Source organism: Cavia porcellus, unplaced genomic scaffold (genome assembly GCF_034190915.1).
Source record: "Cavia porcellus strain 051 isolate PalLab524CR breed Dunkin Hartley unplaced genomic scaffold, mCavPor4.1 scaffold_8, whole genome shotgun sequence".
Taxonomy (NCBI): domain Eukaryota; kingdom Metazoa; phylum Chordata; class Mammalia; order Rodentia; family Caviidae; genus Cavia; species Cavia porcellus.
The window spans coordinates 3,365,104-3,508,652 of record NW_026947491.1 but is presented as its reverse complement, the minus strand read 5'-3'; the positions used below and the strand labels follow the sequence as shown (position 1 = coordinate 3,508,652).

The window sequence follows — 143,549 nt, the reverse complement described above, 5'->3', positions numbered from 1 at the left end:
CCTCCTGCCTCAGCCTCCTGAGTGCTTGGATTACAGGTGTGCATCCCCCCATGCCCTGCTTATCACATCCCACTTCTCCCACATTCTCCTAGTCATCCACCAGAGACTTTTTCCTGCCCCTCATTTATCTCTCCATTCACACCCCAGCCTTCCTCAGGTGAGACATTCAAAGTCACCCCCTCCTATGTCTGCGCCTGCTCCTGGGGTTGCCCTGCCCAGGACCCCACCCTTCTCCTCCAGCGTGGCCTCCTCCTTGTTAGCAGAAGTCTGCCCCTTGTCTTCCATGCTTTCCTGTTTGAAGCCCTGAGTCCTCACTGACACTCTAACCATACACTGTTCCCACTCACATCGAGCTGAGGACCATTCCCAGGATGCTCAGAGGACACACTGGTCTTCTGTGTCCCTCGGGACACCTAGAGGAGCTTCAGGATGGACCATCGCCCCTATTTCTTCCTTCCTCCTCCAGGAAAATGAATTCTGTACCTCACAAACACCCTGTATCCTTCACATAGGTCCTGGACGCCATCCTGTAAAGGCTGCTCTGAAATACGCTCCATCACCTGACTTACAGGGAGAAAAGCAATCGTGATGTGCAAGGAGTTTTAAGATTATTCAAGGCAAAATTATTTTTAGTTCAACTGCTGGTATTTAAAAGCACAAAAAGGGACATAGCTCTATGGTGGAGCATTTGCCAGCTGTGCAAGGGGGCCTCAGTTTGACCCCAATCACACACACACACACACACACACACACACACACACACACACATACACAGAGTTAGCCAGAGCATGAGGGATGTTTTCTAAGTATTTTCTCCCTGTAAGGGACTGAGAAGAGGAGTATTTTATCCACAGTGGTAATGGAAAGTCTGCTTATTGAGGGAGAGTTGAAAATACCCCAGGTCTACTTTTCCCCCTCCCCCACCCTAGACTGCGGTGGACCAGTTGCCTGGGCAGCTCCTGGGCTCCGCATTAAAGTCCTCAGCAGGCCTGTGGTTGCAAAGGAGGATTCCTCCCGCTCTCCCCCGCGCCGCTGGCTTCTCCTCTTGGTCCTACCGGCAAACTGTGCTTCCCGAAGAAGCATCTCTTTTAGGAGTCTCTTCTCCAAGGCTCACCCTTTTACAGCCCTCTCCCACCATCGCGGAGCTGGACAGACTCTCCCGAGTGCCCAGGGTTTCCTGCACCTGCGCTCCTTGAATTCCCAAATCTCTGGTCACGCTGTTTTCCATTTTGTCCTGTTTCTGTCGCTCTGTGTCCACATCCCTACGTGTCTGCTCCCAGATGCCTCAGATGCTTCCTGCCCCAATCGGAGTTTGTCCTCTTTACCTTCGGCCCTTTCCACCTCCCATGTCCCTGCCTACACAGGCGTCACCAACTTCCACTTGGCCGCCTCACCCAGAGTGCCTGTGAACCTCGTGTGCCATTCATCACTGTGTCCTCTCCATCCTGTCTGCTTTAGTCTTCCAGAACTGGTTCTCACCTCCCCAGTCCCACCGCCGCAGATTTCTTCCAGGGCCCCGAGCTCTTTAGCCTGGATTCTTCCAAAGTTGTTTAATGAATCTCGCATTTCTTCCTGCTTCGTTCTGTCCTGGCCCACCCTGTGCCCTTAGCAAGGCTGACGGTCCCAAATTCAAACCAGTCCCCACCCCTGCTCTGCCCCACAACTGGCTGCACGCTTTGTGCATTCATTTCACACACGGGACAAGGGGACAGGGTGGGGTTGGGGTGAGTTTACTGGTAAGCCTTTCTTGCTGGCTTCCAGGTGCGATGGGGCGCTTTTCTCTACCCCAGCTCCTCCTGGGTGTCCCCAGATAATCCTCTCCCTCCTCACGAATGCAGTCTATTCACAGACCTCCTCTGCCTGCTACATGAAAGATACTGAAAGCGAGGACTGCACCGAGCCATGCTGAAACCCTAGACTCTGCGCCTCTTCACAAGTCCCCCGGCTCCCCGATGGCAGCTGTGCCACATGCTGACACCTACTTGCCTACCTCAGGGACCTGCTGGACAGCTCAAAGAGCCAGGGCCAGGGATGGATGGCTTTTGAGCAAAAGTGCAATCAACAAGAACTGGAGAGAGGCTGGCATGCAAATCCCAGCTGCCGGACCCTGGCTCAGACAGTTCTGAGATCAGGCTTCTCCGAGGACACCAGAGGCTCCAAGCCATGAGGGTGACCTGCAGGTCCAGCAATCCTTGTCTGCGGTTTTCCCTTTCCTGGCGGCAGGCTTTCCTCTTTTCCAGGCTTGCAGCTTTTCCAGGCTTGCAGCTTCCTAGGGTCAGCTGGCTGCACCTCGCTTCACTCTCTGTCTGCACTGGGGAGGCTGACACACAGAGGCTGGCATTTCTTATGGGTATCTTTGGCATCTGTTAAGTGTTTGATAAGGGCTAAGGGGTGAACAAGGGATCAATGAGTGAAGGCAACAAGGAGCAGGGTGGCCTAGGGACAGAGCTGCCAAGCGAGGTGGGCTGGGGAAGGGAACGGAGTCGTCAGACATGGAACAATGGTTGGAAAATGTGTGCCCCTGGGCTGCAAATCTGAAGAACAAACCAGCGGGCAAGTCAGTCGGATGGTGCAAAAGAAAAAAGATGAAGGAAAGAAAGAGAAGGTCCCAATAAGTGTGGGGAGGAGAAAGGGAACCAGAATATCCCAAATATCTCAGAGGCAAGTAACCCATGGCATATTTTTGAACAGCACCTAAACACAAGAGGAAGAGGAATGTTGTGGGGTTTGAAGAACTCACATCTACAGCGAGCTTCCTTGTAAAAGCCCAGGGAAAAGAAACTGGACAAACAAATTCATGTGAAAAATTAGTAACAGAAATCTACTGAGGTCAGATGCCACTGAGCACAAGGAAAAGAGACGTCCATTCGTCAGTCACAGAGAAGCAGCCGGCAGCACCTGGGCCAGGATGCAGGGCGGGGTCTAAGGAGCAGAAAGTGTGAGAAAGCTGGAAAGACACAAAGTCCTGGAAGATCAGAATGGGCTCTGCCTGGGGGACGAAGTGGACGGTAGCTCCCTCTCTGTGGTGGGCAATGTGATGACCAGCATCCCAGCACAGGGATTTGTCTACGTGCTTGGCAACTTTCTGATCCATGTTACTAATATTCTGAATGCAAATACGATATAAATTAGCATATATGCATATTAACCTATGCATTGATGTCATGTAAATTTGCTGTTCTAGAAATAAAAGTTTAAATTATTGCTCAATCATTACAAAATATAAAAGCAAAACATTTCATTCATTAGTTCAGTTAATTCTCCCACAGTCTTCGAAAGCAGATGCTGTTATTTTCCCCTCTGTACATGGGAAGAAGTGGGGGACAAAGGGGATCAAGCCGTTTGGGTGCGGTCACTTGGGTAACAGCTAGAGCAGGTTCCGGCGGTGCTCAGGGAAACCGAGCTGATTGCCTGGCGGTTGTTCGCGCTCTGGCAATGAAGCTCTGTCTTGGTTTTCTGGTGAATTTTATAGAACGAGAGTAAGGACACATAAAATTGTGGAAAGAAATTTAAAAAATTGTGTAAGAGCAGCGCAGGCCCAGCATCTCCGTATCAATCCCACGTGCAGACCCGGGACTCCCACAGACTGGGCACCCTGCGGACCTGGGACCCCTCAACCTGGGGCCCCTGCACTTGCTCCCCCACCCTCCTTTCCTGTGGAAACCCTGCAGCTGTTAAGCAGCGCGTCCTGGAAGCTGTCTTGACTGCAGGAGCGATCACTACTGCTGTCTCAGAAGTGACAGAGCTTGGTGTGTGTATAGGAAAATTAGGCCAGATCAGCGGTGTCTCTCCACTTCAGTCCCATTTCACCTGCACAGTTCCGGTCCAAGTGTGTCCTAGACTGGAAGCCAGGCTTGGGGTGGGACCTGCCCTGACCCTCCCTGCCTGTGTGACTGCAAACACAAACCAGGCCAGTTTCTGTTTGTTCATCTATCTGATTGGAATCAGTTTTAAGATTCGGATGAGTTTTAAGAATGATACGGAGGCTGGGCATGGTGGCTCACATCTGTCATCCCAGCCCTCAGGAGGCTGAGGCAGGAGAATCTCTGTGAGTTCAATGCCAGCCTAGGCTATATAGTGAGACCCTGTCTCCAAAGGAAAAAAAAAAGAAAAGAAAAAATAAAATATGTCCATAGAATTAAAAGAAACTATGTGTAAAACTATAAAATAGAGAAAGAGGAAAAAGAACAAGCTTTTGGGCCAGTGGATATCCGCAGGCAGCAGGATGGTGCGGGAGCCCTACCTCATTCTGCACATGAAATACATGATAGACCTGGATATTGGGTTGGGGGCCGTGGGTTCTTAACATAGCAGCAAAAACACAATCAACACAAGAAAAGCAGAAAAGCAAATATTACCAAAATCAAAAGCTTGCATATATCAAAGGACCCTATTGAGAAGGTGAGAAAACAATCCAAAGAAAAAGACATAAACTCTGGATAAATGCAGGGGAAGGACCTGAAAAGAGGATGTGGGTGCTGTTATTTACCACAGGAATAGTACAAAGGGTGGGCTGGGGCCACGAGCCTTTCTTAGAATTGGTTCTGAGGACCCTTAGCCCCCTTGGACTGTGCAGTGGAGCCAGCACTCTGACCTGGACAGGCTGGGCTAAGTGACGCTGAACATCACCTCAGCCTTTCCGTCCTGACTTTCAGGCTGTGGACTCATGGCCCGGCTGCTCGAATTCATGAGGCCGAGGCAGGAGAATCTCTGTGAGTTCAATGCCCCACTTGGCATTGGGATCATGAACAAACCACAGTCACTCTCGGTGCCCTGTTTCCCCATCTGTGAAGTGCTCGGGTCGCAGGACCTGCAGGCACCGTGAGGATTACAGAGATTGGGGTGACGCACTTGGAGCAGAGCCCAGTACTTACCTGGTAACCGCTGTGCACCTGCCTGCTGTGTTAATACTGCCTTCGGGCTCCTCACAGAGGCGGTGCGCAGTCTTAGCAATTCCAGGCCAGAATTAAAATAACACTGAGGGTGACTTGCCTTCCAGGGTGCTTCTGTCTGACAGGCACAGGGATGACACAGAGGAGGTCTTTGCTCCCAAAGTGCCCTGCCAGGGATGGATCTCTGCATGGAGGGAGCCTGGGGTCCATTATCACTGATTAGAGAAACATCTGTCTCAAGTTTGTGCCATTTTGTGAGTAGTTTCATTGTGCTGTCTCGTCATTTTAAGAAGCCTGTTACCAGCAGAGCCTGCCCTGGTTACGGAGGAGAGGCCCTGGGTGAGCATGAGCGGGAACAGGGTCCCACTAGAAGTGAGGGGCTGAGCGAGAAAAGGGGGTGCTGTGCAAGGAAAACAGGAGAATCATAAGCAGCCTTGCTGGAAAAACAAAAGACCTGTCTGAAATGATTGGGCTTGTTCTTTCAAGAAATTTTTCTGCTTGAATTTAATAACATTTTTTTACAAAGCAGCTTCTTTCCAAAATATTGCTGTTATCTGCCACTTTGAAAAATGCTCACTGGTACTTGGGTAACTTGTCAGTTGATGCCTGTGGGTCTCTAACACTGCACTTCTGATGTATCTCAAAGAATGGAAAACACACAATTCCAGCCCTCATGTTTACTTTTTGGCTTCTTTCATTCTTGAAACTGAATGACTGAATATGTCAGTACGTGACAGTTTGGAGGATGAGGAGAAACATCACAATTCTGGTCAGAAACAAAACCTGCTCATTTAAGATTCCAAACTAAAAAAAGTAGGTCCAGGCCGAGTTAAAGGTTGCTTATTCAGATTCCTATTTCAGATTCCTATTTCTGACCAAGACCCTGTTCATACACCTGGTGGAAAATTTACTTTGGATCCAAGAAACTGCGCTTCCAATTTGTCTGCATCATTTCCTCTAATCTCTTAAATATGAAAGACAGAGACAGAGACAGAGAGACAGGCAGAGAGAGAGACAGAGAGAGATAGAGATACAGAGAGAACAGAACTGAGTGAAACTCACATTAAGGTCCTGAAACATTTAAACGTATAGTACAAATAAATACAGAAAACTGAATGTGAGCTGGAACCATTCCTGAACACAGAGCCTGTGATGCCCCCTTGACCCAGTTTGAGCTCCAGGAGGGGAGGAGTCCAGCCGGGCCCACACGGTGTTCAGTCAGCAGCGGGTCTCTGCACTTCTGCTGACTGGGCTCCCAGCACCAGTGGGCTGGCTTGCGGCGGCTGCAGTAAAGCTTTCTTCTGAGATGCCACAGGCACCAGCTCTCCCTGACCTTGCTCAGGCGACTGGACAGTACTGAAGATGAGGAGAGTTAAGTATTTGTTTTCCTCTGCTCTGGGCTTTACACATTTACCTGGAGATAGCCTGCCTAGCAAGGGCTTCTGGTGGGCAGCTGGGCGGGTACTTTTCAGGGTGAGACCCAGACCTAAAGAAAGAACTTCTGCTCTTTTTATTTTATTTTTTTGTCTTTTTGAGACAGGGTTTCATTATGTAGCCCAGGCTGGCCTCAGATTTGCAGGTATTCTCCTGCCCCAGCCTCCCGAGTACTGGGATCACAGGCGTGTACCATCACGCCCAGCTTATTCTGTCCCTTGAGTACCCATTCCAGTTGTTCTTTGGTCTCAGCTGAGGCCCTCCAGAGAGCCTACAAGGACCCAGCTGCTCTCCTGAACTCTAACTCACTTCTTTAGGCAACCCAGAGTCAATCTGGCTCATTATATCTAAGAGGGTTCCACCCAGGTGACCCTGTTTGCCAGTCTTTGAATGCACAGTGTATAAAGAAGAACAACTGTGGGCTGAGCGTGCTCCGGAGTGTCTTCACTTCTGCCTGTGGTGATTAACGAGCCTCTCCTATGGGATGTGTGTAAGTTTTCCCAGTAACAACCTGGGGGGACACTGTACTTACTGAGGTGATAACCCCCTTTTCACACTCTTCTCTCCCAATTGGCCTCCCTGGCTTTGCATTTGCCGAGGAGAAAGCCCTGTGGTCCTGTCAGCACCCCTAGTGGAAATCACAGACTAACATAGTTCTCTTTAAGCGCAAATAACAGAGCAACTTAGAAATAGCCAGACTATGAAAATATTCTGCTAGGTTAAAAAGAATGAGTTACTTTGTGTCACTAAAACCAACATCTTATAAAAAATTGACTTGTATGTTTTTTAAAAAATAATTTTGGATAATTTCTAATTCATGATTGCAAGATGAGAGAGGAAGAAAAGGAGGATTTTTCTGAGGTTGGGGGGGAATGCAGAGTGGTGAAGACTGAAAGTAAAATCTACAGTGACAACTTCTTCAAGGTAACCGTGGTGGCTTGCAGTTAGGTCAGTAATCATCCCCCTTAGGAAATTAACTAAAAATAGAAGGGAAAGATTCTTCAGCGTTAACCAGTCAAGGAAGAAGGCATGACCACACGCTTCAGATGTTTTTTGAATGGTCAGGAAGAAAAGGGGTGGAAGATTTGAGTCTGCAGACATCTAGGCTGGCCAGCCGCAGTGGTGGGCGACGAGTGGGCTCATCTTTAGGATGCTCCAGACGTGGCAGCCAGTCCCGTGGCGCTTGGGAGGCACCCACAAGTCCTAGAAGCAGGTGCCCTGCTGGTGTTACCTTGCACCCTTAGCAGGTGTAGAGGGGACTAAAGACCAGCGCAGCTGCTGAGTTCAGGGGACCACCTGGCGTCCACAGTGCTCAGCCCTGCCCAGGGCCTGGGTCCTCCCGGAGGATGCGTGACGCGTGGTATGTCGTTTCTTAGACCATGAATGACAGCATTTAATTTCACGGACCACAAATGACAGGGTATAATTTCTTGGACCAATAACGACCACAAACTTGAAGCAACACAGATTTGTCATCTGGCAGTTCTGCAGGCAGGAGGAGCGGAGTGTGTCTTCCCAGGCTGACGTCAGCGGTGTCTGCAGAGCAGTGCTGGTCAGAGGTTCCTGAGACCGGGGTCCTCCTCCCTCAGGTGGATCCTGCCCCGCGGTCCCTGCTTCTGGCTTCAGAGCACAGCACCACCTTCGGGTCTCTGCCATCAGCCATCTCCCCTCCCTCTCCCTCTCTCTGTCTCTTTGTCTCTCTGCTTCTGTCTCTGTCTCTGTCTCTCTCTGTTTCTGTCTGTCTCTCTGTCTCGCTCCCCATGCTTCTCTGACAAGGACCTTTGTCATCATATTCTCTTACAAAGGCCCCCCTGAGTCACCCCAAGACTCTCCATCTCAGTAGCTTTCCTTTAACCGCATCTGCGAAGTCCCTCTTCATGTGGAGAGGAAGAGTCACAGGCTTGGGGATCAGGGTCTGACCCCTGCGAGGCACATCTTTCTGCTTCCAGCACTGGTGCCCTTTCCAAGGCAGGAGCAGGACAAGCCTGCAAGGGCGGCCGCAGCGGTGGCGGCCTGGCTCTCTTGTGCCCCCATCTGGACTGCCTGGCAATAACAATCAAAATGGATTAGAAGCAGCCTGTTGGGTAGAGAAGCCAAGAGGATAGAGAACTCAGCCCTTGGCCGCTCCGACCTCTTAGAGGTCAAGGACAAGAGCACAATCTTTTTGAGAGGAAAATATAGACAGATTCAGAGAAGTTGACTGCCTACAGAGGCTTCAAGCTATCAAAGAGCTTAATAAAACTAGGACTTTAGTAAGACAAGAATTCAGAGCAGAAATAGGTTTAAATGCAGCACTAGAAAGCTGGTGTGGTGGTGCACACCTGCGACCCCAGCACTCGGCAGGCTGAGGCAGAAGGATCACTGTGAGATGGAGACCAGCCTGGGTTACATAGTCAGTTCAAGGTCAGACTGAACTACGTAGTGAGACCCTGTCTCAAAAGAAAATCAAAAACAAAAACAAAACCAAAAATAGCACTAGATTAAAAGGATATTGAAGAGTCAAAGAACAAGTAGAGAACAAACAATTGCCTTAGGAATCTTGCAAGTAAAGTAGAAACTGATTCCACTGGATCTCAGGGTTGCATTCACACACTCAAGGTTGAACAGAAGCGAAGGGAGCCACGGGGAGGGGCTGGGAAGGACGGTCCCGCAAAGGGGCTCGAGCCACTACAGACCACCTAAGAATGAAACAGGAAATACGTTCAGAGCTGGAGTTTTGAAAAGTCCCGAAAGGAAGTGGAAAACCGAATCCTCAAATTGAAATGACACTAAAAAATTTTAAATGACAGACAAGGCTGTTTCTAGTGAAGCAAAGGATTTTTCCAGCAAACTTGCAGGAAAAAAAAACCTCTATCCGTGATTCCCCCAAAATAAGACCTAGCTGGGAAAGAATGAGCAGGAACAGCTAAGGTCAGAAAGGCCAACAGAGTAGACATGGAGGAAAGGGGGGAAGCATGACCTCGGGGAAGGTGAGGACAGGCTGGCTGGGGTGGGCATCATCTGTCTCAGGGTTTTGAGGCTGATTATTTTCTGGCTAGGTCTTATTTTCAGGGAAAAGTGATATGTACCTATCTACAATACACAATTATTTATCTATAGGAAATATGTGTTATACTGTAAGTCATAAAACATTTTTACATAATTCAAATGAATGTTACAATCGCCACAAGTATACATTATAGCTATCACTGTTCTATACATATATTTATGTAAATAAAATATAAATAAATATATATATAAAAATAAAGCAGATTTATATAAAAATACAGGTATGTAGACATATGATTTTATAGTAAATCGTTGTTAGGCTTTAATTTTACATGAATAAAATTGTATCTATCTCTGTATAAACACATTGTGGCCACATGCATACAGGAATATAGTATCATGCTATACACAGAGAGGGCTGGAGGAGTTCCCCTGGGAGGACTCTCAGAGGAGGATACCTAAGATTACACTAAGCAAGCTGGGTGTGGTGGTGCACGGGGAGGCTGAGGCAAGAGTATCCTTGTGAGTTTGAGACCAGCCTGGGCTACAAAGTGAGCTCGAGGGCAACCTGAACAGCATAGTGAGAACCTGTCTCAAAAAGACACATACATACACACATGCACACAAAGAGACTGCACTAAGTAGGGAGCTGGAAAATGGGAAGAAAACAAGACAGAGAAAGCGAGTTTCCAGTCAGGGAAGGCCACGTGTGAGGGGCTGGGGGAAGGACAGGACTCTAGCCAAAGGGAGGGCACATCAATCACGGGCATGGATCTCAGTGCGTATCGAGCATCCAAAAATATCAAAGGAAGTATTTCCAAAAGCGGACGATTTTTATTTTAGTCTGAGATTTAAAAGTTCTCAAAACAAAGAGCAGAAAATAAGCGAAAGCAAGGTAGCTTGGGAGGAGACGGAGGATGGATCAGACCGGTCCCCTATGAAGCTAAGCAACTCTGAGCAGGCAGGAGCTGGGTGCTTTCTACAGTGTTTTGCATCCTGCCAGGTGTTGGGGGGAGCTCTCCACCCAGCAGCCCCGGACGTCCTGCTGGTCATATCCGGGTCTCCTAGGCAATCTTGCTGAGCCTGAGGATCAGGGTGCTGACCACCTTTCAGGGCCGAGCCAGTGGCCTGGACTTCGCCTCGTCACCTTTCTCAGGGAGGGCAGGAGCAGGTGTGGCTCTCAAAGGCTGAGACAAAGGCGTGTGTTAAAGCTCTGGCTTGTGTTTTCCAGGCCACCGAAGAGTGAACTTTGAAACATCTGTGTCTATAAAGCTAGGCACCTTGCTCCTCAATTTAGCCTCCTAAAATCTCTGATCTCCAGGGTGGCTAGAAATTTTGAAAGAGATTAGGCCGACAGCACAAAGTGTGAAATACCACACGGCAGTTGGGGCTTCCTCAAGCCATGTCTGAGGGTTTTAGCTCACTGATTAAGCCAGGTTACTAATCCAGGCTTTTATCCATGATGATCTGAGGTAATTTGCATGTTGGCAAATCTCACAGCTGTGTGGATGTTTCTACCAGGGCAGCTTAAGAAGTGCATGGTAATGTGGTGCCTCACAGCAGAACCTGCCGGGGTCTTTTCTAGGCTCCGTGGCCCACCCTGATTTTCTTCTGGCCTCAGTTTGCATGGAGTGGGGCTTCAATTATTGAGAATGTATCCTACAGCCTTAGGACACATATCCTGCACATCAAAATAGGCAGAATGTCAAGATGTAAGTAGTTTTGTTTGCTTGGTTTTTGTTTTTGTTTTGTCTTTTTGAGACAGGGTCTCCCAGTGAAGTTCAGGCTGGTCTTGAACTCACTTTATAGCCCAGGCTGACCTCAAACTCACAACAATCCTCCTGCCTCAGCCTCCTGAGTGCTGGGATTACAAGCTTGCACCATCATGCCCAGCAATGTAAGTAGTTTAAACATGGCTTTGAAGAACAGTTTCAGTTGTATTGCTTTGTTTATTAGGGAGATTGTAGCAGTACCCTTACGCTGCAGGGCTGGTTAGCTAGGCCAGCTCTGCTTAGTTCAGAGCATAGTGCCTGATAGAACTGTGGGGGACTGGCGGCGGCTGAAAAGATAAGAAGTATGAAATATAAATGACCTTTATTTTGAGAATGCAGGGAGAGACACCCCCAATCCCCTGGGGTGCGGCATCTCGCCCTGGGGTCTGTGATCTTTCCTTGGAACCGTGGAGTGGAGGCATATAAGTAGCCTAGGTTTGGGGTGGAGCCTGAGGGGTCATTAGTGATGCACAGGTAGCCCATTGGTATTCTTTTGGCGCCAGAGGTAAAATCGGAGGGGTGGGGGAGATGGAGCTCCTTGGTTCCGCCTGAGGCTTAGCAGCTACAGTGTCCTGTCTGGGCCAAAACTCTTTCCGTGCCAGGCCTGGAAGCCTGTGTGGCTGTGGGGCAGTTCGAGGGCCTGGAGGGTGCGGACGGTGGTGGTGGACAGGCCGCCTCCCAGAACCACGTCTGGACCTTGGGTGCTGCTGGCCTCCAGGTGGCTGTGGCTTCGTTCGAACCCTCTGGACTGTGGTCTGAGAACTGAGTCCTTGGAAGTGGGTTATGCTAGGAGCAAGTCAAAAGGAGTAGGGTTCCTTGTTGTGAAGAAGCTGTAATATCCTTCCTGTGTCCATCGCAACGGAATCCAATTGGGACAAATCCAAAAGGGTCAGAGGGAACTGTGCTCCCTGCCGGATATGCTGTCTTCAGGGATGTACTTCGCTGAGAGAGAAAAGATGCCGTCACCTCAAAAGACCAGATGTGGACCCAGGCCCTGTGGAGTCTGAAGTCACACAGTTCCAGGGCTGTCCCTATGACAAGGGATGCAGAATTTGCAATCTCTATGACAAAGGATGCAGAATTCTAATTGCAAAGCTGATGGACCAGGTTTCTGAACGGCAATGGGGTTTCATGTGTCATCTTTTCCCCTATGTTGCTTTATATCTAATTTAAGAAATCTTTCCCCATCTCTGAGGTCACAAACTTCGTGGAGGTTCCTAACTTTGCTTTTCCTTCTAGGCATGCAATCACCTAGAATTGATTTTTATAGATGGCGTAGGTAGGAGTTGAATTCTTCCCCCCCACCCCACCCCTTGGATGGTGATTGACCCAGCCCCACACATCTGAAGTCTGCAGCCCCGTTCCCCATGCTCCTCCATCCACTCTTAGGGCTGCTTTGGGCTCCGCCTGCTTCCCAGCAGTCGACTGTTTTATCCTGCACAAACACAGCGCTAAATTCCTCACCACGGCTTTGTAGAAAGCCTTACTATGTGATACAGCAAGTCCGCCTGTCTTGCGCAATTATTTCTAAGATGGCAATATGTAATCCATTAACTAGTGATTTCCTACTGTTCATTTTTTTTCTGTAAATCTGTATACTTGTACCCTTTCACTGTTTTTTTTTTTCTCTTTTCTCCTTAAATAAAATTTAAAAAAAAATAGAAAAAAAAAAAAGAGTGTCTTTGATCCGGGAGCTTTGCATTTTAAGATCAGCCTCTTTTTCTGTTGTTTGTCTGAGGCAGGATCTTATTATGTAGAATAGGCTGGCCTTGAACTCCCTGTGATCTTCCTGCCTCAGCTTCCACAGTGCTGGAAATACAGGTGTGCACTACCATGCCTGGCAGAACCAGCCTCTTAAATACCTCAAAAATATCTACTGGGAATTTGATTGGAATTCCATTGACTACATAATCATATGGGATCAATGAGCATTTTACATTAATGTCTTTCCAACTGTGAATGTAAAATATTTCATTTATACATCTTTACAATCCCTCCCTAAAGACTTATTAATCGACCTGAAAGGGGCCTGATAGCTTCTCTAAACTATTCCTAGCTACTTGATATTTTTAGATTATTAGAACTAACATGATGTTAAACATTTACAATTCCCTCTTTGTTGCTGATCTTTTAAAACATAAATGAAGCCAGAGGCCAGGACCCTTGCCTGTGGTCTCTACTACTTGGAGGGCTGAAGCAGGGGGATCATTTGAGTCTGGGAAACATAGTGAGACCCTGTCTCAGAAAAAGAAAATTTGATTTTTTGTTTTGTTTTTGTTAGCGGGGATCGAACTCACCACCTAGCACTTGCCAGGTAAGTGTTTGAGCTGCTGAGCTAAATCCCCAGCCCTGCTCTAGATACTTTTTTAAAAAATAAATACCCTTTATATTATTAAGGAATTTCCCTCTCGTTACTCATTTGCACCCGTTGAAACAGTCAGATGATTTTGTATCTGTTAATCTGATGTCTCTCATTGCATTATTTTCTAGTTTTTAATTAGCCTTGCATTCTTGGAAAAGCTGACGTGGGTCATAATCCTTTGTGCTTTCTGCCGCCTTAGGTTTGCTAATATTGTGTGTCTGTGATCTTTGTAACTACACTCATTAATGAAGTTGACCTATAATTTTCCTCTTTTGTGATGTGGTTTTTGGTATCGAGATTATGGGAAGCTCAGTAAATGAGATGGAGAGTTCCTTCTTACGTATTTTCCAGAAGATCCTCCTGACTGAGTGCTCTGTGGAAATACTACAGGCTGGAGTTTTCTATGAGATAATACTTTTTTTTTCCCCCTCTGACTTATTTTCTTTAATAGTGTAGCAGCGCTTGGATCTCCATTTCTTCATGAGTCAGTTTTGGTAAGTTATATTTTTCTAGATAGCTACCTATTTTATTTCAATTTATAGATGTATTGAAATGAATTCATTCATCAAATCCTTGACTCCTTAAAAACAGAAGCAACTGGAAGAACCTAACTTTAAATTCCTGGTATTATTTATACCTTTTTTTTTTACCTTGATAAATCTTGTTTACCGTTTGTCAATGTTATCAGGCTCTGCAAAGTTCCGATTTTTTTGGTTTTGCTGACTCATTCTAGTGTATGTTTAGCTTGTTTAATTAACTTCTGATTTTGTCTTTATTATTTCTTTCAGGTTACTTTATTTGGGTGGAATTTGTGGATATTTTTACAATTCCTTAGGAAAAATACTCTCCAGGTATCTGCAGGCCTTTCCAACATCTGATAAGTTGTCCCTGTTGTCTCTCTGATATGGTCGGTCTTTCTGGTGGGAACACTGGACTTCTTAACTGGAGTCTCAGGGTTTCCCAGATGTGAGAGCAGAGGATTCTGGATTTTGTTAAAAACATGGTCCTAGAATCGGCGTGTGTCATGCTCTTGCATCTTATTGAAGAAGCAAATCACTGAGCCAGGTCAGATATAAATGAAATAGTTCTGCCTCTCACTGAGAAGTGTGACAGATGACCTGTAACCCCGTCCCATTCTCGTACATGCATGATGGTGTAATGTGCGCGATGTTTGCTTGTGTAGATCTGCACACGAGGTGTTCAGTGAGGTAGACTGATGTTCCAAGGTGCTGTACTGGTTTACACTGCCATTTGTTGTACTACCCCAGATTTCTTATTGAAGATCTTATTACCAAGATCCTTCTTTATCCTTGATACCATCCTGTGAGTATATCTAGTTTCTGATTCTGAATGTAGTCTCCATTTTCCCTGACTACTGACTGGAGCTGGTCCTATGCTCAGTGCTCATTAGCTACTTGGATTTCTTTTTTTGTGAAATTCCTTTCAGGTCTTCAACTCAACATTTCATAGCTGGCCGTCTGTCTTTTTAAATTCATTTGCATGAGTTCGTTACACATCTGGAGAGGAGCCTTTGCCTGTTACATACCCCAAATGCCCTCCCTCCGTCTTGGGGCTCACAGGACATTTCTTCACTAGTTCCTCTTGAAACATTCTCAGTCTTGATTATAATCCAAACACACTATTCACTGTATGGCTAATGTTTCTGCTCCCTTTTAAACAGGCTCTCCTAACCTGAGCATCATGCAAATGTGAAGATAGTCTTCTGCGTTATCTGCTGGAAACTTTACTGATTTGTCTTGTATCTGTAAGTCTGAAAACTGCTGAAGTTAATGTAGTGTCTCTGGTCACTTTGCTCATCACTAGGACAAAACACCCAACTCATAATTTAAAAGAGAGGAGGTTTCTGTTGGCTCATAGCTTTGGATGGCTCAGTCCATGTTTGGCTGGCTCGGACACAGACATGGCATGGGGCGAGGGCCTGCCTCGAAGGAAAGCTGCTTGCACCATAGCACCCGGGAATCAGAGAGAAGGGAGGACCAGGAGGAGATGTCATGCCCAGATGCCATTCCCATGTCATGCCCAGTGACATGGAGCTTGCCACACTTCTCAGTGAGAGGCAGAACTATTCTCTTCCGTTTATATCTTACCTAGTTTGGTGATTTGCTTCTTCACAAGATGCAATAGCAGTGACGCAAGCTGAATCTAGGACCACGTTTTAATAAAACCCAGAATCCTCTGCTCCTGCATCTTGGAAACCCTGAGACTCCAGTTAAGAAGTCCAATGCTCCCTCCAGGAAGACCACACAAGATGACAACAGGGACAAGATATCAGGTGTTGGAGAGACTCACACTGATGACCGCCCCCAGTCAGGTCCCACCTCCTAGTGGCCCACTGAGCTCTGAACTCATCCTCTGATGAAAACAACCCCCAAACCCAACCTCTAAATGCATGAGGTCTTTGGGGGACATTCTATATCTAAACCACGGTGATATGTAATGTGGGGTCTCTGTTCCCCTACATCTGTGTGAATTCACTCATTTTTAAAAGTGTTCTGTTCCTCCCTTGTCATAAACCAGTGGAGATGCTATTCTCTTCCGCTGATCCATTTTTCTGTCCTCACCTCAGGATCACAGTGTTCTCATTACTGTAGCTGAAAATAAGTTGATAAATGACCAGATAAACACTTCATCAAATTTAGTTTTAGGTACAGTTTTAGCTTTATTTAAAATTTTTGTCAAGGTACGTTTTTTGTTATAGGTGAGTTCTAGTATCCATTTTTATTTTTGATCCATTAGTTTGGGGTGTGTTTTAAATGTTAAAATGTAAAGGAGTTTTTCCTAGTCGTTTTACAATAATTAGAAAAATCCACTATACTGGGTTTCTAAAAACAAAACAAAACTGATCCCCATGATAGTTCTTGTTTAAATTTGTTGGAGTTAAATGTGTTCTCTTCGACTAGGAAGTGTTATTTTCCTAGTGGATGAACTGTTTCTTGATTATGTCATGTTACTCTTTTTAATCTAGTAATTTTCTTTTCCTTTGGGTCCTTTTTTATGTGATACTAATATCAAATAAAAACTCAGCTTGCAATTGGTATTTGCTTGGTCTTTTTTGAACAATTTTAAAAGGATTGTTGATTATCTTAATACTTCTGAGAAAATTCTCAATTTCATGTTTGCAAACACGGCTCCTCTCAATTAGCTTTATTTTCTTTGAAATGCCAGCCTAATATTTATGGCTCTTCATGCTGTTTCTCCAGTATTTCCATTGCTCATAAATAATCTCTCTGTTTCCCACCCTCTTGACTCTCCCTTTGGCATTCTGCAACTTTTCTCTGAATTTATTTCCAAATTCACTGTCTCTCTCTGTGTGTGTCTCTTTCTGTCTCTCTCTCTCTATATATGCTCATTATTTAATATGTCAAAACTGAATTTTTACTTTCAATTATTGTATTTTTGTTTCCTATAATTCTTATTTGACTCTTTCACCAAATCTCCTTGGTTTTCTCCTCTCTCTCTCTCTCTCTCTCTCTCTCTGTTTCTTAAAACATGTTAAAGATATACTTTATGTTCTTGTTTGGTAGTTCCAATATCTGAAGTCTTCCTGGTTTTTATTTTATTTTATTTTTTTGTACCAGGGATCCAACTCACAACCTTGTGCTTGCCAGGCACTGCTGAGCTAAATCCCTAACCCATCTTCCTAGCTTCTAATTCTGTATGACTTTTCCTCAGGATTCCTTTTTTCTTAACAGTGAGTCTACGTGGAATATTCTCTGAGCCCTGAAGCTACAGTTCCATTCCATCAGATAGGATTTATGTTTGCCTCCTCAGGTTGCTGGAGGATCAGCATCCCAAGAATGTGCTGTATTTTCATTTCACATAGGTATTTTTCTTTTTTGAAACAACCTCAAATTAATAGAAAAATCGCCACCCAAGACATCCTCCTACTTGTACAGGATACAACCGTCAGATCAGAAGGTTGGTGTCGGTGCATTGTTCCTCCCTACCCTGTAGATCACAGCGAAATCCTGTTAAACACAGAGGCAGGTGCTGCCTCCTGAGATCCACGCGGTTTTCTCTGGTCTCCCCTGACTGGGAAAGGCCCCTCCACTTCTTTGGCACCATCTTGATCTTGATGCTTTTAAGAATTCCAGGCTGGTTATCTCCTAGAAGGAGCCTCGCTTTTTGTGTCTAATGTTTCCTTGTGATACGGGATGAGGAGCACACAGCAAATGAAGCTAAGCGGAGGCCGACGGGGAACAGGCAGCCAGGGATTCAGGGGGAAAGGCAGACACCACTTCCCCCCAGAGAGCAGAGTGGCTGCTGAGGCCACAGCATGTGTGAGGCCGAGCACAGGGAAGTTGGCCGAGTTCGTGTCCCTGGCCTCACCCTGTACTTCTGGAAAGACGGCCGCCTCTACTTCCTCCTGGTCCACCCACTTCTCCCAGCGCTTTAGGGAAGAAAGTCCCTTTCTAAAGGTCAGCACTGGGCTCCTGACCTTCACATCCTGGAGCTGTTTCTCAGGATCCCTCCTCTTGGCCTTTCTGTAACAACTGGTTTTTTTTCCCTTACGCCTCTGTCTGAGATAAAATTCATGAGTCATGTGGTTCATCCAGGTAACATATGCAGCTCAGGGTCTTTGTCCCCACTGTGGAACTCAGAACCCTTCATCTCCCCTCAGGGAAACCCTGCTTTCCTGCCCTGTCTGCCCGCAAGTCTCTCATTTCCCCTCAGCCCTGGCCAACCACTAACCTGCTTTCTGTTTCCACAGATCTGTCTGTGTTGGACATTTACATCAGTGTAATCATGCAGTGTGGTCTTTGGGCCTGGCTGTTTTCATCCAGCTTACAGAGTCCATGTGTGGGTCAGTTCGGAACCCTTGTTTACGGGTGAGCAATATTCCAGAGCAAGACCATGGGGCATTTTTTTAATTCATCTATCAGTCAATGGACTTTCAGCTACAGTATTTTCATTTTTTGTCCGTATAAATCATGCCCCTTCCCTTTGTCTTAAAGTTTTTCCTGAGCCATCCCATTCGGGAAATTTCCCAGAAACCCAAGAGCTATTCTTCTTTCCAATAAAACTTTCCTCACCTCCAGAAAGTTTTTCTTCTTTTATCTTACTTTAATGTTTATATGTTACATTCTAGAAGAGAGAGAGGGACAGAGGCAGAGACAGAGACAGCAGGCCAGCCTGATACTTGGTGATCTCCATGGTATCAACTGACTTTTGATTCATATCTCTGTTATACCACCCCTTAACTACAGCCAAACCATATCCATATTTAAAGCCTCCACCGTTTAACATCCTTTCCCCTTCATCTATTTCTGTCCAGACAATCTTCCTGTCTTTCTTTCTTTTTTTGTGGTACCAGGGATCAAATTCACAACCTTGCACTTGCCAGGCAGGCGCTTATGCCACAGAGCTAAATCCTCAGTCCTAAACTTCCTATCTTTGAAGGGCCAAAAAACTCCACCATATTTTAAAGACTCATCTGAAATTCTGGAAATAACTTTTCCATAAGCCTGCTAAACTAAACTTTACATTCATGTACTTACAACACATGCTTTTTATTATGACTATTTATGTACTCGTGACCTTCCCCACCGAAATGGGAGTCCTTGAGCCCACACATCTCCCCTTTGCATGTCTACATCATCTCTTAAATTTCCTCATTTGAGACATGGCATTGATTTAGTTTTGAAACTGCTAGGTGCCTCATCTAAACTGACTCAATATTTCAAAAGAATAGCTAGATAACGGGGGAAAGTTACTTGGGTATTCTGAGTTATCCAGAATTTAAAACTTATCTTCTGTTTAAGATGATGATTGTCTTCTGAATAATTCCTCCTCTACTCCTTTCTGGGTAATGATTCATTGTTAAAATGCACCTTAATGCAAAGCTAATTCTAAGGCAATATCTAGAAATGAAAAACAAATGTTGACTTAAAAAATAACTAATTTACTAGGGGCATCATAGTTTCCTGAGCAACATCTTATTGAAAACAGGCAAAGCAACAACCAGCTCACAGCAATGTATGGAGGGCAGGAATTTCCCAGGCGACCTGATGGATCTGCCACCAGAGGCACCGTGTGCTAGGTATGTGGCAGGAAAGGGTTACAAGGTGGATTTAGAAATAATTAAAGGTGGCTGCAGATGGAACTCAGCAATAGAAACGTTGCCTGGCAAGCAATAGAGTCTTGTATCTGATCTCCCATCGCGTAAAGAATAAAGAAAAGGAGGGAGAAGGAAAAAAAACATGTAAAATATATCATTATTCAGCCTCAAAAGATTGCAAATTTGCCATCTCCTGAGATCTGTGCCGTGTTGGAATTTAGGGCACTGGGAAAGCAAGCAACCAGCTCGCCTGCCTCCCTGGTAAGCGGCCATGATCCTACTGTGTAGGCTAAGAATCAAACATCCCATTCCCCTCCCCAGTAGCAAATGGGAGTCCGAGGTCTGAGCATCTCTTGGGAGGTTGACCGTATGCAATATAGCAAATAGGGTGGATTTCCTTCTACCATCTATTTGAAGGCAAATGTTATCACTGTTTTGCTTTGTTCTGATTAATTGTATTGCTCTATTCATTATTTTATTTCAATAAGTTCTATAATATTCTGTATTTGGTTCGATTTTGCTATACCTAATTGAAAGAACAACTATTGTGAAGATAATGAGATATACTATAATACTTGTTACTGTTATCCCGGTAACCTGCTCTGAAGTTCTGTACCAATCTCATTGCATTGTCTCAGCTGGATTTGTTCTGTTGTACATCACTACCTTCAAAATAATAAAAAAAATTTTTTTAAAAAGATTACAAATTTTAGCACCCCTTGTAAAGTATTCTGCCTGTTAAATTTAAACGTGAATCTAATCAACCCCTGATGTAACCATCAGTTTTCAGGAAAGGCAGAGGGTAAGTTAAATAAGCAGTGAATGGGATTAAGAATGGACAAAGAGTGATCAAAATATATGGGGAATGTTTGACATTTTAAAAATTTATTGCCATACAAGATGCAGTGGCATTAACCCATGACAATCCTCCTCTTCCTCACCTTTCCCATGAGACCCTTCCCATCTCTCTTGCCACTTCCCGAAGCAACTCTGTCTGTCTGCTCAGGGTGTGATCAGAAGCCAGCTGGCCACTGCCATCCAGGGGAAAGGCGGCCAATAAAACTCCGTGCTGTGTCTTCATGCACCTTACTCGCTGTGTCCAGCACCCCGAGACTTCCGGCTCTTCCCCAGAGTCAAAATGACCTTGGAAGGGAAATGTAATCTTTTTTTATTGATTCAGGACATCGAGGCAGCTGTCACCACACACCTCCAGAACTGCTTCAGAAAGTGGCCAGAACAACGGAACGTGTGTTTGAAGCAAGAAATATTTGTGGGGGAGATTAATAGCAATGTGTCTTTCTCTGTGGCAAAAAAACTTTTTAAGTTAAGCATTGACTATTTTTTATCACACCTCTTCAACTCTTTCATGATATAAATTTGGTTTTTAACAAATCAATGGCATAAGAACCCCAAGGAATTGGGAATTATTTTGAACTAAGGGCTCTTAAGACCTTGTTTGGGTTTTTATTTCCACAATTTACCTATGAAAGACACTTTCAAGATAACCATAAGCATTTGATATATACTATATATATATACTAGGTTAAGGATAATATTAAGAAAAGATTCCTGATTCTATCAGCTATGGCCCTTAGAGTATATACTGATGTATTTACACCTGAGATACCTCTGTGTCTTGGATTTTCTTTTAAACACTACAGGGGAAAAGTGGAATTAGATAAATGAGTTTAGCAAACTATCAGTAAATTTAAAGGTGGGAGCATTGGGTGCCATTGAGTATGTTTGAGACTACTTTACAGTTAAAAAAAAATTGTAAGAAAATAGAAGAATATTAGTACACATGATGTGAATTTAAGCCCAACGTGCCAAGACTTACTACACTTAAGCCCTGTGATAGGTATAGCATCGGGTAAACGATACCTTCTGTCGTCTTCCGTGTCACCTGGGTGTTCCTCTTCGCATCCCCTGTGTGAGCCAGCAGAGGGTCAGAGAGACAGAGTTTCCCTGAACTCACAGAACTGACGATGGTGGATGAGAATGCAAATCCAGATTCCACGGCCAAACTCAGAACTCTTTCGCGGTGACATCACGACCGCTTCTCAGGTTTATCAACAACGTTAACACAGGTTTAGGCAGGTAAACTTCTAATTCCTCCATGTTACGATGCAAAGATCACAAGAGAAGACTATAAGCAAATTTGGGGTGCATTTCTTTCTATCAGGTGTTAAATATCTTTGAAAGGAAATAAAATTGGGGAAGTGTTACTGTCACCGATCAAAAGAGGTATACGACTGGTCAGGAGAGGGGACATTTTAGTCTCAATAACAGGACAAGGATGTGTGAAGCCTGTGGGGACACAAAGGGATAGTTCTTAGGACTTAGAGTGCAGGACTACACAGCCTCCACTGCTGGCTGTCGCCCTGACTGGGTGGCGCTCTTCCACACTGACGATGTGTTCCGACTGAGCCCCTGAGAAAGTGAGAATGCTGAGGTGAACTCGGGTAAAGCCTGGGCTCTGCAGTCCTCTTGTCTTCTGCCATGCGACCAGGGGTACCCCAAAAAAGTGGTGCATATGCCAGTTCCCCTTACGTCACAGGCCAAGCTAGGACCCCGCTGCGCGGGAAGAGCTCCAGGACTCTTCCTCTTGGGGCAGCAGTCCTTAGGTGGATCTAGATGATCAACAACAGATGAAACTTTCATGCACCTTGGGTCATTAATAGCTAATCACCGTGTTGTCCCCTGTCAGTAATCATACTGACCCTGCTGTTTCTGCTACTGAGGACAGCACAGCCCTCCGAGTGGATTAGGACTGTTGACATCAGGGCTTACAAGGGAAAAGACTTAACACAGGACACATAATTTTCAGGGTTATTTTATAATGTCTACCCAAAGAGTCAAATGCAGAGGAATGTAGGAGACCCAAAGAATCCAGCTGAGGGCCTGGATCTCACGGCAATGCATGAGCTCAGCTGGCGGCCTAGAACCCATGACAATGTCCCATGCAAGCCTGTATCAAGAATCTGCACTGGGAAGGCCCAAAGGTCAGCGATGGAAGCCAAAAAGTCTGTGCCAGTAGGGTGAAGGATCTGTGCGAGCAGGCTGAGGCTCCCGTGAAAAGAACCACAGCCATCCTCAGCGACGGCAAGGACTCGAGTTTCCTGAATGATGATAATGGCTGAGTTCATAACAGGAAAGCTAGCACGAGAAGTTTCTCCAGAAGAATCAACAGCACACCACTCTTAGGCTATTAGCAACCATCCTCAGGGGGGCCCTTCACACCCAGCACAAGGCTTAGTTCACTTGCTGTTGCAAGCTGACCATTAGTTGATCCACCACAAGGACAGACAGAAGATGGAGCCGCAGAGAAGCTGAGCTGACTGATGCGGCCCATGCAGGAACTGTGTGGTCACATCAATGTCCCTGCACACCGCGTCTCATGAGATTCTCACTCAGGAGACACTGCTGAGGCGGCCCTGTCCTCATCCCACTGTTCACTGCTGCTTCTCACGCCCTTGCTTGGCTTTCTGTTCAGCTCCTCTCATGACTGCCTTGACAGAGCCGATGTAATAGAAGACTTTAGAGTAAAACTGCAGAAAATATCCCAATGACCCTTGGGGTTTTTCAGCAGCCCACACCTGAGTCGATATTGGTTTGGTGTCAGCCACGAATGGGCCTCGCAGGCCCGGCAGGTCGATGGCTGTCACAAGGGTGGACCTGAAGGAGGCTTGGCTCTCGTGTAACCCAGAACTCCAGCTGCAGGCCAGAAGACTGTTTGGCCACTGTGTCCCAGCCAAGCATCCTGCAGGTCTCCTGCTCTGCCTGGGACAGTCTCCTGGATAACTGTGGGGACAGACACAAAACTCATGAAGGGTCACAGCTCCCCACCTACCAGACCCGTGGAGATAAAGTCATCCAAGTTCTACTCAGATATGAACCACCATTCACAGGTCAAAGTCAAGCCTGTGCCCCAATCATAACTGGAGATAAATCTTTAAAGATGCGATTATGTTCAGCTGAGGCCCTCAGGGTGGGCCCTGTGTGACCACAGTCTTCCTGGTGTCCTTGTAAGAAGAGGAAATTGGAGCTTGGTGAGGGACCCAGGCCGTGTGCACACACAGAGATCGCAAGACAGTGGCCTCCTGCGGGCCGAGACAGGGCGTAGGAGGATCCAGCCCTGCCAGAGCTGGGCCCTGGCTGCCACCCTCCTGCAGCAGAGAGGCTGCCTCTCTCCAAGGTGAGCTGCCCAGGCCTGGGGCCATCACGGTGTCCAAGATGAACCGAGCCATAGCTTGTGGCATTGAGTCACCAAAGCAACTGGAGAAAATAGAGAGATTCAGTAGGCATTGAAAAGCCCTAAGTGTTGGTTGGAAAATTAAGCTGTGAAAGAAGAAAAAGCCCAGCTCTTTATACACCCGCACTTACATTCATTCATGTTAGATGACCACCCTGACGCCATCATGACTTACTTCCTGCCGCCTTTGGCCTCCTGGAGCTGTGTGATGTCAACAGCAACGACAACAATGTGTGAGTCATGAGGACCGTGTTCCACATGAATTCATTTAACCCTAAAAATGAACGCTGTCCTATAATGAATTCCGCTTTCTACGACTACAGCTTTTATAGTAAAAACACACTGTACACCTACAGGATTTACCGTATCTTCAGTGTCCAGCGTGACACTAACGCAAATCATGTTGCCGTGGGATTTTCGTGTAGAGAGACCGACAGCTTTTCCTCAGGAATCAGATTTATTTGGATCAGCACTGACTCAGCAGTCTGGTGTCCGAAGATTGAGCATTGGACATGGTGTAGCTGGGCACTTTCCTACCGTTTCTGGGCTTCACCTCCCTTCTATGGGCACATGGTAACATTCTACAGCCTGCTTGGTGTGATTTATGCTAGAGCTACATTGTTGTTACACAGAGACTGATATTGCTTCATTGTAAAAAGTTCCCACCTTGCATGTCAGGAGGGACCTATCACAATGCACATATCATGATTAGCCTTATTATACTCATCTGTGGCAAAAACTCAGGATTCACCTTTCCTCTTTCCTTCAACATGCTCCTATGCACACTACAAAACCCCAGGACTAAACTTAGATGTTGAGGTACCACTGACCTCCATACTTGGAGAAAAGGGAAGGAGACAGACAGAAATTAGGAGGAGCCAGCTGTCAGCCCCTATGTGTCATCAGAGTAGAATGGCTATGTTGGTTGCTTTTCTCTCATTGCTGAGACAAAACATGAGCCACTCAAGTTAAAGGGGGAGAGGTTTATTTAGCTCACAGTTTGTGGAGGTTTCAGTCCATAATCATCTAGCTCCAAGGAGGATGGCCACAGTTCATGGTAGCAGAAGATAGCAAAGCAGCAGTGGAGAGAGAGAGAGCAGAGACAAGACTCGTTCTGCCCCTTAGATTGTGTGCAGTGTACCAGGAGCAGGACAGTGCCAGTCCCATTAGTGGACTGACCCAGCATCCCCCACCGCTAATCCCAGCACCCTGACCCCAGCACTGAACCATGAACCACCCACACACTCTGGATTCTGCCACCTGTGACAAAGCCACTTTAAACCTGCATGAGTGGGGAGAGAGTTCTAGACAGAACCAGAACCATGAGACACCATGAAAACACCATGAAAGCTCTCCTTCCTGGCTATCTTTGGGGCCTATAAAACTAAGAAAGTTCAAAATAAAACTAAAATTGACGTTTTCCCCAGAATCAAAGATGTCTTCTGGCATTACCATGCCCAGGTAATGATCCAGGCCACTCTGATTCTCAGAATTGTTTCCCAGCATCAAAGCCAACCTGCCTCTGCTGCCTATGACCCTCCTGCCACCCTGGTGGCTTTCCAATCTGCAGCACCCTCGCCCCCACTTGATCCAAAGGCTTTCAGGGGCTCCCCGGCGGTTCTTTGGTAAACTGGCTGCTATCCATTTCTGCATAAAAAAATCACCCCAAACCCAGCAACACCAGCAACAGCCTCTGTTCACTGCTGCTCCCAGATGGTGTGGGCAGACACGTCTGTGCCTGTGACTGCACAGGTTGACCTTATCCCTGGGCGCAGGGATTAGAGACACTGCTGTCCGGGGTCACACATGCCTGAGATCAGCTTTGAGGAACCTCACGGGGCGTGTGGCTCTGCTGTCCCTCCGGCTCCAGCCTTTCTGTCTTCCCAGCGTCATTTCTTCCCACCCCTCCTCACCTGGCCGCTGTTCCACCCACGCCCCTCTCTACCTGTTCTGAGCATCTCCATCTGACAACCCGGCTTAGATTTTCTCCTCCCTGGGAAGAAAAGAAAGAAAGAAAAGAGCAGCTGTGGTTCTGTGCTGCAAGCATCCCTCGTACTCTTCCTGAATTGCAAATGGTTAACACAGTACCGTACTTAATACAAAATCCCAGCTCATTTAACATGCACTCCCCGATGCAAACAAGGAGTCAGCCTTGCGGCCTGAACGAAACTCCACTGCTGTCTTGAAGTCACTATGATTTTGAATGTAGGGCGATAGCCTTAATTTCTATTACAAATGCTTCTCTGCTGAACCATTACCTGAACCAGTTTGCTCTTCCAGCCCAAGAGCAGCCCGGCCATGCCAGCCACTGTTCCCAGTGAGAAATTTCTCTGGATCTGGGGATGAAAAGCAGAGGACGGAGCTTCTGGGCTCTCCGTCTGGCCCAGGGCAGCTCCTGTGGACACTCAGCTGCTTCTGGACAAACAAGCCAAGGACAAGAGTGTGCCCCACGTGCCTAGCTCAGGTCTTTCCTCCCTCTGCTTCCTCCCCACTGCCCTTGTCTACCTCTGGGGTCCAAGAGGTGCTGCTGTGGTGGTCCCACAGGGCTGAAGGAAGTGGTGGAAACCCCATCCTCAGGCAGGATCTCCAAAACTATCCTGGGGGAATGAATGACAGTTTTTAAGCAAGCAAAGTTCTGGGCCCTTTCTTGGGAGACTAGTCCAGCAGGTCTGGGAGGAACCCAGAGATCTGTTTTATTTGCAAAATGATGAAATAAATTTAGGGAAGCCTGGACTAGGTGGCCTCTCAGTCTCTTCTTGGGCTCAGTGAAATGGCCTACCTCTGAATTGTCTCCTACGGGGTTACCCTCTTAAGCTTCCAGCATTACAGCTTGATCAGGTCGGGGCATTTGGGCTTCATCCTGCAGGGGATGGGAACAATTAAGGAGTGTGGTCATGTTGGAGATGTTCAAAGGCCACCTGATCAGCCCTGCCACGGAGGATTTGTGTTCAAGACCAGAAGCGAGGTGAACAACTTTATTCCAACAACCTAGGTAGGTGACCTTCGTCTGTGAGTGGTCGGGAAGCATTCCGGCTTCCCAAGTCCCCCAGGAGCTGACCTGGTATCATTTATCCCCACCTGAAATGTATCTTGTTGCTCTGTAACTTTGCAGCACTCTACATGCTGCTCCCAGATGTCAAGGACCAGGGTCCATCAATGAAATTAGATGTCAGAGAAGAGAGACAGGAAAATGCTGGAGAGGGAAGATGCACAAATTGGCCAAGAAAGAGTTAACAGAGGCCGCTGTAGCTCCCGGGTGCTATGGGGAGAACAAGTGACGGAGATGCTTGGGGCTCTTTCTGGTGGCACCTCCAGGTGCCTCACAGCTCTTCTCCCTCATCACCTCTAGCACCTGGGAATTTCTCCCACGCCTGAGGGTCCTTTGATTCCATGCATAGACCTTTTGGATCTTCCTCTGCCTTCGCCTGACTGTGGAATGGGAACCACTTACACTCCATGACCACCACCACTACCCCAGGCGATACCTCAGTGTGAAGAGGCCTCCCAGTGTGGAAGACCAAGAGAGCAGCTGCACCACAGCGTCCCCTCCCGCTGAGCCGCGTCTGATCTTTCCCGAGTGTTGCCCCCCAGCCGTGTTACACACACCTGCAGTTTCCCCAGGCCCACCCTGCTCTTTTTTTGCCACCAAGCTAGTCTTGCCTCCCTGCCACGCTGTGTCATGGGATAGGCCCAGCTCCAGCACTGTCCAGATGCCCATGTGGACAGAACCACTTCCTTTCAGGTTCTTCCGGGGTGCAAGGTGCACCCCCAGGGCACGGAGCTGTCCCTGAGCCCCTGCTGCCCGCATGCTGAGCTCCCTGTGAAGATGGGAAGTTCTCGGCCACAGCATGGCGTGTTGTTTGCCGACTGACTGTTCAGACCAGTTTTGAGAAAAGGTTTGCAACATCAATTTTCCCTTCACAGCTAAAAAATACATAATTTTTTTTGGTGGTGGTGCTGGGGATCGAACTCAGAGCTTTGTACATGCAAGGAAAGAGCTCTGCCACTGAGCCACACCCAAGCCCCTCAAATGCATAAGCTTTTCATTTAGATTTTGCCACACTGTTACGGGGGTACACAGCAGCGAAGACACTTTCTACCGGGCCAAGTTCTCACGGATGCACCCGTGTATGTTTTCAGGGACTCAACATAGGGTTGGGGAAGCGTTAGGAACAGAATTTGGGTTTCCCGGATCCAGTGTTCTTTTCATGATTTAAAAAGGTAAACAAAAAAAATATTAAAAGAGGGAACTGTAACAAGATTGATACAATCTGTTAGCAGCCTAGGGAAAGAATAACAGAGAGAGTCAGACGCTGTACATGTATATATTTTATGATTTCAGATTAAATTTCCAACTTGTTGGCTATAATATTATGCAATACTTTGGCAAATATGCCATCATGCTGACAAGATTTTAAATAGATAGTTGTATTGTTTATTTGAATGAAAGCATACTATCAATTTTACTAAGCCTCCAGCTAAATATATTCTTAAAATAAGCTGTTTATTTTTTATATGTATTAAACTGGAGTGGCTTTAGAGTTCTATCTCCATACAGGCACCCATTTAAAGATTCAAGGTCACACTTCTGTGTGTTATACAGATGAATCCTTCTGGTTAATATTGTAGAATACCGCTCACCCACAAAACCGACTGTCAGGAACCCGGGGCGGGGGGGGGGGTAGCCTGTGATGACCACGGAACACCCCTAGGAGAAGCAGAGCAGTAGACTGGGTACCCTGGGAAAGACTCTCAGACCATGCTGACAACCACGAGGGTGAGACCCCAGCTGCAGAGTGGACATTGCATCCCTGAGGGCAGCTATTCCCCGCACGTCACCGCAGGACTTCTGTGATACAGGGACCTGGCCCATGCAGGTACTTGCCCGGGCCCTCCGAGGACACTGGTTATATGTGGACCCCAAATAATTCAGAGGTGTCAAGTGAATTTCTATGGTATTTTCAGTTATTAAACTTCCAGGTTTTTATTTCTGTAGCTATGAAGAAATCATTTTGGTGATATATCTGAATTTTTATGGACTGTATTATTGAAAATATGGTAGAAATTTCTTCTAGATCTATGCATTATTTAGACTTCAAATATAAGTGACTGCAGAACCATCCAGTTTCATAAATAATGCCTAGGCCTGTGTGTAAAGCTATAAAATCAAACAAGCTCAGGACGATCCTAAAGTATATTATACTAAGGCAAACATTTTGTTTAATTTGTAATATTAATTTTGCCACTGAGTTTACTTTCCTAAGCACTGACTATGAGAAGCACAAGTTAGAAAAATTCAATAATTTGGAAAGACAGTTTAGGCCAGCATGTGTTTGTACCAAAAAGAGTTTTCAGATAGATATATTTTCTTTCTTCCTTTTATTCTCTTTTTAATTTTTGAGACAGGACCTCGAAAAGTACTTCAGGCTGGCCTGAATTCACTGTCGCCCAGGCTGGCCTCAAACTCGCTGTGATCCTCCGGCCTCAGCCTCCCCAGTGCTGGGATCATAGGCGTGTACAAGCGCACCTGGCCATGTGTCTCTTCTGCAAAACTAATTTCTGTAGTCTTCTGAAAATGTGGTACCTCCGGACATCAGATTGTTTCTCCTGTGTCGCAAATCCCTGAAACTTGTATGAATGGAAGGCTCAGGAGCTTCTGCTAAGTGCAGCTCACCCCCTTTTCCACAGCCAGGCAGTCTGGGTTCCGGGGTGCAGGGCAGAAGCTGCCCTAGCCCTCCTCCATACTCATTAGCTGTAATGAATCTATTAACTGAATATGTAAGTCTGACTAATTAGATGTAAGACACTTCTTCAGATTTAAAGGGTAATAATAAAAAATTCAAGCAGCAACACCAGCCCAAACGTTCAAGTGCTGATAAATGTAGCCTGGAAAGTGCAAGGTTCCAATATAAATTAGTTAATTGCCTCTGTTAATTTAGGTGAAATACATTAGCAATTAGCAGAAAGGTCAATCCATTTGAGGCTTCACGTGTTTTTCAAATATTAAATTAAAAATAGCCAAGCAAGAGCACTGCAAATCGGGAAGGAAGGGGCCGCGTCCGTGTTTCCAGGCCTGAGCTTGGGGAGCAGAGCCGGGCAGTGCCACCTTCTGTGGGGTCCTCCATGACCCAGCAGCCACACGAGCACAGAGACCCCAGAACCTTGGCAAACGGCAGCGACATGTTGGGCCCCCTGTACTGCTGGGTGCCATCGTCCTGGGAGCTGGGTTGGAAACCGCCTGCCGAGTGCACGAGGCCCGAGCCCAGCTGGGCAGGCAGCACCATGTCCTACCAGGAGCGGACGCCTCAGCGATACTTAGCAGAACTGCATAAGAGGTCAGCGCATTCAAAAATCTGAACAAATGGCTTATTTCAATACTGTAATCCTTATTGTGTCATGCTTCAGAAAATGTATCTTTATTTTTTTTTAGCTGAAAAATATTATCTATAAACGTTCCTTTTTTCTTAACTAAGTTTGTTGGCATGTTTTAAATGTACAAAGTGAAAAACCAGCATCTTCTTTACCCCTCACCAGGCAGTGGGCATTGGGTGTTTCCAAGATGTACCTATTACAAACTGTGCCCTATGGGTGTCTTTATCTTTGGGGTCTCCCACCTGATGCCCTTTCACTCTGACCCCTGGTCTCTTGGGGCGCAGCTTCCTGGATTAAGGTTCTGTCATTCCAACCCCACTGTGCCTTTGAGGGTGGGACCTCCTCACAGGGCCTGCTCTGCACGAATCCTGGGGTGCCACTGTGGTCTGTGGGCACTGACATCACCCCAAGGGGCGTGAGGAAGACACACACACACAACCTCTCAGGCTTGGTTATAGCGGGCAGGGCATCACTGATGCCTGGGGCCGGACCCAGGCTGACCCGGCCCATTGGCTGAGGCTGAGGTCCCAAGCGGATGTTTGTGTCCAGCCTGCCCCCAGCCTGCACCTATGCCTGTGCCTCTTGCACAGTAGACGGCGGGGCTGAGGAGAAAGAAACAGACTCTGCTCCCTGCTGCTGGCATCTAAAGTACCCCGTCATTGTTTTGGTGGCCCTTCTTGGCAGGTCAGAGTGGGGAGAGAAATTGCCCATTTTGCCTGGGATTCCAGTGACCGTAGCCATGGCTCCTGGTCCAAGCACCTTCCCTGAGAATCCTGGATACAAAAGATCCCTGTGCGTCAAGCATTTTTCTAAGGGTGAGAGGCCTTGGGGAGGAGCCCCGTGCATGGCCCAGGAGGACAGGTGGCAGGTAATAATGGCAAAGAGCTCTGTACAGGAGAAAAGTAAGAGGAGCCTGAAAAGAGGGGAAAACAAGCCTAACACACTGCACCGCAGAGGAAAATAAAGAGATTCTGGAATCATCCTTGTACTAACAGGCACCCCTCTGCCCTCCCTTGGGGCAGTGAGCAGCTCTCGGTCTGTGTCCCTGTGGTGTGACTCGCTGGGGGACACTGAGGGTGGCTCGCTGGGGAACACTGGGGCTGCAGGGTGGAAAGGCAGCACTGTCCACTGCAAACTGGTCCAACAGTCACTGCTGTTCCCTTCCTCACATCTAGGTATCACTTAGTGAAAGTCTTCCTCCTAAGCTAACTGAGGTCTGAAACTTGTCGGAATCTCTTATCCCTCCAAAAGGATTCGATTTTGGTCTGAAGATTTCTCACCAGCATCAGCTGAAACACATCTCAGCCAAACTGACGGATTGAGTGGCCCAAGTCCGCTTGCACAGACGCGCAGCCAGCTGCAGAGGGCGCCGGTGCCTTTCGGCAGGCACTGGGAGCCCACTTCTCCGCAGCCCTCAGCAGTCACTGGCAGAGCGCTGAGCTAAGGGCCCAAACTGGAGCCCTTCAAACACAGATCAAGCAGATTCTGACTTTGAAGCAGAAGCAGATCCGGTTCCTGATTTCAGAATAGTCTCCTGGGAACCCCCGGGGAGGGGATATTTTAACAGGAGAGAGTTATGCATTGGGATATAGATTTCTGGAGTCATAACCAACTAGTGACCCCTCTCCCCAGGATTCAGTGACCAGAGGCCTCTTTAAGGAAGGCAGGGCATAATATCCAGAGAATTTTTATAGTTCATAAATGCCATACTCTTAGCCTATTTTCTTCTGGAGGTTAGAAGGCAGAGGATAATTAAAAGAGCATTTAGATCTCCAATAAAAAGTTAATATTGACGTTAAATAAAAAAATAAGTGATTTTATTTTATAGACATTTTCATAACGGGTCCAAAATACTTCCCAAAGCATTTCTGGATAAAAAATGTAAAAGCTTTTTATAAGCTTTTGTTCCTAAATTAAATGCCGTTTCTATCAATATACCTTGCATTAAGCTTTCCTGTAAGAATTCTCAGGAAACATTTCAAACAAAGTGGCCGGTGTGTCCCACTGAGGTCATTAGGAGACCCTGACATCTGAAGACAGCCCTAACATCATTCCAAAGACAACCTAAGGGACCTAATTTTTTAAAAGAATATTTCAAACAATATGCTTCTTCCAAATCATTAGACTCGAGGCATTTCAGGAACCAATTCAATTAACACGGAAGAGGGAAGCGCCATAAGGGTGATTTATTTTTTGAAGATGAATTAAACTGCAAGTGATTCTGCTGAAAAAGGCAGTCATGGAAAGGGGAGGGCCATCAACCAGCCACCTGCAGCCCAGACGGGCTCCACACACCGGGCACCCCTTCAAAGGGGTGCAGCTCTTGTCAAAACTCCAACGTGTCCTCCTTGTGGGGATCTGTGGGCTCTGCTCAGTGCCCTGCTGATCTCTAAAGCAGGGTTCCTGACTGCACGAATCCTCCCCCCCACAACTACATCTGAAAAGAAGCCTCTGAGGTCACTGTTCCACCCTCTGAAGTGAAACTTCACCTACAGCTGATGCTTTAAAATCACAACCCTGCTTGCTGTTACTCAGGCCAGGAAGTAGGAGGCAAGAATTTATTTTTCTCCCCTGCAACTCCAGGATATTGGCTCCAGCAGGCCCCATAAATTGTTTTCACAAGGAAATAAACAGAGTGGGCTGGAGCTGAGGTTTCCCCGCGCACCTTTCAGACTCGCTGTATCCCAACAGTAAATAATTACAGGTGAGGGAAGGTGGGAAAAGGAACATTGTACGAGTGGGAAAAAAATTTGTAACCGAACCGGGGCAAAGACCCAGATGGGAACCGTTAGGGAGGCGAAGCCCGTGTTGGCAAAGACTGATCTGGAACTGGAGATGCAAGGGTCCAGGCTCCCCTCACCCACCAGGATTACTGTGTAAAGAAAAACATTCTCAGACCTCTTTGCACAGAAAAGCATACAGCAAAAGATGGGGGAAAGCGGAACAAGGCTTGAAGCAGGCACTCAGAGGGCAGAGAACCCACATCCACTGACAGTGGGCAGCAGGCAGTGCTGTGTTTTGCTGAGTCCTCAATGGAAATTCTTATTGAATAGTGCTGTTATTTGTTTATTTATTTACTTTGAGACAGGGTCTGGCTGCATAGTTCAGGCTGGCCTTGAACTCACGGAGATCCTTCTGCTTCAGGCTCCTGAGTGCTGGGGTGACAGGTCCCTGTCACCACACCCCAGCTGCTTTAGGAACTGAGGCAGGCATAGGGAAAGAGAAGACACAGTCCCCATGGATGGGTCTGTCATCCACTTGGTGTCACACAAAAGCCACCAGGGTGCCATTCAGACCGGCTGGCCAGCTGTCACTGGACCAGGTATTGGGAAATGCTGATGAGGAGAAATCAAGAGCTAACTAACTCCCTTTCTGGCCAGAGGAGAAGAAATTGTCTGCTTTCTCTCTCTGCAGTAATAATGGCTGATAATCGCATCACTCCTAGGTCCTGCTCCTTCCCTGGGAGGGAGTAGCCCAGGGATGGGATGGGATCAGAGCAGAAGGTGCTCTGTGTGTGAGAGGCAGTGGTCTTGTGTTGGGGACGGCTCTGTTCCCAGGAGAAGTCAGGCCTTGACAACCTGGCCTGACCGACTCCCTCCAACCACCTCTGCTGTCCCCCAGAGCGCTGTCACCTCCACCAGAGCACCCTTCCCTCTCCTGGGAGCCTCACTTCCTCTTTCAGGTGTCACTCAAAGGTCAACTTCCCGCAGACTTGGACTCTTCCTGGGGAATGCCCGGGTCTTCTGGGACCGTCCCAGCCGCAGAGCCAGCAGCTGGCTACCTGCAAGACTGCAGAGCGAGCTGCCTGGCCGCGGGCTCCCTGCCGTCTGCGCTGCTGCTTGGGGCCGCCTCAGCGCGCAGCCACTCGAGAGCAGGGCGCTTCCGGCAGGGCGCAGACCCCAGAGGTCACATCTGCAGTCTTCTCTCCTGCTTCTTGCCTTCTGCGCTTTCCTTTGATAAAAATGCAACTCGCGAATATTTATCGTTAGTAAGGTATCCTCTTTGGCCAAAGAAACCCCTGTGAACTGCAGACCTCAGATTGCTTGAGCTAAGGGCCCTAGACCCTCTGAGTTCTCCCGCTGCGTTGGGCAGACAGCCGCCTGGGTTCGGAAAGCCTGGAACTTTCTTTCACAAACCCAACAGGAAAGCGCAGTATTTTTGCCCATTTCCACCCCAGCTTAGTTTAGCATCTAAGCACCCAGCCTTAGGCAGTTTCAGCTCTGGGCCAGGGCCAACGCTTGCGGAGGGCGCTGACCCGCGGGACCAGACCCCGTGGTCTGGAAAGGCCTTCCGGGGCAGATCTCGACCCCCGGTCCTGTCTGTGGTCCCCGCGCCAGCACCTCACTCCCCGGTGGCGCGCGCCCCTGCCGGGCTCCTCTGCGCGAGGGAGGGAGGGAGGGCCTGTTACAGGTTTTTCCGTGGGAACCCTGGTTTAGCTCAGCGCTCCCCAGCTGAAAGCTCACTGTGAGGGGCTCTCTGGGCCCGAGATCTGCACTCGGAGCTCCCGCGTGGCCGGCGCGGGCGTGGCGAGGCGGGAGGCCAGGAAGGGGCTGGGGAAGAGGGTCAGCAACGTGCAATGCGATGCCGCCTCCGGGCCAGGCCCGCGGCGAGCTGGCGGCAGGGGGCAGCAGTGGGCGGGGACACCCGCGGGCGCGGCCCTCGAGGGAAGAGGGAGCTTCGGGCGGACGGGGCCGGGGCCGGGGCCCGCGCGTGGGAGCTCGGCGCCGGGTGCGGGGCGGAGGGGTGCAGGGGAGGGGCAGCGCCGCGGCTGCAGTGGAGGGCAGGGACCGTGACCGTGGGCCGGGGCCGTGGGCCAGTCAGGATTTGCATGCCCGTTCGGCCTCGTGAACGAGCCCTTGACCGTGGGCCAGATCAGGACCGTGGGCCCGGTAGGGACTGTGACCGTGGGTCCAGGCCGTGACCGTGGGCCGGCTTGGGATTTGCGTGTCCGGCCGGCCTCGTGAGCGGGTCCATCACCGCGGGCCGGGTCAGGACGGTGGGCCGGGTCGGCAACGGGACCGTGGGCTGTGATCGCGGTCGGGACCGGGGTCTGCGTGCAGGCGGAGCCCGTCCCTGCTCGGGACCGCGGGCCGGGCGGTAGGTGACCTTGGCGCCGTGCTCCGGGCCGTGACCGTGGGCCGGGCGGAACCAGCGGGCGCCGCAGAGGCCCCGCCCCGGCCGCCGCCCCCGCCCCCCGGTCCCCGGTGCCCTCCGCCCGCCCAGCCGCTGGCTCGCTCACTCGGGGGCGCGGCCGCACCTGCCTATATAGAGCGGCCGCCCGCGCCCGCGCCCGCCGCCGCGCCATGACCTCCAGCGACATCGCCGCGCCCGGCGCGCGCGCCGCAGACCCCGCGGCGCTGGTGGCGGCGCTGCACCTCCTGCCGGCGCCCACACCCAACCTGGAGCTCAAGTACACCAAGGTAGGCGGCGGGTTCGAGCCCCGCGCAGCGCGCCAGCAGCCGTGCGCGCTCGTCCCCAAAACAGTCTGCAAACAACGAACTCTGACTTCCTCGTCTTGCAAGCAAGGCTTTCTTTTCCTTTCCTTCTCATTGCATCACTTTTAAAAAGAACCCGCGCCCGCCACCTTTGTGACTTTATGTCCCTTCCGCGGGATGCTGAAGAAGTGTGGATTCTATACGGGGCGCGATCGTTTCAGCGTGGCGGGGAGAAGCGAGTTTAAAGTCACAGTTTTGGCTTAGGTTTTACAGTTCTCATTTGGTTTTCTATTCCTCCCGCTTAACTTCTTCCGCTTAACTTAGACGCGCGCCCAGCCTGGCTAAAGGTGCGTTCCATCCAGCTTATTCCGAGATAACAGAGATTTTGTAGCAAAGTACATTGGCGCTGGCTGAGAGGTTGAAAGAGGAGCACACACACACACACACACACACACACACACACAATCAGAGCTGGAATTTTAGTTGCCTCGGGTTTGAAGGTGCCATCAGGGCGCTTTCTTTCTCCTCACGTCGGTTTAGGAAGGATTTAGAGCCCCGCTTAGGGGTTTTACACGCTGTGACGAATATCTGAAAGCCTTTTAATGAGAAGTCGTTAATGGTTATGGCCCTGCGGGCTTTGTTTGCGGAACAATAGCGCCGGTGCGGGCGTCCGGGCGGGGGGCGCGCGGGAAGGCGGCGGAATGGGGCTCAGTGTGCTGGGTCTCCGGTCCCGCAGCCCCCTGCGGAGGCTCAGGATGCGCGGTCTGCCTGGCAGAGAGGACCGGCCCTGGGCCCGAGAGCCTTGCCTTGGTCTTACTTTTAAAGCACTCTTCTCCGCAGCCTCCAGGAGCCCTTTGGGGCGTGCAGTGCGCATCTTTTTTTTCCCCCTCTTTTTCTTCTTCAGGATTTAATTTGGAAACTCTTTCCCCTCCCTTTTTTCTCTAACTTACCCCTCTCTTTTCTCTCTTGTTCTCCCCAGTAGGAAAGACAACTGATTTATAGCTAATTGGAGCCTTTAATGTGGGCTCTTTTAGCTCCGGGAAGACTTATATCCAGTATCCACTTTCCCACTTACTACAAAGAAAAACAATCAGAAATGAAATAATGGATTGTAACTGGATTCTTTAATTTGTGGGGAGGAGGCTTCCTTAGTTTGTCTTGACAAACAACCCTCGTAAATACTGGGTAGCGCCAAAGGGAGCCCTTTCCTCAGAACTCGTAAAACTAGGTATCTGTGCACGTTTGCCAGCGTGGTTCCCTCTGGTCTCCTTAGTGAGAGTTCTAAATTTCCTAAGACAAGCGGCAAGGACAAGTACTTGTGCGTGCGTGTGTGTGTGTGTGTGTGTGTGTGTGTGTGTGTGTGTGTGTGCATGCAAAGCAGGAGTTACCTAGGTTAGGGTTAGGTTTTGGTAGCCTAAGTTAATGGGCAATGATGTTTTTGAAAGAAGAAAATAAGGTTAATGGAGAGTTTTTTAAAAAATTCATGTATGACCAGAAGTGAGGGAAATTAACTTAGCAGTTTCAAGCAGAAGAACAAACAAGGTAGGGTGGACAGAGTTCTTTAAGACCCTATTCATCTGGAAATTTTAAAGGGTGATGGGTAAAAAAATTACTACGCTTTAGGGTTCATTGAAAATCATATGAAACAACTCAATATTTGCATAAGACAATGGTACTGTAAGACAAACAGATATATCATTAATTAATCATTTTTGTCCTTTAAAGATATGCTTCTTTTCTGAGGAATATTTCTGTATGGTTTTTCCACGTGGTTTGGGGATCAGCATAAAGTGCTTGCAAATCATTGACTGAATTATGAAAATTCCAAGTAGCGTGTGCTTAGAATACTTCGCACTTGTGATCTTGCATCGTTTTGTATTTTTTTCATTGCTTTTATTCTTACTTTAAAAGAACTTTCCAGATTTTATAAAAGGACTGGGGGAAACGACAGAATTGAAAGTTATTGCCTTTGCCTATCAAAGTTCCAGTAGAAATGCTACAAAATTGAAGTTTCAACCCCAAGCTTGCCAAGAGGGTTTTGGGTTAATGTTTAGGCAATTACACTGTGTTTTAAACATAAGCTTAACTTCTCGGAAGTTCCACAATATATTTTAGAAATGATCAGTGACAGTATCGCTCTTACATTATGTCTATTGGTTTCTTTGATACAGTGAGTTTGACCTCATATTTTAAAGATTTCTTGTTAAGAAAATATTTTTTAAAAGATTGTGTTAGTGAAGGAAAAGTAGTTAATGACACAAAATTTATAGCTTTTTACATCTTGATTTTAAATTACTACTTTTAACTTTTACGAGTTTTCTTTGTGTGTGTATGTGTGGAGAGGAGATAAGATTCTTGTTTATCCCAGGGAAATTTTACTTTAAAGGTATGTATCCCATTTCAAGCTTTTCATTCTAAACTTTTCCTCACAATTGTTTTGATCATAAATTGTCAATCAAGCTGCATGGTGATGGGGGAATTCTGGTGTTTAAAAGATACTTATTCAGAACAACGCCCCTTTTTGAAGTTGTGTCCGGATGCTTCATTTGCCCTGGAGAAGCTAAGCAGTTTCAGTCATAGACTGTAACCAGCCAGTTCTCCCAGGGCCTTGACTCCAGGGTTCTGCCACTGGAATCACTCTTTCCTTGAGGCTCTCCTCGCCTTTATTTCTATAAAATGATAAAGCTATCTTCTTGGTTTTGTCAATAATATTTTATTGTCACCCAGCCATGTCCATTCAGTCATAGACTGTCCGTGCTGGTCTCGGACTACATAAGTAGAGTTGATGAGTAGTTATAGCGCAGACCACATGGCTTGCATTTTTTTTTAGTTTACAACCCTCCTCCCCAGAGTGCTTAGGTATAATAGACCTTTAGCCAAATTCTGGTCAAGCTGGAATAGTGGCACATGTCTGTAATCCCAGCACTCGGGAAGCTGAGGCAGGAGGATTGCCATGAGTTCGAGGCCAGCTTGGGCTACACAGAGAACCTGTCTCAAAACCAAGCAAAAGCAAAGTAAACCAAAACCAAAACCAAAATCAACAAATAAATTCCGGGAAAAAAAATGTCCTTAAGCTATGTGGAGAGTTAACATCTATTCTGAAATGTCAGGGTCTGGGAATGCAGGAGTCAAGATCTATGTGTGGTGTCCTCCCTCAAGGAGTTTCCTGCTGGAGTTTCAATTTCTATGTGGGTAGAAATTGAGATAGTAGTGCCTACCTAATGGGCTTTTTATTGGAACTCATGAGGAAGTATGTGAGAAAGAGTGACACCGGACTGCAGTCACCCAGCACTAACTCCATTGTACGTTTACAAAGTGGTGATTCCATTCACATTGTTATTATAATTAATTACATCCCTACTTCCAAACTGAGGGAGGCCCATTTTAAGAAAGAACAGAATTCCACATGTGATCATCTAGTTTTATAAAGCAAGCCATTGTCTACTACTTTAATTACTCAAGAGAGTTTAATATTCTGGGTAGCAATGGGATCTCTTTATGTTTTTCAAATGCATTTTCAGTGACTGGGACTCCCTGGATGTTTCAAAGTCTTATCTTCACTAAAACGTCATTAAATCAGACCATTTTCCAGCAAATATTTTAGAGACCTCACACATGTGCCAAAACGTAGCACTTTTGTGCCCCGGCATGCACCCAGTTGACAGAACCAGAGTGCTGAGTTACACTCAGTCACTCTGAGCCTTCCGAATAGTTTGGGCAGAGGTTCGTAGATCTGGAAGTGTGGTGGTGGTTGAGGATGCTGTGCAAAGCTGGGCTCTTCTGTCACTGGGGACCGCCTTAGCTTATGTAATGAAAGCTGAGGGAACTTCCACTGGTTTCCTCTCCCCTGATAATGCCTGAAATTTGAGGGTAGTCGTCTCCCCAGAAATGAAAATGCCAGGCAGGAACTGTGCTGAAAGCCTTCCTAGCACGTCCTGAATTTATTTGCTGCGACAGGTCATTTCAAAGCCATTCATGGGTCTCAAACCCCAAGCCTAATGCCTGTAGAGCTGATTGGTGCCGTGGCCCCCTGGTTAATTTTTAATTACCTTTTTTTTTTGGTACTGGGAACCAAATTCACAACCTTGTGCTTTCCAGGCAGGTGCTTGTGCCACTGCGCTAAATCCCTGGGTTCAGGCATATTTTTGAGCCCTATCCCGTTATCTTTTCAAATAGATGAGATTATCTAAGTTGGAAATTTCTTATCTCTAGGCTTTTTCTACTACTTGTTTGTCTTACTTTAAGATCAAATTGTATTTAAATTGTTTCCCCCGAACCACATAGCAAGACCCTGTGTCAAAAACAAAAATATACTGTCTTCCTCCAAAATTTTCAGCTTATTTACACAAGGCTCTGCCGTGTCACATGATTCGAAAACCTTCCAGCCTCTGGAAGTTCCAGGTGGAATAGTAATGGGGTGGATCCAGCCCTCTGCCTTCTTCCTGCTAGGCTCTCAACCCTCAGCCCAGGCTAATGTGGCCTCTGGACAACGTGGTTAAAAATTAGAATGCCTCGAGTAGAGGTTCTCGTTGTAATTCTAGAAGGAAGCCTTCTCTTTCCTCTAGTTCAGCTCTGTTACCTCCATAAGCAGTGATCTGCCTTCTTTTCCTGTCTTTCTTTAGTAGTACTTTTTCCTGGGTCCCGGGAAAGGGAAAGCCTGTGGCCCAAGTGAAACTGAGGCTATCAAACAAAAATCCTCTTCAATCCTGATTTTAAAAGGTGTTTTTTCAAAAAGATGCATGTTAACACATTTTCTCATAACTTTCTTGTCATTCAAGCATACGGATTTCAAGTTTCATGATTAAAGTTGTCTTTTTTCTGTTTTCGCCTAATGCCATTTGTAGGGATTTCCTAAAGGTGAAGTTGAGACAGAATGTGGCATATGCTTGTGTTCTTCTTCCTGTGAGGAAAATGGAGCCACAGGAAAATACGTGTGGCAAAATATTCCGAGTTTGCCCAGGCCACTAGCAGGCAGAAGTAAGCCGTTTTCCTCTTCCGTCAACTTCACCACCTGCATCTACAGCAAATCCACAGGCAGGAAATGGTGACGGAGGGTTAGGAGGAAGGAAGCGAAGGAGTCAGAAGGCTTTGCCTGGGAAGGTGGAATTATGAAGGACGTGCCTGTGCAAATTGATGGAAGACAACTTGGAGTCTCATTTTCATGTTTCAAAGTGAGACTTCCTCACCAAGTCCTTTTGGGGGAAGAGATCAAGAATCATGAAGTTCACTCAAACCAGAAAGCAGGGAAATCTGCTATGTATTTTAAAGTCTGATCTCTAAGACACCAATAGAACTTGATTTTCACAGGGAGCCTTACCTAATTAGATGATCTCAGGGCCAGTTCTAGTTTTTAGCTGCAAACCAACCGAGCTACTCGTGCCTGCTCAAGCCTGTTTATTTAACATTCATCAAAGCTTCTTTTTGGCAAAGCATCGTAGACCCTGTCTAGCACAGAAAGATGCATAGACGTGGTCTCAGTTCAAGAGAGACTGAGGAGGGGTCAGTTTGGCTTGGAGAGAGGATGCCATGCAGGCAGCTGATGACCCAAGATGCTTGTGGGGGGTGCAGCTGGAGCCCTGGGGGGTCCAGATGACAAGAAGGGACTGCAGCTGCCCTCTTTCCTCTAGTTCAGCTCTGTTACCTCCAGAAGCAGTGATCTGCTTTCTTTTCCTGTCTTTCTTTAGTAGTACTTTTTCCTGGGTCCCGGGAAAGGGAACCATTCATTAGACATACTTGATGGGAAGTGAACTGTGGGAATCACACTGAGACGTGTAGACAGTAACATGACACACGTGTGTGCAGCTGTACCTAGGTTTGTTCACCCTTAATATTTTACAACGCAGATGGGTTTACTACATTGCAACCTGAAGCAATTTGAAGTTGAGATTTCATTTGAAACAGCCAACTCCCCTCTCACCTGCGTGGCTGCCAGCCGCGTGGTGTGGGGCAGGTGCGGGCTGTCAGCAGTGCCCTGTGATCCGCCCGGCACTGCCCCAGAGAATGGGATCGTGTATCGCTGGTGTGGAAAAGGATCTCAATTTGAAGTGCAATTTCTATGGATACCTACTGCTTTCCTGCCATCATGAAGCTGAAAAATCGTTAGTCAAAACCAGCATAAATCAAGGACTGTCTGTGCCTGCTGCTAAGGCTCTCGAGGCTCAGCACAGAAACCTTCCCAATGAACTCCTCCCATCATCTTCTCTTCCTCTTTCCCCTTCTTTCTTGGGAGGCATCCTTCTCACAGGTGTATGCATCTAGGCATGCATGAGTATCCGCAGACAGCATATGCTGTGTTGCATGCCTGTGTATTTTATATAAGTGGCACCATGCCATATGTATGAGTGCTTTGTTTTTCTTCGAGTATTTTCGGAATGCGTGCATGTTGCTGGATAAAACTGCAATTCTTTTATTGGCATTGTTGTGCATAATTCCATTCTTTGACCGTATCCTAAGTTTTAGCTCATTGTACTATTGACATTTAAGATACCTTGAGTATTTTACCATTACACCAGTGCTGCTGTGAACATTCTCTAACACGTCTCCTTATATCCCTGGCAAGAGAGCTTCTGGAATATGTGATTACAGGTCGTACTGCTGGCTCACGAAGTGTGCGTACCCATAAGTCTATTAGAGACTGCTGAATTTCTGTTCCACATGATCCTCGTAGTATCCAGCCTCATTCTGAGCATACCCCCGCTCACTGTAGGCTGCCATCCCACTAAACTTGGGCTTCTCATACTTCCTTGCTAAACTTTGCCATCTGACAAGTGTGAAGTGGTTCCTCACTGCTGTTTTAATGTGCAGTCTCTTGATTTCTTGTGAGATTAAGCATCTTTGTATGCAGTTCTTCAGCATTTGGCCTTCCTCTTTTGAGACTGCTTATCTTTTTCTGTGTCTGTGTGTTTACTGATGTGTTCTTGGGATTGTAACCTCTCTGTCTGTCTGTCTGTCTATCTACCTATCTACCTACCTATCCATATATATATATTTCAAACACTTTCTTCTCCATTATGTTTTTTCTGTTTCTTCTTTTTATTTTTGCATTAATGATACAGTTTAGGGTGCAAATAAGGAGGAGTTTTTCTTTGTTTCGTGCTTAGGAAATGCATTCTGATTCCAGGCTTTCAAGGTATTCTCTTTATACTGTTTTCAAAGTTCATTATATTTTTATTATCAAAATGTTTTTTCTTGTCTTAACATTTAGAGAAGTAAAATGATACTAACATGTGAAGAATTTTTGAAAATTGCATTCTGGGCCATCACGGACTGAGGACAGGCAGATGCAAGTGTGTGATCTTCTCCCAGCGGGAAGCCCTAAGAAATCAGCTCTCCTTGACGCGTGATGTTAGCACAGCTTGGCGCCCTAAACTGAATCACCAGGGCAGGTCCTGCACGGCTACCTTTCGGGGAGCCATTGTACAAACCCCTAATAGACCTATTATTGTTTATTTATGTTAAGATTGGATTCCTCTAACTTTCTTAGTCACCATGCATGTGTCCTGCCCAGTGGCTGTTCTGGAATCCACTTGCCCATTCTCACACATGTTGCCCCATAGGGAAGGCAGAGAGCTAAATTCAACCTTCTGTGCCCCTTATTCTTAGAGAGGCAGAGTCTGTGGGTGGCACACTGAGGAAAAATGTGTAGTAGAGAAGACTTTTCCCTGCGTAACTAATACTGTGCATGATCCTGTCAATGCAGAGACTTACAGTATTGCTTAGCCTCGGCTTAGAAATAGTGCCGTAGTGCATCACATCCTGTGCACACTGTAGCTCGTGTGTTGAAGTCAAAGCTATGCGTTTCCCTTCTGTTTGGATTCTGTAAGCAATTTGCTCCATGCTTTCATCTTCTTATTGTGAAGAAGCTATCCCGGGAAAGTGAAATCCTCCTACCTCGCGGAATCCTGCCCTTGTTGGTGTGGGCGGAGTATGTATACAATACCTAACTAAGCTGACTACACGTCTTTTATTTTTGATAATGAATTTGCATTCTCTGAGGAACTGTGTTACCTCTTTGCTCTTCTGTATGGTACAGATTTTGCCCTGTAGATTAGTTTTTCTGTGCAACTCCCCTTTCCTACACTGTACTAATTTATAAACCCTTATTCATCTTGGTATTTCTGCAGCACTTAGCACAGTGTCTATACTGTAGATGCTTCAGAAATGTTGAATGAATACCTGTTACATTTTATTGTTATAAATAGCTATCAATTGGTACAACTTTCATTATATAATATGAAAAATGTTTTCACACAGATACATTTAATTGTGGTGGCTTTCTTACCTATTATGTGACTCAGATTGTAGTATCTGGCTTTTGCAAGTGTATTCAAGCCTAGTGACTTTTGCAGACTCAGTAACCACAGTGGGTGGCAATTTCAGGACTGTCTTCTTAGTTCCCAGCTCAGGAGGAGACCAAGCACAAAAACCACAAGAGATAATAAAATCGGCACTGTCAGCTCCACTATGGCAAACCAACTTGACTCCAAATCCCAAACTTACTTGCTTGACGTTGTCTAGAGCTACTGTTAGCAACAACAGGAGCCATAAAAAAGACCGTGGGTAGATGAGATCAATTTGACACTTGAAGCACAAATCACCCAGGTAGGTGTGACTCTTTGGACTTTGGAGAAGAGCTGTGGCTGGATTCCTGCTGGCTGTACACTCACACACTGCTCTTAGTGACACTTGTTTGCTGGTTGGTCTTTTTTTCCCCTTTAGAGCGTGATTTTCTTTGTTTTGGGTATTGGGGTTGATTTGGGAGTGAGGATGCCTGAGGGTGTTGAATGCTGCGGTGTATTTCATATTTGTCTACTGCTCACTTTGTGTAACTTGGCTACAACTTATGTGAGAGATGCTTGCCTGGAAGAGGTGGTGGGTGTGTGGTATTCTGCCTGCTAGGAACGGTTGCCTCTCACTGAACCTTATCTGTGAGATCCCTTTATCACTGGCCTCAGCAGGCATGCAGAACAGGAAAATGCATGCAGTAGGCACACTTTAAAATTATTTTTTGTTTATTATTGCATGTTTGCAGCACACAGTACTCTATCGCTTCTGAGGAGATGGTACATGCATGGAACGCCCTTTAATTCCTATGCCATCTCCTCTCTCTCCCTCTTACTCCATCTCTTGATCCTCTTCCCGGTTGAGGTTCATCTCCCTGCCTTCTGCTGTCTGTTGTTTATTTTGCTCTTTATTTACATTTTGGGTTTCTTTTGTAGAAGAAACCATGCGACATTCAGTGTGTGCGTCTGATTTATTTCACTGAACGCGCGGTCTCGAGGTGACCAGTTTTCCTACAAATGGCTCATACTTTTCAGATGTCACCTGCGATGGGGGAGGAAGCAGCTCAAATGTGTGACCAAGGTTTCCTGTAAATGACTCAGCTCCTTACTCACAGCAGCTGGGGAAAGCTTGGTTGTGTCTTTCAGCCCTATCTCACTGTCTTTAGGTTTCTCTCCTTGGTTTTTAGGGAGAGCACATTTCTGCTTCCCCTGAATCCTCGAGGTGTGTGTCCTCCCCCCTCCCTCTCCTGGCTCATTCTCACCCACAGTGCTTCTCTCCTGCTTTCCCAGTGGCCCTTGCAGCCAGGCCTTTGATGGCTGTTGTCCCCTGCGTAGACTCGCTGACCTGTCTTCGTGGCATCGTTAGGGATGCCTGGGAACCTCTGAGATCTGCTCTTCAGCTGTCGGCCTAAACGGTCCTTCGGGAGACCAGAAGCAGTGAACCTGGAATAACCACATTTGACTTCTGTGAGCCCTCTTGAGGTTTGAGTAATTACTTAATGGATTGAATTGGTGACATACTATTCCAGATAACAGCCTGGGTTGCATTAAATTGACCTTCCCAAATGGGTATTTATCGGTGTACTCTTAAAGGCTACACGTGTTGGCTGTAATTGCTCTTCTGTGTGTCCTCATGCTGATAGGTGTTTGGACTGAGTGGAAATTTCTCAGATGAAAGGAAGCCTGGGCGGTAGCTTCAGCTGTCCAGTGATGTGGTCACTGCGTCCAGCACATTGAGCATAAATCCTGTCTTGTAAACAGCAGGGAGATGAATGAGGTTTGACCACATTCTGGTATCTGCCGGGAATTCCAGGAGAGAGAGAGAGAGAGAGAGAGAGAGAGAGAGAGAGAGAGAGAGGGAGAGAGAGGGCTTAGGCAAGAAGCACACAGCACAGTGACTTTTGGAACCCTCAGTGCAAATAAAGGCACGCTCACTGCTCGGCATTTGGAGTAGAGGTGTGTGTGTGCCCCGATGCACGCACATAAACTACTGCTAAGTGCAAAGAAACAAAACCCCCAAACAAACAGCAACCAAAACCTCAAACAGTGCTTTTAATGAGCTAAGTATTACACCTAGTATTACAGAGAGAGAATTTGGGTCTTATTTGTGTTTCTAATCCTAAATGGTGTAACAGTAAAGACTGAGATAACCTGCTGTTAAAAGGACAGATGCTTTGATTTTTTGCTTTTTCGAGAATCCTCATCATTTCAGTGGTCCAGAATTTGGTGGTTGTGGCATCATTTTATGGCAATATTTTACAGTGCCCTTCACGCACCCCCCAAATCTCTTGTAGTCTTTCAAAGCCTATATTATAGATTTGCTCCAAACATTCCTTTTTATTATTGTCTTTAAGTCGTGTGCTTGTTCGATGGCACCAAGGCAGAGTTTACTGTTACTGTTCAGATCAGTTTCCTTGTTGGACTTGAATTTTCCTGAGAGTCAGTACTTTGTTATTATTGCTGTTATTGGTGTTTTCTTTTCTCTTACTGTCTTTCTTTGGGGAGGGGGTGGAGAGGCAGCATTGCAGGTGTTTGCCCAGTCTTCTTTGTGTTTTATAAATGAATAAGGAAATGCAGAGCAGTAAATAAAACGGTCTGATTTCATGGTAGATAAAATGGCAGGACTAGAGAGTGACTTCTGGGTCAAGGGATTTGAAACAACTCTCTGCCTTTTCTGTCCTTCCTGCAGAGAACTAGAGGATGCAAAGCCCCTCTCCTCTACTCCTCCCCGCTTGCCCTTCTTTGCATGGAGGCCCCTCAGGCTGCACTGTGCAGCAGGCACTGGGCTTTGGAGCACAAGGGTTCTGACCCAAGTTCTGCCCCTCCCTGTGCTTGGTTAGCAGCCCCTCAAGCAGCAAGTATCTGCCGAATTAATGAATGAGGGAAATCGCTTGGCTGCTTCCTGAATAGCGCCTCTATGTTAGGCCGTGGGGAAATAAAACTGTTTTGTGACATTGGGAAAAGACCTTGAAAGTCCTCGGACATACGTTTTATTGTGTACGAACTGAGAGAGAATGAGTGAGGTGCAAGTGTTTGGACCTCCGTATTTATAAAGGAGATTGGATCAGAAGAGCTATTAATTCTTTACAATGAATTCTTTCCTCTCTTCGCTCAGAACCCGGGACTAGGAAGATTAGAAAAGCAATATTACACTTGCTTACATATCTAGTTGTAGTCTTCGGGCACCCCAAATCTGAACTCAGAACCATTTTGTTAGAAGCATTTCCCCAAGGGGGTTCAATGATGAATATCTGTAATCCCAGCTTCTCCAGTGGCTGAGGCAGGAGGACTGCAAATCTGAGGCCTGCTTGGACACTTAATTTAAGGAGACCTACCTCGATACCAAATAATAAAAAGGGGTAGGGATATACATAATTCATTGCTCCTTCAGTTTAATTACCAGTACTGCAAAAGAACAACAAGAACCCCCCTCCCAACCCCAACAAATCAAAATAAGAACCCCCCAAAACAGAAACATCCCCCATGTACTAATAATGACCCAAGAGTGGTCCTTGCAAATCTCTGTTAATGATTGTCCTTCTATAAATGAGTGACTGGCAGTGTCAGGAGACCCCTGGACATCAAAATCAAATGTTTTATGTTTGCTCAACTTTACAGTACTGGAAACCAGCATGGTGAATCTAAGAGAATTCCTCTTTGAAGTCTCAGGAAACCTTGTGTGAATGCTTGTGAATAATGGTAGCAGAAGAGGTTTGCTGTCTCTTCTCCAAGTCCCTCCGCGGAGCAGGAGCAGGGCCCGGGCAGCCGCGGAGGGAGGGCTGGGCCAGGGAGGTGTCAGCAGCTTATGACTTTTCACTCAGCCTAATAGAGACTTAGCACTTGGCAGGTCAGCGACACTGCTATTTGTCTCTGACCTAAGAGATCTGGAGTTCTTCACATCAAAACCACATCTTGCTGAGCAGAGATCAAACGTAGGAAGGTGAGGATCTGCCGGTGATTTATCATGCCAGGGCGAGTGGCCAGGCCAGGCGGGGCCCCTGAAAAGGCTGCTGACACCCCGGCAGTTCTCAGGGACGCTGCTTATGGAGTGGCGGTTCGTTTTTCTTGCAGAGGAATTCCGGGTCAAGTGGCAGCTTTCAGTGGTATTTCTGAGCGAGATGGAGTTCTAGCGCGAGGTTTATTTTGAAGTCTTAGCAGGAGTTTTCTAACATTCTGTTTAAATGCCAAGTGGAGATTTCTTGACGAAATAGTTATTTTGAACTTTTTATTTGATGTCTCCTTTCTTTTTCCTTGTCTGGGAAAGTGTCTATTTAGAAAGGAAGGAAGGAAGGAAGGAAGGAAGGAAGGAAGGAAGGAAGGTAGGAAGGAAGAGAAATTAAAAGAGAAAAATTAAAGTACTTTATGATCTACAAAAACAACCTTTTGTTTTGAAATATTAGATGTGAGTTTAAATTAATGAACTCTATAAACCATGCACAGTTAGATTCATTAGTTTATCATCAGATTTTATTAAATTGGAGGGGCTTTAGGAATGAATTATTATAAATAGTATTACAAATCCCCATTACATTGCTTTGAAGTGTTATAATGTTTGCACTTATTACTTGGAATGGTTTTATCCTGGTCTGTTTGATTTTATTATCTGTGACAGTATGAACAGCTATTTTGAAGAAAACAAGACGTTACAATAGCCAGTGCTGATTTAATAGCATCTTCCCCTGAAGTCCTACCATGCTTTTGTTATTTTGTTTCCATTGGTTCTATCATGTTGTATCTTATTGAATTTTTTATGTGTGATAGTATAAACAAATTTTCTTTGGAAAATGAGATAATATAGTAGCCATTGTTTGTTCTCTGTTATTTGGTTCTGAATGCCCTATAATACTTTCATTCTTTTGAATAGTTTTATACTATTTTGTTATGTTTGATACTATTGCATATGAAGTTATGCTCAACTATTTCAAGGAAAGAGACATTATGGTAGTTACTGTTAATTACGGGTTGTCTTGTGGTGAAATGCTGTGTTGCTTGCATTGTTCTGGTCTGATCTGCTTTGCTATGTCCTCTTTTGATCTCTTTAAAATAAAAAAATTTAAATAATAGTATTACATTCATGTTCCTAAGGTAGAAAAAGATATTGCATAGACCTTCCGGTGTATTTATAAAGTTCCCCAAAGAAGAGAATGAATTGAATCACATGCAAAATATGTATAATTTTGTTTAAAATTGTTTGCTAAGATCTGAGTCAAAGGCAGAATTTTCTTATTTCTCATAAGAAAATAATAATCTTTCTTCACTTAGCTGTTTAAAGTGATAGATATATGAACAAATGTTATATAAAATTCAGCTTTGCTTTTTGTCTACTGTCACCAGTGAATGTTTGGTCTCCTCTAGAGGAAGTCCTCATTTATTGGTTCCAAAGTCTCCTCAGCCTTAGGTAGGCCCTGTAGGTTCCATAAGTGGAAGATGATATTCACTTTTAGTCTTAGTAGTTAAAGACTTTTTAAATTCTGTTCCAATGGCAGATGCCGATTGCCCCTTTTGACTTTACTTTTTTGTGTTGAGAAGAACTTCTGTAAGTAGAATGGGCCTTCCTGGCTGGAAGTAGGTCTTACTCTGCAAATTAAAATTAAAATTCACTTGACTTCCAGAGGTGTCACTGTATCTGTTCATAAATGAAGAGTTAATACTCTGACTGAGAAAGTATTTTAGCTCTGTACAGAGAAAGCGTCAATTCAGCAATGCAGTGGGAGGTATGCTTGTTTTTATTCAGATGTTTAACATCTATGAAAGCACAATAGGATTGCCAGATAAAATATAGATTGTCTAGTCAAGTTTGAATTTTAGGTAAAGACATATATTTTAGTAGAAATGTAGTCCATAATTTCCAAGGGATTTGAAATACTTAAATTGAAGTTTTACTCGTTGTGCTTTTGAAATTCATATTTATCTGGACATCCTTTACTTTTATTTTCTAAAGCTGGCAACCCTGAGCTGTTTGTGTTTGTGATTTTTATCACCAAATAAACATCATTTTTAATTTAAACTTAATTGGCATTCAAATAGAAGACTCAAGCAATACTTTAAATCCTTCCTCTGGAATAACCCTGGGCTACTACTGAATAGACAGGGCAATGAAGTAGGTTGTAAAGACAGCTTAATCCTCTAAATGAATTGCTCCAAACCTCCAATTCAAAATCATACAAACAAAAACACCGAGATAAGCTAGGTGCTTTTTCACATGAGGACTCCTGTGGCTTTGAAAATAAACACTTCACCTTTTTCTCACCCACTCCTGACAGTCTTTCTGATGTCCTTTATTTGCAAGAGTCCGAAGAGGAGTTAACCTAAGATGAGCAAGGAACTTTTGTTTTCAAGCAGAAGACAGAAGTCATGTTGCATTCTGCATTCTTGAGACCACAGGACAGAGCATGGAGCCCTACCGGGCCTCCACCCCGGAGAGTGATTCCCATGCCACAGCCTGGGCGGCCAGGTGGTCTTGGGAGGTCTTCCGGGCAGAAGAGGGTGGCTTCGGAGGCTCCGGGAGGCCAGGTAGTGCTGCTTGGGCTTCACCACTTTCCCTTCCTTCTTGCTGGTGCCTCGTAGGTCTGACTGTTTGGCAGAGGGATCAGGAACAACAGAGGATAAGCGAATCTGTAAACAAATGTGGAGTTAGTGCAGGGCGGTTCACTTTAGAAACACACTAATAAATTGACTTGATTGATTGCATTCACATTCAGAATCAATCAAAGGTCTGCTCTGCCAGGATTTTCAGATCTTATTTTCCCATCCAACCTCTAGGTCAAGCAGTCTTCCTGTCATGGTTTATAGAGGAGAAAACCACAGAAGCTTACCTGACCATGCCTCAGTTGTGCCGTCTGGTCTCCTCCACTTATGGGGAAGCTGTGTGAGAGGAGCTAAGACAGAACTGGACCCCAGGGTCACCCCTACAGTGGGTCTGAGCACAGAAGGCCAGCAATCCCCACAAGACTCAACCCAAGTGTCAACGAGCCATGGCCTTTGAGGACAGGAGGCAGGGAGAACTGGGCAGCGCTGACCTGTTCTAGGACACCTTCTCAGAGTCGTTGGAGTCCAGAAGCTGGCCCACCCCTCTTCTGGATTGTAGGTCAGTGGGATTACCCAGGCTTCTCTACTCTGAATGGTCCAGGTAGAACTGAGGACCAGGAGGCTCATTCTGAGGAAGGGCCAGGTCTGCTGGGCTCCATCCCAAGGATTGTGGCCCCGGCTCTGTCCACCTTGGCCTGTGCTCTGGAGAGCGATACCGATGGCCTTGGTCTCTGCTTATCCATGTTCTGTGTGGATGTGTGCGAAACTGGTGGGTCTTCGTTGCCTAACACCAGTGTCCCTATTCCTTCTAAGTGTCTTGCGCTGTGGCATCACCCTGGACTGGCATGTGGAAACTGGCCCTTTCCTCTGGCCCGGTCACCATGGGTGGATATTTTAAGGATATTGTATAGTATCACCTCAAGTTTTTGTTTCTTTTTCTTTTTTAACTTTCTGATGACTACCTGGAGTCTAGTTTGCAGTCTTTTCTAGTAAAGACTTTGTCTTTCAACTTGGGATACAGCCTAAGTAGGATTCAGGGCATGCAAGATTAAGTCTGTTATTTAAAATCAGTTGGTTTAAATTAGGAATGATAAGTTAGTCCTTAGTAAAGCAGGCTTGGTAAGGATACACTTTTCGGCTGGTAAAAGATTACATCTACTAGCGGCCGAGGATATAGCTCCGTGGCACAGCACCTGCCTGGCAAGTGTGAGGGCCTGAGTTTGATCCCTAATACCCACATTTTTTTAAAAAGTTGCATCTATTGAAGCAAAGCTGTGTCTACATAATATTGAACTTTGGCTTGAAAGTGAAAACTGCAGTGGATCATAGGGCCGTTTTTTCCAATGACTGACATTTGGGTGCTTTTTTTTCCCCCTCACATTTTAGTCAGATATTTTGGTGCAAAGCAAAGCACAGAATTGAAGTGTACTGAGTCACGTTTTCCTAGTACGTAGATATTTATAAAGTGAGTTCATTCTTCTTCCTAAAATGATTGGATTGCTTATGTCACTATTTTACTTTATATAGGTAGACTCAACTGAAATTAAAATAAGGTGAGGATATTGTTGTCAAAGGTAAAAATGCCCTTATTATCTTCAACTATGATTTTCAAAGGCCACTAGATTTACAGAGTACTACTCCTGAGGTCACACAACTTTATATAAATGATAGTACAGTCTCTTCTTTGTTTTCATAAATCTTTTAATTATGTTAAAAATAATGGAGCAATCATGTAAAAAACTAGTGTTTTGTAGTTCGTCTTTTGTATGTTTCATTAAAAATAATAGAAGTTTTTCATATAAATAGATCAGTCTGGCTTTTGATTTGCTCCCTGGTGCTCTCCTCTGATCAACCCAAAGTAGTTTAGTGGCAAGCTGAGTAATCTTTAACTCTCCAAGGCACAATCTACTGCAGGCTTTAATACAAATCATTTCAAGCATTTACTATTAAAAAACAAAGCATTTTATTACTGAAATAAAACATGGCAGCTTTATGTTAAAGATTCATTGAGGGTAGGAAATTATTTACACCAAACTCCTATTAGTGCCAGCAGTTCTGAGAACCCCCCAGGGTTTGGAACCTAGAGAATTCATGGCAGCCTCTGTCTGTCATCCTGGCCACTTTGCTGTAGGTGGAAAATGTGTTGAGCTGACCTGTCCAGCTGCAGAAGTGACCATGTGATGCTGCTTGCATGGCTACACTTTATGCTCTGGGCTTCCATCCGAGTCACTGTTGAGGTTTCTGAAGCAACTTAAATCAGCCATTAGGTGAATGGGGACCCTGCTGGTAGCCAGTATGAATTCCTTATCCCACTCCACTTCCCCCACAGGAACATGGCTTATTATAGCTTCTGAGTGTGTACTGCATGTCAGGGTGTGGAGGAAACCAAGGGGAGCCAGGAGAACTTTCTTCAGGGAATTTAGGGAAAGGAAGACCTCCCGTGGCAGCTGGAGGAGCCTTACCCACGTCACCTGCCAGCTTGTGAACTGTCCTGCGCTCCTGGAGATAGGTCTGGTTTCTCCTCCTCCTCCTCCTCATCCTTCTCCACCATCTCCTTCTTCTTCCTCTTCTCTTGCTTTTTCTCCTTCTCCTTTTTGTCCTTCTCCTTCTCCTCCTCCACCCCTTCCCTTCTCTCCCTCTCTTCCCCCTTCCCTCCTCCTCCCCCTTCTTCTTTTTTGAATGGATGTGGAAACAAAGCTCAGTGCGTTTAAGTAGCTCCCTTAGGATTTAACAAGTGGTAAAAACAGACTGATTAATAAGTGGAGATTCTTCAGCACTAGTGTCTCCATTCCAGAGCAAGGACAGCATTCCAGGTTAATCACCTCAGTCATCTGTGTATTCTGGTTTCTTTGCTTTGTTTGGTATACCCAAAACATAATGTTAACCATCCACTTACATAAGTTAAGCAGCTCTACCTTTTAGAGGGTGGCACAGACCTGCATGGGCTCTTTTTATCCTGGTGGTCTCCTCTGAGACCTCTAAATTCATGTAGGCCAGTGTAATTGCCTTGAATTGGCTTTTGAAAGCACACCTTTCTGGCCTTTCCCAGTGTTAACGCAGTGACAACCGTGTTCTCCGCTCACATATCCGACCACCTCCCTTAGAGACTGATTGGCAAGGGACACTTCCGTTTGGCACAAAGCCTTTGTTGCAGTGGAGCACTGATTGTGGTACAGCTCTTAAAAGCATTTCTCGAGGAAGGCACCGCTACTCAGACAGGAAAGTGCTGGCATCTCCCATTCAGGTGCCTGAATTCTAGGGTGCCATGAAACAGTTACAGAAGAAGATTGTAGTCACAAATTCTCTTTCAAATGCTTACCCGGAGGGTCTCTCATGGTGTCACTAGGAATTTTTATTTTATTTCCTTAGTGGGGAAGAAACCGTGAGTCAAACAGCCGTGATCATTTTATGAGGAGTTTGGTGTTTGGTGCCTTGCTCTTAGTTTTGGACGCCAGATTCTGTAGAGAAATGTATGCACAGCGCTTACCATCGGGCAGTGAAACTGGAACCAGCTCCTCACACAGTTGTGTTGGCCGATCTGCTCCCTCTACTAAGCCCAAAGCAATGTCCCTGGTAGAAAGTCACTAGGGTAAGCATGGACTCGGCATCCCCCTTGCTCAGCCCTCCCATGGAGTCCTGAAGTTGGAAAGCAGGAAACTGTGCTTTGAGAATAAGGAGAACCAATCTCCTTTTTGACGACCATGACATTTGGCTGCTATATATTCCCTGGCAGAGTCCTTGCTTCTGTGGGTCCCAGGACTGTGGGCTTTCGGCACCTCCTGTCTTAGTCCTGTCCCACTGGTGATGAAAGCCAACACTGCTTCCCCAACGCATCTTGCCTTCAAGAAAAGAAACAAAAACTATTCTATGTACCTGTGTGGATTGTGCTGAAGGAAAAGAAAAAGAGCTCAAACAAAATCCCAAACCAAAACAACAAAAAACAAACAAACAAACAAACAAACAAAAAAAAACCCTTATAAAAGGTGCAGGAATGGCCATTCGCATTCCTGGCCAGTTATCAAGTCTGCTTTCCAAGCAAGCCAAGCATTCAGATAGGAATAAGGTTCTGGGGGTTCCAGTTTCTCTTGTGCTACTCACCATGGAATCAATAACTGAGAACAAGTCACTGGACTGCTTTCGCAGCCGAGTGACATTGCCAGCTCTGTGACCCTATCTCTTTACAACCAAAATGGCCTCAAATATTTAGATCAAGAATAGGATACTCATTCGTTAGTACATTTTAAAATAGTGTGCTTTACTGAGGCTGTCGTATGATCTCTGCATGCTGAATAGCTTCATGACAGGAGATTAAAAGCGGTGTTTCATGGAGGGGGCGGTTCCAGCTGTCACACTGGGGCCTTTGCACAGAGTTTTAAAAGTTTGTTGTAGGACCTTCTTACCCAGTGATAGCGTCTCCAGGTGATATCTTTCTAGTACGTTTGTTGCCTGTTAAATCTCTATGTGTAATTAGGAGAGAAAGGAATGTAAAAGGTGGGCTCTGCGGTGGCCACAGAAGTCCTGACTGTCCTTCCAATGCCTGCAAAGCTGAGATGCTCACTTGGAGAGGGAGGTAGATAAACTTAGTGACCCAGAACGCCTGGGAAAGCTTCTTCCCGAGCGCCCACTGGTGGCACAGCAGAGGTAGAGTGTTAGAACCATTAAGAATTGGGTAGTTGAGTAATCCTCTATTCAACTGATGGCAGATTCCTAAGGGTCCGGCTTGAAAAGGATTCAGAGGTTCATCCAGAAAGAGCCACATCTGTTAAGGGATGCGAAAGATTCATATCCTGAATGCCACCCAGCGACTTCCTCAGTTACTGAGCTGGTTTCAGTCAAAGCCACTGGAGGCGGAGAAGCCTGCGGCTCTCCGGACACCTAGCCAGAAGCCGGGACAAGAACACAGCATGCCTACTCCTCTTTCACTTTGTGCTGTAGAAGACACACCTGAAAAGTGGTTGCCAGCCAGGCACAGTAGCTGAAATAACCAATGATTGTATGGCCTCACAACGCAGTTAGTGATGGTCGGGGGGTGGGACTGCAGATCCAGGCTGCAGTGCCCAGAGGAAGAGCTGTCTCTGTCCCCAGGGCTGCAGCGAGACACCGGAGAGACCACCTTCTTCTCGGGGAACTCCACTGCCACAGTGCCTGCCCACAGTGTCCATCCAGGAACGTGTTCTGGATGAAAATTTAACCTCAGTTCGGATAGGAAAAATGCAGTGTACAATACAAGCAAAACTGTGTTCCTTGGACCTCAAAGTGCAACTTCGCTGGGAAATGAGATGAAAATGATTCTAGGATTCCAAGAATCTTGATTTCTGAAGTGTAGAACATGCATTTTACTGGAAAAAGTACTTGCATGTTACACAACACCACTGCATAGGAAACATTTATTGAACAGTGATTTCTGCTGTTTCTTTTTTAGGTAACAACAAAACTAAAAATGATGAAGCAATATAGCGGTTGTTCTTAGTAGTAACTGGACAGTGGGAGACATAGGTGAAATAGCACAGGTCAATATGCAGGGGTGGGGGCTGGGGATTTAGCTCAGCGGCATAAGCGCCTGCCTTGTAAGCAGGCAGTCGTGAGTTCGATCCCCGGTACCAATAAAAAGGAAAAAGACAATAAAATAAAATAAAATAAAATATGCAGGGGTGGGAGGTCAGGGTCAGCAGTGGCGCTGTCAGGGACTTGGGAGGTCTTTACCAGGAGGTTGCATTTGAACTGAGGTTTGAAACCTGACTAATGTTTTAGTGGTTTGACAGGTAAAAAAGGGGGGAAAAGCAGGTCTGCATATTCTGACTCCTAAAAGTTCACACCATACCTAGAAATTGATCAAGTTTTAGTATAGAATTAGAGAGGGTGTTGGGAGTGCTACAGTCTAAGTGCTTCTCTCCTTCATGTGTTGAAACCATCATACTGGATGACAGTGTTAGAGATGAGAGCCCTGGGCGGGGGATTAAGAAACAGAGCCTTCAGAGTGAGATCCATGCCTTATCAAAGATGCCTAAGGAGGCTGGTGCATCCCTTTGGCCACAGGAGGACAGAGTGATGGAAGCTGGAAGTGGGTGCTCACCAGACACTGGGTTCTTGCACCTTGCATGGGACTTCCTCACTTTCTGTTATGATCCATGTGTTCTACAGTGAGCGGCTGAGTGAGCTGACGGAGGAACTTAGGTCCACAGGCTTCATGTTTTCCTGCGCCTCTTTCCCCGGTGCACTCTGTGCCACCTCTTTTCTTCCCCCACAGGCCCCTGCTTCCGTGCTTAGACACACACATGCTCAGTGGGCAGCATGGTGCCCCTTTGTCTCTGTGTGTCTGTACTGATATGCTGTCCACACTATTTTGGCTTCCTGAGGAATGTTCAGAGAGAGACTGGGGAGACAGGTTGGGACCAGATCATTCCAGGAGAAACTGGTTTGCTTTGGAACAGTGCAGGTGGCCCTGACAGGTTACAGGGTGAGGGAAGTTGCCTGTTACAGTGGTCACTCTCTGGGATGGAAGGGAAGGTGTCAGTTTGTTGAAGTTTTTAAAATTTTCTGTTAATGTGTATTAGGGATACATAATAAGAGGCACGTTTCTCACTCCCTCTAGTTCCTTACCCTTCTCTGATACTCTCGTTTCTAATTTCATGTCATCTACTTGCCCGACCCCTCCTCGCCTCTCTGCTCCTTCCAGTTCTCGGTCTCTCTCCCATTTACAAAAGCTCTATTTCCACTTTTTTCTTTGATTCTTTTGTCTCTCTCAATCCCATGGTTTCTTTTACATGAGAAACCCAAAAATATAGTAATAAAGAGCCATGTTTTTGTGACAAAACATACCAGAGAAAAACACTGTCTTCTGCTGTGGCTTGTTTCCTTGATCTCCGGTTCTATCCACTTTGTTGCAGATGACATGATTCCATTCTTCTTTATGGCTGAGTTGTACCTTGCTATGTGTGTACACCACATTTGCCTCATTCCTTCTTTTAGTGGTCAGTCTGTGTCCTGTTTCAGTGGACCCAGGCTCTTTCCATAGCTTAGCTATTGTATTTGTCACTCAGGGAACATGGGATGTGGATATCTCTTGAGTATGCCAACTTTAATTCTTTTAGGAATAAGCTATGCAGTGGTACAGCGGCAGCAAAGGTGGCTCTGCTTTTAGTTTTTTGAGGAATCACCATAGTGGCTTATACAAAGTGGCTGTTCTAATTTGCACTTTTGCCAATAGGATGGAAGGGATTCCCTACCACCCTTGCTAGTGTTGACTGGTTTTTATATTCTTGATGGTAGCCATTCTGTTAAGGGTTAGATAGCATTTCATTTTAGCTTTGATTTGCATTTTGTGATAGCTAGATATTTCTTCATGTACTTCTTGGCCATTTGTATTACTTTTGAGAAGTGTCTGTTTATTTTGGCCTTATCAACTTGTGTTTTGGGCAGGTGTATCTGAATTCTTTATATATGCTGGTTACTGATCCTTTGTTGGAAAGATAGCTGGCAAAGATTTGTTTCCATTCTGGAGGCCGTCTCTTCACTCAGTTAATTGCTTCCCCAGCTGTGCAGACTTTTTAATTTGATGTAATCCTGTTTGTTCATCCTTTAAGGTTTTAAATCTCAGCCCCAGTGCATGCCTGGCTGCAGGCAAGTTCTTTAAAGGCTCGGGGCCTCACTCTCCTGTTCTGTGCTCCTCTGCGTATGACAGCACAAGGGTTCAGTCAGTCAGTATGTGAGCTGGGGTGCTGGTGCTGAGGCAGGGGATCTGGGGGATTGAAGCGAGACTGAGCTATGCAGTGAGATCCTCCCACTCTCCAAAAAAGTCAACATAAAGGGTCCAGAACTGTGCACCCGCATCTCAGGATTCAGATGTTAACTGTTATTATTATTCTTTCGATTGATTTGAGTTTCAGTTCTGACTTTCCAGTCCTGCTTATATTTTCTCTACTGCTTAAGGCCCAACTGCACTTAGATCTTTAAGGCCACAACTTAGCCAGGAAGAGGGCGTTTCAAGGACAGGGGTGATTCTTATTTATTTTTATCCCCCCACACCTCGCACAGTGCCTCACATAATCAGGTCATAAGAAATGGTTGTGAATAAAGGGAGAATTGATGACCTCAAGGGAGACAGGCCGAGATGGCAGCTGCCGCTCCTCCTTCTTCCCTTTTTGTTCTCTCCCTCTCCCTCTGTCTTTTTGGCCCCTCCCCTGCTCCTAATAAACGGAGCTGGGGTAAGCCACTTACCCAGGCTTTTTAAAAGACACTCCTTTCATTTCCTTTCTTCACAAAAATGAAAAGTGACATGTCTCTGTTATAAAGCAATGGCCTCAGCAACTTCTGGAGAAACTCTAGTGGTTAATCAGTTACTTTTTATTTAAATACATATGCTTAATGCTGAATTACATTGTAAAACTCCCGGGCTGATTTATGGCCTCAGTCTGCCTTAATTAACATCGATTCCAGGGGAATGGTAAATGGGAGTGGGCTTCACAGTCCAGGCTGGACAATGAACTCTCCGGGTGTTGTCCAATTTGTAACATGATGTACATGGAGGGAGCCCTTCCTTTCCAGTGACCCCGCTTTCATCTGGTTTCAGGACGGGTTATATACAATCCATAGATAGGAGCATTTGCTGTCAAATACTTGTGCTGATTTAGAGCCAGGCCACAAACTGGTCACTATTAATAAAGAAAGAGGGGGAAAAACCCGACCAGGAGATTTTGCAGGGATTCCAGGTTCTTATTATGTGTCATCGCTTATGCAATCAGTGGCGGTTTTATGAAGTGACCGTAATGAAAGTCCGGTTAAATGCTCGGGACATATACATTTAATCAACAGCCCCTGGAGTCTGAGGTGCAGGAGAGTTAGAGGAGCCCCGTGAATGCCAATTTACTCGCAAGGAATGCAGGCCGTGGGGGAGGCCCGTCCGCGGTGTGGTACTGCCTGACACGGGACCCGGGCGCGTCCCCGTGTGAGTGATTTCAGGGTAAGGTTCGGCTTGTAAAGCTGCCAGATGCTTGGTTTCAAAACTTGAAACATTTCCAAAACATCGGATGAGGAACTTTATATGTGCACTAGAGTAAATACTTGGGTTTTACTGCCCATTTAAATGCGCTCCGTTTACAGTAATGAGCCTGAATAGGCATTACCATGTTTATAGAAAATGGAACAGGAAGAAATGAACATTAACCATTACCAGTAGCAATTTCCCTTGCCTTTACCACAATGTTGACGGCGAGTTTAGCTTCTTCCCGCTTGGGAAGATGTCACGGCTGACGTCAGCCACGTACAACTACATCCACAGGGCGACGATTGCAGCTGCACGGCCCTGATGACTGTTTTGACTCTTTACTCTGATTTGCTAAAACAGAGGTCAGTAGCACAGACAGGGGTGTGGTGGGGCACTAGGGGCAGCAGGAACCTCACTGGACATAGCTAGGTTAGCTATGGACAAGTCACTGATTTTCTCTTTGAAACGTTGAGTCTGTTTAGATGCTGGATGGAGAAGCGGTGGCCTTTGTCTCCGGGTGAGCAGCACAGGGGCCTGTTTGGGTCTCCTTTACTAGGGGGTTGTAGGAAGGTAGAAGGACAGAAGTTACTTGGTCTAGAGAAAGAGGGAAATAGAGAAAGCGAAGGAGACCCAAGCAAGCACGTTGGGTAAGAGAGAAGGCAAATGCACTCAGTGAACGCTGGTGAGGGAGACAAGAAGAGAAGACAGGAGCGAGAAGAGAAAGGCAGGCAGGGACCACGGGGCCAGCGTCTCAAGAGAGAGATCTTCGTGAACTCAGCTGTGTTCAGATTTCAAGAGAAATCAACACACATGCAAGAGAGAGAGAGAGAGAGACAGAGATAGAGAGACAGACGGACAGAGACAGAGAGAGACCCCCATCTAGGGAAAAGTCTGAAATTAACATATATAAGCAAATATATCCAGAAAGTCGTCAACATCAGGGGAGATTCAGAGGTTACAGAGATGAAGAAGGGTAACAAGTGTCTTTCTGGGTTCCACCGATCCGGAGTCCTTTTGGAGCCCTGTGTGGGTGGACCCGAGCTGCTGCCCCTCAGGGCCTCTCCTTTCCTTGTATGGCTTCTAAGGGCCCCTGGCACCTGGTGCATGTACTCAGGGATGTCAGGATGGTGCTCCCTGGACCCTGTCCTCCCCCTCTGGTACAGTTCCTTCTCTGCTGTATAGAGAGCAGACTTTGGAAACTGACCCGACCTTAATCAGGGTCTGCACAGAGGATGCTGACGACACAGACATGTGACTGTCAGTCTTTCTTGATACCCAGGCTGCAGTCTCTGGCTCATTTTGCTTTATGATTTTCTAGCTGTATTTCCACGGTGAAAGGCGGGAGCTAGTTATTCAGCATTGAATGTTTTTTTTTTTTTTTTTTTTTTTTTTGTCTTTTTGAGACAAGATTTCATTATGCAATTTAGGTTGTCTTTGAACTCACTTTGTAGCCCAGGCTGGCCTCAAATTTGCAGTGATCCTCCTGCCTCAGCCTCCCAAGTACTGGGACGATAGACTAAAGCCACCATGGCTGGCCTGGTTCAAAAAGCTGCATGTCTATGTTTTGAGCTTTCAAGGGAGGTTGAAGCTGCTGTTTCCCCCGTGCTGTCTCATTCCTCCAATTCCCTTGGCTCCCTTCTTGATTGATTGTTTCTCAATATGAAACCTATAAGCCATATTTTTCATTTATTTTAGCATAAACTATATATGTATATATATTTAAAATATATATATGAGTTTTAAATTGTTACCTAATACTTGTTAACATTAATTTTCCTTATCTTAAAAATAATCTCCTTTTCCTATTTCCTCCACAGCACTTTGTACCCCATTTTTGACCTGCTTTTCCTGGTTTTGGTAATTAATTCATAACATATTCTTAAAATTCTTTTCTTTCCCTGGTGTTTGGCCACATTCTATTTGATCTCCTTGTATGAGTTTTCCCATTTGTTCACGCTTACTTCTCACGGATTCTGTGCTTTCTAACTCCTGTGTGCTGGAGTGCACCTCCGACTCTGAGGACAGACAGGGTGACAAAGGCTGATGGGGAAAGGCAGGGGCAGCTCAGTCACAGGAACACCAGAACGTCTTGTAGGATTAGAGGACTCACAGGGCGGGGAGAGGAGTGAGGTGTCCTTCTCCATCACACTGCCCAAACCAGAGTATCAGATGACCTTTAGGAAGGCGCTAAGTCGGTGGGAGGTGACCAGGCCAGCCGGACCATTTTATTAGGGATAGGGTTTCTTTCTGCTGCCTTTCCCAATCTCTACCCAGGTCATACTCCCTCGTTTTTTCCCGTTTCCCTGAATGTTCTTCTATCCCGTCGTCAGCCACACGGCACCAGCCTCTCCCTTCTTCGAAGTGAACTCCAGAACTCCACTCTGACACCCATCTCGGCCTGCATCACAGGGTGTCTGATGTTAGTTAGCTTCCTGGAAAGTACCCTTATCTTTGAAATCTTATTGTAAGTTCCAGGACAGCACAGCACACATCCTTTATGTGTTTTCCAGAGTACCTGCGGACAGTTCCCCATTTAGAATAACCCTTGGTTCCACACTCCGCGTCTTTTCTGTGGAATCTAGGTTCTGTTCAGAGACTCCTTTCTCCTTTAGTTCCAGGTCCTGCTGTTTGTTTTCCGTGGACCTGTTTCCCCAGGGAGGATGGAGGAGGGAGCTCTGCGGATCTCTAAATCTTATGAAGTAGCCCCATTGCGACCAAGAACCGTAATTCTTCTTGAGACTTTCCTTTGGGCTATTCTTCCCAAGTCTTTACACTTTCAGAGGTTAATAGTTGCTGCAAAAAGCCGCTGCACAGGACTTTTACTTTGGCAGTAGAGCAGACTGTACACTTGGGAGCATCATCTGTCAGTGTGTCTGGATCTTGGATTGATGTGCATGTGAGTGTGTGTGTTTAAGGTAAGGATATGTATCTAAATTTCAGTTTTAAATTGTTTGTTTCTGTGATTGGTTGATGATAATGTGTGGATTATATATTGATCTTGTAAATTTAAACTTCAAATCATTTTTTTATAGATTTCCTAAGAATTTTTACATCGACCACCACCGTCACCTGGAAATAAAGACAACATTGTTTAATTTCTAACCTCTTTACATTTTATTTATTTTTCTGGGTTTACTATATATTATAATATCAAATGCAGTAATGATTGCATTTGATTTATGAACATTTGAGTTGTAAACTTTCACAGATGCCAGCAGACCTTGCATGTCAAACATTTGTAGGTGCAGACAAATCATAGAAGTAGCTCGTGTGTCTGCGAAGCAGTGTCGTGATTGTGCTGCTGTGTGCTTCCCACACTGTGTGATAGTGTACAGTGGTCCAGTGTTTAGTCAGAGCACAGATGTCTGGAAATAAGAGGAAAAGCATTGGGGATGTGGAGGGGACTGCTGGGAAGCACAAAGCAACATACATTGCATATTTGCATCAAAGATGTGTAAGACCCGCTTTGTCAGACTTATGAATGAATCCAGCTTTTGACCATTCTCCTGGGACGGAACTCGTTCCAAAGTTGGGGACTTGCAACAATATTCAGTAGAAATAATGAGAGCAGTTATTCTGCCTACGTTAATTTGATACATTGATTAATTAAAAGGATAGCGTTCTGAACATGAGGAAGAAGCTGAAGGAAATACAAGAGCTGGTTTCTCTCTAGAGGCAAATCCCACTGCATTCTAGGAAAAGCAAATCCATCTTTGCCCATGTCCATAGAGTATACTTGCTTCTTAGAACATTTACCAAGATAGATCACAGCCACGCTGCAGGGCACTCGTTAACAAACTTATTTATTTATTTATTTTAAAGAGGATAAAACCAAGGAAATTAAAACAGAATAAAGCCAATCAAAACTAAACAGTGTAAGTGATACAGGACTTCAAAGCAATACTAAATCAACAGTGGTTACCATAATGCCTCTGATTGTCTTCAAAATAGCTACATATACCTTCAGACATAGTAAAAATCAAACAGAACAGAATAGAACCAATGAAAATAAAATAATGAAGGCAATAAAGGACTTCAAAACAAGACAATAGTAAATCCCAAATGGCTACCATAATATATCTTACTGTCTTTGAAATAGCTGTTCATGCCATTGGGTACAACAAAATCAAATGAAACAAAATAGAATAAAATCCAACACAACAAAACAATGAACATGATACAGGACTTCAAAATAAGATAATAGGGAATCAACAATGGCTACCACCTTCAGAAGGAGATCCCCCATAGATGCTGCACACATACCGTGATCCCCTGAGTAGATGCTCAGACTTCTGGCCCTAGACCTGCAAAGTCAGTGAAACACCAAACACCACAAGCATCAAATTGCATTTCACAACAGCTGTTGTTGCAGCCTGTGTTTCTCTGGATCACCTAGTTGCTTACAGGGTGGGGGTTTAGGGTTAGTTCTTGTTTGCCAGCCTGCTTGCAGGAAGGGGCTGGGTTAGCGCGTGACACTGGCTCACAGGGAGGCTTGCTTCCTGGTGAATCCTTATTCTCTCTCCCCTACGGTCTGCCAGTGGCTTTAAATTTAAAAACAGTAGAACTCATTAAAAAAATACTCTCAGACAATGGTGAAATCCAGCTAGAAGAGAAAGATAGCTGGGAATGAATCAAGCCACTTCTCAATAACCAAAGGATAAGTCTCAAAAGATTAAAACTATTTTGAAAGTATTAAAAGAAAGTATATCAAAATATATCAATACAACTAGAACAGTATTTAAAGAGAAACTTACAGCATTGAATGCTTGTAATAGAAGAGAATAGTGTATATTTCTCTTTTAGAAAACCAGAAAATGAAGAAAAAAATTAAACCTCGAGCAGACAGAAGAAAATAATTGAAACATTGGCAGAAATCAATTAAATTAACAACAGGAAAATCCACAGCCATGAAACCATAGATTGCTTTTTTGGGGAAAAAAAATTCAGTAACATTGTTGAGCGGGTAGCCAAAAGAGAAAAAACAAGTTTACTAACAATAGACACAAAAGTGCACGCATCTCTACTACTGCCATGGAGAGCAGGAAAAGGATGCTAAAGAAACTCAAACAAAGAGAAATAAATAATACGCATAGGCCTATATCTATTCAGTAATTCAGTCAACATCTGTCATGAACATATATATCAAAATCTTCAACAAAATATGTGAAAATAATTATACAGCAAAACCAAGTGAGACTTATTTTACTTATGAGGCTGGTATGCATTCAAAATTAATTAATATAACCACCTTATCAGTGGGCAAACAAAGAAAATAAAATAACCATATGATTACATCTTTCTTTACGTGCAGAAAAAGCATCTGACAAAATCCAACATCGATTCATGACAAAATTTGAAATGCTCCAGATCTGAAACTTCTGGATCTCACAGTTTGGATTTTCTGATGAAGGATGTTCAACCTACATGAAGCAAAATAGCCTTTAAGTAATTATAATATATTAATATAATATATAATAAATACTTATATTATTATAATATATATTATTGATTTATATTTATATTATATTAAATATTATTATATTATGTATTTATTTATATTTATATTATATTAAATATTTATATTATTATAACATATATTAAAAATTAATATAATAGTTATAAAAATATACAATAAATTAATATATTATTGATTATAATTTATTATTAGTAAAAGGGTCACTTCAAAATGATAAAGGGTTGAAGTCAGACCTAGTAGTTGCAAATATGTGCACAAATAACTTCACATTTATAAAAACAGGAAAGCAAGAGTGAAGGGGAACATTGACACATGCATGTGCAAGATGGACAATTTCCACACAGCCTTCTCAGTTCTGGGACAAACAGATAAAAGATGACTAACAGACAGTGCAGGTTACAGTATTCTTACATTAAACACATGTAGAAACCCACATCCAACAATTAGTGCATGAGGGCAGGAAAAACAAGGAAAATATCTAAGAATAAAGAAGGCCAAAGTCCAGGCTCATGGTTATCTCCAGTGGCCGGTCGGCCAAGGTGGAGTGCAGGGTCTGGTGGACGGGCCCTTTGTGACACTCTGATGCTCTAGTACTTGGGTGAGTTGTCATGGACCCTGACAGCCATCCATGCATACATCCCTCACACTCCTTTGTGCATATTAAATACAGTGTAATGTGAAAAATGTGCTGTCCAAATACAGCCTTTATTCTTCCGTGTCTTTCAGACTTTATCTTGATGTGGGAGGTATCGTATTTCCAACCTTATCAGGAAAGACGTTAGACAGTGATTCCATTCCCCTCCAGCAGGCATTCCATTGCAGTTAACCCTAAGCCACATCCATTAGGGCTCTTGATACCAGCAACAGCCCATAAAATGTCAGTGGCCAGTTCATCACCACCGTGGACCGGAGTTAGGTTTATGGCTAATTTGTCCTGTCCTCTTGACGCTTAGCGCAGACGAGGATTGTCTGTCATGCTTCTCTGTCTTTTGCCTTCAGTTATAGCACCACTGGCTTATATGATGTCCTGTGTGAATGCCTGTATATTTTACAAATGAACAAACAGAGCCCGAGTCCAATGTTGGGCCAGATGTGTTTTCTGCACCTAAAGAGCTCTAAAATAGAAAAGCCCTTTTTCCCCCTTGTATTGATTCTGAAATTCAACACACTGAAAAGCAGAATTTTATAGTTTTTGTTCCGACATTCATAAGCCTTTCAGTTGAAATTATATGGAAATTTTAAATCAAATAGCTCTTATGGCTTTGGACCTTATTTGAAGGTACATTTTCAGTTCTATATTTCATTTTTAACAATCTCACATTTCAAAGAGTGTTTGTGAAAAGGAGAGTGTTGACTTCTCATTTCTTCATTTAACAAATTCATTTTGGGCATTTACAGTATGGAAGACAGGCACTGGAGGATGACACCAACTTTTACTTTTTTTTTGTTTTTCACTTCAAAATAATTTCAGGTTTGCAAAAAACAGTACAAAGAATTCTCATGTTCCCTTCACCTTGATTCCTTACATGTTTTTTTCTTAACTAGAATAGAGTAATAAAATCTGAATGTTAACATTGCATTATTATCTAACCTACAGGCATTAAAGCAAATTCCATCAATTATTCCAATAATATCTTTTTTTCTGGTCCATGAACAATTCCATGGTTGCATGATATATTTAATTTCTATGTCTCATCAGTATCCTTTAGTTTGGAGTTGGTTTTTTAGTTTGTCTCTCATGATGGTGGCACTTTTTAAAAAGTATGGGCCAATTATCTTGTAAGATACACTTTAGTTTGGATTTGCCTGGTGTTTCCTTGTGATGAAACTCAGGTTATGCAGTGGTCTGTCTTTCCCAGCACATCATTCCAGAGCACATGATGTTGGTTAGTCAGTTATGATTAATGGCATTAGCCTTAATCACTTGATTAAGTAGTGGCTGCCAAGATTTTCCAATATTATCAGTTTTCCCTTTGTAATTAATAAGTGTCCTGAGGGGAGATACTTTGGTGCTAACTGAACATCCAAATTTTTGGTTATACTTTTGCCCTCTAACTGACCATCCACTGAAAAATTTTGCCTGCAACAATTATTATTGTAATATTAAGAAATGGTACCTAATCCTATCATACTTTCATGTCTTTTATTTGGAATCTTATGGTGAAGAGTTTTCCTCATCCTCTGTTTACTTATTAATTTAGGAAGTTCTGTCATTACTGAAAGTCAGATGTCTTTATAATTATATAAGTAATACTACATAACTGTCATTATTTCACTGTTTAAATTATTTGAGTGTTTTCTTTAGGGAGCCTCTTCATTTTGGCTCCTATGACAGTTAATCTGGATGGCCAACTTGATTGGGCTGAGTGTTCCATAAAGGATTAGTAAAGCAGATTCCTGAGTGCATCTGAGTAGGTCATGGAAGTGTGATCTTGAGTACTGTATCTGGTCCCTGGCCCCTTCTTTTCTGGAACTGCTCCCTTGTTCAACTTCTTGGTCACCACATACAAAGCAACCTTTTTCTTCTATGCCCCTCTGCCATGATGTTTCTGCCTTGGAGGAAGCCTGCCATGTACTGATCCCTCTGCAATCATGAGCCAAAAATAAAGCTTTTCTTCCTTTTAAGTAGTGGATGTCACATATACCGACAATATGAAAGCTTTCTAATACAGAAAATTAGTTCTAGAGAGGTAGAGTCATTGCTGTTATTGTACTTGATCAAAGGTTTAGAAGCCTATGCAACTGGTTTATGGGAGAAGCTTAGAAAGGCTCCCACATCTTAGAAAGCTCCCACATCTTAGAAAGATGTGGTGTAGAGAAACCTAAGCAGAGCCTGATGACAGTTCTGGCTGGAGCTAAGAAAATCAGAATGCTGATAAGAATATGAACAAGCAAAGGCCAACCTCCTGAGGGTTCAATTGGGAATGAGGATTGTATTGGGAATTGGGCTAGAGGTCATGGATATTACACTCTGGTAAAAAATTTTCTACATTGTACCTATGTCTTGAGACTTTTCAGACTGAGTTCAAAGGTAGAAGGCTAATTGATCTGGCAGAGGAAATTTCAAGGCAGCCCAACATTCAGACTGTGACATGGATACCCCTGGCTGCTTTTAGCCAGGTGTATAATGAGAATTGAGAGCAAAAAGCAGAACAAAAGTATTTGAAAAGCAGAATTTGTCCTGCAAAGAACCATTTGTAAGGTTGGGGCCAAAGGAGGTAACAAAGGATCTAAGTGCCATTAAAAAGAAACTAAATGCTTTGAACTGGGATAGAAGAAAAATGCCTTGAGGACATCTCAAGAATCAGCAACTTACCACCCTTTTTCGACTCAAGAGTGCAAGATTATAAACATTTAATTTGCAAAGAAAATGTCTGGGACTCCTACTTGAGAAGGAACTCCTAGGGAATTGGCTCCCTAGGATTCGTTTCACCATGCTCAGCCACCCAGGCACTCAGAGCTGCTGCTGTCCTGTTGCAAGAGGATCCAGCTACTGCTTGTGTTGGCAGCAGACTTGGGCATCGTCCATGTGATGCTGATTTTCAGGTATGCAGAGTGTAAGAATTGTGGGATCAGGGAGGCTTCCGTCCAGATTTCAAAGAAAGACCTGAGAGGCCAGCTATGGACCTCTGAGAGGGTATGTGAAGCTGTAGGAAAGAGGCTAAAGGTGCAGGAAAGACCCCAGGAAGTTGGAGTTGTCAGGAACATAGACCATCTGCTGAGAAAAGTCATGGACAATGAGTAATGCCTGTCCAAGAAAGGGCTGCAACCAGCAAGGCCATAGCAATAAAGCTTTCCCTGTGGAATACACATCTCATCACACTGTGCCTTGGCACCTCTGGCCTGGAGCTACAGGACCTAACATTTGTCCTGCTTGGCTTTGCTCTTTTTTTTTTCTCTGTTCTTTTTCATCCCCCTGTTCTTTCCTGTCGGGATGAGAATGTCTATCCTGTGCAGTGCCATTTAGGCAATGGTGCTTTAGAGTTAGGTAATTTTTTTTTTTTTTTTTTACTTTTCATGTACTTCTGTAACGCATGTTAGATTTAAAAAAAATAATCCACGGACATCTGTAATCTCAGCACTTGAGACACTGAGACAGAAGTATGGCTGTGAGCTCAGGGCCAGCCTGAACTACATAGTGAGACCCTGCCTAAAAATGACAAAGCAAGACAAAATGTCATATTATAAAACTGAGCCTAATAGCATAACAACAACAACAACAACAAAACCTCATCATTTTGCATATCAGGAAAAAATCATTATATTTACTGCTCATTATAAAGGGCCCTTTTAAAATTTTTTTAAATTTTGGATTATTTTACTAACAATTTACAGAAAGAAGAACAAGCAGGTGATGAATATGACAAAATAATAATTTAATAATTTAAGTAATTTTTCATATTTTCCTGGTTTGGGGATGTTGTAAGCTGAAGGGGTCAATGCCTCTGAGTGTAGCTGACTGCATCCAGCTGTTGTGCAAGAGCTGGGAACACTTCCTTTGTTATAAACACAGATTCCAGGTTAAAAAACATCTCCACTAGGTTATACCTCATCAGGACTTCTGGCGTTTCTTGCATGTGCATTAACACAATGCAATCTTATTGAAAAATGTGAAGGCTTATAACCTAGCAGAAGATGGTCACTCTTGATTTTGTAAGTACAAAATTATTTTCATTTTCATTTCATTTCAATTTTCTAAATGTTAAATCAATCAACCTAATGAGCATTCTTTTATTTTTATACCTCTGTCCCTTAAATCACACATATACCTATGTATGTATGTCTGTAACATTTGTTAATATATGAGTCATAGAAGTAAATTTTACGGGCAAGAGAAAAGAGAGAGGACATGTCATGTAACCTACTAAAACAGGATGGGTCAGGGCCTTGTTGAAAAATATTAAATGATGAAATGCTTCCTGCTGAATGACTAATGGGTTAGATAATCCTGTATCCTTTGGTCTTTATAAATACACTGTTGACTCTTTGATTAGAGTTTCAGAAAATGGATTTCTCCTAAAGACTGGCAGCCCAATATTTTGCTTACGTAGTCAGTTTGACCCCCTAGTAGTGCCTTAAGTGCTTCGTCTGCTTTCTCACCACCCAGAACTGTGCAATGTCTTTCTGCGTTCATTTCCCTCCCTATTACACGATAGGCAGAACTTTCAAAATTATGCTTATCTGTGTTCAACGAAAGCTAAAAATAAATTAGTAAAGATCCCATCTCCAAACTCATTTTAGACCTCCTTGAAAGACAATGTACTTAAGGTACACTATTAGAAAAGTAAAGAAGGATATTATTGTGGTGACTTATTTACTTATTAAATTCTATATTTTTTGTGTTGTTTTCTTGTTACTTTATTTTTGAGTACTAGGGGTTCGTACCCAGGCCCCTGGCATTGAGTTACATCTTCAGTACTTTTGTATTTTTAATTTGAGACAGTATTTCACTAAGTCACTAGTTGTCTGGGCTGGGCTTGAATTTGGAATCTTTCTGCCTCAGCTTCCCATAGTGCTGGAATTACAGCTGTGCGCCACCACACCCAGATTTATTATTTTACTTTTTAAAAACATAGTTGGAAATAATTGCTGTGTTCACTAAATAATTCCTAGGATGGTGAACTAGCAAAATGTTTAAAGATACAGAAAATGTAAAATCATGTACTTCTGTAACGCATGTTAGATTTAAAAAAAATAATCCACGGACATAAATATTAATAATAAGAAAATGAATTTAATTGAATTAAACATAAGTAAGTTTTCTCTCTGATCTTTGGAAGACCTCTAAGAAATAATAAGCATCATGCAATCTTTATCTTTGTACATAGAACTGCTCTATAAAAAAGCTTAAGAACTAACATTGGGTTTGGTGGACCCTGGTATTATTGCAAAGGTTGTCATTTAATGAATAAAAGTGGTGAGAACACTGAAAAGACCTCTTGTTCCTTTTGCTTGATAATACCGCGGGTCAACCCCCCCCCCAAAAAAAAACCCCACAAGAATACCTCTTAATTTTCTTCTTTTGTTGCTGGGGGATTATATTGTGTTTCAGGGGAATGTGCAGACATATTGCCTCTTCTACAAATACCTTGCATTTATTGGGTAAAATAATATAGTAAGCTTATTGTATTTTAAACTCTACAGCATTACACAGTTACAAGGCCCTTGTGTGTGTGCTTAGTACATTTGTATTAAGTACTGCTCAAATGTAAGATCTTTTCTTTGTTTTTGTGTTAAAAAAACCTTTAGTGGCCAGGTGTCACAACACACACACTTGTAATCCCAGCACTCAGGAGGCTGAGGCGGGAGGATCTCTGTGAGTTTGAGGTCAGTGTGGGCTACATAGTGAGACCCTATCTCAAAAGGAAAAAAAAAGTCTTTAGGAAGAGAGTATTCTAGTTTAATTAGTATCTCCTTCCACGTGGACTCACTATTTTAACAAATCAAAGGGGGAAATGTGAACAGAAAGTTTTGGGACACTTTCTAGAATTTGGTATTAAGTTTATACTTATATAACTTCATTTATAATTATTGAAGACTAGCAAGTAGTAAGAAATAAATGCATCATTGTGTTTGTCCTAAATTGTCAGGATAACTGGTTCTCAAGTTCAGAAATTTTCATTGTGGGGCCCTAGCTTTTACAGAGTAAAACATCTTTGTATATTTTTTTCAATTTCATAGTCCAAAAATTCTTACTGCAGTTTGTTTTCTCCTTCAATGTCAACAAATTTTAAAAATTTCATTGTGCAATTTTTCCACCTCCTTTAACTTGCTCCTTAAAATCTTTCAATATTGCTTCAAGTATCATTGAATCATTAATCTTCTTACCAGTTTAGCACAATCTCCACTTCATATGTAAGGAAATTTTGCTTCTTAATGAATTTTAGAGAGTCTAATTTGAAATTTACACCCTCTTTCCCTTTGCTAACCTGTGTAGCCCACTTGGCAAAGCCAAAGAAATCTTAGATGTATGCATGAAACTTAGCGCACTGCTTAGTTTCGTCTGAGTGGCGGCCCTGCTTAATTGATGTGAATTAAGCAGCAAATGTGCATCCAGCGTCAGTCAGTTCCGTGGTGACTACAGGGTGAGCCACCGCCGAGGCCCTGTAGACTCTGGCCAGAGCTTGGGCTGTCGATGGCTGTTTTCTAACCTCATGGCACAGCTTGCATGCACACGGGACTTCGTCCTTGCTGGCTGAGATGTTCATGGTATTCACAGTAAGAACTGGAGTCAGAGTTTGGGTGACTGAAGAAGACATGTGCTACAGGAAGCTCTTGAACCAGGAGGGAGGCTGGCCTGCATGCTCTGGTTCCACACCTCACTGTAAGACCGTCCTCATTTAATGACCTCTACTGGTGAGCAATGGTCAGGGCTTATCACTGAGGTGCACTGTCCGACTTAAAACCTGTGTCTGGACTTTCGAGGGGGGAGAGTGAGTGGCAGTGGGGCCTTTGGTAATCTTCTGATTGTTCTGGTCAGTACAGTGCTGGAATTCTGTGTCCTGTTGGACACTGTAGTACTGCATGGAAGAGTGGAACACAATGTGTTCAGGGTGGAGTTTCCTGAGACTGTCTCTGTCTGAATATCGAGTTTTGCACATAACATATAGTTCCTCATTAGCAGCTGTCTCCATGAACGATCTGGTCGTAGGAACAGAGCTCAATGGTAAAATGAAGGGCATTCAGAGGCGTGAGTGCAGGCTGGTGCCTTTGCGGACTGGCTTCCCATCGGCCGTGTCACAGACCCCATCCTGCTGTCTTCTCTTTCAGATCTTCATTAACAATGAGTGGCAGAACTCGGAGAGTGGGCGAGTGTTCCCAGTCTATAACCCAGCTACGGGCGAACAAGTGTGTGAAGTCCAAGAAGCAGACAAGGTATGGAGAGCGCAGGGCGCAGGGCAGTCCGCGTGCTCTCATGATGTCCCGCTCAGTGTGGGCGTTGCTCACTTCGGTAAACTTTTATATTTATTGTTGCATGTCTGCTATACACGATGACCACAGTCCTCATGGGCAGCTGGTCCGTGTATGTAACACATCTTCACACGTTTCTCCTCTCCTCTGCTTCTCTTCTCTTCCTCCTTCCCTTCCTTCTTCCCCTTCCTCTACCTCCCTACTTCTTACTGTCTTTTGTTTTGCTTTTTATATTCTGCATTTCTCATGTCAGAGAAACCATGTGATGCTTAAGCTTGTGCTTCTGATTTGTTTCACTTAACATTTTGGTCTTCAGATGCATCCGTTTTCCTACACAACTCAGGTTTATCCTTCTTGATGGGAGAGTAGTGTTCTACTCTGTGTGTGTGTGTGTGTGTGTGTGTGGCCATTACAGAAATGCAAATTAAAATAACACCAATTAAGATTCCACCTTACTTCCAAAAGAATGGCTATTATCAAGCGGTCAAATAATGCCAAATCCTGGCGAGGGTGCAGGGAAAAAGAAGCCCTTCAATACTGTTAGTGATACCATAAAGTAGTACAACCACTATGGAGATTAGAGAGCTTCAAAAAATTTACGCTAGGAATTCCATTTGGCCCAGCTCTTCTCTTTCTGGGTATGTTCCTAAAAGAATTAAAGATGAGCCGTCACATTGCAGTGCTGCAGTTTAGTCTTTAAAGCAGCCTGTAAGTCCCTCAGGAGACACATGTATGAGGAACAGGCGGTGGGTGCACACAGACCCCCATTTGCCAGAGCCCATGCCCTTCCTGTGCGCGGACCAGTCCTCTCCTCAGCTGGGCCTCTGTTCCCTCGCAGGCAGACATAGACAAAGCCGTGCGGGCAGCACGCCTGGCCTTCTCACTGGGCTCGACATGGAGGAGGATGGATGCGTCAGAGAGAGGACGTCTGCTGGACAAGTTGGCTGACTTGGTGGAGCGAGACCGAGCGATTCTTGCAGTAAGTGGCCTACGGAAACGGTGCACCTTTATCCCGAGTTCACTGTTCTGCTGGGATTTGGGTGCCTTGTCTTTCTGCAAGTATGCCACGAAGCAGAACTGGGGGAAAGCTAATGCGCGCATGTCACTTATGAAAAGTGGGAGATATGAAGGTTTGAGGGCAGAGCAGGTGGGGAACTGGGGATCAGCTGAGTGTCTTTTCTCTCTGTGTCATGAAGAAAAAACTGGCCTTCCATGCCTGGTGGGGATCCTCCTTCCTCCACCTTCCACCTGCTTGGCCAAGCAGAACCATCAAGCAAGAGGAGATGCTCTAAGCTGGTTGCAGAAGACCAACGCCGAGGGCTCTGCCGGGGATCAAGCAGGGCGAACTTCTCTGTGCCCTTCGGATGGGCACAGCGGGATGTGGCCCTCTCACACATCCTACTCTGTCTCTCCTCTTTTTTTTTAGAACCTACAGGAAGAAGAGCAAAGAGACACCAGTAGTTTTCACTAGAACACTTCTTTGGACAGAAGGAGCTGCTCCTGTTCTAAAGAGTTTTTTGTTATTGTTTCTGTTGCTGTTTGTTTTTTTTTTAAAACCTGTGTCTTAAGAATATGAATATTTTGGAAATTGGAGCCTTTTGGGAGCATAGGTGTGGCATACTCACCATGCCCACACTGACTGGCCAATGTTTAGGGTACTGAACCCATTCCTTCTGCTTGAGAAAACAGGTCACTGCAGGGCTTGCTTAGGGGAAGGGGCAGTCACCCCTGTGGCCACTTTGGATGAAAAGGGATTAGAAGCCTATAGAGCAAGTCTATGGCTGTAAGAACCCAGCAGCTGTGTGGTGAAGCAGCTCCTTCTCAGAGGCTCACCAGCCCTGGGAACCCTAAGGCTCTGGAGAGGCCGGCAGTGCCTCTCAAGCTGTCACTTTTCTGGCAAGCCTACTGATGTAGAAAGCTGAGTTCCTCCAGGTACCTTGCAGAATATTAGTGTATATGTGTGTCTCTTCTCCAGTATTAAGTTTTCCTTAAGGATCAGAATTACACCTTGCTGTTTCCTTGATCATTCTGGCATAGTTCCTGATGCCTCAGTGGCCATTGAATGTCTGCCAGAGTTGTATACACACAGGCAACATTCGCAGTGCTGGGGTACTGATAGGTGCTGGAAGGCGATGTGATTTACTTCCACAGCTGTGTTTTCAGGTGACACTCAGATGTCCCCACTTTTCCTGTCGTGTGTCTCACTGAGATGGAGTCTCTTTTCCCACCACTTGCAAACACGATTGTGACTTTGAAACCCTTCCTGGATACAGGAGAAGCATGTTAATGAGAAGTACCCTCTCCACTGCGTCCCAGGGTAGCACCTGTGAGAACAGAGCCAGGGCTAGTGTTCTCAGGAGGGTTCCCTACTGCCAGCCACTCCCGGGGACTGCTTAGTTGGCCCGGATTCCAATTATTGACTCCTTAGCTCTGTGGTTTATAGATTTTGGCTCTAGGGCAGCTTTTTGGAGCAAGAATTCCATCTTACGAGCATATGAATATTCTGAAAAGCACTTGAAAATGACTTGGTTCCCTTGAGTAAAGGTGAGCCAGGATGCAGTGATACAGGTAGTACACAGATAAACATAATTGCTATCTGGAGTGGAGAATCCTTCAATGTTAGCTTTGTTAGCCATCAAATAATTTTTACACCAGTGTAGGGTGTAAGATTTCCTTATGAAGCCATGAAATGGCAAATACAAACTCTTATTTCATTTGTTAAAAACTGGAGTAACTTTAATATGTCTCAGGTGAAAATACTCTTATTTTATTGTACTCATTTGTCACGGTTTTGGTCATAGACTTAATCAGTTTAGGAGCATGCCATTAAAATACTGTTTATAATGTAATGCTATTCAATATTGTTGTTTTTATTAAATGGGCCAGATACTTTATCCTTAATAGATAATGGTTGTTAATGTAAATGTTTACAAAAGCCAGTCTTTAACTTGTTAAAGGCTTCCCTGGAGGAGATCTTGTTTGGTGGTACTAAATAAACTGGACGTGTGCTGTGAAAGTTCCATTTCTCAGCAGGGGTCTCTGCAGCTATGGAGTCGGGTTAGATTCTCATCAGCTGCATAAAGAGCTCGCGTCTCCTTTCTCTCTATGGATTTAAGTGACTAGCAAAGACTCAAAAAATGTCCATTCGGCTATGACCATTAATATAACAGAAGCCAGGTTGACAAGCAGAGTGTCTCTTTATTATCAGTCGTGTTTCTGTGTTTGGATAGTGGTTCCTGGAAACACACACACACACACAGAGAATCACATTTATTATTGTTTTTACTAGAAACAAGACCAAACCTACAGTCCTGGAGAACCCTTTATTTGGGAAATCAGAGTGGAAAGGGAATATATCACAGTCAGGTCCATTTACATTCTCTCTCTCCTGTTTTCTTTTGCTCCAGGAAGTAGTGTATTGCTGAAAGGTTCTCGGTACTTAATTTCTCTCCCTGTCTTTCCCTACAGACCATGGAGTCCCTAAATGGTGGCAAACCATTCCTCCAAGCTTTTTACGTGGATTTGCAGGGTGTCATCAAAACCCTTCGGTATTACGCAGGCTGGGCTGACAAAATTCACGGAATGACCATTCCTGTAGGTATGTGAAAACGGAGGACTTGGAAGAAGGAGACGTGAGCTTCCAACTAGAATCACACTTTTACCGCCCGACACAAGCGACAGCCACACATGATAGGGACTCAAGACACTCTGAGCAGCTTAGACCAAGCACAGAGCCAAAGAAATCATGTCACCCTGAGCGTGTCGTTCTTTCTGTAGACCGACAGCCTCCGTGGAGGTGGTGCATCAAGTCAGCTAGGAGCAGGTGTAAAGGTTTGTTGGATAGGTGCCAGGGGACCAAGGAGCAGGGGATGGGACGGGTCCAGGAAAATTCCAAGGAGATTAAGACTTAGCCCTTTCCCTCAGGAACATAAGACCCCTCTTTAAAAGGGGAATACTTTAACATGTCAACAGTTCTGTCTCCAGGTGGTGGGATTATGGGTAATTTTTTTATGTATTCTGTATGTTTTTTCCTGCTTTCTGTATTTCCTATAATGACCACACAGACTTTCATCATCTATCAAAACCATCATCCTGACTTTTTATGTTATTAAGCTCCAGATAAAAACTAGCCCCACAAAGCAGTGACAAGGCTGTACAGGGGCGTTAAACAGAGTGGCAACGTTATGTCAGTGCTGAACCTCAGAGGGAGGCAGGAAGTGTCCAGGACTAGGGTGGTGGAGAGGCCTTGGGCCGAGCTGGAACCCTTAGTGATGACACCAACTGAGGCTTCCACAGCCACCTAAGAGCACAGCGCTGTAACTAATGCCCCCAGTTAATGCCCTGAAGCCTAGAGAAGTCGAATAATTTCCCTAATTCACATGCTAGTAAGTTTTAGAGCTCAAGTTTTACCCAGAGCCTTGGTTCTTTATTATTTCATCATCTGAGCTGCTGGGTGGAAGGAACAGTGCAGTGAGCAGGGGACGGACCGACGGAGGTAGTGGAACTCACGGTGAGGGACCAAAGCTGGGGGGGGCGGGGTGCAGGGCCAGGCCAGGCAGCTGGGAGCGCTCGTAATTCCTCACTGATTTCCCTCACGTTTGTTCAACCAGTTCATTTTTTGCATGTTTCTCAGTTCATATTGAACACCAGTTTGATTTTGTGTTTGAATCTTGGGCCTTTTTACCCGTGAAATGGAGACTGTATGAGGCCCTTAGCCTTTAACCACAAAATCTGTACTGTTACATGCATTTTTCTGCAAAAAAAAAAAAAAAATCTGTTTTTATGTTTGGAAGGGTGACATAAATTCATAATGCATTTGCCTGGTACTTCAGAGTGTGATGCGATCTTTCACATGTAAGATCTAGTGATTTTTTTTAATACCAGGGATCAAACTCACAACCTTGCACTTGCCAGGCAGGCGCTTACACCACTGAGCTAAATCCCCAGCCCAAGATCTAGTGATTTTGTTTGTGATCCTATGAGATGGGCTGAATGTAACAAGACACTATTCCCATTTCACAGCTAGGCAAATAAGGCACTGAGAGTTTAGCGTCTTAAACAAGACCATGTGGCCAGTAAGTAGCAGGCCTTAGACTCAAACGCAGGTCACTTGCTGCCTAGAAAACCCATTGGGAACTTTGCTGTGCCCTTCCCTCTTCTGCAGGGCTTTGGGTTAATACACAGTTGGTTCTGATTATTCAGTTATGTTCTATAAAGGTGTCACAGAGCCCGAATTCACAAATCCTGAGCTGTTGCTCCGGGAGTAAGTGCCTGATTAGGTGCCAACCCCTCAGAATGTGAGTGTTTTATGTGTGTTTCTGTCAAAATTCCCTTTCTTTAACATGGCTTTTTGGTGTATGCGCATTGAATTGTGGCAAGCTCACCAGCCACTTGTCCCCAAATAGACTTTGTCTAACGCTAGGTCACACCTTGGGGACACTAGCAGTACTCCTGCATGGTGCTCTGGGGCCATTGGAGCAAGATCATCAATAAAAACACAACCACAGAAGAACACAGTACTGAAGAAATCATAAAAATGGAGGATCTAAAGCAAGAATTCTGAGTGCCACCTTGTTCAGCTCCCACTGAGGTCGAATGTATGGGGCCAGGCAGATTATTGTTTTATTCCTGGAAATGATTGTAAAAATGATACAGGTACTGGCTTTGGGGTTGCTTCAGTAGGCAGGTTCCTAAATCCAGAATTGAGGAATGGTGAAGGTCAACTTTATCTAGACTGCTCTGGTGAGTTGGCGCTTACGGATTTCACACATGCGGGAACACATATGGCCATGGGTCCCCCAACTGTGTCATGAGGTTAAAGTGGCTTTCACAGCAAGTGTCTGGGAAGAAGCTCACATGGCTGGGACTGGTCACACATAAAAACTAACCTGACCAGTTTCTAAATTAAAAATCTAAGACTACTTTGCTTTCCTACGCTGAGTGACATGATGGGTCATCCAGCTTAGCGGCCCTGAGGCTGAAGGGTGAGAACCACATGGAGTTGGGAGCATCCTGCTGCTGTCCAGCTCCTGTCTTCCCAGTGAGGGGCCTGGAGCAGAGCACCCTGAATGAGTAGGAAAAGCACTTCCTTCACCCCCGATGCCAGCATCACCTCTTCCCCACTTACGGGTCACCCATTCGTTCATTGCCCAGATGTTTCTGAGCACCTGCGGGGTTTCAGGTCCCGTGCTGGGCACTGGGGATATGAAGGTGGATTCTCTGTCCAGCGAACAGTAATTGCCCTTCAGTGTGGCCGGCTCGGAGGGTGAAACGTGAAGCTCAGTGGCCTAAATTAAGTTTTCCTGGGGAGACAGGGACTCCTTTCCATCTGCCCAAGATCTGTCTCCCTGTTACACTGCAGAGACGAGATGGCAAGAGTGGTGTCCCACAGGTGTCCCTGTGTGGGGAGGAGAGGACAATGTGCCCCAGGGGTTGGGGAAAGCTGGTTCTGGTGCAGAGACAGGAGGGCTCAGCCTGCAGCGGCTGTGCTGCAGGTTTTATTCTGAAGGCAGTGGTGAGACACAGAATTACTTGAAATAGATGTTTGCTTTGGTCAGGCTGAATTTTAGACAGCACTTTGCTATGGTGGGTAATGGGTTGGCAAAAACAAATACTTGCTTGCTTTCTCTGAAAGGGTGTGCTCCCTGGAAAGGATTATCTTTGGAGCGATTAAGCGGCCAGCAGTTTCCTCTCCTGGCTTGGGAGTTTCTCCTCCTGGTCTCCGCTCTGCTGCGCCTCAGGACAGTGCTGTGGAATTCCACAGTTTCGGTTTGGTTTGAGCCACAGGGGGCTACACTGCGCTCCCCACTGTTCACTGCCGTGGAGCCGCAGGCAGCTGTCCTCTCTGAGCAGACGTCCTATGGGTGGCCCATCTGCCCAGCTCCTGTCTGTGAAGATCAGTAATAAGTCTTCCTGTGATTCACCGGGCACTTTCCTTGTGCTCACTGATGACCTGCACTTGCAGGGCACCCCTGGCGGGAGCCAGCATTGTCCCCATTTGCTTGTGGTTTGACTTACATCCGACCTGCAGCTTCTTGCCTACTCATAACCTTGCTGTGGAGGAAGGATCAGAGCTTTTTTTTCAGTTTACTGAGGGAGATATGGGCTTGTGTTGCCTTTGGTTTTTCTGTGCACTGAGCGTTGATTTTATGTTATGTAGAGACAATGTAGCTGTATTTTAAACTGAATGCTTATCTAAAAATAGTCTCACTCTATATTAGCATATGGAAAAGCGTAAAGACGGTGCAGGGCATATATCATTACTGACGTTTCTTTCCGCTGTTTCCAGTGGACCTGTTAAGGAATGGGCTGGAAAGGTGCACAGGTGTTACCTGGGGTCCTAAGCTTCTGTCTCCAGTCCTCCTGGTGGGGGTCGGTGTTGCCACAGTGAACACAGCGGTGAGAGTTGAGATCATGTCCAGTCTGAGTGGCGGGGAGGAGCTCTGTGCTTGCCCAACCTGGGAAGGACCGACTGTCACTGGTGGGACCTGAGTTGGTAGTGACAGGTGGTCATGAAGTTGGCCTCACTGGGAACCCCCATGAGTGCCTGTGGTTGAAAGGACCACAGGGATCCGTGAAGCCGGGCTTCTCATTTTGTAGGCAGAGAAACCAAGTGCAGAGAAGTAAATTGACCTTTTAAAGGGTGCGTGGTGTAATCATGTAAGGCTAAGACATCTTCACGACGGCTGCAGGGACGCACAGTCTAACTTCTCAGACTCGACCGGCAGACTCCTGGGAAGAGCAGCATGAGAACCGCTTCAGGCTAATGTGAAGGTCACTGCCGGAATGGGCTTCTTACAGAATTTATCGCTGCTGCTGTAAAATGTTCAGAGCGGTCTGCAGAGCGTCAGCACACACAGGGACCTGTAAGGATGCCTCCTGGAATGGTTTGTTGGAATTGGTCTGCTCGTTTAATGCTAGGCTCATCAGAAGGGGTGTTAGCTCCTCAAAAGGTAATTCTGTATGAAGGCGAGGGATGGCAGGGTGATCTTCTAGTCATTCAATTAGGTTACGGGTTTTTACTTCATTGAATAAATCCATTCGTATGGCAATAGGTATATATAACTTGCTACAGTTCTTGAAAGGCTCCTTGTGTTATAATTAGGGACTATCTGGTAGTCTCCTCAATTGCTGGTGAATTTGGGAAGGGATTATGGTCTTTAATGTTTCCTGTATGATTTTTTTTCTAATCTTACTGAGCATACAGATTCCTAACCACATCCTCACTAGTTTGTGTGTTGAATGTGTCACTGCCAGATATTCTCATGAGACCAAAAAATCACATTAAATTTTTTCAAGCAACTGTAACATCTATCTTTGGCAGTGATGCCTACCTTGAAGAAATTATGGAAATGGTTATATTTTTTAACTAACATGAGTATTGCGTCTCTCGTGCAGTGTGATCATATGGAGCAGTGGCTCAGTATTTCGCAGCTGCAGAAGAGACTCGCCCTGTTATTAGGTCTAGGGATAAAGTGCAGTTACAGAAAGCCCCAGTGCACACATACTCAGTAAAATGTAATCCACAGTTCAACCAAATTTATGATATAAAAAGGTATTCAACTGTATGATTTTTATATTCTTCATGAGGCAAAAACTATTCTTTGGTCATTGAAAATACAAAGATTTAAAAACAAATCAGAAAAGTTGTCTCTAGCTGAATCTTAATATGCACCTCTTTAAGGCAGGTGTGGTGGCACACACAGTCATCCCAGCACTCAAGAGGCTGAGGCAGGAGAATCCTTGTGAGTTTGAGACCAGCCTGGGCTACAGAGGAAGCTCAAAGTCTGAACTGCATAATCAGACCGTGTCTCAACAAAATGCACTCCTTTAATGAGTAATTTCTATTACTCTTTAAGTTTTTTGTTTTTTATTAGTCATTTCTCTATTGCTGGGCAAATTACCTGACACTTGTAATTTAAAGGGGGGAAGGTTTATTTTTGGCTCACAATTTCTGAGGATTGAGTCCATGGTTTGCTGGCTCCCAGGCAGAAGCGGCCATGGTAAAGGACAGCTTCTCACCCCACTGCAGCTAGGAAGGAGAGGGGAGCGAAGAATGGGGACAAGGAGACACCCTTCCAGGTCACAGCCCAAGAAACCTTATTCCTCCAGGGCCCATCCCTGAGCACTAAACTATGGCGCGGGGGGTGGGGGTGCATTTTAGATCTAAACTATAACAATTTTCTTGTGTGAAAGGGAAAAGAGATGGAGAGAAAAAGTCTTCCACGTGTGATTTAGTCTTTTTATTTTGGTTCTCATCTTTAGCTTTTCCCACCACATTTGAGTTCTAAATTATTGACTCTGTGATATGAAATTAAGATCATTTTCTGGCCTCTTCATCAAAAGTAATTCTCTCTTGCTGAGCCTCCATTCTCTTTGTGAGTCCTCATGTTTGGGTAGAAGGCCTGAAGTCATTTTAGCCTAGAACTGAGTATCTGAGTTAGACAGAGGCTGGTTTTATATCAAGTTTTTGAACTTGCAACACAAAGCTAGAGAAAGGAAGGAAATGACCTTGGACATCATCCTTCCAGTAGGGAGCATTATTAATATGAAAGGTGGAGTGGGCTGTAATTTTTTCTCTTAGACAAGAGTACTCGTGATAAACATTGTCATACGTCACCTTAGGTGTGGAGAAAGAGACCCGACTCTGTCCCCTCATCCAGTGGGTAGACGCCACTGCAGGAAAAGGAGAGAGGTGCTCAGCCCCAGGCCTCACCTTTTTTGGGGAGTCAGACCTGCAGGGTTTCCTCTACCCTGTGACTCCTTGGGTCCAGCACTTGGGAGCTTGGAGGAACATCCTGTGGATACACGGACAGGGTGGTCAGGTGCCTCTGGTGGCATTTGTTTCTGAGCTACCATGTCACCTGTGCTTCAGCAAGGCTGGGTTATCCTGTAAACCAGGGGACACTTTTTATTTAATTGTGAGGTTGGAAGAATATTAGAAGACATATCCCTCATCCTAGAAACCTGTTATTGCATAGATTTTCCTTCATGTGAGGCTAACAAGTAGCCATGCGCTTGTTTGTGACAGCTGGGTGCATTAGCAGAAATTACTAAGTGCAGGTGGTGCAGGTGATGCTTAAATGTGGCTGTGATCGTGTAAGGATCTTGTAAGGGGGCGCCTCAGGGTTACGCAGTGTGTGTTGATGCAGGGAAGGACCTCTGGGTGCTGCTGGCCCTAGCTGAGGAGCTGCAGAGGACACAGCCAGGCGTCCAGGATGTGACTGCTCGAATAGGACCACAATTGGTTCACTGGGCTGTGTGCTCTTTCCAAAGAGTTCAAGCACCAAAATGCCCTTCATTTCTGTATTCACCATTTAGAGGAACTGCAGGGCTGGAAGGGTCAGTCCCTCTCTTGTGCCAACCTTAAACCAGCTGTCTGTCACATTTGAGCAAATTATTCAAGAAATTATTCCCCCAAACAATTTCTTTTATAGGGTGCAAATACGGAGTCAAGTTCAATGCCTTGCAAAACCAGCTTTTGAAGATTTTGTGTAGATTTTTCTCTCTTCACTTTCTCTTCTCCAGCAACTTTTGACATTATGTAAGCAATACAATTAAGGTCCCAGGCATGTAGGATATGGATGGGGAGACTGCTTTGCCAGCCTGGGCAGGTGACTTGGGGCTTCCTCTAGGCCACATCAGCTGCCTCTGGTTCTGCTGAAATACATCCTCTTTTCCTCCTCCACGTCACTTTCCCTGATTTTTTCACGGCTCATTGGCACCGTGTCCCAGCATTGCACCGTGAGCCTGTGATCAGTTTCTTGAGACTCCCCAGAGCTGTGCTGCAGAGCGGCCTCATGGGAGATTTCCTTACCAGTGACACTTAACATATTGGGGGTGTCCTTGCTCCCCACGAAAACCCTTTCAGAGTTTGACAAATGGAAGGCAGATGGTAAACAACAATTTGGGCTCAGGGAATGTGGAAGTTGTCTGAGTACAAAACTTATATGATCAATTTTATTTAAAAACATCATTAGGACTTCTTATCGTCAGCCTACAGGTAGTGACCACATCTTGACTATCCTTGGTTATAATGGAGATATTCTGAAACAATTTCCTACAGTTTCTGAGCTTGCCTTCTTCCTCATTTCTTTCATTTAAAAGGTTACACATAAAATGAAGTTGAGAGAAAGAGCAGATTACTGGAGGAAACCTTTGCAATAATATGGCAAAAAACAAATTTAAGATCCGTGAGCTCTTCAAATGACTAAAATGATGAGAAACCCAAAAGAAAAATGGCCATAACTATAACCCTGAGGAAACATCGAACACAGCTAGCAAACACAAAAAGTGCTCACCTTCCTGTATCACTGGAAAGAATCAAAGCAGGTTGCCACCTTCTCGGTGCCGGCTGAGCAGAAATCAAGATTGTGGAACACCCTAGTGTAAAGAGTAAAGAACAGCAACGAAGCATGTTGTTAGAATTAGGAATTGTGCAACTTTCTGAAGGGTGATTTGGCAAACATCTATGAGCAGGAAGGTGCCCAGATACGCAAGGATGTATAACATGGTTGTCTTTACAGTGTTATTTGTAAGACGCTTCCGTAGAAAGCAGCCTCGCTGACCCTCAGGGGTGTTCATGGTAATACCATGACTTACTGAGCTTGTCGGGATAGCATGCATGCATGAAAATAATGTGTTCGTTCATATGGAGAAAGTGGGGAATAAAACACGAAAGATCATGAAGAGGGGTGAAGGAATGAGACCTATTCTTGCATGTGAATAAAAGTTCTTTGCAAAGTTGTACCAGCAACTGTCAACACTTAATTCTAGAAGGAGGATTAGAGAGCAGAGGTCGAGAGAGGAGAGAGCAAGACAGAGGGCTTGAGTGACTTAAAATTGTATAATTCTGAGTTTAATTGTAGCAGCTCTGGAGGATGAACATTAGACTAAGCTGCACTCAGAAACCATGGCTGTAAGATTGGGCTGGTGTTACTTCCGCTTCTCTCCCCCAGCCCAAACACTTTCCGTAGGGGCTGGTTTTTCATTTTCTTTACTTGGTGGTACATCTGGGGATCAAACCTGGGGCCTCCTATATACCAGGCAAGCTCAGTACACTGAGCTGCATCCCACCGCTTTAGAGGGTGCTTTTGGGAGAATAGACCCAAAGACTTCTAGGGAAGTCCCCAAAACAAAAGCAAAGACTTTGCCCAGCTCTGGCAAGGAAAGACCATGTGCCAAAAATTGAATCAGCTGACCCAGCTTTTTTAAAAATAACTCAGATAAAATAAGTGAAAGCCATGCTGGACTTCGGGGCCAATTATTCCTGGTGTCCACTGTACCCATCAGAGAATAGCAGTCATGCGTCTTCTCCAAGCTTTCCCCCTTTTAGCTAGTGATGTGCTCACCTCCCAGCCAGCTCTGATGACCTTCTCCCTGCCTCCTTTAAGCAGCTCTGGATCTGGCTGGGCTGCACATGTCTCCAGGGAGTGCGTTTGCATAGCTGACCTGAGTTAGGGGCCACATCTTATTTTTTTTCTCCAGTTGAGCAGCATTTAAAATGCCCAATAGCATTTTCCTTGCTATGTTTTTAAGACTTAGAAAGTTATTTAAATGTTGAGGTACTCCAGTTTTTATACTGGTAACTGTCCTACCGTGACGTCTTTTTTTTTTTTTTTTTGTCTTTTTGAGACAGGGCCTCTCTATGCAGTTCAGGCTGGCCTTGAGCTTACTTTGTAGCCCAGGCTGGTCTGGAACTTGCAATGATCCTCCTGCCTCAGCCTCCCCGAGTGTTGGGATTACAGGCATGTGCCACCACCCTGACAACCATGACATCTTAACACACAGTGGGCACTTTATTTTCTAATCCCCTCTCCCAACTTCTAGCATCACAAACTTGTCAGTCATTTTCCCTTTGAGATCTTCTCCTCCAACTTTGGGCATCTGGGATGCCCAGACAGAGCGGGCCCCAAGACCAGGTGACAGTTTTTCTACCAGCTTCTGTGTATGGTTGACGAGGTTTTTGTTTTGTTTTGTTTTGCTGCCACCCAAGTTCTCTCTCTGCATTTTTGCCCCCCTAGTCTAAAGGTCCAGGACTGACTGGCCTATTCTTTCAGATGGAGACTACTTCACCTTCACAAGGCACGAGCCCATCGGGGTGTGCGGACAGATCATCCCGGTGAGTGGGCCCCGCAACACACGAAGCAGGGTGATGTATGTTTCCCACTACTGGAAGAAAAAAGCGGAGCTCACGTTGTTGACATAGCTCCCACAGCCGCCCTACGAGTGCTTATTTGAACAGGTTGACGGGCTGCAGCTCCGTTTCTAGGAGGTGAGCTCTCCAGTCGGGGAATTCTCCTGACTCAAATAAGCAAAGCAGAGCTCAGCGTGTTAGGAACCTGCCTTCACTTGTGGATGTCTCTCCTACTCACAGAAAGTCGATGCTTTGCTATGTTTGCTTGTTTATTTTTTAGAACTGTTACTCACCCTCTTTCCAGGCATATTATTTTATAGGGGCCTTCAAGCCTCCTGCTTCCCACCATTTCTTTTCAAAAGATTCTCGATAGAAGACGCTACAAAACACACAGCGGTCCAGTTAACGTCATGGTCATAATTGAAACCATGCTGGGCTGTTGTCCGCCTTGTAAAGGGAAATAGATGTCATTCCCAGTGTTTGGGTTGGAACGTTAGACACTGTCCTTTGCTCTGTCCCTCACACACACCCTTGGCACAGAGAACCCGCTAGCGGTATGAGCTAATAGTTCCGGTGGCAATTTCAAGGACAGGATCAAATTAAACCTACTGTAGAGACCAGGAGATCTCTCTTTGCAAAATACAGGGGAATAGCTGAAGCTGATCTTTGGCTTGGAAGCTCACGATGTGAGGGAGTTACTGATATTTATTCAAATCATCAATAAAGCCCCAGGTGAAATTTCTTACAGGTTTGGGAGGGGAATCGGAAGCTCGGTTGTTGGAGCTGTTCTGCCCTAACCCCGGGGGACCTGCTTGGAGCTGCCTGGGGTGAGACCTGTCACCTCACTGGGGACCCAGACCTGCTCCTCCTGCCCTTCCTGGGCTGGGGACTGCGGCTTCTCTGATGGGATGAAGGTCCCTTGTCAGCCAGCCCTGGTTCAGTGACCACACTCCAAGATTTATATCCCGCAGATGGAATTAAAACATCCCTGAGGACTCTTGAGTTTATAAACAACCAAAAGGAAAAGAAATTGGGTGTTGGGTGATGGCGAGACACTTGTATATTTTTGCAGGGCTCCAGAGCTAGTGGGAGTGATCCGGGGCTGGCAGCTGAGGCGCGTCAGGAAGAGCTGCATGCGTGGGGACAGGACCGCTGCCATCCTGCTGATGAAATTATCAGTGACACCTGATAGCGATGAGGCTGTGCCTGGGATTATGACAGGGCAGACTCAGGGTCCTGGTCAAGCCAGTTTAAACCGTGCTCGGCCCTGAATTCATACACTCTCGTAAACATAGTTTAGTGTCATCATTTTGCAGTGGGAAAGAGATGGATGAAAAATATTGCATGCTTGTGCATACGTATTTTCTTTGGAATAATGTGGGGTTTGTGACCACCTGTGTAAGAAAAGGTACCCCAGGACCCTGGAGCACAAATGTAAGGCACAGCTAGGATCTTCTTTTTCACTTCTTCCACAGTTGAATAGCTTTCACCCCAAATAGGAAAAATCCTTCTGTAAAAGACTCAGATTCAAGCAAAAGATTTTCATACAAGGGTTTATGGACTCTAATGTTAAAAATAATATAATACAAGAATAAATGAGAAACCGAGACAGTGCAAAGGGATAGCAGGACTTTCCTCTTCCCCTGGAATTTCTTTTGGAGGGGGATTGTTGGAATAAATAATTTATTGTACACAGAGGAAGGAAGGATTCTTTTTCAAGGTTAATGCTGTTATATTTTTAATGAAACAATTAGAAGACTAATCATGTACCTTGTGCTGGGCAGCACTTAGGTTGGGGTTGACTGAAATCTGAGAAATCACTTTAAAGACAGCCCCAGGACCCTACGTCTTCTTTTCTGTTTTTTGTTTTTTTGGTCTTTTTGAGACGGGGTCTCGCTATGCAGTTCAGGCTGGCCTTGAGCTCACTTTGTAGCCAGGCTGGGCTGGAACCTGCAAGGATCCTCCTGCCTCAGCCTCCCGAGTGAGTGCTGGGATTGCAGGAGTGCACCCCTACACTCGGCCTGACCCGGGTCTCCTTTGCCAGTGGAACTTCCCGCTGCTGATGTTTGCCTGGAAGATCGCGCCTGCGCTGTGCTGTGGCAACACGGTGGTGATCAAGCCAGCGGAGCAGACGCCCCTGAGCGCGCTCTACATGGGAGCCCTCATCAAGGAGGTAGGACGTGGAGGGAGCCCTGGCCTTCCCTTGGGCTCTCAGGCAGCCCCTCCCCTGCTGAACTGTGGCGTGTTTCAGGCTGGCTTTCCACCCGGAGTCATCAACATCCTTCCAGGATACGGGCCCACGGCCGGTGCTGCGATCGCTGCTCACGCTGGCATAGACAAGATCGCGTTCACAGGCTCCACGGAGGTAGGCGCTAAGGGCTACTAGGGTTAGGGTTGGAGGGAGCAAAACACAAACCCTGTGCTCCAGGCCAGCTGCAGGCTGGGTGCTCGGGTTGGGGAGCACGGGCATGTGAAGCGGAGTGCGCTCCAGGCTGTCTCTGTGATCCCCTCTGCATGCTAACAGTCTTGGCAACTGGGCTTCAAGTTACTTTTTGGAGTCAAGAGTATATAGCAAAAGCCTGGCTGATGTTTTGAAATTTAAACCAGCCTGTGGCCGGGAGGCCCATGGAGACAGAGGTCACCTCTGCAGGGTTCTCCAGGTTCTGCAGATGCAGGTGGTGGTTGCTGACTCTCCCTGGGGAGGACAGAGCAGCCACCAAGTTGTGGGCCAGCAGCCTGCAGAAAATGCTGCAGGCACTGCCAGTCAGCTACGTCCAGCGGCTCTGCTTATTCCCAGATAACACACACACCAGTGTCGCTCTGTGCCCCTTAAGCTTTATTTATAAACCCTGGCACTGAATCTAAGGTAATGTTTACACATCAAAAAATATTCATCCTTTTATTTTTTACCAACTATTTAAATATGTGAAGATTGCTTTTAGCTCATAGGCAGCACTAAAGTGGGTCGCAATCTGCAAATCCCGGGCACAGAGATGCAGGTCTGCTTAGGGAGGTTACAAACAGGTTCCTGGAGCCCCGGAGCCAGGGTGCAGAGGGAGAGGGGTGTCTGAGCCAGTGCTGTGAGCAGAGCCAGACAGTATTGCTGAGTGAAAGGCGTCTGAGTCTGCAGGAAGAGAGTGAGAGCAGCTTTACTGTCGAAAGGGGCTCATAGCCATGTTTTTAATAAAAGACATGAGTGAAATTAATTTTAATAGCATGCTTCATGGGATACACTATTTCAAAAGTCTCATTTAAACATTACGAGTATAGAAACTATTCGTGCTGTATTTTGTGTTCTCTTATTCGTGCAAAGTCTCTGGAGTGTGGTGTCACAACATCCATCCATGGCTCTGTGCCCCATCACCACAGGTGGCCAGTGGCCACCACACTTTGCAGTGCAGGCCTAGAAGCTAATAATGTCCATCAATGTAGAGTTAAAGATACTGGGTGATACTCACTCCTACTAATTTCATTAAAAAGCTCATGGGACGTTGATTAATAGACTTGAATGTTAATTTATTTGTGGAGGTTATTGGTTTTATATTTGTCAAGAGCAAATCTTGCTTCCAGAACTTCCCTCATAGTAGCTGTCACAGTAATATTACATTTGAAGGATGTAACCTGAAATGTGAGTACTCCAGGAGTGACCTGCATACACCAAGGACAGTGATGCAAACGTATTTGCTAAGGCTGGGATGGTCAGGGAAGCTGAATCCTACTAGGAGAGAGTGTGAAGGATTGGGGCAAACACAGATCTAAGCAGGGTATTGCCTGCTTTGCACAATTTTTTCCCCCACTCCACTTAAAGAAACTGAAACAAGAAATCTGAAGCTATGTTTTAGAGGTGGGCTTTTTTTTTTCTAAAAAGGATTGGGGGGGTCCATAATTAAAGTCCTGGATTCTATATCAAAAGCCTGGGAGAAAAAATTATACATATATATTCCAAATTTAAATGAAACATTTAAGGTGTTTACCCCTCTTTTAACCTTCTTTTTTCCTGTTAACTTCTCAGTGTAAAGGCTCAGGTAAAAGGCTTTCTCTCTCTCTCTCTCTCTCTCTCTCTCTCTCTCTCTCTCTCTCTGTCTTTCTCTCTCTTTTGTGGGGGGTGCTGGGGACTGAACCCAGGATGTTATGCATGCATGGCAAGTGCCCCAGGCAGGTGCTGTGCTGCCCAGCTGTATCCCAGCCCAGCCTCCTTTTTCTTAATTAAAAATATTTCCCCAAACCTGACAACACACCGTATAAAATGAGGTATAATACTTCGTCTTGTCAACACTTTAGAACTCCTTTATTCTTCTTAATACATATGTAGAATACTCTTATTAAAGTAGATATACTTTAATCCTCCATTAAGTACAGTGTGGGTCTTCTTTGTTGGTTTGTTTCTCTCTTTCTTCCTACCACAGAGACTACTGAAATGAAAACATTTGGGGAAATTTCATTGTTATGTATTTTCTACATTGGAATTACAAAATAGAAGGGCATTTGTATTTTAACTTGTTCATCAAGAATGCACTGGAGTGATCATTTCATTTACAAGATCTCTTTATATGTTAATTAGTCTTGTTTATTGTAGAATTTTAAAATCTTATTATCAGTCCATTCTTTCTTTTTTAATGTTTTGAAAGACTTGGTTTCTGTGCACAGGTTTCAAATGTGTGTGTAGTTACATCCTTGCTTAGCCTTTCTGCTACTGGTTTCTGAGTTTCCTGTATCTTTTAAGAAATCCCTTCAGTATCACATATACGGCTCTTAATATTTTCTTTCAGTGCTATCACGATTTTGTTTTGGTTTGAATCTTTAATACAGTTGAAATTTATTTGACCATCTAGTGGAAGGCAAGGGCTAAGTCAGTTATTTCAATAAACTAGTGTTCAGTTACTTCAACCTCATTTATTAAACAGTGTATCCCCTGTAACTCATTTGAATGCAGCATAATATTGAAAGAGTTTTGGCCCAGACAGGACACTGTAGCTGGAGCCAAGGAACCAAGAAGCCAAGGAGCTCCATCTCCCCCACCCCTAAGAATTTACCTCTGGTGTCAAAGGAGTGCCAATGGGCTACCTGTGCATCACTAATGCCCATCACTAGGTTCTACCCCAAACCTAGGCTACTTATATGCCCCCACTCCACGTGTTCCACGGAGAGATTGCTGACCCCAGGGGGGAGATACCGTGCCCCAGGGGATCAGGGGTGTCTCTCCCCGCATTCTCAAAATAAAGGTCATTTATATTTCATACTTCTTATCTTTTCAGCTGCTGCCGGTCCCCCACAGTTCTATCAAATATGAGATGATAAATTTCCATATGTACGAGCGTCTGTTTTAAGACTCATCATTTTATTTATCTGTTCTTTTGTTATTATCAAACTGCTCTGATTCCTAGGTCTAACCTGTGTTGGAATATGGGAGCCAACATACACTCATGTTTGTGTTTGCAAACTCTTGTGGCTTACCTTGCCCTTCTCATCTTTTGGATGAAACTTCAAGTTGATTATCTAAACTGCTTGCCCTTCTCCCAAAACTCTTCTTGGGAGCTGATTGGCACTGAATTTTGTCCACCTTAGCACAAGGGAACCACTCTACCACGTCAGCTTCCCAGTTAGCAGCACTGCACATCTCTCTCCAGCTATTGGTCCCGTACTGTCCATGTCGTCATCATATAGGTTTCTGGCATTTTTTTGATAAATTTATTTCTAGGCTTTAAATATTTTCTGCTAAAAACTGAGCACCTTTGTTTTAAGCCACAGCATTATGTAGTGGAAAATTATTTATTATTCACTGTATTATTGAGTAATATTCTATTATACAACAGTGCTCTATTATTCAGTAATAGACAGAACTTTGTTTTTTAGATCTGAAAATAAATTACATAATAACCCAGTAAACACTCCCCAAAATTGTCAAAGCTCTTGGGTTCAGATCTCTGTTTTTAAAAATGTCTTTTTCAAAAGCATTTTAAATAACTTTACTGAAGTGTAATTGATATAGATTAAAACACATTCATTTAAGCACCCAATATGTACACCCATGTAATTATCACCTAAGTAAAGATATCTAATATTTCCATACCCTAAAAAAAATTCTCATGTCTCTTTGTGATTGGCACCCTTGGCCCCAGGCAATTACTGATCTGTTTCATTAATTTTGCCTGTGCTAGACTTTTATACAAATAGAGCAGTAAAGCGGACCTCCTCCTGTGTGTCCTTCATGTGTGTGCTTTACTTTGGTTGCTATTTTCAAATTTAAGGTGTTGTTGATATGATTAAGTTTCAGGGCCCCATCTTGACTTAGAGCTTCTTTGTCCCATCAGATTTTCGGGACCCTTCTTTGTCTGCCCTTCTGGATGAATGCTCTGATTTTGATACTGCATTGTGTCACAAAGTAACAGGAAAACAGGGGTAGAATCAAGAAGGAAATATAAGATAGGAAAAAGAATTCATGGAACTTCTAGAAGTTAAAAATTTAACATCTGAGGCAGATGTTAAAAAGCACTACAGAGCATCGGAGACAGCAGAACCATCCAGACAGAAGCATGAAGAGAAGGCGGAAGAGATGAAAGAGGCCCAGGGACCTGGTGACAACGTCAGCTGATTTAACTGGGAGCGGGAAGACGATGCAGAAATACATGTGAAGAAATAATGGTCCAGATGTTTCCAAATATTAATAAACCTCAAGCGATCAGGAGAAAACAGTTATGGGAAAAGCAAAACTTCTGAAAACCAGTAAAAAGCTGACCTCAGAAGCAGAGGAAAAAAAGAACCATTATGTGCAACGAAGCAAAGAGAAGAGTGAGCATAGGAATCTAATCAGTAAGGAGCAAGTCGGAAGGGTGTAGTAAAACAAAAAATAAAGCAAGCAATAAAAGCTGTCACGTTACCACTCGATATCCAGAAAAAAAGGTCATTAAAACAGAAGACAATTTTAAAGATATTTTCAGACAAAGAGGAACTAAGAGAATTCACTTCTCTTAGTGTAAGAAATATTAAAGACTTTTACAGAAGGAGGAAACAGTAACCAAGGATGAGGGCCTATATCCCAAACGAGCATGAGTATGCAACTGTAAAATAATTTTTGTCACTTAAAAAACCTTTAAATGATAACTGAACTTTAAAATAATAATAGTAGGAATATGTGATGGCCACATAACATACATAAAAGTAAGTAACAGGACAGCAGTAGAATAGACTCGAGGAGGAATGGAAGAAAGTACATGGGTATCGCATTACCTCCTCAGGTGTGTGACACTGATCAACAGTAACCAAGATGCAAAGTGCAGACACAAGAGCATCCCCCGTAGAAGACACAGTGTGTCTACAGTGTGCATGTATGGTTTTGCTTTTGTTCGTTTCTATGAATTTGAGCGGGATGGTGAACACTGGGACTGTTACCCTATTGACATGGGTTTCCTCACTGGCAGTTAAGCCGTCTGATATCACTGTAGCTTAATTCTCCTAAGTCTTATTTTCAAGCTTTCCTAGAACTAGTTTGTCTTCATACCAACTTGAGGTCTTTCTGGGAACGCACTTCACACCTGCAGGTTTAACAAAGTCTGTCCACTCTGATGGGTACCGAGATGCCTCCCAGCCCTGTATGAGTTCTAGGAAGGATTTAGGAGACTAATTATGTGATAGCTTTCTTCTCCAGGACTCACAGAACCTTATTCCATATTCTCCCAGCATAGCATTTGTGTGGGGACTCACAGAGACCCCACACAATTTTCCAGCTTTATTTTCTCTCCACGGGGCCCCATCCCCTCCTGCTGCAGCCGCTGTGGCCCCTCCAGGCTCTGATCTCCATTTCATCGACTCAGCGAGACCATCGCATTCCGCTTTGGTCTCCCCACCACACGCTGGGCTCTAGAAAGTCTTTTGGCAGAAAGGACTTCCCTGTTTGTTTCCCTTGACTCTAGAATCACAGTCCTCCCTGCCTTTGATTTTCTTTCCCAAGGTTTCATGCAGATTAGATCACTCTGAGTCATAGTTTATCGTTAGATATATTATCGTCAGCAAGGTCACAGCTTTGCTTACTCTGGCTGATGTAACTAAAGTCTTAAGAGTACAACCTTAAGGACATTTGGATTTGTTTGGTACACAACATTAAAGAAGTACTTTAGTCTTATAAGCGGCTGTTTTTTTTTTTTTTTTTTTAAATTTAAGCTGAAATGCTTGCTAGTTTAGTGTTGACTTTAGAAGTAGTTTTGGGGGGTGGGAGGTTGGTCGTTTTGAGCCAGGGGGGTCTCGCTCTGCCTTGGGCTGGCCTTGAGTTCACTTTGTAGTCCAGGCTGGTCTGGATATTCTTGCCTCAGCCTCCCAAGTGCTGGGATTACAGGCATGCCCCACCATACCCGGCTCTTAGAAGCGGTTTTTTTTAGAAGATGACAGTTGTATAGTAAGTGCACTCTGAATGCCACAGGTATTCATCACCTGCATGAAGGGAAGAAGGCTGAATGTGCTAAGTAGAAGCTTAATCTCAGAATTAGAAGGCCAGGTATAGTCAGTGCGCTTCCCTCCTGAAGAGCGACACTGCAAGATTAGAGCAGCTGTACAGTTAGGGACCCGCCACTTAATTCCTTACAAAACTGGCTTAATAATAGTGGCATAGTGGTTTCGAAGGCCCATGGGGATTCAAGGCAGTGTGAGTTTAGAGAACTGCAAGTGGTACGCGAATGTTGGCTTGTGTTATGACATTGGCATCCCAGGGAGGGGCTGCTACTGTGTGGCCTGGCCCAGCCCCAGGAGGAAGGGCTGCGATGCGGGCCTGCAGCGCCCGGGCAGTGGAGTTCACCGGGAGTAGAGCGGTTAGCAGGAGACTGAGGCTGTCAGCAGCTGTGAGGGGGATCATGGAGTGGCTGCCCTTGGGTGTGAGGGTTCTTTGGGTGCTGATGCAGAATCCTGCATTGAATGGTTGCACAGCTCTGATAATACATAGAATTCTGCACACCCAAAGGGCAGTTTAATGGCGTTGGATTTTATCTGAATAAATCTGTTGGGATGGGTGCTTGCTCTGTGGCAGATAACCAGCATGACAGAGCCCTTCCTCTTCCCCCCACGCCTGCCCGCCGAGTGTTCTGCATGTGGCCTTGCAGCTCTCAGCATGCAGGAGCTGAGTCAGGTCAGGTGTGAGCCAGGACCGAAGCCCACCTGGCATGTCCCCAGGGCTCTCGGGATGTGGGCTGTGCTCCATTTCTTGGAAAGCACCGTCCCATTAGAATCTAGATGGCACTGAGGATAGGCGGTGGATATCTCTGGCACATGTTCTGTTGGAGGAAAAGCCAAAATGTTTTCTTCTGAAAGGTCACAGACACTATTCTCTGTCAGTCCCTGCCTTGAAGTTCACTTTAGAGTGGCGTCTTTGCCTCTTTAAATGTCACTGGACCTGCCATAGGGATTCTCTCTGCTGTGAGACTTACAAGTTTTAAACCTAGGCTATTGCAAGTCAGTGCCACCAACATCTGCCAAACCCCAGAGCGGGAAGTGCTGTTATCCTTTGAGACACAGTGGTGAAATCTCGGGAATCTGTGGTCGTCCACCTCTCATAGTGCGGTGTACAAGGAGGTGAGGAGGAAGAGAAGAATTCTGCACCACTTTCCTTTAAAATTTTCTGAACAAAGATGCTTTGTAACAAGGCTCAAGCCATCCTTCAGATGTTTCTAAACATGCCTGGATGTTTGGGAGAAATGTCATGATTGTGAGATGCTTGCATCTGAGTGAAAAGTTATTTCATTCAAAGATAACACGTTAAGGAAAGGATGCATCCACATTTGCTGATGTCCAGACCTGTGAAGAATCCAGGTCTGTCTTCTTTGCCTCCCAGCACTGATCTCTCCTGGAGAAGATGAAATTGTCACAGGGTGAGAGCTAAGGCATAAAGGAGAAAGGAGGGACGGAGGGAGGGACGCTGGGAGACCCTCATGACTGGCAGGCGACCAGAACTGTCACAAAACTCAGTGGGGAACAGAGGACGAGTGATCAGGCTACACCACTCCCTTTCAAAGCAAAGGTGGTTTTTGTTTTTAATCTATTCTAGCAGTTCTACTTTTAAAAGGCATTTGAATTCTAGAGCTGCAGGTCTGGTCCATCCTTAGCCGTCTCTTTAACAGGACGTGAGAAGCCTAGTTGAGTAGAAGGTGGGGAAAACCCAACCCCAAGAACCTGCATTTGCCTCCATGGTTTGGGGGCGGTGGGTGGTGAGTACCTGACTGCCAGGTCCCTGAGCACGGCACAGATGATTTGATTTTTCCAATGATTTGAAAGTACTTAGCACTTAAGAAACACAAAAGTGTGTGAAAATTAGAAATACCAGGTTTTCCTCTACAGCTGTTTTCCACACACCATCTTTTTATTCCTCGGATTACATTGCTCACATCTGCCTGCAGGCCAAGTTCATTTCTGTCTACAAAATTATCTGTGCCAGTGGGTTATGATAGAGATAAATTCTGAGCTGAACTGTTAATGATCGTGCTGATCGACCTAATAGTCAACAAAAACCATGTCGGGTAATGCTGAAGTTTAGGAAATTTAGAGCTTTTGTGGAATTCAGCTTGAGCTAGTTTTTCTCTGTCCTTTATTTAGAGTATCTTACAGGGAAATTATTCATCAGCACCTTGCTGAAACAGAACTTGAAAGAGGACTGTGTCACAATACTGTGTCACCTCTCTCTTTAAACAAGTAGAAGAAATCACAATTCTTCAATAAGAAGCTCTAAGCACAGTCTTTGAACTATACTAAAAGCAATTAGAAGGATGTCAGAGTCATATCAAGACACAAGACCTCATTAAACCCTAGTATGGTTGTATGGATTTGTTCACAGTACATGTTACTATTTAATCTTTCCAGACCTCAGATTTCTTGCTGGAGATTAAGAATGATTTTGTCTACTCTGTGAATGGTGAGGTTGAAATAAAACAATACATTTGAAGTGTTCTCTAGACAGTGTCATGTTTTAGTAAAGTGTCAGTAAATAGCTGTCATCATTTGCTATTTTAGTGAAGTTTATAGAAAAATTTATGCTCAGGAAGGGTAGTAAAATACAGCGGGTATTTGATTCAGCAACCCTAGAGCAGATCTAGACTTCCTGCTGCCTGACCTTTAGCAAATTATTTTAGTCTGTCCTTTCATTTCTTTGTCTATCAGAGGGTCTGTGAATAACTCCTTACACTCTTATGTGAGAGTTGAGAGGCTGTATTCGAAAGCTCCTTCAGATTGCTTGGCAAGCTGTAAAATTTCAGTATTCATTGAACCTGAAACTTCTATTTGTAAATAATGTTTCTGAAGACTAATTCTTGCTCTCTGGCTAGCAGTGTGAGTGTATGTGTTCACACATGTGTGTTTGCTCTTCTGTATCATTTTTGGAAAAAATGTCCTGAATTTTGGAAAAGTTGCTTTTTAAATCCTATTTCTTTTTAGGTGAAATTAGAATGTAGTTCTGGGTGAGGATTTGGGGTGCCTATGCAGGAACTCGGGCTTTCAGGGCCACTCCTTCGATCTGGTTCTGCTGCAGTGGAATTCTTTGATAAGGTGAAAGCTGTGTGCCCAGGGTTTTCTGCAGTAGTTCAAAGGTGGCGAGGAGCTGAACCGTTAAGATCTAGATTTCTGGTATCCCCAACAATTTTTATACTAGAGCTTTTCTCAAATGATCCAGAAAGTCTTGCTTGCCTAAATGTTTCTCATGATCCTTATATTCATTGAGGATCAAGAATGCTGGTGTTCCGTTAGTTTGAGGAGCTGGGTCCTATTCCAGAGCGCATTCCCAGGACCAGTTCAGCCCTGTCTTTGTTTCTGAACATGGAAGTTAACCGCTGTTTCTCGATCCCCACTTCTCCTTCCCTGGGACCCCATCAGTACCCAAGATACCTTACCTGCCCACTTGGTCTCTTTCCTTCTGAACAATATTGCAGCAAGCAGCTAAGGGAAGCACCACACTAGTTCACCTGGGGATGGCCCTGGAAGCTCAGCTTGAACTCTGGACTCCTAAAGGTGGAGCGGGCTGTGCCCTGAAGCTGCCTATCATCCATCTGTCAGGCAAAACCCTGCCTCCTCAGATGACACGAGAGCGCACACCGGGGCTGGTCCTGCTTCCCTCGGCGCTCTGAGTGGGACCGCGTAGCCTCACTGCGAATGGACCTGGTGGCATCCACATGGAGATGCCTTCGCCACCCTGGGAGCCACCCACTTTCCCCCCCCCCCCCGAAATGAACCGTCTTCCATCCTCTCAGGGAGCAGGGAGTGTTTAGGTAAATGCTCTTTTTGTGACATTTCCACGATGACTAAGAGGCCTTACTCAGAGTCCTCAGCTTGGTTGGCCCCTTCCTCATGCCAGCCGCCCTGATTTATCTTACTGGCCTGGAAAGACAGTTTCCACTGTCCTTCCTGTCCATAAGCTGTCTTCTTTTCTCTTCACTCTTCTTTTCCTTTCAGGTTGTGTTTATGTTAAAGTGCACCTATTCCAAAGGTGTTTATGGGCCCTTTAAACCATTAAATCGCACATGAAATGGTCACATAGTTCAGTGTGATTTCCCTGCCAGGAGTTCACAAAAGACAGCAGACACTCTCACGGTGCGATTGATCTGACAAAGTCATGTTCTTCTCGCTTTGTTTTTTCTTTATTAACAGCTTTATTGAGGCATAATTTCATAGAATGGGCTTCACATATTGAAAGCATACAGCTTGATAAATGTGGCCACATGTGCCATGATCCCAGCGGCCGAGGCACCTTTTCCATCTCCTGCATCTTCTCACCCTCAAGTTTCCCAGCACCCCATCATCTTGTTCCTCCCACGTCTCCCTCCACCCCAACCTTGTGTTTCCAGATACTGATCTGTTTCCTGACTAGATCACTTGCATTTTTAGAATTTTATATGGACAGAAACATACAGTATAAATTCTTTTGCTTAGCTGTATTTACTCCAGTAAAATTATTTTTAGATCCGTTCATGTTATGTATGGCAGTAATTCGATCCTTCTTACTGCTGTGCAATATTCCATTTGGTGGCTCTATTGTGGCTTGTTTATTCACTCAGCTATTAATAGAAAACCGAGTTGTTTCCAGTTTGGGAACTGCTACAGTGTTTCCCAAAGTAATTATAACGTGTCACATTTGAACCAACACTGTAAAGTACTTCTAGGGGCTGGGGATTTAGCTCAGCAGCATAAGCACCTGCCTTGCAAGCAGATGAGTTCGATCCCCAGTAATGAAAAAAAAGAAGTACTTCTAGCCACTCTACATCCTCGCCGACATTCTCTATGGCCAGTCTTTAATTTCAGCCATTCACATACTGTATTTAGTGATTTACATTTACATAAGTATATGGTGCTATCTCAATGTGGTTTTAATTTCCATCTTGCTACTAATTCATTTGTGTATTTTCCACTCTGTATTTTCTTTAGTAGGGTAGTTTATAATCTTTGCCCATTTGAGAGGGAGTATTATTTGATTTTTAGTTTTGAGTTTTAAAAGTTCTTTCTATATTCTGCACACAAGTCCTTTGAGCTTTGCAGACACCTTTTCCAAGCCTGCCACCTGCCTCATTGCTCTCTTAGCAGTACTTTTGAAGAGCAGACCTTAACTTTGGTGATATCTGATCACCAGTTTATTTTATAATCAAGCTGTTAGAGCTGTGTCTAAAAAACCTTTGTCTAACTCAAGTGTACAAAGTTTTTCTGCTGTATTTCCTTCTAAGAATTGTATCGTTTTTGTCTCCTATCTAGGTAGTGGTTACTTTTGCATGGAGCTGATGTGTGTGTGTGTGTGTGTGTGTGTGTGTGTGTGTGTGTTGTGAGGTAAGATGGGCGCTCTTGTTTAGGGGTGATAAAGCACAGCACTGTCTCCTGCAAACACTGTCCTATCACCTTGGTGCTGTTCTCAGGCTGGATTCATCCTGTGGATGTGGGTCTGTTCCAGCCTTTGCTAAGCTTCTCTGATCTGCCCTCTGCACCAGAAGCCTACAGTTCTGGTAGGAACCCAGGAATTCTTGAGCAACACAGGAAGAATATTAGTTAAATATGTGCTCCTTGGCTGTGGAGATTACTGATGGGGAGCTTTAAGACCACAGTGAGTGTGTGTGTGTGTGTGTGTGTGTGTGTGTGCGTGTGCGTGTGCGTGTGCGTGTGTGTGTGTGTGTGTGTGTTGGGGGGTGACAGAGAATTTGGGGAATAGTAGGTGTAGAAGGTGAACCTGTGAAGTGTCTGGCTGTTAGGAATCCCGACGAGGTTGATTTTGTGTGGGGTGGGTGTCAGGTGCATCTTCCCAGTGGGGTGCGCACTTGATACTTCTCTCTAGAGGGGTTTGCAGTCTGTTGGCTATTGAGCCTCATTTCTTTCCTGGAATGAGATTAACAGTAGGTGCTAGAGGACCTCACTGAGAAACATTTATCCCAAATATGAACACCAATTCATAATTATTCTACAATATGAAAGCGAATTCACGGTTGTCTACATTGACTGGAGGGTTTGCACAGGCTGGCTGGAGGGTTTGCACAGACCAGTCATATGACCTCATCCCAGCCTCCTCTTTAGCCTGCAGTTCTTCAGTTCATTGTCCTCCTATTCTGTTCTAACCCTGTAGGCTACTTAGGAAATTAGAGACTCTTGCACATTGAACATGAACATGTCATGTAAACATGGATTCTGCGTGGGGTCCACGTAGACGCCCTGGGGCTATGGGTCCATTACAGGAAGCCAGCAAAGGCCAGCAGCAGGAAGCTCATCTGAGGCGGCTGCTTTCTACTCAACCATAGCAAAAGGCCTTCACAGAGCAAACAGCGTTAACCGGATTAAAGACAGAATTCATTTATCTATAGGCAGCTAAATACACAAGCAATGCACATAAATATTTAATAAGTGAATATGTTTCATATTCTGTTGTATGGAGGCTGTTATAAACACAGCCTCCATAAAGTACAAGAAAACAGTTTGCATTCTGCTTGGTGGAGTGTTTTCTTTATTCGGTCAGATGAACAAACTATGATTTCATCATTAAGAAACAAGATAGTAGAGAACTATCAAAGCAAACTGCGGGAGAGCTCAGATCCAGGCCCGCCAGACTCATGTTTGCTGCTGGCAGCTGTCTTAGTGCCGGTCCTGCCCTGCGCAGCCGGGCTCCCCTCTCATTTCCCAGTGGGATGAGTGTCACACAGCCACCTGTGAGGCTGGGCAGGACCCAGCCCCGCTGTCTCCCGTCTGCCTTCCTCCTCTTTGGGGGCGGGGGCAGTTGCTGGAGACCCTGTCAGCTGTTTTTGTAAAACAGCAAATGGACCTTTTCCTAAGGTCGTGTGAATCTACTAGGAAATCATCCAGCATGTTAATCAAAACCATCAGCTTGATTGGACAGAACTTTTAGATGTACAGGTTACAGATGATTAGCTTTCTCCCCCTTTTCCATACTTCAACCAAAATAAATATACTGAAGAATAAGAAAAAGTTACGCTCTTGTCCCTGTCTGCTAGCTGGGCTTCCTGATTTACTCACAAAGCTGCACTGGAATTCTCTCCTCCACACTCAGGCAGAGTTGGGGTGGGGTCTCCAGGGTTTGCCTGGTGAGCAACGCATCAGTATCTCAGACTTTAACATTTGAGGTTTCTTCTATCAAAGGAGGCCAAGAGGTTAGAATCTCGATGTTTTTAAAAAAAATTGATGTGAACTAGCAAGAGAGAGTTTTACATAACCAAAGCATAGTTAAATCCAGGATGGTCCATGTAGAGTGAGGTTATCATAGGTAAGGTCTAACTGTCAGAATCCTGCTGGTGGCTGAAAGGATGGAATCCCATGTCCTGGAGGAGAGGAGGGAATGCAGGATGAGGTTATCACACATGACACTCTGGGTCCAGGCTGGGCTCCGCTCCTGTCCTATCTTGACCCACTCAACCTACTTTTGTTCCCCAACTATAAAATTGAATAATATTTCTTGCTTCCCAAGATTTTCGTGACAATTAAATGAAATGTGTGTATGGAATAGGGCTGGTCAGCAGTAACAGTCAGTGGGGAAATGCAGCCACCCAGGAGACATTGGAGAGTCACAGGAGAGAGATGCCTCCGAGGGTCTCCTGGACACTGTGGTTCACTACAGAGCACTTTTAAATGCTTCTGGGAACTTTAGAGAAATAACTGTGCCTGTGTGCTCTGCTCCAGACTCAAATGATCAGATTCTCCGAACATCCAGCCCAGACTCAGCCAGAGATGTTAGCGCCCTGGGAATTCCAAGGTGCAGCAGGGTTTGAGCCATGGCCCTGTTCCCTACATTGGAGAAGAGGAATCGAAAGCCACAGACGAAGCAGATGGAAGCCCAGGGCACTCCCACCAGGATCTGCAGAGCCCAGCCTGGAAGGGCTGGCATCCAGTGCTGTCCCATCTCTGCTTCCTGTTCCCAGAGCCCCCAGGGGGCAGGTGTGCTGCCTTGGCTCATGCTGATAGAGTGCCATTGAGGACCTGCTGTGGTCCATGTGCTGGGGACATGGTTGGTCAGGTGGCGTCTATGCACTGAGGACTCCAGGGCGGAGAGGAAGACAGAAGCCAGCAAACAAGAATGGGGCTCGAGCCATGTCTGAGTGCCATGGGATCCCAGAAGGAGGAGGAGGAAAAGGAGGAGGAGGAGGGGGCAAACCTGGGGGAGGTGCTGAGAGTGGGGTGCGGAAGGAGCTCATGAAATTATCCAGGGAGGATGGGTATGTCCCAAGATAGGAAGGTGACCTCCTATGGCCAGTGTGGTGGACAGGTGTGGTGATTCAGGAAGGGAGGTTGGAAACATGCTTGAGGATGGCATTGATTTTCCTAATCTTCATTTCACAGACAACGTTTTGAATTTGCTGCTATTATTTAAATAACAGAACTGTTACTCCTTAAGGGCCCCTGGTCCTGTTACCTTTTGGTGGACATCTGAGCAAGATTCATGTGGCCATTTGGGGCTACTTTAGAAAGACAAAAGATGCCCACTTCATATATGGCTGGCATTTTTATTTTCATCATAGTTGGAACCAGGAAGCACAACCATGAAAATCTGGAAAGACAAGAGAAGAAGTGGAGTCAGTCGACTTGGGATTAACTTTAAGAGATGATCATCTGCTGTGGAAAGCAGGCCTCTTTGACTATTTTAACTGCGATCGCTACTGGAGGTTTATTTTTATTTTTCTGTTTTTAAAAGGTTATCATATCGCTGAGAAGGAATGGGCCGTAATTTGGATAATAAGTAAAAAGAAAATTATACCCAATTTTAGAAACTTCACCGTGGGGAATGCCTTCCCTGAATAGAAAGCCCTAAAAGGCCTCCTGTGTTTGTTTTTGTCTCGTGTACCAGATGATTTTCCTTAAAAAGGGCCAAATGGCACTGCTGAGTGGTGACAGAACATGAGCCCAGACCTGGTGGCTCTTGCAGGGATGTTCCCCATATCAATCCTGCAGTCCACTCAGAGCAGAGCAGGAGGCCCGGCTGGTCTATGCCAGCTCCCTGCTGAGAACCAGCCCAGTCTCCTTCTGGATGGGGCAGCCCCTCGCTCACCACCCTTCGCAGACAGCGCTGTGAGGCTCGCAGGAAGTGCAGAGAGAAGGACGCACCGTAGGGCGAGGGACACTGTCCCTGACCCTGCCGCGGAGCCCTGCATGGGGAAGCTATGATCAGACCGGAGTCCCTGCCATTCTGGGCAGCTGTGGTGCTCTTGTGAGAAATCGCATCTGTGTAAGGTGAGGAGAATTGTGGATGGACTCTTAGAGCGTGCAGGGGCCCAGGAGCCCATCTGTCACTTCCTAATGCCTCTGGTTAACCAGCATGCTAAGGTTAACACGATACTTGGCCTTCATTCGACAGCTGAAGCCACCGAGACCCTGGGCTCAGAGCTTTCCCAAGTCGAAGCTCAGCTGGGCCTCAGAGTATCCAGGTCTTCTGCATGCACTGGGTCAAAGTGCAGTCTGTGAAGCGACCTGCAGCTCTAACAAGTCAGCCTTGGCCGGAAACAAGTAACACGAGTCTCTGTCCACGTGGCCTGCAGGCCTCCCCTACCCAGCATGCCGCCTGCCCTCTGCTTCTGTGGGAAAGGCTGATGTCACATGTCTGTTGGGAGCACACTTCTGGCTCCCATCAGGAGAGCTGATCAAGTGCACCCTTTGCTCCCCAGCACACCTGTAAGATGCTGTGATTCCACTGGCTCCGACTGTGGAAACCCTCGAGTGGGGTGCATGTACTAGGTGCTGGAGCAACCCATTCAGAAGGCCGTGCTTTTCAGCATGTCAAGACCAGCAGTGTCTGTGTCCCTTTCAGTACTGGTAGCAAGGCCTACCTCCTGTTAGGGCCGCTTTGCTTTCCTGAACTCCTGGGGAGAACTCAGGAGGAGTCAAGTGTTTTCCAAAGAGAGTCCAGCCTGGAGCCAAGAGTCCCAGGAGAAGAGCTGTGAGGCGGGGCCCTGCAGTTGGAGGGTGGGGGTGTGTTCGTTCTGCTCCACTTCTGCAGGTGAGGGTTGGAGTGGTCTGACTCCGGGTTACAGCAAAGAGCTGCAGAACTAGAATTTAATCCGTTCAGATCTAACATTAAATTAAAACCAGATTCATCCTAAGTGGCCTGCAAAGCCGGCCGTGCTTGCTGAGCTCCTGCCAGGGTTGCATGGGTGTACTGTGAGCACGAGCCTCGTGTTCTCTTGGGGGTGAGCGGCAGCATCCCAGCGTCCTTTTCTTCCAGAGATGAAGGAGGAGACTCAACTGACACTTGCTTTACAGTGTTCAGCGTTACTTTGCTTTGTGCTGGAAAGAGGCGATATCCTTACTGTTTCAAGTCAGTCTGGAGCACAGCAAGAAGATCTGGTGGTGGGTGACCCAGCGTGACAGAAGGCAGGGAGGAGGTAGGGGAAGGAAGGGAAGGAGAGGGCGGTTCCTGGCTTACAAGGGGTACAGCGAGCTGCAGGGCAGACCTGCCGCGCCCCTGCCGGCCACAGGGGGCGCACTGGAGCACGCAGGTCCTCTCAGGGGTCCAAGCAGGGCTGCAGGGCCAGGGTCTTCACACGACTGCACCAGGGACTGAAGCCAGGCAGTGCTCACCACCACAGAGGCCGAGTGTTATGTCCCGTATCCATTCCACACTCATACGAGTCCGCCATGGCGGTGCTTTCTTCAGACCCACCTGCGTGTGTAACTGACTTCTCCATGAACAGGAACTTGCAGTATGACATGGACAGAGATGGGTTCTCGGCTCCCTAGAGTCCTTTCTCTGCAACCTCTGGCCGGGATGGGGGGGTGAGACTGAGTGTCCCCTTGGACCAGTGATGACCCTCCAGCCGCCACTGTTTTGCAGCTACGTGGACGCTCACCTCACCTTTCCCATATCTACCAACGTGGCCGGTGTCCCCAGCTTAGGGCCGCAGTACAGTGGGGGAAATCTCTGCTCACATGTTGTTTGCCATTTATCTTTAGGAAATCTTTTGGTGATTGAGATTCCAGATTTATGGCCCATTGCTTTGGGCCTTCCAGTAGGGAATAATGTGTCCTTCCGGTCTCTCCATTGTGGACATTAAGCTGCCTGGTGCCTTGGCCACCCAGCTGGCCACACAAGTGGACCCTGTGGCATTCTGAGGGGGTCTTGGTCTTTTAGGATCGGGGGCTGCTGTTTCCCACTGTTGGCCGGAGCTGGCTTTGGCCACCAGCTGTCTCAGCTGCAAGGTGTGCTGACTTCTCTTCGCTTTGACCCTTTCAGGTTGGGAAGCTTATCCAAGAGGCTGCTGGAAGAAGTAACTTGAAGAGAGTAACCCTGGAACTTGGAGGAAAAAGTCCCAATATTATTTTTGCAGACGCAGACTGTAAGTCAACTGTAGATCTCACGTATATCTCGTCAGGGTCTCACTATATAGTTCAGTCTGACCTTGAACTCACTATGTAGCTGAGGCTGACCTCAAACTCACTATGTAGCAATCTTCCTGCCTCAGCCTCCTGCGTGCTAGGATCATTGCTGCTCTCTTTTGTACCTCCACTTGTTTGGTTTGGTTGGTTTGAGACTGCGTCTCCCTGCACAATCCAAGCCAACCTTGAACCTGCTATCCTCCTGCCTCAGCCTCTCGAATGTTGGTATATTTCTCCTCTTGATAAGACACTAAAATCTCTGATTATTGATAGAGTGATAAGACATCTTTCTGAGTGAAAATAAGCTACTGTTGAGAAGGGCTTTTACTCACTGACCACTACTCAGAGCTTGTCTTGCACACTGAAAAGTTTGTGTGATGCTATGGAGTAGAAGAGGTCAAGCCTCAGGAAGTGGCTGTCGCAGAAAGAGTGGTCTAGCTTGGAGATCCTGCGGTAGGGTCCCTCCGCCTAGGTGCACCGTCTGAGTGCTTAGCTGGACCTGGTCACTGTAGACCACAGCATATATACCCGACTCACCAGCCCTGCCAGTGTTTCCACAAACCCAGCTGTCACAGCCCTTCCTGCTCCAGCGGGACCTCCAGCCAGGACCACAGCACATGCACGTCCCTTTTGTGGGAACCAGCCTCACCAGGAGGACTTTCCAGAAGCTCAGGGCAGTAAGCTAGGAAGAAGGATTCAGTCATTGCTGGGATATAAGCAGCACAGCTCCTGCCTGACAAGTGAAAGATTGTGAATTTAATTCCCAGTGCCAAAACAAAGAAACAATCAAGCAAACACCAAAAAAACCTAAAGCAACAACAACCAAAAGGATGCAGTCATTGACTCACTCCACAAATAGAGATTTTATCAACATGCGTCAGTCCTAGATGTTCATGTGAAACAGAAAAGGAATTAATGTGGTCCTGACCTTGGGCATGAATGGTCCCGGTAAAGCATGTGTGGCTGCACCTGAAGTCTGACTCTGTTGCAGAGGTAAAACTGCAGTACTGTGTCCCGTGCTGTAGCAGAAGGCTACAATCCCAGCTGCTTTGCATGCAGAAGCTTGGGCTAAGCTTCTGTGACAAAGAAAGACCTCACCTTAAAAATCAAACAACACAGTAAGCTAGGAAACCCAGCTCTTCAGGAAGGAGGCCACCTAGCCAGTGCCACACAGCTCTCAGAGGAATGACATTCCAGAATCTCATCTAGTCATCCCCTTCCTTCTCCACATCCTCCTCAGGGCAGAGCTGCTTTTCCAGTTCCACCGATGCAGGGGTCAGGGAATGGAAAGCAGATGGCTTGAATCGCCGGCAGGGAATGTGCAGAGCTCAGCTCAAGCTGCAGGCTAGCCAGTCAGGTCGGGTTTCCTAACCCTGCTCCTCCAAGGAGCAGGCAAGGCGCTGTCACCCTGCCCAGGCACCGACACGCGGGCAGGCAGCCAGCTGTGCAGCGCTGGAGGATTTTAAGTGTAAAATACAAGAGTGAAAAAATGATCATCGCTCTTGCACAATTCCATCTCAATATAGAGGAAGCTTAGAGTCTCCAGAGATCCTTGGCTGAAGCAGGTTCACTGTTCAAAGCTAATTAGCTGAACACGGGCCCACAGGTTAGGGTAGCCCGCGGCTGAATGTGCTCAGACACAGGCCGACCTGTCTGACCATCACACCACAGTGAAAATCGAACCTGTGCTTTCGTACATTGAATTCTTTTTTCTTTTTAAATGGGAAAGCTCTGGCAAACTCTCAATTTATGTTCCGGCAGGCAGAGAGCCAAACGCAGTGGCTTCCCTTCCCTGTCTCTCCTGGGCTTGGTCAGCAAGCAGGTCTGGACCTTGACTGGTCTGTCTGGCTGATTTGCACAGTGGCTTTTGAGAGTGCTGTTGGGGTGGCAGAGTATCTGTCCCTCCACTGACAGCACTGGAAAGGGACCCAAAGCACTGACTTCATCCCCATTTGCATTTGTTAGAACCAGGGCTGGGCTGGGATCTAGCTGGGTGTCTTCTGCCTGAGGATGACAGAGGTAACCCTGGGCTGCGGACAGGGAGGCGGCTTGGGCTGGAGTGTGTGGCTCTCCCTGCAGTGGACCATGCCGTGGAGCAGGCGCACCAGGGCGTGTTCTTCAACCAAGGCCAGTGCTGCACGGCGGGCTCCCGCATCTTCGTGGAGGAGTCCATCTACGAGGAGTTTGTGCGGAGGAGCGTGGAGCGGGCCAAGAGGCGTGTCGTGGGGAGCCCATTTGACCCCACCACCGAGCAGGGCCCGCAGGTAGAGAGACGCCTGCACCCCTCTGCCCACCTCATCTCCAGCCAGCATGGACTCTTGTGCCTCCGCCCCTTCCTGCTGCCTCTTTCCTGGCTGGCAGTGTCACCCCTAGAGATGTGGCTTGCTCCTTAGGCTCTGTTTCTTTTTCTAAATTTTATCTCTGAGCCACTGTGGGTCTAAGGTTGACCCAGGGCTGTTTCGAACTTAAGGGGACGATTTGGAGTCTGATCACTTTTCAGCATCAGAACCCCATCCTTTTGGCCCCCCGGCTTCCAGAGTCACCCCCAACTGCCAGGGTGGAGGGCGACCCTCTCTCCTCCTGGCCTGTCTGCTCCTCACCGCACTGTCCGAGTCTGCAGAGTCCGAGCTGCGGCGATGTGGTCGGCAGGGCCCCCGACTTCCCTTGGCTTGGGGTGTTTCCCCTCTGGGCTCAGGCTCTCAGTAACCATGGTGACATGTCTTTATTGGATGTCTTCCTATGTCAGATTAAACATAGAAAACTGCCATTTTTCGCATGTGACCAGTTGACAACAGCTCCGTAAGGTTTGGCTGGAAATAATGAGATTTTCAGAGTAAAAATCATAGCAGAGAGGGTGTGGAGGGTGCACTTGTCTCTAGGTTCAGCAAAGGGTGTGCTTGCCGTGTGCTTCCTTCTGCAGATCGATAAGAAACAGTACAACCGGATCCTGGAGCTCATTCAGAGTGGCGTGGCTGAAGGTGCCAAGCTGGAGTGTGGGGGCAAAGGGCTGGGCCGGAAGGGGTTTTTCATCGAACCCACCGTGTTTTCCAACGTCACGGATGACATGAGGATCGCCAAGGAGGAGGTACCAGACGTGGTCTGCGTCTTTCTTGGGTGTGGTTTCCAAAGTGCATCCAGTAGACAGTGCCCAAATTTTAGCTCTTAGCATTTTATGCGCACTCATGTTGCAGTGGCAATCAGTGTGGCTGTGGCTATGTGGGAACACACAAGCAAGCTGCATGGAGACCAGGGGACGTGCTGCGAGACTGTGATGGGTACAGTGGACAGAACGTTCAGCCAGCCAGCCGGGGCCTCGGAGGTGCACTGGCGGCAGCAGCAGTGCTGGAAAATGGGGGCCGCTGGATGAAGACAGACCCTGCATGCCGCCTGTGTCTGTGCAGCTGAGGGCAGGAGCACATTTACCAGTGGTCCCAGTGATGTTTGGGTCAGGAAGGAAGCCACTTTGCTGCTGTTGCTGGTGAACATCCCCTCAGTACACACAGGGTTGAGTGATGCTCGGAAGTGAGGGGTGACAAGCCTAAGCTCTGAGGTCAGGCTCGCTAACCTTCCTCCGCATGCTTTCCACTTCAGTGCTGCTGACCTTCCAGGCCATGAGATAGTCGAGGCCCTGTAAACTGGTTTTGAATCAAAGCAGCCGACCCAGTCACACTGTCTCGTTGCAGATCTTTGGACCTGTTCAGGAGATCCTGAGGTTTAAGACTATGGATGAAGTTATCCAAAGAGCCAACAGCTCGGACTTCGGACTGGTGGCCGCTGTCTTTACGAATGACATCAACAAGGCACTCACAGTGTCTTCTGCCATGCAGGCCGGGACTGTATGGTAAGATCAGAAGCAACCGCACTGTCGTGGCCCTCAAAGCCTCCCCTGGTGCTAGAGAGCTTGTGTTAGTTCATTTCTCACTCCTGGGATGCAGTACCAGGGGCGGCATAACTTTATTTTGCAAGGTTTATTCAGTGCATGGTTTTGGAGGCCGTAAGCCTGATCCGAGAGGGCCCCATGGCTGCCTACTATGCTAAGAACTTTGGAGCCCCTGGGCACGATCTTAAACCCATCCCGGGCAGCAGTCCCAGTGACCAAGGACTCCCTCTGAGGTCCATGCCATCTCCTGTCATCGCCATCTGGGGCCAGGCTTATAACACTGGGACTCTGGGGGCTAAACAGATCCAAACCACAGCAAGGCTTCATAGTTCTGAGGATCCAAGGTTCAGTAAATGCCTGCTCTCCTGATGAGGCAGACTGAAGTCACCCAGACTTGGATACACTGCTTTGGCTAGATCAGGTCATTACATCAGGTTCTAACCTATAATTTTCTTGTTCTGAGAAAAGAAGCAAAAAGTAAAACTATAAGGATTTATCATACTAATTTGATTCTTTCTGTGCAGGTGGAATTCATATTAACAATATGATTTGCTGTGTTGTTTCAGGATCAATTGTTACAATGCCTTAAATGCCCAGAGCCCCTTTGGGGGGTTCAAGATGTCTGGAAATGGGAGAGAAATGTAAGTGTCAGTGTTTCTAATATTGATAGAGAAACAGTGACTGCAAATATCATAGAGAGCTCAATTCACTCACATGCACTTATTAAAGTCACATTTTGGTGGGCACATGCTACTATATGCTAATAGTAGCCATGAATAAAACAAACTCCCTAATTCTTTTTTTTTATTTTATTTAAGGAGAAAAGAAAAAAAAAACAGTGAAGGGGTACAAGTTATACAGATTTACAGAAGAAAAAAATGCGCAGTAGGAAATCACTAGTTAATGGATTACATATTGCCATCTTAGAAATAATTGTTCAAGTCACAAAATTAAAGCTTGTAGAGTGGACATTCCAACAATGATACTGCAAACAGTTCTGTTCAATGATCCAATAAGACTCTGTGATATCATTTTCTATCTTATACACTTAAATATACATGCAGTTATATAGTTTAGAGCACTTTCTTTTCCTCTCTTTTATACAATGACTATTACACATTTTGGGTTTCATTGCTCCCACGGTTCTTATTGCTTTTTTGGAAGAGAGTAAAACCAAATGTGACATAACAGAGCAGAATCGGTCAAGTCAAAAGGGTGGACATAATAGATAATATAAAAACATAATACAAGGTGATCAACAATGGTTACCATAATGCCTCCCGCTATCTCTAATAGAATTGCCTATATCATTAGTTGTAATACAATTGAGCAAAACAGTAAAGAACAAAACCGACAAAACCAAAACATTGGAGACATTGTAGGTCTTCAAAAGTAGATAAAAGTCAACGAGAATGAAACTCCCTAATTCTAAGGGGAAGCAGAGAAAAATTAATATATCATTAACTTCATGTAATAAGAGTCACTGAGGAGGGTGGATCAAAAATCTTGTAAATGTCAAGGAAAAATCCATCATACCTGCTGGGGTCAGAAAAAGCATTACAGAGAAAACTCCGTTCCGAGTTTTAGGAGAAAAAATCAAGATGCTGCCAGACCAAGGGCCAGGTGTGATCTCACTTAGGCCATGACCTGAGATTCCAAAATCAAGGAGCTTTACATAAAAGCTAGAGTTTATATGTTTTGCTTATTTTCAGTCCCCCATAACGAAGTTGCCAGCTGTGAATTCTGCAATTTTGCCCCCCAGTGCTGAGTTTCTGAGACCTCAGAGCTTGAGGCTATTTCTGCCCAACCTGCTCAGAGCACCCCCTTTTGGATCACCAGCTCTAACCCCAGGGCTCTTTGAGGTTGAGACTGCAGATTTAGGGCACAGGGTTAGTAGAGGCACTTCTTGGAGATGTGGGTGGGAAGGTTGGCTTAAGTTGCATCTCAAAGCCAGCAGCCCACACCAGAATGCTTGCTGGATGTTGCTGGACAGTCTGCATTCCTAGCCCTTGAAGCAATCCCCTGAAGTACCCAAGGTATTGTAACGGTCCCATCTTACAGATGAGGACACCGAGGCTATGGGAAATTGAGTAATTTATCGAAAGTTGCACTGTGGTAAATTAAGAGCCAGGATTTGTATCTGAGCAGTGTGATCCTCCAAACTGCTGTGAGCCTCGAAGCTCCTCTCCTTAGTGGTCTAACCCTGGAAGTGGGAAAAGACCAGTTGAGGTTTCTGAAGCAACCAGCCCCTGGGCATTCCCCAGACACCATCCTCACTTCTCCCACAATGCCTTTCTTCATTCTTTCCCCACTGCAACTTTAAGTCACCTTCCAGCTTTGAAAACCTCCTCCTCCTTCTCAAGGGCTCCTCTGTGGAGAGGCCGGTCCAGGTCCCTGTCCAGGAGTCCAGGGCTGTCCCCAAGCACTGCAGTGAGGGCGGCCACCGGCAGGCTCCCGACAGGCTGCCCCTCCTCTGAGCTTGGAGACCTGAGTCCAGCTCCTTGCAGCTCTGCCTGCCAGATGCTGCTTCTGTCTTGCTGTCCTTTCCCTATCAGTGGCCTGAGCTGACCAATGGCAAAGCACAAACTGGACAGGGACAGGGGAAGCCGTGACCTTAACATTTTGGAAATGAAGGACTCTGGCTTTGCCAACAGGAGTGTGATGGGGACACTCTAACACATTGGAAGGGGCGTGTGTGTGTGTGTGTGTGTGTGTGTGTGTGTGTGTGTGTGTATGCGCACACGTGCGTAGGCGCATATGCAGCCTGGTGGTTGGGGTTTTAAGCACGCTCACCTGGGGACCCCCTCTCGGAGATCCTGACTTAGCAGGGCTGGACTAGGGCCCGGGTCTGCATTTCTAACTGGAATGATTCTGATGCACGTGGTCTGGGGACCTCCTTCTGGGAAAAGCTGCCATAAGCCAAGCAAAAGCTTGGGGAAACGCATTCCCTCAGTGGGAACCCTGGCTTCCTTTATGGGTAAGGCTTGCTGGGAGCTCCTAAACCCAGTGTTTCCCTCCCCAGCTGTGCCACGCCTGGCTTGGCTTAGGGAACAGGGCCTGTTTGCGGGAAGCAGCCAGCCAGCTTCTGAGTGTCCCCATGCCCTGCAGCCTGGCCATCTGTCAGAGGGACCACACACAGGGACAGGCGCTTCCATGGCGGGATGCTGGCCTTCATGCGAGTTTTTCCTGTTAATCGTGGGACTATGCATGCCTCAGACCTGAACTGGGGTGGACAGATTTCAGAGAGAATTGGAAACACCCACACTCCCAAGCCCTAGAGGAGCACTGCCCGATGCCCCTCATCTGTCTCCTGGTCTAGCCCTGGACCTGCCGAGATGGCCCTTTGGTGCAGGGAAGACAACAAAACCCTTCAGTTTCACTGAGCAGGGACTGCATGGGCTGAGCTTCAGGACTAGGAGGCCTCCCTGGAGCCCACAGCTGGGGATGGCAGAGCCTCGGCTGCTCATCCGCCCTTTGCTTGCCATTGTACTGCTCCAAGGCTTCTCCCTGGCACCCCCAGGTGTGCTCCTCTGCCTCCGGCCAGGCCACAGGCACTCCCTGCCCAGGACCTGCCTGGACAGCATGGTCCCCACTGCTTCCCTGTGCCTGTGGGGACCGTGGCTCCACCGTTCGGCTGCCCAGTTTAGACTCCTGTTTCTCATAACCTTGGGATCTGAGCAGGAGGCACATGGGGTACAGGGAAGGAGAAGGCAGGCACCTCACGTCAGCAGAGGGCAGGACCACAGCTGGGCAGGCAGGACTGAGCTGCCGGAATGGAGGTGCTGATGGTGTGCCTCTCACTGTGAGCAGGCGGCCCCCTCAGGCCAGACAATACCCTAATCCTGCCTTGGCCCTCTGGTGTCCCCTGGGTCTTGTCAACTGTGAGCAACCTCAGCAAAGGGACCAGAGCCTTTAAAAGGGAACAGAACATGCCTGATTTTACGATGAGATGGGAGAAAGAACAGATAAGTGGGAGGAGGCGAAGGGAGGCGAGAAGAGAAAGGTGGACGGGAAAAGAGTGCCTGCCTGCTAGTGGCCCCTTGAAGGTATGCAGGGGTGGATGTGGCCACCTGAGGAATGCCCTCCATCTATTCCCGACTACTGAAAGTTCTGCAGAGGTCTCTTGACCTGAGCCCAGCACTGTCCCTGCCCCCTAGAAATAGCTCAGTGTTTGTTGATTGAATGACTGACAATCCTTGGCCCATGAAAAGTCCCAGAGAGGCAGTAGCCAAAGGAAATGTGGGAAGAACTTACTAACAGCTCCCAGTTCCTTTCCAGACAGCTATTCTATTGCCTAAGTCTTTCCTCTGAGTCTGTGGGACATGGACTGCACCACTCAGGACTGCCAGGAAGGGGCCAGGCCTAGATAGTGGGTCGATCCTTCAGGGGCGGCGACCAACTGTGGGGGCTCACATTGGGGACAGCCATTCTTAGAGGGCCCAGAACACAAGCTGGGGCCTAGCGGGTGGCCTCCTTGGTCCTTAGAACCAGTGGGAACAGCGACCCAGGCACTGGGACCCCAGTCCTGGCCCACCCTGGAGACTCTCTGGCGGGGCTCACCCAGGCCCGGTGTGCCCGGCTTTCTGTGCAGGGGTGAGGAAGGCCCATTGTAGGTGGTTCTGCTTGGCTCCCCCAGACCTGCAGCTGCCTGCTGGTAACCTGCACCTCTCGTAGACTTCCCGCCTGGCTCAGGCCTGGCTGCCAGGACCTCGGTGCCCAATCTGCCCATTCCTGTGTTTCAGGGGAGAGCTGGGCTTGCGAGAGTACTCAGAAGTCAAGACCGTCACTGTCAAGATCCCGCAGAAGAACTCCTAAGGGACCCGGAGGAGAGAAGGTGACGGTGGCCTGCATGCTCCCCTCTGCCTTCTCTGTGAGGCCTGTGCTGGAGACGGAGTAGGGCTGTGGCCTTCTTTACAGGTTGTGATGATGACACAGGGTAGGCAGGCCACTCAGCTGGCGCCAAGTAGGGGCCAGGGCCTGGGCTCTTCCGGAAAGGGTCAGCGAGGCGCGGAAGGAGAGAGGGGGCCATGGGTGCCTGTGTCGCTGAGAACATCCCTCACCAGGACAGGTGGCCTCCCGCTGTCCTCACCCTCCTGCTTCCAGTTCCTCCCCATCAGCAGCACCCCCACCCTCCTCCAAGGAAGTCTCAGCGGAGCTCATTTGGGACAGATGTTTGGGCCGGGAACAATTTTCCAAGGTTTTGCAGCCAAATTACCATTTCATGTTATCCATTTCTTCAAAGCAAAACATGAAATAGTTTTAGTTAGAGCCAGACCAGGCTGACACTGCCAGGAGCTGGTACCCCACAGATGTTCTAAGGAGCTGAGAACTTGGGATGTTCCTGATCCACTCTGGTTCCCTTAGATCTATAAATAATGCGAGTAGAAGATCAAGACAATGGAGAGCAGAGGTCATCATGCAAGGGTGACTGCTTCTGAGTTGCCCTTGGCAGAGTTCTGACCATGCATACATGCATATGTGTGTGTGTGTGTGTGTGTGTGTGTGTGTGTGTGTGTGTGCATGCTTTTGGGGGGCATGATTGTCTTTTATAGGTGATAAGATCTTTTGCAAGCTTACTTTAACCAAAAAAACAATGCAGGCAGACTTGAGAAGGTAATGAGGCTGGGTGCTTTGCAAAAACAACCTCATTTCCAGCAGTGGCTGCCAGGTCTTATACTGAACTGCTGCAGCAGCTGGGACCCCACAGTGTCCCCGCACCCCAGCCCTGCCACCTCAGCGTCCATCATGCCCAGAGCTGTGGTGTGAGTCTTCCCTGTGAAACCCATGGCAGTGACTTTGGGGGTCCCGGTTGGCCTGAGGATTTTCTTCTCTGCCACATAGCCATGCCCCAGCAGGCTCCACCTGCCTCCCACCTGGCCGGCCCGTCCCCAGCCCACCTCGGCCTACAGCGGGCAGGCGTGCACCAGGCTTGCCTCCTTTCCCTCCCAAACTCGCTGTCCTCCCCTCTCTGAATGGAGTCCCCCAGCATGGTAGAAACAGCATTAGCTCCTTCTCTCCTCTCCACGGCTGCCAGACCCAAGCGGTTTCTAACCACAATGAAGGTCACTTATTTAAAAGTACCAAACATTCCCTAGTGAGTGTGGAACACGTACACAGCCTTCCGCGTGTAACGGTTTCCGGCTTCTTAACCATACCATTTTTCTGTGCCTCACCCTTGCTTATCCACGATGTTTTCAAGAAATCTCTCCTTGCTGTTATTTGCAGACAACAGTTCGAGCTGCAAGCTGATGCCCGGACAGAAGCCGGCTCTCCGTGTCCTTCTGTCGAATGCCCTGCGCTCCCCCCACAGTGCATCCAGCTGAACACACCCGTTCACCTGCTAGTTACCTTCCAACTGAGACATCGAATGTGAAGATGGAGGTTTATTTCTTTTCACTGACTTAAGAGGAAACCGGTGCTAGCAATAAAGCATTTATATTGTGTACCCCTTGGGACCCCTTGGCTGTGTTTGTAACTCTGTGCCCCTTGAGATCCTCTGGGTCCTTGCCTCGTGGCTGGGTTTTCCTGCTGTGTTGCTCTCCTGGTTACTGAGAGAGATGCTGGGTTACCGGGAGGATATTTTTTATAGAATGGACGAAGGTAAACAAAACCTTGTTTCCTGGCACTATTTAAAATCCCTGTGTGCACATAGTTTTGTGTGACAAAGAAATAAAACAAACCAAAAAAATGAAATATAACCAAATACATGGATGATGTTTCATCAAAATTCCCCACGCTGAGCATGCAGTGTAGAACAGTTTGCAGGACCTGTCCTCATCAGCACAAGCTAGACACAGCTGTGGGCATTTCCCAGTAATTTATTTTCCAATGTGAAATGAAGACAGAGGCTGACAACTTGCTAAGATATTTTTGCAGTTGTGAAAAATACAGCTGTGATGGGGACTGCACCACAACCAAGAGCAGTGATGGCGAACCTTTCAGAGTGTTTGATGATAATAAGCAGCCAGATGTGGCACGCGTGCCGTGGGTTTGCCATGGCATGCCGCAGGTTCGACACCACTTGCCTAGAGCTTGTGGGCTCTGTGTTATCACTTGGAGCTTTGGGGGAGTGGCCCCCACCTTTTGGACCCACACACAATACTTGTAACCCTTGGCACCTCTGTTCCAGTTCTAGTTAAGTGAGACAAAAAGTAAATCTGGTAATTGAGCTAAGTCAAGCCAACCTGGAGGAGAAGACCCATTTTCCTGGTTTGGGGTGTGGTGTTCTTGTCATGGGTTCCTTCGAGGAAGAAATCACAGAATGCAGGCCCTGGACCCAGGGCAGAATGTGATGGAAGGCAGGGCTCCATGAGTCGACCTTGTGTGCAGAGCCTCAAGTCATCGGCAGGACATGAAACAGGCCCAGAGCACCCTTCGGTCTGAACAGCGCTGTTCTGACGTGTGTGTGTGTGTGTGTGTGTGTGTGTGTGTGTGTGTGTGTGTGTGTGCATGGCGGTGATGTGGAGGCAGCAGATGCAGGACAGCGTTCTTGCCAAAAGCAAGGCCTTCAGAGGCAGCGTGAGGCCACACCCATGAGGAGCAGCAGGAGAGCTGGGCAGGGGCGCTGGGGCTGGTCACCACAAGGCAGCAGGAAGTGGGGCTCGCTGGGGTGTAAGCGGCGAGTGGCAGCCGTGGAAAAAGCACACAGGTCTGGAGCCAAGTGGGCGGAAGGCGTTTTCAGACTCGTGACCAGGGAAGGGCAGTGTCAGCACCCTGAAAGCTGAATCTTGAACAGAGTTTGGGGCAGGATCTTGGCGTTCAACTTTGGTGTGTGAATGGCAGGGTGAGGCATCGGGGGAAGTTTCTGGCTGGAACTGGTCCAGGGGACCTGAGTGCGGCACACATGAAAGATGGATGGCTGAGGGAGGCCAGGGCCAGGGAGCAGGGCCAGCAGGAGCGCTGTGGCCGCATGGCCTCCTCCCCTTCCTCCCTCCCGGGTGAGTCCTGCCTGGTGTAGAGCCTGTCCCAGTCCTCGTCTTGGTCCGGGAAGTTTATATTTGTAATTCTACAGAAAAGTTATTGGAACTCCAATAAGTTAATTCCAATCCACCACCTATGGCGAGAACAGACACTAAGACGTATTTATAGTTATGGAGAGACAAGGAGCCTCAACTCCAGCCAAGATGAAGGTTCATCGAAACAAAGGCCTCACTGGATTTTATTAATTGGTGAAGAAGGGAGTGGCTTGAGGATGAGTGACTGTGAGACTGGTGGGAAGCGCACAGGCCCTAAAATCACCTCTGCAGGATGCAGAGAGGATATGCAGAAGGAGCAGTCTGCGTAACACAGTTGAGGTACTACCTAACGTTTGGCGCTGGTGCTCCAGCTCTGATGTGTGAACTTTTCTGCCCTGGGATGTCATAGCCTCCCTTCTTGAGGCTCAATTCCCGTTGACAACCCCAAAGTGGTGGCTCTTCATCCTGCCAGGCTCAGCCATGCTTTTTGGGGAGCCGTGGGGTGAGGAAACACTGACTGTCACCTAGCTTCAAAGATTATGTGTCAGCACCTGAGCCAGCCCTGTTTACATTGCTGAGAGCCAACTGAAGGGAAAAGGAAATGGCTTAGCCAGTGCATGGAGATAGGGCTCGGTTTAGCCAAAGTGGAGATAGTTGCTCTTTATTCAAGGAGAGCCCAGCATGGACAGGTGCTTTGTATGCCCAGCACAGCTGCTCCTGGGGTGTCTGTGGTGTAAAGGGGGCTTGCTCCGCAGTCTCACTGACCTCCTTCCAGACATGCACATGCAGCTCACCATAGGGCAGCAGTGCAAATGCAGTGACACTCTGCCCAAAGCAGCACTGAGGAGCAGCATGGCAGAGAGGCAAGCACAGTGCTGCAGAGGGGCACAGGAGGTGAGAGACCCTCACAGGCAGACACTTTGCTTCCACATCCCCATCCCCCACTGGGAGACCTCTGCCCACATCTCAGGGGTGTGTGAGAAGACACCCCTGGATGAAGCACCACTTTGGGGCATCCTAGATGTCACACAAACACACAGACACAAAACAGCTCCAGCAAGCAAAATCCTGTCACTTTGTGGGTCAGTCGGTGGGGCATAGGCCTCTGTACCTCTCACACAGCTCTGAGGGCATCCAGCAGACCCTAGATCTCTGGGACAGTTCCTGCAGGAAGCCTCAGAGGGGGCTCTGAATATCTCCAACCAGTCAGGCACAGGGGGACAAGTGTGACCTGAATTCTCTAGGCCTGTCACTGTGCAGTTAGACCTGCAGGCCAGGCCAGGCTCTCTGTGCTACCCTGAATGTCCTCCACAGCCCCTGCTCCCAGCAGAGACCAGCTGGAGGTGACAGCATGGGAAGTCCACCGCAGTGACTCAGAAAGTCCTCTTCTCAGAAGTGCCCCTGTCTGATTCCTGCTTGCCTACCGGCCAGACTGAGGAGGAAATCAGGCTGCCACTCAGCTTTTAAAACGAAACTGCTTGAATAAGCTTTCCTTTCTCCAAGTGTCTCCAGCCTGGTTGGGACCTACTTTTGCAAGTACAGGAGCAGGTGCAGGGGCTCTGTGGCTTTGAGGGCTTGGGCCTGGCTGCTTGATTTGTTTCTCAAGAGCCGCCCTGTTCTTCCTCTCCTCATGTAGTTGGTGTTATTCAGCAAGGAGGCTCGAGTTGCCTGATTTCTTTCACTGCATGGTTTCCCCAGCCTATTTTCCAAATGTGCCTATGCCCAGGGCAGCATATGAAGTCCACCAGCTCAAGCTCTCCTGGCTGGAGCGGGCAGAGATGCCTCTGGCTCCTCCTCAGTCTGCAGGGGAACACAGGGACTGTGGGAGCCTGGGGAGGTCTCTGTCTCTCCAGTTCCAGATATGTCTTCATCCCATGGTTTTACTTTCCCCAGAACCTCCCAGCTGGTACCTTTGATAGCTCTCAAGACTCCCATGGATGTAGCTGAACAGCAAGGAAAAAGACCCCGGAGAGTTGGCAAAGCCAAGGGGAGGATCTGTTTGTCAACATCTGAAGCCCAGGTTCATTCAGAAACAGCACAGGTTTCGTGTGAGACAGAATCAAATCCAGATGCCACTTGTTAAGACAATTAAGCTCAGGCTCCCGGTGGCCCGAGGGGGTTGTGATGCCCACCACGCCCTCAGAGCTCAGAACACTCTCTGTTCTCAGCCTGCTCCCTCCTGGAAAGGCTGTGCTGGAGGACACACTAAGCCTGCCAGGGCCTGGGAGAGGAGGTCCTCACACACCCTGTGCCTGCTCCCTCGGGTCCAGACCTGACAATGCTAATTCCAGAAAGAAGAGCTTCCCGATGGGCTGAGGGACAGATTCCCTGGAGCACTTCACCAGGCTGGCTCTGTGCCATTCAGACTTCAGTTTCCTCACCTGTAAAGAAGGGTGGGAAAATCTCCAACTTCATGCTGCGGTCACGTGGTGGAACAAGACTGTGCCCATTAAAGCACTCAGCCCCCACAGTGAGAGCCCGAGCAGATGGCACCAAGGGGGAAAATCATATTCCCCACTTTTTCGTCCTGGGAAAGCCAGACATCTCCCGTTTCCTTCTACAAAGAAGCCAGGGAAGACGCCGGGGTGGAGGCAGATTAGACTCAGGGGACACTGGTGCGTGGGAGGACAATGACCATCTAAATTGAGCTCATCTCTGCCCAGTCCATCCAGCTCTACCTGCTGAGTCCCTGAGGTCCCTGGTGTCTCCTCAATGCATAAGACACCCCTATCCATCTAAAAGACCAGGTAGCAGGAGGGGCTGACGATACACAGGCAAGGGAGCCCAGTGTTAACTCACTGGGGCTTTGCCACCTGATGCCAAGCATTATCTGGGGTTAGGATATAATCACTGGATCACCGCTGTCGTGATCAGGGTGCCTGAACTAGAGGAACACGGTAGCCTTTCCCCTGGGAGAAATGACTCATCTGATTGAAAAATTCCCAGCCAACCCTGGCAGTCCTGGGGCAGTCAATGGCCACTCCCTTCGAAGACAATCAGTGTGAGACAGGAGCTGCCCTCCTGAAGGCCACACCGTGCTGCCCTGCATGATAGGCAGGGGCTGCCCGGGTGGAAAACAGGACCTCCTTCCTTCCACATACAGAGAGCCGCACCAGCTCACCCTGAAGGGCGCAGACAGGAAACCGAAAGATGCCCGGGCCAGTTCTGCTGCTTGTTTTGTTTCATTCCCACAAGAAACTGCTATTCTAGCAAATCAGAAGCAACTCTTAGCCCCGGGAGGAATCGATAACCTTACAAAACCTAGGAAAAATAAACTCATGACAGAACTCACCAAATCTGAGGGTGTGTGTGGCCTTGGGGCTCGATGACCCACGATTCCCATCTGGCTTTTTACTTTGCCTCCTTTTCCCTGTAGAAGATAACAAGTGAATTAATGCCACAGCCACATACATATTGGAAACACTTGTCCTTTTTTTCCTACTCACTCTCAGCAATATCGAGGACTTTGTAATCCATCGGCTTGTCAGGAATCCTTTTGCAGGAAAGGAAACCACAGTTTTTAGCCTTGTCTACACAACACATTGTTCATCGCTGTTTTTCTAACCTTTAAGCCCAGTTCCAGGAGAAAGGTTCCCGCACCCTGCAGGGAACTGTTTCCTACTCTGAAGGGCAGTCAGGCCTGGGAGATGCGCTCATTCACACAGGCTGGAGTCACCGCAGCCGTCCGCAGCGAGGGCAGGAGGGTACCAAGCCTGACAGGAGAAATTGGGAAGCAGGGGAAGCAGTGGAGACCCACAGCCTCACGTGTGCATAGGGGTGTGGACAGGAAGACAGCGACAAAGGGGGGGACCAGGCCATGGAAGACTGTGCAAACCCTGCAGTTGAGGAGTCTGACCTCAGTGCCACCACCTACCAACTCTGTCCTCCTGTGGGCCAGGGCAGGGCCTCCAAAAGACTTGGGCATCTGTGTCCACAGCAGCTGCCCAGGCAGAAGCAGCTGGGGACCACCACAGGGCTGGGGCACGAGCACAGTGTGCCCCGCCAGTACACACTTTTGCTCCCAGTTCTTTTCTTACAGTGAATCCCAAGCTACTCTTCTTCCTTCTGGTCAAGACTGAAGTTGCCTGAAAGGTCCCCTTTACCACTTACCTAGTCCTGCAGTAACTAAAGCCAAACCCCTCGGGCTCAGAGCTACTTACACATAAACACTAACATGTAATACTGTCATAATAATATCCTTCAAAAAAGAAGAAAAATTGGGCACACACTAAACCATGAGAGAAGCTTAAAGGTATTATGGGAAGCCAATCAGCAAAAAGCAAAACCAAAAACAAGCACTGTAGGATTTGGCGTGTCTCACAGAGGAGAGTCCTGAGTTCCTGAAGGCTTAGGGCGGAGGGCACTGTCAGGAGCAGTGCGGGGAGGTGGAGGGGTTCACAATAGGGGCGTTGAGGTCACATGGCAAGGGGGAAGGTTCTGGAGCTGCTCGCCACAGCCGCACAACCATGTGAAGGACTGGCTGTCACTGGTCCATGGATTCACCTTGGTGAAGGAAATTTCTGTGGTGTATGCATGAGGTTACCACAGTACAGTTTTTAAAAAATACTTTCTCATAAAAAGATCTGGTAAATTCACATGCAACTGATCAGACCGCAAATCTGAAGAACACCTGCACTCGAGTAGTAGGGAACCCTTAAATCAATGCTCTGCATGGTCCAGGGAAGCTGCAAGTGAAGAAAAACTGGGGGACCTCTCTTGCTGACCCGTTTCCTGACACACACTCTCCCCTCCTCCGGCTGTGGGCCCTCTGCGATTCTGTGTCCGCCTTCCCTGGGTTGCTGCTCCTCTCTCCTCTGTCAGGAATGAAGTTATTCCATGTGGACCCCTTGCTGCTCACCCCAGATCACATTCCTGGGGTTCAGGGCTGCAAACGTTTCAGTGTTTTCGGGAACTGTTTCCCAGTGCCTGCACTGAAAACAGGGATTGAAACAGAAAAAACCGAGGCAAGGGTGATATAATAGGATTTTACGAGGCAAAGAGGACCTTTGCGATTATTCGATCTAATGCCCTCATGTTTCCGATGTAGATGAGCCAAAGAAGGAGCAGCTTCTACAGAGTAAACCCTGAAACCTGGCTCCTGCCACTTCAGTCTAGCGCTTTCCTCCTCTGGCTCCTAGGACTGAATTTTGGGGAAAGGGATGTCCTGCTGAATCCCCCGTTATAACTTTATGGAAGGAAAACATGCTGAGTTTTTTGTTTTGTTTTGGGTTGTGGTTTTCTGCAGATATTTACAGAAAGTTCCATGCAATGCTCATTGAGCCATGAGTGCCCACTTAGACACATCCTCACTCAGGTCCCCGGGCCAGCTTGAAAAATGAGGGTTTTGAAGGGGAAAGGGCCTGGGACAACCAAAGTCTTCTTTGCATGAAGAGACTTAGAGAGAAGTAGAATTGGGAGAGAAAGGTGCTGCGGCTGGGGGAGGTGAGCATGGTGGACCTCGGGATCCGGAAACCCAGATTTTATTGCTTTTCATTTCTAAACATCTTTGTGACTTGGCCCAGCCAATAACTCTCAGAGCTCAGCCCTCTTTTCTGCAAGACAGGGTCCTCAGTGGAGAGGGAAGAGCTGCCCTGCAGGGCAGGAGCTCTTGACCCTGGAATCAGCTCCACTTCAGAGAATTAGCTAAGAACAGATGCCTTGATTTCTTGAGAGTTTCATGCAGTGGAACTAGAGCAGGGCCCTGAGGTCTGTATTTGCAGTTCATCTTCTTTTGGATGTGAACTGATTTGGTTAGTACTGAGTAGTTAATTGCATGCGTTAGAGTCTAACTTCAAAAGGAAAAAACGAGTTTATTGTACATTGTAAGATTCCTCCCATGCTTTTCCTGGTACCTTAGAACTCTTCCCGGAAGCAAATCCAGTATCATTTCTTGGGATCTGTCCAAAAATGTCCACTGCAGCTATGCCACACAGCCAAGCACTGGCCCTGGAGCTCCCGGGCAGGCCAGGGTGCCTCTGAGTTTACTCAGTATGTACATGCCAGCCACCACACATGGGTGATGAGTTTTGAGTTCTGTGCACCTGTGAGCCTCACCTGCATGAAAGGTCAGTGCTATTCAGGCCTTGGAGGGCTCAACCACGTGCCACCCAGAGTCTCTACCCATGGAGAAGCTTGGTTCTCTCTTTGGCAAGAAACCAAGCAGGCAGAGCTCTTTCTGCTCAGACAGCCTGGCAGTTTCCAGGTCATTGGACAGAGGACTGTGGGGACCTAAGAACCAGAGACAGAAACCAACTGAGGTAGAAACTGCTCCTCCCGGGGCTCCTGTGGGGAGATGCAAGCACTGCCCTGTGCATGGCACCTCTGCCTCCTCCTCTCATCTGCTGTGGCACTGAAAGTGAGACTCCAAAGTTGATGGATTGTGTTTCTGAAAAACCAGCCTAGAAGAGAAGCTCGAAGTCTAGGGAGGAAAGGCCCTCTGTTCCTGCTTTTTGCACCAGGAATGGCCTTCTAGACCTTCTGTTATTGTCCCAACACCCTGTGTTTCCACATACTCCTGCCCTTAGCTCATAAATAACACAGTGAAGCTTCACCAGGGGTCTGGTTTTGGACAAATTATCTTTTCAGCACTTGGATCAGTTTACTTCCTAGCTCAGTTGTTTCCTGTGTGTCTCGGCATCCAACTGGCTCGCCTTGGCGCTAGATGTGAGGATGGGCTTTGTGTGTGAGTGGGTGCAGGAAGAATTCCTTGGAATTGCTGAAAATCTGGCACGCACTCTGCACACCCTGGGGACGGCCTGCTGCTGTGGAAAGAAGGATCCTTGACTTCGAATTGGGGCACCTGGGTTCCAGTCCCAGCTGCGCACTGATTCCACACCCTGGCCCCAGAGGCCTAATCCTGAGAGCTGGCTTCCTCTTCTCAACATGCATCCCTCTAATTCACGACCGTTTTTCATGTTACACTGCTGTGCTTAAGCCTTTCCACTCCCCCGGACAGCAGTGTGAGCAATCCCATTTTACTGATGGTAAATAAGATTTGAGAGGATATCAGCAACGTTCTGCAGGAACTGGAGTCCAGTGTTCGCCCCCTGGGCCTCAGAGTGAAGCACCGGGAGAAGAGATGGAGCCCCGACCTGGGCCTGTGCCAGGCCTCTCCCCACTCCACAGCTCTTTCCTCCAGCCCAGACTTCCTACCCACTGGCGTCTTCTTCCTCCCGTGGCACCCGTGCCCACTTTCCTCCACCTCTTTCTTCGGGGCATCTCGCCTCGTCCTTCACACAATCAGCATAGCAACTCACCCAGCACTGGGCACTACGGTGAATGCAGCAACCAGAGTGAACGAGCCTGGTCCTTAGGAGCTCCCTGTCTAGGGACCAGAACAGAACAGGGAACAGAAAAGTAAATAAATCACAGTGATACCGTAGATTAAGTGCTGTGCTAGGAAGAAAAAGTTACAGTGGGAAGGCAGAAGAAGAGAGTGATAAATTCCGATAATGGAGCAGAGCGAGTTTGGGGGGAGATTCTACAGAGAAGGTGACATCTGAATTATTTAATACTTCCTTGCTTCCAAAAAGGATTTTAGAAGGATGAATAGAGGTTAGAGATCAGAGAGTGAGAACATTGTGATTTACTGTGCAGCCAACCAGGTATCAGATATTTTTATTTGTCCAGAGGAAACAGGTAGAAGACACAAAGGCATATCCAGAGTCCTGGTTCTCTCTGAAACTGGGGCTTCTCCAAAATTTTAAAAAGCAGAGGTAAGCAACAAAAGAAAACCCCAAGTATATAAAGTCAAATTTAAAGGGAAAGTATGCATCAGCCAGGGGTAAGGAAAGTCATGAGGTGCTAGTGGGATCGCAACGATTGATTCCAACAGCCTGGGAGGGAGACCAAGTCTCCCATGCCAACAAATGGGAGAGATGCCCGTGTGCTCTACTCTGAAACTGGGATTGGACCTTGGAAGGAGGTGGATGGAACGTGATCCAAAGAGGGGCCCTTGAGGGTAAGCTCACCACCATGGTCTGTGATCACAAGGCCCTGATTTCCACCAGGCTCCTCTAGTGTATCAGACTGGCATAGACAGAAGACTGCTCTGTTGGAATCCAGGAGGACCAGACAAAAGTGAAGATCAGGGAGGCCAGTACGGGGAATGGGGTGGAGCCAATGGTACTCAGCTCAAGGCCCAGGGGTACACATGGTAATGCGGACAGTGGTGGGGAGACCGTCCCGGAGGTGCTGAAGAACACAAATCCCCCATGGGCACCAATGCCAAGTGAGGGGACTCTGTCTGCCTGCAGGCCCCCGGCCTCTCTGACTCTTGGCACGTCCATGCCCAGGCCTTCGGGAGCCCTGTAGAGCACTGCTAGTGTGTTAGCTCTGGCCTCTGAGAGGGTTGTGGCATGCTGTATGCTTCCTAGACCTGCTGCACCCTGCCACAAGTCACATTCACAGAAAGTACACAGAGCATTTACTGGCTGAAAATGACACTTGTTCTCATGACAGTGTTCTGTTGCAAAATGGCCTGAGATTGAAAAACAAAACAAAACAAAACCGCCTTGCATTTGACCAGCTGGGGACACTAGAATAGAAATAGGTCAAGAGGGACGTAAGGCTAGTCTGGAGGCAGCCAGGCTTCCAATCTAGGCTCCGCCATGTGTGTGAGACTTGGGGCGACCCCATCCCTTCTCCTGCAATGTGAGCAAGAGTGACTAAGTAAGCTGCAGTGCTTGGGGTAACACACAGCACAGTCCTGAGTTCAATGTGTACAAATATGCACACAGCAGACTAGGAGAAAGTCCGTGGAATGTGAGCAACAGACAAATTACCAGCGTGTGGAATAAAGACCTTCCAGCAATCAATGAAGACAACATGAAACTGAATTGAGAATACAAATAGGTAATTCACAGAGAAATGAAGTGGGCAGTCAGCCTATGTCAGCAGAAGATTCTCGTCCCTACTGGTGATCAGAGCGGTACACGTCCACCATCGTGAGCTGCCATCAACGTGGATTAAATAGAATTCTGCGCAGCTCTACCCTAGTAAAAGCTTTACTTGCTTTTTTCCACGTTGCACAGAAAGAGGCAATGTTTTTAGACATATAGTTAAGTGAAGGAAACTTTGTGCAGAAAAGATACATAAATTAAGATACCATGTAGACTAAAAATGTGCGTGGACATATGATGTGTGTTCGCAGGGCACAGGTATCACCATCAGTGTGCGGAGAGAGACTTGGTGAGTGTCATGCTGGGGACTCTGGTTACTTCTAGGAAATGGCTTGGCAGGGAGTGAGGTACTCCAAGGAGACATTACAGGGAAGTTTCAATTCCATATAAGAACATGCTCATAGATTAGTCTAAATGGGCAAGTTAACAGATGAATGAGCATGTGCTTGCACACACACACACACACAGTTTGCCTCAGCATGAGGCATAATTAGAACTTCTGCCTCTGAGGTCAGACCACTGGTGCACAGCCCTGTTGCCCCACTCACTCTCTGTGGGCTTAGCTAAGCTCTCTAACCTCTTTTTGCCTTAATTTTCCCATCTTTTGTATGCATGTAATAGTATCTGCCAAGGAGAGTTGTGAGAAACATGAACTAAAACACAGTAATAGCTGAGTTCTCACACATGGGAGACTAGGAACACAGGGCTTCCAGCCTCTTCCTGCCACAGGTCAGCGAGCACTGCTCCCTTCTGGAACTGGACAGGTCTCCATTTAGTCCACTGTCCTACTGAGGAGGAGGAATCTAAGGGCAGAGAGTCTGGTGCCTTGTGGAAGGGGCGTAGCTGGTGAGCTCTGGTTCCCAAGCTTTCGTGCTCTAATGATACAAAGTCAAGTTCTCAGGTTGTAAAAAGGCATAGAAATGAAGCATTTCTGCAAAAGTCTAATAACGTCTCTCCTTTTACACACATTTCACTAGAATTCATCAGGAGGACAGTTCAATGAAAACCTTTAATCCTGGCATGAGTATTTTGCTTTGGAGAAGAGAGAAAATCAATCTTGGCTTGGCGATTCCCTTGCTCCCGGTCAGTGGTCCAAGGACATAAATCACTAACAACAAACACTTGTATTTCAAAGCATTTTCACATTTTATCTCACCAGCCCCCAAGACAGGGTGGGGAGGTCTCATTTATTATCTCTAACCTACAGAGGAAGAGGGTGAGACCCGTAGTTTAAGAGATTCGCCCAGGAGTTGGAGAAAGGAGTTCATTTCCCACTAAGTTAAATGTCAACTTGCACATTAATTTTTAACAATAAGCCATTTTGCAAGTTTGGACTACAGTTTCCTCAGGGTTGAGAGAAAGGCAGGTCCCAGCATGCTGTCGGAGGACACAGATGTGGCACAGGGACAGCTCACATCTCCAGGCTTCCTTAACAGAGTCACTTTCAAGTACGTTACCTTAGGAGGGCAAATCCATCCTGATGCTCCTTCCAGAAAAGTTACCATTCTTTTGCAAAAATGTTCTTAGTCAAGATACATTAAAGGCTAAAAGTAACTGCTTAATATTACTTTGGGTGGCAGATAAATGTAACTTGATACAGACAGCTGAGCCATCTTTTAAGCAAAGTTTAAAAAACTCATCCAAACATCCCAAGAACTATGTGCGGGTCCCCTTCGTGGGGTGCCCATCTGCATCGATGTCCAGAGGAGCGGCAGATGACATGGAAATATTAAAGGAAAACACTCCTCTCTGTGGGAGGCAGCACTCACTCCCCAGGAAAGAGGCATTTGGGAACAAAAATGCAGCTGTCAAATGCGGCGTGTGGGTTTGCGTAGATGTGTGGATTCAACACACTGCCTGCAAGGACTGAGGTCCAGCTGCAGGTTTATGGGAATAGAGTGTGGCATTTAACACACTCTAATGCACAGAGTTAACGCAAAAGAGGCTTCGCAGGGAGGGCACAGGTGGTTCCGCACTGGCACCAGTGGCAGGTGTAAACCGGAAGAGGAAGAAGCTCTGAAACCCAGGTCTCAGGTCTGGGAGAAAAGGTTCTACCTGGAGCTTCCCCCAGGCAAGACTCAGGAGGCGAGTCCTGTAAGAAAAGGGAGCCCACTCTTCCAAGAAGACAGAAGGACAGCCCTGCCTGCTGGGAGAGCATTCTAATGAGCGTCTACCTTTGGGGAGGGCAAGTGGCAAAGTGCAAAATCCAAACAGCCAACAAAGAAATGCACATGACCTGTGTGCTGGCGCAGTGCAGATGGCGCCCCCTCAGCGCCCCCCTGGGCTGCTGTGAAGGTGATGGATGGAGGTGGGCTTCCTGCTCAGCGGCTTCCGACTCCCAACTGCCTTCTAGCGGATTCGGCGTGACCATGTTCTCATAGCTGCCTCCGGGCACTGTTGCAGACCCTCACCTTCTGCGGATGGGCGCTCACAGCTACGGTTTTGTTGGTAGTACTGAGGGCTCCACCAAGGCCTTTACATGGAACCACATCCCCAGCCTTTGTGGTTTTTATTCCGAGTCAGGGGCTCACTCGGTTGCTTGGCTGGGCAATCCTCCTGCCTCAGCCTTCGCCGAGTGCTAGAATCGCAGTCGTCTATGACCATGCCTGATTCCGAAGAGATTTTTAAAAACTCTTTGCCATAATAAATAAACTAGATAGTAAAATAAAACTCAAACACCACCAAAATGAATAAATCTTCTAGAAGTTTGCTCATGAGATGCATTCTCTTTGGGGCTCTTTGGTCCTCATGGTATGGCTTAGGGTCTACCCATCACAGCAGCCTCACAAAAGGAACTGCTGAGAAAGACTGTGAACAAACAGTCCAGAGGAAAAACCATACATATGCAGCTGCCAGACACACCACAATTCCTTAAGGAAGTGGGAAATTCACTGGTAGGACAGTGCTTGCAAAGTTAGCAGTACAAGTTGCAACTTCCCCAGAAAATAAGCCGAGGCAGTGAGGTCTCCTGCTGGTGACAGGTGATGCTCCTGCCTGATACAAAGGAGAGCTCAGGATGCGCAGAAATCCTCCAGCTGTCTACGTATGGCACGGGACGCCTTCAGGACACCCTAAGCTTCACCCACCGTGGGCTGAGAACAAGCTACAAGAGAGAGGAGGAAAGAAGGGAGGGTGGTAGAAGGACGGAAGGAAGGCAGAAAGGGAGTTTGGATGTTGAGAAGTGTGTGTGCTAAAATTCTGGACCCCAAGGTGTTACAATTGGGAGCTCGTGGGCTCAGGGGACCATGGAAATGCCCAGTGGAGTGCCCATGGCTCATTGCGGGATCCCTTGGTGGGTCCTGCAGGGCCTCGCCCTGTGCCCTTTCTCTTTTGCTTCCCAGTGAAGGGGTAAAGAGTTCCCTTTGCCACGTCCTCCCTGCCACTGCAGTCTGCACTGCCAGCAGAGGCCCAAAAGGAGAGTCCACCCCTTGAAGGACCAGAACCTCGAAAACCATCAGTAAACAATAAAAAAGTACCCAGGTCTGCTGTTATAGTGATAGAGAGTTAAGTTACACAGGGTTGAGGGGGACGATTGTGGGGGTCCCCTTGTTGCAAAGGGATGAAGCCATTCTCCCTGTAGGAAGAACTAGTGGAATCTCGGCACCTGCCCAGTAAAGCAGTGGGACTTGAGCTGCGACCTGGAGACTTGCTCATCCTTGAACACGGTGTCAGGAAAGAGCTGCCTCTCCGATGGCTCTGAGACTGGGAGAGACCTGATGACCCTGAAAGGGCCATGCACGGTGGCCGAGTTCACTGCCAGGACTGAGGAAAGGCGTGTTGGGGCACAGTAACCGGCTCCAGGCAGGAGTAGCAACCCCTTGTCCCGGCTTTAACTTGTGAGCTGAGGGAAGAGGCTGTGGTACAGATGTGCCACTGTGGTCGGGCAGAGATACCTCTACTTCAGGAGATGGCGGCCCGCATCCCCACATCCCCGGGGCTGGAAGCAGGGCTCCTGAGAAGGCTTCATCTCCATCTGGAAGAACCCATGACCCTACACTTAGTAAACGTCCAGGCTGAGGGTAAAACAGTTCGGTTTTGCTCCAAACAGTTGTTTGGAGATGACCTCTCCACTTCGAGAAATCTCTAATCTGCCTGTGTCTGTTTTCCAACAGCAGTAGCTTTGTCTAGGAGAAGCTTAGTCTGTTGTTTTTCCTCTGGAACAATTCATTTTATGACCAGAAATCAAAGAACACAAAAAGCAGAAACACATCTTTCTCTCCACCTATTCTAACATGAAAGTTAGGGGAAGACGAAATGGGAGTTTCAGTTACTATGTCCTTACCCAGATGGGAGGCCTACATTCACTTTGAGTCATTGTTTTAAGTTGGTGTTTTTCTTTTTCTAAGATAAAATAATTTGCAAATTTAAAAATATGAGGTCTCCAGGCTCCTTCCAATCCACCAGTCAGATCCCCTACTGTGGCTGGGGCCTGGGATATTGATCTTGAAAGTCTCCTGCAATCCATATGCCTGTACTTCCCCTAAGTTCCAGGTTGATATTGGGAACAACCCAACAGCTGTTCTCAGACAGTAACTTCCCAAGCACAAATTAGTTTCATCTAGAATTCTAGCTCAGCCTGAGAAATTTCCTACAGAGCCTTTTCGTGGAAGTCATTCATTTTAACTTGGCTGAACTTGCTCTTAACCACACAACTCAATCCTTATTTGTAATTGAACTAGTAAAAATTAAATTCATTGCCATTTTTAGGTTCTATTATATGCTAGTCAATGGGGGAAACTCAGAGCAGAATATAGAAGTCAATGAATATTGGTCAACTGGAACGATTAAAATGTTTGTTACTTTGGCCTTGAGATAAGTAGACCTTGTATAATGTGTCTCCAAAATAGCTGCGGTTAACTAGAGTGGGTTTTCACGAAAAAATAATGGAATTATGTCTGTACTTGCCTTTGAAGAATAAACTTTCCTTTGGCACAATGGAAGAAGGCTGGACCAGGAAGAAAACAGAAGCAGGCTGCAGAGATCTATGACGCAGGCATCTCCAACAAAGTTTAAGCCAGTGGTGGTGGTGCAGGGGGAAAGGGGCGGAGCTAGACGTGAGATTGACAGGAAGAAGACGTGCGGACAGTGGACTACACTTCCGGAAAGAAGTCAGGAAAGCAGCTGCCATTCCCCTCCTCCTGCCATCAGGTGCCCTTGTTTGCCGAGATCCTTTTCTTCCTGTCTTGATCCTACCTCTGTTTTGTACTTTACCCACTGAGAACTGAAATATCACTATCACCATCCATACGGGCTCCACCTCTCAGCCCATGAGATCAGCCACAGACAAGTCCGCACCGGATGGATCCCAAGTGCTTACCACAAAGCAGTGGTACATGGCTTCCCATGGCCCAGATGTGCACATCTGCATTTTACCTCATTCTTACAGATCTCACCTTTCCCACTTCACAGAGGAAGAAGCAGAGACTGGTGCACAGTGCATCTTAGGGAAGCAGGGTGGGATGGCCTCATGCGTCTGCCTAACCAGCTCAGCCTGGTTTCCCAGCCCTCACCCCAGGGACTGCATTGACTCTGCCAATCAATGTCAGTGTTTGACTTGAAAGCGGAGCCCACGAAGTCCCCGCCTCCTGGGACTTTTGCACTGCCAGAAGAAATGATGTCCTGGAAGGTCCTTGGCCTGGACTCGGGAGGCCTCGGTGAATGTCAGCCGCTGCTCTTACAGTTCTCCAAGCTCCAGAGCCCTCGTTTGCCTAACCACACCACAGTGTGTTCTGCTTGGGGACAGGGAATGTTCTTCAGAAGGCTCTACCCACTATACAGGCTACTGATGAATTTCTACTTGCTGACAAAAGAAAAATACCAAATTCAAACAGAAGCACTCTTTCAGTGGCCTGCATGTCATTCAGTGGCCACATCTGATGCCCCAAGTTACTTAAAATGCAAAGCAGGCAGTCGGCAGAGACGCTGGTGCTCTAGGCCTCTCTCCCACTCAGTGGAGCCTCCTGTACATACCTGGAGGAAGTGTCAGTGTGATGAGTGAAATGTTAACATGTCCACGTGTCTCACAGGAGGCCCAGCATGTGGGCTGGAGGCTTTTTGGCTTACACTGGTTGGCAGTGAAGTAGAAGCTACAGAGCCTCTGGGATGTCCTGAGCTCCTGTGACACTGGCATCCGTGTTGCTGGCAAGGGCACAGGGTCTGCCCAGCAGCCACCAAGCACATGGGTAAACACAAGCCTCCTGCTCCACTCAGCCTCTCCCCCTGCCACTGCGGCTGCCCTCACACTTTTTCCTACACAGGCAACGATGTGCAGGTGGCAGGGTGGCAAGGGGACAGGGAGTCCTGGCATATGATTCGGGGGCATCATGGGGAAAAAGATCGCAAGGAAAACATTTCAGGAAGAAAGGAAGAGGCCTTGCATTCTGCCTGGGGGGATGGAATAAATGCTTGAGCAGCGTTCGGTCCAGCTGGGGAAAGGCCAAGACTAATTTAACCTTTGGTCAAATGGTTGGGAGTTAGCATTTCCTTTTTCCTCTTACATCACTCCCAGAGATTCAGACAAAAATAACATGGTCCCGATTACATGACATTATGGGCTCTGAAAATACACCAGGGAAGATGGTGTTGAAACCCCTTGGAGGCAAATTAATCCTAGCAAAACAACAGCTGTAAGACTGATACAAATAGGAGAAGCAACAACATATTGGTTCCAGGCTTGTTTGAAAGTTGATTGTAATCTAAGCAATTAAAAAAGGGCAAAAGGCACTGATTTGGAGGGGTTTCTGTTGCCTCAGCATGGTGCTTTATATCCAGAATAGATTTATGAATATAGAAATATTCATCTGTCCTCTGCAAGCTGTGGCTTGCTGTTTGACACATTTGGGGATTTAATTCCTAAATTCTGGTTTCCATCTTTATGGTTTAAAATTGAGATAAATGTCACAGTGAAAGGGAGCTTACCTCTGCGGAGTGGGGCTTCTGCGTCAGCCTTCTCACTGGGAAGCCATGGTACACGAGCTGCCTCTGCCATGGGCTGTGTGCTCGGGCCAGGCAGCAAGGAGTTGGGCACCAGCCCCGCAACCTGGGCTGAGTCTGTCCGGAGCAGACACTTGAGCTTTTCCTGAAAGCACAGCCTGTGGCCCCTGGAGGACAATTTGCAGAAATTGTATGCACCATTTACACTCAAAAATCAAAATATTTCCTCTCCCCGGGACACAGCAGCCCTCTCCACACCCGCCTGCTTTGCAATTGGGCATTACTTAGAGACCCAATATGAACCTTAGAAAAGAAAGTTCCCAGCTGGAACAGAAGTTAGCTAAAAGGAACACACTCTTAGGACAAGAGAAAATCGAGGGTAACAGGGTCCATACTTAGCACAGCCTGATCTCAGCCCAGTGCAGCCCGCTGCTGCAGGTACAAACATGGAGAAGTCCACTTTGTGCCTCACGGCCTCGCAAAGGGCCTGGGAAGGTGAATGATACTCTCTGGGAAGCGCTCATCTGGGCCCAACAAACAGAAACAAACAACTAAAGAAGCTGTTGCTTTTGATAGGGTTGTAGTTACCTTGGAGGGCTCTGCAAACATTTCTGTAACTGAGTAGTGGCTGGCACCCCCAAAATAATTTGGGGGATTGGGCTGACTTCTAATGTATTTAATGATAAGAGCAAAGACTCCCGGGATAATAGCTATGGAATTAGTGAAAAAGTAAAACACTGACAGTCTGGTGAGCAAGTGGACCACCACGGCCGTCTTTCCCTGGGAAACAGGGACAGTGGTTGGGGCGCTGCTAGCATTGGAGGTGGGGTTAATCTCTGGGGAAGAGACAGCAACTGCATCACAACAAGAGGAAGTAGGTGGCCTCTGTGAAGGGTACCTGACACCAGGGAACCCACTCACCTACCCATCTACCACTCAAGGGCTCTTCTTTAATCCACACCTGAGTGGCTCCGTGCCTTTCTCTGTGCGCACAGAGTGGGCTTTATCTCAGAGATACATGGTTAAAACACAGTCATACACATGTAGTTTACTATTGTGTAATCTGGTAGACTATTTAAAAAATAGGGCACCAGGATGGGAAAGGGTGCGGTCTACTTCAGTGGAGGTTCAGTGGATGCTTTTCTGAGGCAGAAGTGAGGTGGGCACATGAACAGCTGAGACTTGAACTTACACAACACCCTCATGATGCTGGATGGGCCCTTCTTGGCACTGGTCATGTGAGCTGCAGCCCCTAATGCCTCTACCAGGACACCACTGTTCCATTCTGGAGCAGGAATTAGGCTTATACACAACTTTTAGTCTCTGCATTCAAAGTCAGGCCCAGGCTGGGTGGAACTGTTCTTTGCCCTGGTGGTGCAGCAGCTCAGGACTGGAGCAGGCACCCCGAGTTGGGGTTAGCACTCCTCCCTACACCCGTGACTCAGATCTCATCCTCTCAGCCCTGTTACTGGACCTCTTCCCAAAGATACAATGAGGAGGCGCAAGAGTCCCTTGGAGAAATGTCTCCTAGAGAAATTCTTTTTTCAGGCAGCCCTACGTTTAGGGGAAAATGAGCTCTTTCTTGGAGACCCCCAATCTACTCTGAAGTCACACTAAGGTCACATCATTAAAAATATGAAAACAAAATTCAATGAGAAAAACAGTGCATTTGAAAATAAGTTTGCTATGGCTCAGTTTGCTGAGTTGAAGTTTGACGGACCTGGCTTCCATAAAGAAATATGTTTCTGAATATTTCAGACTCATTTACAGATCTTTTGCTAGCACAGCACATAACTACTGGGACTTCAACCCAGATCTTTTGACTCTCAGCCCAGTGCTTTTCAACTCCAGCATGAGAAGTTAGTAACAAATTCTGTTTGGGGTGCGTGAAGGTTACAGAGATGGTGGATGTCTCAAGTGGTGATTTCCCAGGAGCAGATGGAGCAAGGCAGATGGTCACTAATTTATCCAACAAACATTCACTGGATACCAGAAAGTCAAGCCTTGCAGATTTCCCAGTGAATAAGACAAATACAAGTCCCACCCTCATGGAACTAATAATTGTCCATAAAATTCATACACTGAACACAGACTGCCCAGATAAATGATTCATCACAATAGTGCTGCATGCAGGATACACTTATACAAGGTGGCCTGGACCAGAGAGAAGGGCATGACAGAGCTGTCCCCATGCCCTCCCTAGCTCGTTCCTGTCCATCTCAGAGACCAGTATCCCCATCCCCATTCCCACAGATACAGAGGCCAAAATCCAGGGAATCCTCACACTCTCCATTCTCCGTTGCCAATACTTCAATGAATCTCTTCAAAATTTGCACCAAATTTCTTCCAAAAATTTGCACCTCTCTCCATTCCCATTGCTGCTGTCTGCATGAGCACTGTACCTTTTGAGTGGGCTGCTGTGCTGCTCCTACCAGCTCTGCTCCATTCACCGTAGGCCCTGCAATCCATTCTACAAAGCGAAGCCTCCGATTCTGACAGGAAGCCTGGTTCTGCCCTCCTGTCTCCTCTCCCTTTCTCACTTATGCTTCATCTTCCTTACCTTATTGCGTATGTACAGCCTCCAAGTTTTCTCTGTTCTTAGAATGAAAACAAATCTGGAGCACAGCCTGTAGAGTCCTGAGGACTCACCCCTCCCTTTCTCTCTCAAACTCTTTCTGCCATCCAGGCTGCATACTCTCCGGCTGCTTCAGCCCTCTTTCTAGCTCTAATATGTGTTTGCAACCTTTCCATAGGCTATTCTGCTTTAAATGCTCATATATCTCCCAATTGCGTAAAGAAGTTTTTTCTGACCACTCTTGGTCCAAGCCCCACAATTAGGATTCTCTGCAGCAGGGGCACCTTGCACACCCAGAGCTCGCCATCTCTGCTGTCTGCTTCCCTTATCCCTGCACAGACCGTAAGTTCCAAAAGGCCAGGTCCAAGTTTAATCTAATACATCACTATATCCCCAGCATCTGCTCTGAGACCTGGTACCATGAAAGAAAAAGGAAAAGAGGGAGAGAGGAGGAGAGGAAAAAACGAAAGGGGTGGGGAAGGAAAGGAGCAGAGAAGTAACTCTCTAAGGAAGTTTGAGATGACCAGCAGCATTCATTAGATAAAAGTCCAGAAGAAAGGAATATTCTAATCTGAAGGACAGACATAGATGCCCGCGGAGGGAGGAGCTGACAACATCCTATACTTTCCGGAGAGAAACTGTACTAGAGTCCTCCGTCCTTCGTGGCCGGAACGATGGCATTGCTGTCAGTGTGGGAATAGAGGGGAAGGTGGGGAGCTCTCTGCAATGAGCATCACTTAAGAAGGAGCTAAATATACATAAAAGGCCAGTTATTTCACAAATCAGAGTCACATACACAGAAAAAAATCAACTTGCTTCATAAATGACACTGTGGCATACTCAGAGAAACATTAAACCTACACAGTGGCACATACCTTTAGGTAACTCAATAGGAGAACTGGGAATACCGAGGCAGAGCTGCCCGCCGCTCCTCTGAAGAAGCAGAGGAACAGTCCACTGGCACCTGCCAGATGGTAAGGGGTGGCAGAAAAGCAGGGGCAGGGCTCCGGTTTCCAATTCAGAGGGGCAAGAGTGCTGAGCAACAGGGACTGGGCTTGGGAGACAGCAAGGTCTGGAGAAGGTGGCCCCCTCGCAGAACCCAGGGTGCAGCTGCATACTCTGATATTCTCAGTCACCTTTCTGGGACACAATGCCTGACATAAGCAATTTAAGGGCAGAAATATTTGTTTTGGATCCATTTCAGTGGTTTCAGAAAATGGTCAACTGGTTCCATTCCTTCAGGCCTGTGGGGAGAGAGTCATCACAGCAGCAACACAGGACAGGAAAAAGCAGCTCTTGTCTTGGCTGCAAGGAAGCAAAGGGGAAGAAACTGAGGCCCAGGTCCACCCTCAAAGGCCTACTGCCAGGGATCCAGTCTCCCTAACTGGGCCACTACCCTGTAGCCCAGTTAGCTACAAATTCATTGATGGATTCATCTGTCAATGAAGTCAGAACCCTCACGACTGAGTCATTTCTCTGGGCTGCACTTCTGAGCACTTAATATTAACAGATGAGTTAATATAGGAACCTTTGGGAGACACTTCCCATGGAATCCGTAACACCAACCAAGGGGCAGAGATGGCCTGATGAGTTAGGGCTCTCTGCTCTACTCAGTACAACTGGGAAGCCCCTTTGAACCTTCACAAGAACAATCACTTATGACTGATGGGAAGGCAACATGTGTTTGGCCAGTGGGAAACAGGTTAGGACATTAGAAGTCAGGAAATAATGGGACTTCTGGGAGTTTCCGAGGACCCTTGATTTCCTAATATGATTATTGTGTGTTACACTCATTGTGCAATTGCTAGTAATGCCAGACTTTCAAGAGCAGAAAGATCTAGAAACCCTGGAGTAGGAATGGTCCTTTCCACTAATATTTGTACTCTCTCAGCAGGTTCCAAGAGAATCCTCATCCCTCAGGAAGAAGGAGTCCTGGAACAGGTTATAGGTGCTAAACACATATGAAAAGAAGAAATTGTGTGTTCATGGGTGGAAGGGGAGGAAGGAAGGAAGGAAGGAAGGAAGGAAGGAAGGAAGGAGTTTCATAGAGCAGGGGGAGTAAACTGCAGACCCACAGAGAGAAGAGTGTCACAGAGGATCTTGTACTCATATTGAACTTGTACCCATATTGGACTCCAGGCAAAGCAATGAGAAGCTGAGAGGCGAGCTTTAAGCACTGAGATGCCACAAGGAGTTTGCATTTTCAGCATTTTCAGATCATCCTGGGTATGGGATGAGAGTGTAAGAATGCATGTTGAATACCATTGGGAGGACACTGTGGTACTCTCAAGTGCAGGGTGAGAGGGAACTCTGGCACATGATAGGTGAGTGTCCAGAAGATATGAGAAAGTCACTTCCAGACATGAGATAAATGGCAAAGAGAGAGTAGAGAAGGTTCTGGACTGCACACATGGGGCCATGGTGGAACTCTTATCTATGCTAGGAGACACTGATGAGAATCCTATTTGAAGGGGATGCTGCTGGACCCCACACTCTTTGGAGGAAACTATTTGTGTGACACTTGTGTCAAGAGAATGCTACAAACTGTTTCTGAGTGGTAGTGGTCCCCTTGATCTCTGGGACTGTCCTCTGCAGCCTGGTGAAGAAGTGGGCGCCTGTGGAATTTGGTTTGTTCTTTTGGCTTCTGAAATAACTGGTCCTCATTTCCTCCTCGACATGCTCTCTGCAGTTGTGTCTGGATATGTTATATAATGATCTTTCCTCACCGTCTCTCATTCGTCTTTGGCTGTGTGTTGCCCCCTCCAAAAGGATAGGTAAACTCACGAATTCAGCAAGATGCATTTGCCAAGTGCCTGATCTGGGATCCAAGGCTAGGCCTAATTCTCGCCAGTTGTTCAAAATCCAACAGAAGCCTTTAGAATCAAAGAATCTTCCTTTCCTGAAACGTCTTAGGCTAGGTGGCTCCTTCCAGGGCCTCTGGTTAGTATAAAGATTATGCTAAAAAGACAAAAGAAAAACAAGAATTTTATATAACAAACACTAACAATATAACAAACGTCTAACAAATGCTAGGTGTGTGCCAGTGAACTTTGCTTGTGTCTTGGACTCAGAGCCCAAGCACACTTTACCTTTTCCCACTGTCAAGTTCTACTTTTCTCTCAGGCCTCGTGCTCCTCGCATACGGCTGCATCCGTGCCTTTTAGTTGACGTCTTCCGTTTCCTGTTCCGGGTGCTGGCACTTCCGGTCCGACATAGTCCTGTTCCCCCAGCCCCAGCCCCAGCCCCAGCCCCAGCCCCAGCCCCAGCCCCTCCAAGTGCTTTCTCCTGCTTGCTTGCTTGCTTGTTTTCTTTCTTCCTTTCTTTCCTTCTCCTTGTCACCATTTGTTCTCTATCACCCTCCTCTCTGGCTGACTGGTGCTGGAAACATTTCAAGAATTTTTAATTGAAAATACCATGAGAACTGTTATCACCTCGGTTTCACCGGACAGGGGGAGTTTAATATCTCACCAGGTTGACCGGGCTGCTGCTCTGGGAACCTGGCCCCCGGTGGAATGTGAGAAATGAAGAGCAGTCTGACAGGAAAGAGGGTGTGCAGGATAACCAAAAATTCCTATAAAGTCTGAGGAGGAGGGAGACAGGGACGAGAAAGAGGGCTCAGTCAAATAAAACAACCAGGAACTCTACCACTCTTTGCTTTCCCTCTCCAACTGCCCACCATAAAAGTGACTGTGAGGGAAAGCAGGTACCACCTGGAACTCAGAGAAGCCTGCCTCTGTCCTCCCTGCTGGAGCAGCCGGGCCTCCCTCTGTTCTCACAGCTGTGCTAGCCTTTGGGTCAGATGAACTCAGCCTTCTTTGATCTCCTCCCCTGTGAGGTCACCAGCCTCCCCCACTGTGGTCTTCTCCCAGGTTCCAGGGCAGCCTTCACATCTGTCAGGGCCACGGAAACTGGGAGGCTAGAGAGAAAGGGCCTGTAGGCCCTGGCAGGGCATAGGCTAGCCTCAGTTCTTCCCTAATGCCACACCAGAGTTAAGGGATCCTACTTTCAATCAGCTCCTGGGGAATAGAAGGGCTGCAGGGATTCTAGGCCCACAGGGAGAGAAGCTGCATTGTCAGTTGGAACCAGGAGCTGTGACTACCAGGCCTGGGAAGAACCAGAGCCACCCACGCCTCCATCCTCAGCAAGGGTCCTGGACCAGATCACCAAGCCCCAGTCAGCCAGGGCAACTCAACCTTTGTCTGTTTCCTAAAATAGGTCCTATGTAGGGTTTTGAGGAAAAGATTCCACTGCTGAAAACATAACACAACTACGACTTTAAAATCCAGGCATCCATCCCGAGATCCCATGCTTGTTCATGAATAAACTTAATGCCCAAAGAAGTTAAGGGATGAACCAAAACAATATAGCAGCGACTGTGTAGTCAGCTCTACCTCAGGGTTCCTACCCTGCTCTGAGCTTTGCTGGGATTGAAGAATTGCAAGGGAAGGGGGGTCAATTTGCTCATTGCTGTCCTTCCAGATAACTCTCGAAGGTGTGGCCATTCCAGGGGAACTTGAGACCCAAAAGGTAGTTTTAATTTCCCAAAAGCATAAATGCATGCCTTTCCAAGTCTAGCACAGAGTGAGGAGTTCTGAGGTAAAGCATTATTCATACTAACTTTTGAACTGCTCAGACTGGCAAAGCCACTTAAGCCACCTTCCAGGTGGAGCTGCCAGCCAAGCTCCATTATTTCCAGAGAAATCCAGCAGGTCATCTTAGAAAAATAAGGAAAGAAGGAAGGAAAGAAGAAAGGAAGGGAAGGAAGGGAGAAACGCACATTTGCTGCTAGGGAACATGACTTTCTTATTACTGAAGAGCATCAGGGAAGTGTGAGGTGAAGATGCTTTTAGCTTTTAACCTGTTCCTACCCTGTGTCCAAGCTAAATACTTAGTTCTCTGTAGCATACTTTTTGCTCTGACAATTTTCTAAAAGAAGGCAAAGCAATGGAAATGGAAGCCCGGGAAGGAGACAGAGCTGGCTGGCAGGGGATGTTGGGAAGGGCATCATCTGGGAAGAGGTGGTGTGGTAGAAGCACCGCTGGTGTCTGAGCAGAGAGGAAGTGCGCTCCCCCAGGGGCTGGGCCAGCCCGAAGCCCGCCCTTCCCTCTTCCCCTACGGACCCTTACTGGCCCAAGTCTCAGCAACCAGACTAGCACATGGTGTTTTCTTTTTCCTGAAATAAAATATCATCACCTGATCTTAGCTAAGTAACTGTGAACTTGTAAAAGTCTGTTTGTTGTTCCCCAGAGACCCATTCAAGTGGCTTTTCAGATGAATTGTTCCCCCAAACGCTTCACAGGGTTTCTCTAATTGTTTCTCACAGGTCCAGCTGAGGGACTGTTACTGCAGCTCCTGCCTCAGCCCTGCTGCAGGTGAGCCCACTGCAACTCATAAAATGGGGTGATGTGAGAGCCAAAACCTCCCCTGGGTGATCTGCTCAACCCTCAGACACGCTCAGGCAGCCTTGGGCTGGGTCCCAAGCTTCAGACACTCAGCGTCCCTTTGGTTTGGCCAGAATGAGCATTGATAACCACTGAGTACTTCCACAGCGGGTCAGGAGCTTGTGCAGCTCAGTTCTGAGAACTCTTCAAGCTGAGGGGGAGTCCTAAGGAATTCTTCAAAGAAAACCATTCGGAGAAATACATTTTGAATTTAGTTTATTTCTTCTAATGAATGAGCTGTATTTCTCAGGCTCCTTCTCTATTTTCCTAGCTGGTCTAGGGCCTACACAGCATACAGGAATGCATTAACTATTAATCAGCAGATTAATATTGATTACAATATTTTATTAGCTGTTATCTAATGTAATTCAAGTTGAGCATCTCTTATCCGAAATGCTTGTAACCAAAAGCTTTTCTTATTTCAGACATTTTTCAGATTTTGAAATATTTGCATTTGCATGATGGGGTATGTGGGGACAGGACCCAAGTCTAAACACATAATTCATTTGTGATTCATGTACATTTTATATATATAGCCTGAAGTTCACATATTTAATATTTTAATGTTTTTCTGAATGAGGCAAAGTCTCATGGCATGAAACTTTCTACTTTCATCGTGTTGACACCCCAAAATTTTAGATTTTGGAGAATTTTTGGGTTTTGAATTTTCAAATTATGGGCAGGGATGACTCACAGTGGGACTGAGGACTGGAGATCAAGGGCACTGTTTGCATCTTTCAGTTCTGCCTCTAATTGGCTGTGTGATGTGGGAAAAGACACGTCTTCCTGGAGCTGATGTTCCCATTGGTGAAATGTAAAATCATATTCCTAGAAAACTCAGTTCTCTCCTGCCCTATATTCTGAGATTCTATTTGTACCTGCAAGAATGGGAGGGGATGCCTGAGATTGGCCAGCACCAAAGACACTACTAAAGGTTGGTCCAGAAAGATATTCTGGACAACAAAGACAAAACTGACCTGAAAGCAGGAGAAATAGCTTCTGGCCCCCGCTGGCTTTACCTTGCATGAATTTGGGGAAATCATTTCGCATCTGTGGCTCTCTATTTACACATTTGGAAAATCAGAGATTCAATCTCCAAGCTGTTTGTGGACATTTCAGTGACTTTTAGAAAATAACAGAACTTCTCCTGATTGAAATGGTGGAGATGGCTTAGAGTCCTATGTTCGGTGCCCTTGCCATGTTTTGGACATCATGGCCTAATTCAAAATTCATGGGAAGCTGCCTTTGCAGGGGTGTTGGAAGGGCTGGACCACGAGAGTCCTCTCTCATGGAAGGGATCAGTGCATGATAAAATGGCAAGCAAAATCCCTTTTACCTTTTGCTCTCCTGCTCTTCTGCTATGTGAGGGCTCTGCATGTTCAAGGCACCATCTTGGAAGCAGTCCTTGGGCTTTCCCATACGCCAAATGCCAACACCTTGATCTTGGACTTGGTGTCCAGAACTGTGAGCCACTGAATTCTCTTCATTCTGAATTACTCAATTTTTGATATTCTTTTAAAGCAGTGTAAAATACATTAAGACACTCTCAACCTCAACAAAAGACCAAGGTAGGTCATAATTTGAAAACCCTGAGACAAAACTAAACCTTCTGTGCCTATGATGGGTAAATCATTGAATCATTTAAGTTTTTCATGAGTTTCCGCCTCATCTGTAATATAAAGATGTGAATTTCTGCTCCAATGATCTTATAGGTAATGAAGGGAAAATGAGACAAGATGTGATGACTTAGTCAATTTTCTGTTGCTATAAGAAAATATTTGATGCTAGGTTTTATGTAAAGAAACTAAGTTTATTGAGTTCAGAGTCTTAGAGGCTGAAGGTCCAAGTTAGGTGGCCTTCTTGCTTGGCTCTAGTGAGCACCTGAGGGCTGCGTCCATCACAATAGCAGCAATACGTAGAGAAGAGATCATTTAGTAGACAGGAAGCCAGAGAGATTCAGGGGCTAGGATCAGTCTTTTTAAATTCAGTCTTGCAGGAGCCAACTAGGGTCCCCCAAAGAACTACAGTAGTCCCTTTTAAAAAGGCATTGCTACCAGTGATATAATTACCTTGCACAAGACCCCACATTTTAAATACCCACCACTTCAACACCAGGACACTGGTGACCAAGTTTCTAGTCTATTAACTGGAGACT

At 46.4% G+C, this 143,549-nt stretch overlaps 1 protein-coding gene and 1 long non-coding RNA gene across 4 annotated transcripts; one reads left to right on the top strand and one right to left on the bottom strand.

Annotated features, from left to right (window-relative positions):
• Window positions 1–35,414: 35,414 nt before the first annotated feature.
• Window positions 35,415–116,035, top strand: Aldh1a2 (aldehyde dehydrogenase 1 family member A2). Its single transcript, XM_063254281.1, has 14 exons — window positions 35,415–35,571; window positions 72,626–72,730; window positions 73,605–73,745; window positions 76,235–76,364; window positions 85,825–85,886; window positions 87,946–88,074; window positions 88,153–88,266; window positions 105,568–105,670; window positions 107,790–107,974; window positions 108,631–108,795; window positions 109,394–109,551; window positions 110,157–110,231; window positions 114,333–114,424; window positions 115,816–116,035. Exons 1-13 carry the CDS (start codon window positions 35,455–35,457, stop codon window positions 114,403–114,405), a joined length of 1,557 nt encoding a protein of 518 aa, XP_063110351.1. The 5' UTR covers window positions 35,415–35,454; the 3' UTR covers window positions 114,406–114,424; window positions 115,816–116,035.
• Window positions 100,837–133,540, bottom strand: LOC111753389 (uncharacterized). 3 transcript variants are annotated; one of them, XR_010049108.1, is made up of 4 exons: window positions 133,364–133,540; window positions 120,838–120,915; window positions 102,757–102,891; window positions 100,837–101,668 (listed from the first exon to the last, which is right to left on the bottom strand). It is a non-coding gene; the product is annotated as an uncharacterized LOC111753389 (long non-coding RNA). The 3 variants fall into 3 exon arrangements; XR_010049107.1 differs by lacking the exon at window positions 133,364–133,540 and adding an exon at window positions 131,839–132,042; XR_002788188.2 differs by lacking the exon at window positions 133,364–133,540 and adding an exon at window positions 120,992–126,494.
• Window positions 133,541–143,549: the final 10,009 nt, after the last annotated feature.

Coding starts and splice junctions, on each gene's coding strand:
- Aldh1a2 (XM_063254281.1), top strand. CDS start 35,455: ATGACCTCCAGCGACATCGCCGCGCCCGGCGCGCGCGCCGCAGACCCC. Junction 73,746..76,234: donor GAGACCGAGCGATTCTTGCA/GTAAGTGGCCTA, acceptor CTTTCCCTACAG/ACCATGGAGTCCCTAAATGG. Junction 88,267..105,567: donor CGTTCACAGGCTCCACGGAG/GTAGGCGCTAAG, acceptor TGACCCTTTCAG/GTTGGGAAGCTTATCCAAGA.